The sequence below is a fragment of the Kogia breviceps genome, chromosome 3 (genome assembly GCF_026419965.1).
Source record: "Kogia breviceps isolate mKogBre1 chromosome 3, mKogBre1 haplotype 1, whole genome shotgun sequence".
Lineage (NCBI taxonomy): Eukaryota > Metazoa > Chordata > Mammalia > Artiodactyla > Physeteridae > Kogia > Kogia breviceps.
This window is the reverse complement of record NC_081312.1, coordinates 119,025,149-119,169,327: the sequence shown is the minus strand read 5'-3', so window position 1 is coordinate 119,169,327 and position 144,179 is coordinate 119,025,149.

Below are 144,179 nucleotides of genomic sequence, written 5' to 3'. Positions count from 1 at the left end.
TTTTGCACAATAAAGGAAACCATAAAAAAGATGAAAGGACAACCCTCAGAATGGGAGAAAATATTTGCAACAAAGCAACTGACAAAGGATTAATCTCCAAAATTTACAAGCAGCTCATGCAGCTCAATATCAAAAAAACAAACAACCCAATCCAAAAGTGGGCAGAAGACCTAAGTAGACATTTCTCCAAAGAAGATATACAGATTTCCAACAAACACATGTAAGAATGCCCAACATCATTAATCATTAGAGAAATGCAAATCAAAACTACAATGAGATATCATCTCACAGCAGTCAGAATGTCCGTCATCAAAAAATCTACAAACAATAAATGCTGGAGAGGGTGTGGAGAAAAGGGAACCCTCTTTCACTGTTGGTGGGAATATAAATTGATACAGCCACTATGGAGAACAGTATGGAGGTTCCTTAAAAAACTAAAAATAGAACTACCATATGACCCAGCAATCCCACTACTGGGTGTATACCCTGAGAAAACCATAATTCAAAAAGAGTCATGTACCACAATGTTCACTGCAGCTCTATTTACAATAGCCAGGACATTGAAGCAACCTAAGTGTCCATCAACAGATGAATGGATAAAGAAGATGTGGCACATATATACAATGGAATATTACTCAACCATATAAAGAAATGAAATTGAGTTATTTGTAGTGAGGTGGATGGACCTAGAGTCTTTCACACAGAGTGAAGTAAGTCAGAAAGAGGAAAACAAATACCGTATGCTAAAACATATATATGGAGTCTAAAAAAAAAAAAAAGGTCATGAAGAAGCTAGGTGTAGGACAGGAATAAAAACACAGACCTACCTGACAATGGGCTTGAGGACATGGGTATGGGGACTGGTAAGTTGGGACAAAGTGAGAGATTGTCATGGACATATATACACTACCAAATGTAAAACTGATAGATAGTTGGAAGCATCTGCATAGCACAGGGAGATCAGCTTGGTGCTTTGTGACCACCTAGAGGGGTGGGATAGTGAGGGTGGCAGGGAGGGAGACAGAAGAGGGAGGAGATATGGGGATATATGTATATGTATAGCTGAATCACTTTGTTATAAAGCAGAAACTAACACACCATTGTAAGTCAATTATACTCCAATAAAGATATTAAGAAAAAGAAAATGAAAAAAAAATTACAAGATATAATCTATCTGTACCAAAGATTAAATACCTTTGAATAAATTCAGCACATCATATTCAGGATTTCTACACAGGCAACTATGAAATGCTTTTGAGAGAATTCAGAGTGATGAATTGGAAGTAGCCAGGTCTTCATTATAGCTTTGCTTTTAATAGTCCCTAAACTGCCTAGATCATTGATCCTAGATCAATGCAATCCCACTCAAAATCTTACCAGATATTATTTTGTTTTGTTTTTCATTGGGACTTGACAAGCCAATTCTTGCAAATTCTGGCAATAGCCAAAGCACACTCAGAGAAGAAAAACAGTGGGAGGACTTAGTCTACCATACATTAAGGTATTAAAATATAATTAATATTAATTATATTAATTTATAATTTATATTATATATATTATATATGATATGATATATATGATATGATATATATGATATATGATATGATATATATTATATGATATATATAATATATAATTTATATTAATATTAATATAATTAATATAAATATAATTAAAATAATTAAGACATTAAAATATAGGTGCAAGGATAGAGGCACAGGCAACTAAACTAATAGTGGGAAAAAAATGAGATCCTAGGAACAAAACCATATGTACATGGCAAATGATTAATGATACAAGTAGCACTTCACAGCAGTGGAAAAAGGATGGCCTTTTCAATAAGTGCTGTTGAGTAACAATGTCTATATGGAAGGAAATGAAAAATGATCCCTATTTTAGGCCATAAGTGAAAATTAATTCCACGTGGATTGTAGACATTCATATGCCCAGCAAATGTGTGAAAAGTTTCTCATTCTCATTAGTTATCTTGAAAATGCTTATTAAAAGAATAAGATATCACCTGCACAGACACTGGAATGGTAAACATGCAAAAGACAGGTAACACTAAGTATTGGAAAGGATGTGGAAAAATAAAACTCTCATGTGTTGCTGGTAGGAGTTAATTTGGTACAATACTTTTGGAATATACTTTAGCAGTATCTATTAAAGTTAGGAAAGGCAAATCCTACGATTCAGCAATTTACTCCAAGATATATGCCAAGAACATAAATAAATGCCCAGGTACAGAAGAGACACATGCAAGAATGTTTATTGCAACATTATTATAAAAGCCTAAATTTGCAAATAACTACAATCAATGTTTATGAGGAGTAGAATGGTAAATTATGATATTTTTATACATATACTAAATATACATGCAATGTAATACTACACTATAGTGAAGAAAGAACAAAATACATCTTCCTACAATATGAATATCACAAATATAATTTTATTTTAAAAATTAGATACAAAAGAATATAGACTATATGAGCCCATTAAAATAAAGTTTATAAAATCATCAGTAGTATGTTTTGGTTGGTAAATTATAAAGAAGTATAAAAAATAAATATATTGGTTAACTTTGGGGGGCACAGAGGGGACATTTATTGGGATTCAATATATGAGAGGCTTCTGTGGTGTTGGTAATCTATTTCTTGATCTGGGTGGTGGTTTTAGAAATCATTGATCTGAATTTTTTTTGGTGCATTTTTCTGAATGTATATTATTTCAGCATAGTAAAGGAAGAAATTTTGATGTTTTATTGTTGCTCTTTTATATGTAAGCAGACAAATGCCCTATCCAAGGATAGAGCCCTTCTTTTTTCTCAAGAAATAATAACATTGTTTGAATTAAATCCTTGAATACATAATTACTGAAAAATCCATTTTTGTCTCTCTGAAAAATGGAGGAACAGGTTTCTACATTAGCCAGACTTTCATAATGTCATTAGATATTGAATTGAATTTTAATTTGGTACTAGGAACTCACCAGGAAACTGTACTTTTCATGATGAATATAGGCTAAACTTTCCATTTGCTGATTCTCAATTTATTTATGATCACAATTTTTATTGAACAAAGTGCTTCACAAACATAGGTGAAACCTAGAGCTTGGTGGACACCATTAATGATAGTGTGAGGTTTATGTTTGGGACCAGCATTTACCTATTGTGTCCAGAGAAATGAATTTTTCTCCTCTCCTTTTCGATAAAAGTATAACAAAATTTGCTCTACTTCTGTTTTTCTTGTGCCTATATTTTAGAAGACTTTGAAGTATACCCTATACATTACCCTGAATTTTCTGAGAAATGAGTGAGAAGGGAAGATTAGTTGTGGTGGTGGTTGACTGGTCTAGGATCTCTGAGTTAGTAACTGAGCTAAGAGTACAACTCAGCCTTGTGACCTGATACTGACTTCAACTACTTCCAAACTTTCCTCCTAAGATTCATAGTCTGCAGAGTATAGGTTATCAATTTGGGAAGCATATGGATGGGTTTTGGAACCATATCCTCTTCTTCACTGTCTGGTCTTGGGTGAATCATTTGTCTTCTATTGTCTGGTGATTGTATTCCCACAATCAACAACATTGTATCCACTTTGCCGAATTTTTATGTGACTGTCTGACATGCAGTAACATAACTCAATAAATGAAAAGATATTATCTATACAAATGTGGCCAAACTAATCATTTCATTGCCAAAGGACCAACATCCACGGAGGACAGGGAAACTGCTCAAGATCACATAACAGAACTGGAATAAAACCTAGGTCTTCTGACATCTAACTAGTTGCTCTTTCCACCAACTTCTCTGCTTCCCAAATCATAATTAATCTTGGTCCAACAACTTACAATAGAAACAGAAAAAAAAAACAACAACTGTATCTGCATTGAAGCCCACTTCTTTAAAATTTCCAAGCTAATTATATAGATTTAATTGGATTGGTATGGATAAGGTTTGTCTTAATAAGAGAATACATTCTTTAGGCTATAAAGTATAACCCCAAGCAGGAGACAACATGGGACAAATTACAGAAATAACAAGATCCAAAGGGCTGAGCAAGTGCACCTGCAACCACCCCACCTGGGGCTGTGATTTCATTACCCTCATAAACCAAAGCAAGGTCAGGCTTAGTCAGACTTCGATTCAGAGGACCCCAAGGAGACCCCAGCCGCAAAAGGAACTAGCGTAGACGCTGTGAGAGATATGTGAGAACTTCTCTTTCCTGTCCTGAAGCAGGACTCGCTGGGACAGCTACATGATGAGGTTTTGTGAACTAGGTGCAGGGAGCTGTCACATGCGGCAGTGGGCCAAAGACCAGAAAACCTGAGTTAAATTTGTCTTTGGACTTTGTTAGGAGTGGGATCCAGGGAAGGTTTTCATAAACTGTATGTGAACCTAACCTTGCAAGTTTGTTCAGGTGCAGCTGTTCCTCTTAGGGGGCAGGAAGAGTAAATCTGTTCCTTGATTTGCTGGTAAGTGGCCTGTGTTCTATGAGCTGGTGCCAGCTGAATGAGAGTGAGGCCAAAGTCCTAGAGCCTTGGGAATGGCACATGAAGCCAGTTGACCTGGCCACATTTCAGGTCTCCCAATTAGATTTGCTTTTCTAAGAGGCTCCTGCAGTTTTAAATTTTCCTTCTTAGAATTAACTATGCAAAATGATCCCTGCTTGTGGAATACCTCTTCCAACACCACTTGGCAAAATGCCTTGGGCTAGATTTGAGGCGGAGGTGGCACGCAATAGCCTGTTCCAGACTTTCAAAACGCTTTCTCTGTAAGGTGGCCTTAGGGGGTCTTTTAAGAGATAATGTGGTTAATGTAGCCATGGCTGATTTGGGGCAAAATATTCTGTGGTCTTTAGGAATGCCTGTATCCTAGCAAAGCTTGAGTTTTTCACAATGTCCAGAAATTACAGTGAGCATTTAATGAACTGAGGTAGTTCTTGACTGAGAAACAGGATCCAAATATTATTTGGAAATAACCAAACACTGGAAAGTCCAGAGCATGTATAAAGGCTTCATCTAAAGAGCACCAAGGACCAACACTGTGAACACTAAATTTTGTCTTCAAGTAGAAGGACCAGGTTTAGGGCAGGGAATGAGAGGTGAAGTCCAAGGAGATCTGAAACCATGTAGACATGACAATGATGTAGGGAAGATTGAGGAGAAACACACCAGAATCTTGAGATGTTGTTTTTGTTAAGGCTGGAGTTTTTGTGCTTTTATTTCATTTCATTTTATTCATTTTGTTTTGGTTGCCTCTCTGGTGCATGAATATGCCCACTTTGAGCTTATTAACTTCCCTGCAATTTGTTTGGATTTTGTTGTTCTTGCTAGAATTACCCAGAGAAATCATCCCAAAGCATACCTTGAGGCTCAGTTATTGATTGATGTGGCCAAGTCCAAAGCCTGTTCTTTTAAACCTCAGTTATCTAGCTGATTTATGTCCACATGTGCAACTGCAGATTTTCACCAGCATGGAATACTGTGAGAGCAAAATAAAATGTGATTAAAAAAATAAGAAGACAGGGTGACTGTGTCAGATACCTTTTGTGTCCAGTGCTTTGTAACGTTTAACCCTGCATAAACCTTAACAATAACAATTATTTCTGCGCCAGTGTTGACAGAAAGGGGGAAGCAATTGGATCAGCTCCCTGCAGATGAATGAATGTCCTCTGAATGATGGGCAAGCAGATGTCAGCCTTGCTTGTTAAGCACTTGTCCCCTCCCCCAATTTAAAGTCTAGTGAAAAAAACTAGTAATTAACTGAGGTCTACTTCCATTCTTTCTTCTCTCTCTGGGGTAGCAAACTTGTACTAACTTGGCCAAGAGTCTGAGAAGAAAAGGATTTATAGATCTCAAGGGAAACCTGAAGAATCTACTTCTCTAAAAGCCTCCTGTACCTGGCTGACTTGTGGTGCTGTGACACCAAGAGGGGAGTATAACTGCAGTCGGAGATCTCCCACAGATGTGCTCCATCCCAGGCTGTACTCCTGAGCCTGTATCAAACATTCTCACGTATAGGTATCTAGGAGGGATCCTGGAGAAAATGTGAGATGTATGAGCAGTCGCTTGGAGAAGGCCCTCAATGGGAGAAGGAAGGCGGCCACAGCTAGGGTGATCTGAGTTGGAAAACTGAGGTCCCAAGCAGTTGGATCTGGGCCATATGAGATGCGTGGGAACTGTGGTAGGGATTCTTGGTCCTCTGAGCACTCAGGTGGTAGGAGAAAAGTTAGAGCTTGTTGAAATCTTGAGGTAGATGTACAAAATTGCAGGCAGAGTGTGGGAGTTGCTGGTGCCTTAGCAAGAGGACCGTGGATGTGTCAAGCTCTTTTAAGCCTTTGAAGTAAGAGAGGTCTCTATTGCCAGCTAAGTGACGTTGAGCAAGCTTTTTAATGTCTGTTTATTTCTTCATTTATAAAATGGGGAAACTAATAACTGGCCCATAGGATTGTATGAGACTTATGTGAGCGAATAAATGAAACTGTGGAGCTCAGCATCTTACACTGTCCAATAATCAGAATAAGTGGTTATTCCTCATTCCTTCATTTACATGTTTACATTCTGAAAAATGTAACATGTTATTGCATTCTTGCAGGTGGATCCAGAAAAAATTCATTTTTTCAGCCTTCAAGATTTTATAAGTATATATTTTTCTTTTTAATTTCATAATTTGATATTAAGATCATGCTACACAAAATACTTTTTGTGGCCTGTGTTCCCTCCTCACCTATAAATATTTTATATTAGCAAATCATCTTCAAAAGCATAACCTTTAATGGCAGCATAGTATTTTTTTGAATAATATCCTACAATTTATTTGAAAAATTATATTGCTTCTGATTAAAAAAGATAGTGAAGATTCCAGTCATTCCTATGGAGTTATTTAATTTCAAGTATTAAAACCTTTTATAAGCACTTAGGAAAAAACAAAAATTGTATGTGCCTCACATTTGTCATTCATAAAAATAAAAAGCAGAAGTAATAAATGGCATTGTTTGATTAAAGGCACATTTGATTACATGAATGCCTGTGTGTGTATACACCTGTATTCACGCATACGCAGGCGTATAAATATAACAGAAAAGGAAAAGCTATGATTTGAGGTCCTAATATTGCCAAGAGGTCAGGCCTGGCTTCCCCAATTTCCATATCTGCTTTGATACCTTTTTTTTTTTTTTTTTTGTGGTACGCGGGCCTCTCACTGTTGTGGAGCACGGGCTCCGGAGGCGCAGGCTCAGAGGCCATGGCTCACAGGCCTAGCCGCTCCGTGGCATGTGGGATCCTCCCGGACCGGGGCACGAGCCTGTGTCCCCTGCATTGGCAGGCGGACTCTCAACCACGGTGCCACCAGAGAAGCCCTGCTTTGATATCTTAATTGGATATCAGGGACCCTATAGGAGAGGCAGAAAAGCCAAGTCATTTAAAAACAACCTGGAGATGGGGTGTCACACTGCCTGGGTTCCTATCCAGGACTCAGCAGTCACAAGCTTTGTTACCTGTGCTTTCAGTTAGTTACTAACTCTTTAGTTAGTGCTTTAGTTTCCTCCTCTGCAAAATGGGGATAACCATAATATTTACCCATAGGATTATTGTGAGGATTTGATCAGTTAATATCTGTAAAGTTCCTAAGAACAGTTCCTGATACTTGGTAATTTTATAGTAAATGTTGGCAATGATGATTACTTAGGAACCTGGTAACAGCTATGGAAGTTCAACCCACAGAAACATCAGTATTTGTATACATTAAATTGTATATAATGTACCCATGTAGTACTCAGAAGAATGTCAGCAGTAGACATGGCTCCTGTGTTAGGAGAGAATGGAGTGGAGACTGTGAAAGAAAACAGCCTTATGCAGATATAACGGAGACAAGCTGGGGGCAGATAGGTGGGGGCTGAGCCTCCACTTGATGGTGGGGCTTGGTTGAGTTGGCACTTTTTCTGATCAATGACTTTCAAGAGAAAAACTGTTCTACCTCTTTCTGCTGTATATAGCACCAAACATTACATGAATATTATGTGAGTGACAAGTACTAGAAAACTCTAAGACAAGGTCACGATGGAACTTCTCACTCATTTATCAGAGAATGCCAAAGAATGGTTCTAATTATAAATACCAGTTTAATCTCCTGTCCTATTGTTAAAGCATAGGAAAACATCCCTTAATTCTCAATTTAATTAGAAGGCAAATGACTCAGGGGCACTGAGACCTGCAGTTTCCTTTTCTGGCCCCAAGCAGATATAGCCTCATCATTGCAACTTGAATTAAACCCCACAGATGCTACTGAACAAGTGATGGACCTGGGAATGAAAAGGATTTAATTGCTGCTTTCAGGCAGCTCACAATCTGGTTGAAAGTCATGGAGGAAGACATTTACCTAAACTAGGTGTTTAAATTTCCACCTGAGAGGTATTTGGGGACAGAACAAATGAGTGATTTAGCCAGAGCAAAGAGATTGGGCTTAGCAAATGGTTGTGACATTGAAGAATCTGTAATGTTGGCCTTAGCTTTCTGTCCTCCCCTTCTTCCCATGACTCCTCCTATTCTGGAAATAGTCTTAAGCCAGTGTGGCTCAGATAATTAATAGAAGTAATATCAGCTGATAGCTGCATGGCTTTTTATTGTTTTTAAAAAAGGATTCCATAGACATCAAATATCACAACAAACCTGTCATATTAAAATTACTTACCACATGGGCCAGGTACTCTGCTATATGTTGAGGTATATTGGAGTACCAAATATTTGAGAGAAAAATCATATAACATACAAGTGTGTCTCAGTGTGTGTGCACGTGTGTGTGTATAGATATAATTGCTATTATAATAGTGATGAGTGCTATGAATCTAACAAATAAGGTGTTTAAAATTCAGCAGGGCTAATTTGAGGAGACATCCTTTATATCAAAGAGCCAGAGAGGACTCTCTAATGAGGTGAAGTTGAAAACAAGACCTGGAGCATGAGAAGGAAATAACAATACGAAGAGCATGGGGAGGGCGTTCCAGGTCCAGGAACCACTATCCATGACTGCATCAAGGCAGGGCAAAATGCAAGGTAGTCAAGGACCAGTGTCCCTGGACCATAATGAGCAGGGGAGAGGGAGAGGTTCAAGAGGACACTGGAGAGGTGGATGGGGACCAGTTTATGCAGGGACTTGAAGATCATTGTTAGGACCATACTTTGGCCAAGGTCATGGTTAGAGTTTTATAGGAACAATGTGAAACCTCTGGCATGTTTTGGATAGAAAAATGGAATTAAATGTGTGTTTCTAACTGATTGCTATGGAGCAAGAAGTGAAGATTGTCTAATCTAGTTGGACCAGAGCTCCCCCTCTCTCTAAAACAGAGGCCTGCAAGCTATTCTGGTTGCTAGGTTTCTGGCATTTCCTAACACTCCTCTAAACATCTGGCACATAAGCTCAAATTGCTGGATGCATAAACCACAAGGTTTATTCCCCTCATGCACGACTGCTTTCAGACTTGCTCCATAAAAAAGGAAGCCAATGTGTCCAGCCACACCCAGTTCCCATCTGCTTCTCCTCAATATGCTGGGAGAACGGGGTACCTGCATGCTTTGCTGACCCTTCTGGCATTAAGTGCCAGCTGGCACCAAAAGTTGCTTGTAGGTGTTCTCCTGAACACTGTACAACAACAATCTCATGGCTGCTGTGCAGAAAAGGGATGAGAGAAGGAGAAAGCAGATCCCCACCTGGAGAGAGCAAATGATGACAGTGAGTGGGGGACTGATTATTAAGGGCTGAATTGTATCTCCCCCAAATTCATATGTAGAAGCCCTAATTCCCAGTTCCTCAGAATGTGACCATATTTGGAGATAAGTCCTTTAAAGAGGTGACTAAGGTAAAATAAAATATTTAGAGTGAGCCCTCACTCAATATGACTGGTGTCCTTAAGAATGAATCTGAACACTCAGAGAGACAACAAACCCATGCAGATGCAGAGGGAAGACCATGTGAAGACACAGGGAGAAGGTGGCCATCCACAAGCCTCAGAGAAACCAAACTTACCAACACCTTGATCTTGGACTTCCAACCTCCCGAATTGTGAAAAAAAATACATGTCTGTTGGTTAAGCCACCAAGTTGGTGATATTTAGTTATAACAACCCGGGCAAGCTAATGCCAGGATCTGTGTCAAGCACAGCAAATGAAAAAATGCCAAGGGGCTGACATGAGCCAGGAGAGATAAAGACAAAGACTGTGACCTCACTCAGCATGGCAGTCACAGTGCATTCACCACATTCTTCCAGTCCTCTCGCGCACTTGGTAGCACTGGGCTTCCTCAACCCTTAGAAGATAGTGGTGGTCATTTGACTTGCCTTGGTCAGTTGAATGAGAGTGAAGGTAACATGTACCATATCCAGACAGAAACTTTCCGAGACCAGGATTCATCACACTTTCCCTTCTCCTCCACCGTATTGATGGCCAATGTCTCCAATGGCAGCTGCTCTGTTAGCCTGGGTTAAAGGGTGGGGTGATGGGAAGAGAGCTTCCAGTGAACCCATGAGGGACGTGTTGTATGGGAGAGAAATAAGCCTTTGAAAAATCATTACCATGATATAACCTGACCTATCTTGATTAATACATTTGTACCACTGAGTTCCTCCACTCAGGTTTAAGAGGAAGCAGAAAAGAGCACATGCTGAGGAACTGTATAAACACTCCCAAAGCTATGACACAGATGTGAGTGATACACCCACCCAAGCTTTAGCTTGCCAGTCCAGGGGCATGCTTGAGATGCGTGAGCATTTGACAGGAATTGTTACTCTCTGTGTGCTACTTGCAAACACAACCTTTGTCTAAGTGTAGGTAATATTGTCCATTCATTATGTGTCTTATGATAAAACTGTGACACACAATATTTGTCTGATATTTCAGGTATTTCTGGAGTGCTTGGGCAAGAGTGGAAGGGCCAAACTTGAAGTGTTCCCTGAGTCTCATGACCAGTGAACATGCATGCAAAAATGCACTTGGGCTTCCCTGGTGGCGCAGTGGTTGAGAATCCGCCTGCGGATGCAGGGGACACGGGTTCGTGCCCGGTCCGGGAAGATCCCACATGCCGTGGAGCGGCTGGGCCCGTGAACCATGGCCGCTGAGCCTGCACGTCCGGAGCCTGTGCTCCGCAAAGGGAGAGGCCACAGCAGTGAGAGGCCCGCGTACCACCAAAAAAGAAAAAAAAAAAAAAAATGCACTCAAACAGATCATATAATAAGATTAGCATGAAAGGAATAAAATATACAAGTGATTATAAGAAAAAGTCAATAATATACCAAACCTAATAGTCAAACTTGTGAATGCAGTTGACGATAGCACCTGGTCCTAAGCATCCTGGCCTTTACAATGAGGAGGAAATTCTTGTTTATGGTTCTTAAAGCAAGAAAGAAGATCTTTAATCTAGATTTGCATGCAAACGGATATGGATTCAAATATGAGCATCTTCACTAACTAGTTCTGTGTTCCTGGACCAGTTACTTGCCTCAGTGAGCCTCAGTTTCTTTGTCAGAGAAATGAGGACAAAATATTGATATCCCAAGCCAACTACAAAAGGTAAATGAAATGGTTTGTGTGAAACCTCTGAATAGTGCCTAATTCAATTAGAGTTGGTTTCCTCCCTTCCTTCTTCCCTGCTTTCTTTACTCCGTCCTTTCTTTCCTTCTTAACTGCAGAAAAGGAAATACTTGGGAGAAAATGCCTCTCAGAGAGTCATCTTATAAGGCATCTCAGAGAAAATGCCTTATAAAAGAGATGGGGCTACTGGGATGACTTCAGATGCACATGACATTTTGATTTATTCTTTGAATTGTTAAAGTCCCTGGGTCATCCCTTTCTAATCTGGCAAGAGGTACTGAACAGGGGGGAATAGAAAGAAAAACCTTTAGAAAATTGCAAGATACAATAGGAAAAAAATCCTTTGTGAGAAAATAAAGACTTAGGGGAAATGTATCAGAACATTATTTAATGAGGATTATTTCAGATAGAGGCTTGGATTTTATTTGGTATCAAATTAGTTTGTTTCAAACATCCTTACATCCTGAGAATGATGGTTGGTGCCTTGTGTTGCTCAAATTTGATTTTTGATTCATCCAAACTAGATTTTGGAGACCCCTGTGGCAACAAACTATTAGAAATAGTTTTCTTTCTTTCCCTTGATGGTTTTAGAAGTGAAAATCTCCTCCATGGATCAGTGGTCAGACTTTCATCCCTCATCTGTGGGGAGGTTAACTCAAATAACAGAGATTCTAAAGTCAAAAAAATGTGGTGTGCCTTGCCTGTGTGTGTTTCTTTAATCCATTTTCCCTCATATTTTTAACACTATTCGGAATTCTTAATTTTGAATGTTTGTTACCCATGTAGTTATTTATGTGTTAATTTAACATTTTTTTAAATGACTGCCTGCCTCACAAGGGTCAGGCACTGCTCTAGGCACTTGGGAGAAAGTGAATAAAATAGACAGAGATCTTGGCTCCCAAGGACTATTTCCAGGAGGAAACAGAAAACAAAAATACCTGCAAAAATAATAAACTATATGGAATATTAAAAGGTGTAAACACTATGGCAAAATGGAAAATCAGAACATGAAAAAGGGATCAGGAGTGCCTATGGTTCAATTTTCAATATGATGGTCAGGATAAGGCTCTCTGTGAAGATGACATTTGAGCAAATACTTGAAAGATTTGAATGTGTTAGCCACATGATTATCAGGGAGAAGTGTGTTCCAGGCAGAAGGACTAGCCAGTGTAAAAGCCCCAATGAAAGAGTCTATCTTTATTTAAGAAAAAAGTATTTATATATTTGATTTTATATTTACCATCTTACTCTTGCGGTTATTTATCTCATCTGTCATATAATCCTTTTTTTTTTTTTTCGGTCTCCTCTGGATTAGGTGGTTTTCATTATTCCATGACCCCCTTTAATATCTTGCTAGTTTCACACTATTTTACTATTGCTGAAAGCTTTTCCTATAAGACAGGGAACAAGACAAGGATGCCCACTCTCACCATTTCTATTTAACATAGTATTGAAAGTCCTAGTCACAGCAATCAGATAAGAAAAAGGGGAAAAAAGGTATCCAAATTGGAAGGGAAGACATAAATGGTCATTGTTTGCAGATGACATGATACTATACATAGAAAACTCTAAAGTGTCTACCAAAAATCTATTAGAACTAATAAATACATTCAGTAAAGTTGCAGGATACAAGGTTACTATACAGAAATCTGTTTGCTTTTCTATACACTAATAATGAACTATCAGAAAGAGAAATCAAGAAAACAATCCCAGTTAAAATCATATCAAAAAGAATAAAATACCTAGGAACAAATTTAACCAAGGAGAGGAAAGACCTATACTATGAAAACTATAAAACATTGTTGAAGGAAATTAAAGATGATACTTATAAATGGAAAGATATTCCATGTTCATGAATTGGAAGAATTAGTATTGTTAAGATGTCCATATTATCCAAAGAAATCTACAGATTTAATGTAAAACCTACCAAAATACACATTACATTTTTCACAGAACTAGAAATAATAATCCTAAAACCTGTATGGAACCACAAAAGACCCCTAATTGCCAAAATAATTTTGAGAAAAAAGAATAAAGCTGAAGGTATCACTATCCCTGACTGTAGACTATACTACAAAGCTACAGTAATCAAAATAGCATGGTACTAGTACAAAAACAGACATATGGATCAATGGAACAGAGTAGACAGCCCAGAAATAAACCCACACACTTATGGCCAATTAATCTATGACAAAGGAGGCAAGAATATGCAATGGAGAAAAGACAGTCTTTTCAATAAGTGGTATTGACAAAATTGGACAGCTAGCTAAATGTAAAAGAAAGAAATTAGAACATTTTCTCAAACCATATACAAAAATAAACTCAAAATATATAAAGACCTAAATGTAAGACTGGAAGCCATAAAAATCCTATATGAAAAGATGTACAGTATACTTTTTGACTTAGATCTTAGCTCTATCTATCTATCTATCATATATACATACGCACACACATGTACACACACACACACACACACACATATATACAGGACTTAAAAACTTTTCAACAGCTAAGGAAACCATCAACAAAACAAAAAGGCAACCTACTGAATAGGAGAAGGTATTTGCAAATGATAAGTCTGATAAGGGTTAATATCCAAAATATATAAAGCACTTATACACCTCAATATTAAAAAAATAAAATAAAGAAGGCTATTTTAAAACAGGCAGAAGACCTGAATAGGCATTTTTCCAAAGAAGACATACATATGGCCAACAGACACATGAAAAGATGTTCAACAGCACAAATCATTAGAGAAATTCAAATCAAAACCACAATGAGATTCATCTTACACTTGTCAGAATGGCTATTATGAAAAAGACACCAAATAACAAGTGTTGATGAGGATGTGGAGAATGGGAACCCTAGTACAGTGCCCGTGAGAATGTAAAGTGGTGAAGCCACCATGGAAAACAGTATGCAAGTCCCTCAAAAATTAAAAATAAAACTACTATATGATCCAGCAATTCCACTCATGGGTATATATTCAAAGAAAACAAAAACACTAATTAGAAAAGATATATGCACCTGACTTTTCATAGCAGCATTATTTACAATAGCCAAGATGTGGAAGCAACCTAAGTGTCCATCAACAGATGAATTGATCAAGAAGTTATGATATATATATGTAAATATATATTTGCCACATATATATAATATAATATAATATAATATAATATTGTATTATACACACACACACACACACATAATGGACTATTAATCATCCATAAAAAAGAATGAATTTTTGCCATTTGCAACAATATGGATGGACATGGAGGGTATTATGCTTAGTGAAGTTAAGTCAGACAGAGAAAGATAAATACGGTATGTTTTCACTTACATGTGGAATCTGAAAAATAAAACAAACAAACAAATATAACAAAATAGAAATAAACTCACAGATACAGAAAAAAAACTAGTGGTTACCAGTGGGTAGAGGGGTGGGGGGGAAGATTGGGGAAAAGGATTAAGAGGTACAAACTACTACATATAAAATAAGTATGATACAGGATGTATCAATAACTGAGATTGTTAATTTAGTGCCCACTTGATTTTCTGTAACTTCACCTTCCTTTATGAAACATATTGATCGATTTTTTTAAGTTTGATATCTTAATTGTATAAATTTGTTTCTGTTTTCTTTTAATAAAACTAATGTCTCTTGGAAAAAAAATAAGTATGATACAGGATGTAATGTACAGAACAGGGAATATGTCAATATTTTATAATAACTTTATATGGAATATAATCTATAAAAATATAAAATCACTATTTGCAATCATGAAATGAGTATAATATTGTAAGTGAACTATACTTCAACAAAAAGAAGAAAAGAAATAAAGCAATGGGACACTGCCTTGATGTAAATCTTAATTTGAGATATTGATTTGGTGGCTATTTGGCTCTTGGTATAGACTTTGAGACTTGAAAGATGGTGTGTTGTATGATATTATGGTGGAAGTTTTACTGAAACTGAGGACAAATCACATAAGTAATGAAGTTGTAGCTCTAGTGGGAGAGGTTTGAACCAATACTGTGTGATAAGTGCTGTTGGCTGTATCTGGCAAGTTATTCTAAGGAAAGGATGAGCTCAGAAAAGAAACAGCCAATTTACAAGCAAGAATAAAATGGAAAAGGGTATTTTAGAGACTTGTAGCTGTTTTTTTCACCTTGAATGGTAAAAGATAAAATACAGAGTAGAAAATGACCAATTAAATTCATTCTTTCAACAGGAGACAAATTAATGGATTAAGGTATCTCATAGTAAAAATTCAAGGAGAGGTGGCATTCACTTAACCTTGTACCTAGACAAAATGTCTAAGGTTAATGATACTCAACGTCTGACTCTCCCATTAATGTCTTGTAAGTTCATGGTAACTGGAAATAAAAGACAGCAAGACCTGGTGGTGATAAAAATATATGGTAAATATTTAAAATACGTAGAGAAAAGAATGATGGGTGTGGCTATTGGCACATGGAATAGATGGGAGTCAATAGATTAAAAACTCTATGTGTTTGTGAGTTACACCGTTACGACTGACACTGGACCAGAATGTTGGATTATTTAAGACTCAAAACAACCCTTCAGTGCCCAAATCCCTTGACTGGGAGGCTGATTGAGAAAGATGTTTAACCCCTAGGAGGGCTGAATGTCTAATGTCTACTAATGTGGGCAGGGAAGATGATGGAAAAGAAAGAACTTTGTTCTTTCCACAGTGAATGGTCAAAGATCAAGAAGAGCAAAAGACTAGAGGGGCCCTTCCAGAGAGAATTGGGATGTATCCTAGGAACACCCACACCCCTGCCCCATGTCCCAAAGATAAGAGTCATTATAACAGGTGCCCAATCAGATTACAGAATTGCCTCTGCTGTGTATGTCTTCCATTCACTGTGGTGATGCTGCTCTTATCCTTTTGAGCCATGGGAATGTATCCTACATATAACAAATTCTTAACAATTTGTGCATTTGGATCAGACGAATGTGGATTACAAACTGGGATCTTCCACTTACTATTTGTGTCATTTGTCATAAGGTAATTAAATTCCCTGAACTCTGATTTTCTCATCTTTGAAATGTGAATTGAAAAAAAAAAAAAACGTACTTCACAGGAGCAAATGAATATTATATCTAAAATCTTAAGCACAGAGTCTAACATATAATTAGTGTCGCCCCAAAAAGGAGGGAAGAAGTTGTGTTTTAATTCTTAAATGGTGTTATTCCAAGTTATATTTATATCTAGAAATATCATTTATTTTTAAATCCAGGCAAGTGATAGAACTAGGCTTCTCGTTGATATTTTGGACCAAGGACCTTTCTCCCTTTACCAGGTTGGGTGGAACCATAACCTACAACATTCCAAGAGACTAGCTTTTAACACTCTGGAGAAAGAGTCCATCAGAATTATGTTGTGTTTTTTTTGTTTTGTTTTGCAAACTCTGGCTATTCCTTCTCCCACACTGCCTCATTTGTGTTTCTCATCCTCGGTAAGAGAAGGGTTGCAAGCATTTCCAAGGATGTCACACTTTGCTATTTGTTATTTGTATAAGTACAAGTAAATGTGCATGAAGTTGCCTGTGGCTTTTATCATTTCTTTAATCCCACGTTAGTGTCCTTTCCTTTTTTTTCTTCATATCTCCCTAGGCTGCAAGCAGATAATTTGATTTAGCATAACATGCTAGCTAAGTAGTGTGAAGAGCTAGGAGAATTAGCAAGTAGGCTCACTGTGTTCTTCATTTACTGGCTTAAGGAAAAGTCACTCACTTTTTTTTTCCTTGATGAAGTAAGTCAGTAAGGGTGCAGGAAAGGAGTAATGTTAACAAAGAAAGTGAAACATCTAATGAGGACTCAATACCTTGGAAGTTACTGACACCTCTCTATAGTTTTGGAGCAAGATGAGGAAAATCGAAATGTGAAACTCAGAATCCAGTACACCCCAAAATGTAGGGTTTTGTATGTTCTGCAGTATTTTCATTTTGCTCTAGTGGAGAAGAAAAAGTGAGAAAATTAAGACGTTGATTACATATGCTAAAAAGTCAAGGGTTGAAAAGAACTAGCAGCAAACTTCTGTCCCAAACAATATCAGTTTCCTTGGCCCCCTAAATAGGATTTGGTTGCAAAGAATGGTTTTGCCTTCAAGTTATTAATATTATACAGGTGAAAGTAGACATGCAATTAGTATGTTGGCTGCTGCAGCAGCTAACCCAGAAGCCAAAAAAAAGGTTTTAAAATAATGTCTTTGAGGCTCTGGCTTGGGTTTTCCATAATTGGATACAAATACAAAACCCTGGAAGGGAATTACTGTGAGATTTAACATGGGATTATTTAATTATGGATTTTAAAAAGCAGAATTCTGTGGGTCCTGAGAAACTGCAGAATTTTAAAATATAGTTATAGTTACAGAAGAATGAGCTACCACCTTTATGTCTGCACCTGGTCACTATGAGAGTAGAATTTGTTTACTTAGTCATTGATCCACCCATTCCCTCATCACAGGGTACCTGTTGCGTGTTGGACAGCATTGTTGGTTGCATTGTACCCCTAAATAGATAAGTTCTAATCCTAACCCCTGGGATGCGTGAATATGACCTTATTTGGAAATAGGGTCTTTGTAGATGTAGTTAAGATGTAAATTAAGATGAGGTCATACTGAAATCAGGTGGGCACTTAATCCAACATGACTGGTGCCCTTATAACAAAAGAAAAAGAGACCCAGAGATAGACACACACAGAGGAGAAGGACAAACGAAGACACAGACACACAGAGAGAAGAGGGCCTTGTGAAATGGACACAGAGATTGGAGTGATGCCACTACAAGTCAAAGAAAACCAAGGAGTGTCATCAACTTGAGAAGCCCTGAAGACTCTTGGAAGGATTCCTTCCTAGAGACTTCAGAGCAAGCATAGCCCTAATGACACCATGATTTTGGACTTCAAGCTTCTAGAACTGTGAGACAATAAGTATTGTTGTTTTAAGCCATCAAGTTACAACAGTCCTAGAAAAATAATATTCACCGTGTGCTGGGTGCTAGGTATACTGAGATGAACACATGTGGCTGAGATAGGAACCAAGATTTCGATATCTCAAACAAGAGTTATATCGAGATATTAACTTGGTAGTAGGGAGGCACAAAGAGGGGCATGGAAACGCTTTTCAGATGATGCTTTTTGAGGTGCATCTCAAAAAATGATTAGGAATTTGCCAGACAGGTCACAGAATATAATGTGGCTGCTTCAGAGGTGAGAATTCCATGCTGGAGAGAGGTGGCAGGGAGGAGAAAGGATAGTGCATCCTTCAACAGCACAGGGGTTAGGGGTGCCACCCTTCACACAGTCAAATCCATGTGTAATTTAGAATCGACCCTCCCTCTTTGTGGTTCCTCCATATCCCTGGTTTTGCATTCATTCAACCAACAACACTTGTAGTAAGTACTACAGCGTTTACTCTTGAAAAAACCAACATGTAAGTGGATCTGCACAATTCAAGCCTGTGTTATTCAGGGTCAATTGTAAATAGAAGAGTAGTTCCTAGTTTGCATGTGATACCCTTGGGTAGCAATAAAAATGAACATGTTGATGAAGATGATGTTTCATCACCACTTGTCAAGTTTCTACTCTTATAATAGACACTGTCTTACTTAGTTCTCTCAGGAAATCTATATAGGATCTATTACTATCTGCATTACACAAATGAGAAAACTAATTCTTAAAGAGTTTAAATAACTCTCGTAAAGACTTCACAACTAGTAAACAGAAGCAATTCAAGATATACCCTTCATACCCCATGGTATCTGTCTTTTTAAAATCATAAGCTTGAATTTAAAAAAAAAATAGTGTTCTGAGTTTGGTTTAAATTCTTCCAGAGTAGATGGTAGATTTGACTTTGTACATGAATTGTTTCACCCTTTGAAACTAAGTTCTGCTGTCCAGGGGTCCTATCGGCAGTCAATTTTAGGACCTCATTCATTCATTTATATTCATCCATTCAACTCATATGCCAGGCACCATGCTAGGTGCTGTGTGCCAGATGACACTATGTATGTGGTTTCCTTTACTGCATTAGTTACTTGACTGATTTCTGTTTTATTCCTTAGAGTGGACCCTGTCTTTGAATTCTACTTGTTAAAAAGCACTGGATGTCAACCAGATGGGCTTCCTCCCCCTTACATTTCACAGGCAGCTGCATGAAATAAAGGACACTCAATCTTCTGTAAATATGCTGGCAAACTTATTTTCCATTTTGCTTAGCACTTGGATGAATATTGGTAGCTTATACACATCTTAGGGATTCAGATACCTTCCTGGGAATATCTAGCCATACATAAGTTTGTAAAGTGTTTGAACAATAGCAGCATCCTTTTAACTCTTCCAGTTTTTGAAAGATTACAATGTAATTGACAAATTGTCACAGTCAAGCTGAGCCTAAAGACACATGATGACTAAATGTAATGTGGACCCTGGAGGAGATCCTGAAACAGTAAAGGGCATTAAATAAAAACTGAGGAAATCTGAATAAAGTACAGACTTTAGTTAATAATAAGGTATTAATATTGGTTTATTTATTATGATAAATGTACCACACTACTGTAAAATATCAATACTAGGGGAAGCTGGGTATAAGCTATGTTGGAACTCTCTGTCCCCTCTTTGCAATTTTTTCCTATAAATGTAAAACTATTCTAAAATTAAGAATTTAAACATGATTGACTTAGCTGTTTAAAGTTCTATCAGGATGATTTCCTCTCTGTCCCTTGATTTGAATTCTTCTTGACTTTTTCAGACATGTTTCTGTGATTTAGGAGTTGCATTAGATGGCTTGGGGCAACTTGGGTTGAAATCAGCTGAATTTTTGTCTGTGTGGCATCTCTGTCAAATATGAGAAATTAGTAGATAGGAACAAATGAGGAAGAGCACTGTCCAGGACTCTGGGGAAAGGGGAAAATATGCAGAATTCCTACCAAGAAGCCTTGAAGAAAATTCCTCCCTGAACTGAAATTTATTGACTAAGGTAACTCAATCTATGTCAGAGATAATCTTAAAAGCCAGATCGCATGGCACGTCTATCACAAAATCTCCAATAAGTACTTTCAGGATGAGCTTGTCAGAGCAGAAACTTTTCCCCTCCTGCTTTTTAAACTGAAGTTTGTTTCCATTTTTCCATTTAAAAGCAATATAGGCTCATTTTAGAAAAGGTACACTAAAGAAATTTGAAAAAGCCTATTTTTTTAACTCAGAGAAAAAATCTACAAATGTTCTGTTGTAGTCATTCCAGTTTAAATAAGTCTTGCTTTATGGAATTCTTCATTAATTTATCAGAAAATGCAAATGCTGAAAGCTTTTTCTAAGCTTTTTAATAAAAATAGGTTATCTTATTTTATCTCCAGGGATTCTGTTTTTCTTTACATTTGTTTCTTACCAAACTTGAAAAAACTGGTGGCTGTTTTTTTTTTTTTTTTTTTTTTGTAAGCATGAAAATATGTCTTCAGTTATAGTCCATTCAGGGTGTGTTAAACTCCAGCAAATTCTTTCTGTGCTCCCTCACCTCATCCTTGACTTTTCTCTGACTGTGCTCTGAAGAAGCATCACTGAGAAGCAAGCAGTTCTGGGAAGAGCTCAGAGATGGCACCCGCGCAATGTCAAAGAGGAGGAATTCGGGGAAAAGCCCAGCATGCGCTGAATGCCTGCTAAATGTAATCTCACAGGTGAGAGACAGAGTTTGCACTTGGTGGATCTTCTCTGTAACCCCACACTCCCCATCTCTCCCCACCTTCAGCTGGAGTAGAACTCAGACGATCAGAAGAAGGGGGGAGGCAGCATGAAACACTGGGAAAGAACAGTGGCTTTCCTACCGGACCCACTTGCATTTGCATCCTGACTCCATCACTTACTATAAAAAGTAATACCATTTCATAGAGCTATTATATGTGGGAAATTATGTACATGTGGCACAATCACTGGCACATACTTGTTGAGCAACAAATGCCAGTTACTTTGTATTCCCTTCCCTTCTCTGTGTGCCCCTTTGTTTAGGTCCACACCTCACTCACCTCCTCTGCCTTTCTGATAGCTTCTTTTACCTAAGTTATGAAAATAAGGAGGCAAATGTGACTTTAAATATCACTTGGGAGGGCATCCTTTGGTGTATGGCTTTTGGTCTCTGATTATCTCATTTTCATTCTGATCACTTTTCCTTGTAGAGATGTAAGATAATTGTCCTCTCTAGCTTTTCATCCTACTTTTCAATTTGACCTTGTGTAGATGCAGTAAATCAACAGATTCATTGAGTTTTTTCATTTATAGGCTGCTTATCTTGAGGCAGTGTTATGTATCTTTGTTTTCACCCTGTTCCTAGAGCTGTTCCCAGAAACAAACAGACTGACAGATAGACATCACAGAATGAAAAAGAGTAGAATTGATGCTTTCTAAACGCAAAGCACCTGAATTTAAAACAGCTTCAGGTGTTATTGTTCACAGTCCGCTGTCATTCTTTCCCAAACCCCCAGAGCCATGCTGGTCATACCATCAATCTTGAACCAAGCTTTGACAGTGAAAGATGTCCCATAACCTGTGCCCTTGGACCTCTACAGAGTCTGCTTGGACTGTGACCTACAACACATTAAAAACCAGTTTGTGCCCAAGATTACATCATACTACTAAGTAAGGGTCTGCTGGCTCAGGGTAAGAAGCCATGGAACTTCCTTCTTTTAAGCTATGGGCTTTGCCACCTCATAGTGTTTACATTTTTAATAGGTGATGAGAGAATTTGCAAGAGTCTGTGGACATCTCAACCCAAAGATGGAATGACTTGAGGAGATCCTGGCCTTAAATGAATAGTTACTGTTCATGCCCTTGCAGCTATTCATTACTAGCAAAGTCTGAGCTCATGTCTGCTTCTTAATACACAAAGAGTCTATAAATTCAATGGTGGTAGAACTATTCTTTTAGATCATTAAATTATATAGGTGGAATTTATCATATAAGTCTTGGCCTTTGATATTCATCATTCTGTAGAAAGATTATGGCTATATGTAGCTGTGAAAATACTCCCAAGTAAATAATCTACTTGGAGAGAAATACAATAGTTGCTTTAACAGAAAGCAGTAACAAACAAAATTAATTTTCTATTGTTTGATATATGACAATGGTCTAATCCTTCACTATGAAAGTAATGGTGAAAGGTTTATATTAATTAGGACTTAGCAAGTATATTATAGAAGCTTGAGGCTGTGTTGCTGGATGGCTGATAAAATAATTAGTTGAGAAACCACAAAAGCTATCTTATCCTTGCTAGATTCCAAGGTTCTGCAAAAGCCACAAGTTTAAAAGGAGACGTAAATGTGGACATCGATATAAAATAAAATCTTTCATTCTTTTGATTTTACCTCAGCAATCTAATTTCAGCTTGTCCTTTAAATGTGCTGCACATTTAAAGGTCTCACAATCATAAAAAATCCTGAGCTCCAGAGGGACTAAAGTGATCATATCGATTGGCCTCACAGATTTAGGCAAGACCAGCCTGAAATTTTCTCAAAGCCTTACAACTCCAGGGATGGAAAATCTACTTCATTTCCTGGTGTAATTGATCACTAGCCAGAAGTTTTTAGTTAAAGAATAAATCTCATTCTATAACACAAACCCATTTTATTTCTTTTAATTGCTTATTCTAGAGATTGAGCACGGCTTAAACTGGTTAATCAAATGATCTATGACATGAGTGTTCTGCTCTGTATGGCTATTAACAGATTAAAACCATTTTTTTTCCATTCCTGGTTGGTTGTAAATACTTGGAGTTCAAATCATTTTGCATGATGTTGAATATTACCCATAATCTGCCCTCAATCTCCAATTCTTTAGCTATATCTGTTGGTTCCTCATTCTCTGAAGATGTTAGGCATTTTCTCACCTCTGTACTGTTATTTTGTCAAGTGTCTTGCTTTCTATGCCCTCCTCTACCGTTAGCTGGTGAATTCCTCTGTACCTGTCAAACTTCAAAGCTAATGTCACCTTGTCTGAGCAACTTTCTCCAATTTCTCCAACCACTATACTGGCTTGGTAGAAAATATGGGTCCCTTAATCTTTCATGCAAATTATCCAGTATTTATTCTCTTATCTCTGCTCTTAAAATACTTTGCTGTTTTTTTTAAAAAAATTAATGACATTTATTATTTTCTTTCCAATTTTACAAGTAATACATGTTCATGGCAGACAACTAGAAATACATAAAAGCATGAAGTAAAAATTAACAATCCCCACCTGCCAAGGGTAACCATCATTAGCATTTTTATTTCCTCTCAGGGTCTACATAGTTTTTAATTGAAATATAATTGACATACAGCACTATGTTTGTTCTAGTTGCACAACACAATGATCCAATATTTCTATACGTTACAAAAGATCACTGTGATATGTTAAAATACTTTGTTTAGAAGATAAACTCATTTAGTATAGGATCCTTGCCTATCTTGTTCGATGCTACAATCTGAAGGTCAAATAAAATACTTAACACATAATAGGCACTCAGTAAATAACAGCCACATCAGTGAACATGGATATTACTGCACTGGTGTACAATATCTAGCATATTTATTTTTAATATTGTGAACAATGAAGGAAGTTATTAATATTTTTTTCTTTTCATTTCTGTGGTGCCTGCCATCTCATTATTAAGTGAAAAAAAATGAATTGATTTCTGAGGCACTGTGTAAGCATGTTATTTAAGAAATCCACTTTTCCTTGTGGCGAATGGAGCAATTTAGATGAAGAAATAAAAGTAGGAAATTTAGCCACATTTATAGAACATTCAATCCAAATTAATCATTGGGTCAATTTTCTACATTTTATAGGTGAAAATTATTTTTCTTTTAACCTGAAATATCCTGGAGGTATATTAAATAATCCAATTTTCTATTTGGAGATGCTATATTACAAAATTAGGATGGGTGTATTAAGTTACATTGTTGTGAATTACAGTATTTTTCTAGTATGATATCATTGCAGTTATCACCTTTATGTGTTATCTCACATACTCCCTGTCTTCCTCCTCATCCTTCTTCTTCTTCTGACTACTTTGACCTTGAAAAATTCAGCTCTTACTTTAATAACAGATATTTTCCAAGAAGGATGTACCTATATTCTTTAATAGTTCAAAAAATGTCTGAAGGAATGTGTTTAAGTAAAAAAGAAGTGAACTGTCAAATCAAGCAATTGAAGAGTAAAAGTTGAAAAAACCTTCAGCCTAGCATCAGGAAGTTTTTAAGTCATGGACAGGTTGTCTGGTGGATAGCACCCCTCATCGTGGTGATGCTTTTCAGGGACTGACACTCACTGTGGCATTTACTGAGTGTTCCTCTTGTCTCTATCCAAGCTCTTTTCCTCTTTCCTTATCCTTTTCTTTCCTCCTAGGAAGTAAATCTCACTTCTGCCTCTCTGGGCTAGACTGACACTCTGAGTTTCACATCTGTATTTCCAGTTGCCAAGCCAATAGTTCCATTTATATTTTCTACCAGTACATCAAAGTCAACATGTCCCAAACCAAACTCATAATTAGCACCCCCCCCAAAGACGTCAGCATTCTCTATCTCATCAAACAAAGCTAGCCTGACTCTTTGCTTTGTCACCCACCTCATATCCAATCAACTGCAGAGTCCCATTCCATCCACCAAGTAAACATGTCTTGCCAGTGTTCACTCCTCTTCTCTAGACTTCCTGCCATTGTCCTTGGTCTTGGTGCAGATCACAACCATCACAGCTATGGCCTCCTCAACTTGTTCTGATCTAGTCCAACTGTATTCATTCTTTGTAGTGACACCAAAATTATAATTTAAAAGGAAATCTGATACACCATCCTCTGACTTGGGAACTTTGAGTGACTTCCTATTGCTTTAAAAATAATCTCTATTTACAAAAGAGAAGTGGAGTTGCAGTTGTAGAAAACAAAATTATGGTTACCAAGGTGGAAAGGTGGGGAGGGATAAATTGGGAGATTGGGATTGATATATACACTATGTTTACATATACATATATATATATATATATATATATACACACACACACTGTATATATATATATACTATATATAAAATAGATAACTAATAAGAACCTACTGTATAGCACAGGGAACTCTACTCAGTAATTTGTAATGACCTATATGGGAAAATAATCTAAAAAAGAGTGGATATATGTATATATATAACTGACTCACTTTGCTGTACAGCAGAAACTAACACAACATTGTAAATCAACTATATTCCAATAACAATTTTTTAAAAATCCATTGTTATAAATACTTGCATAATATGGTCTTTGCCTGCCTCACTGCCTCATCTCTATCACTCAATTCACTCCACACTGTACTGTTTTCAGGGCTAAAATGTGGAATGCTCTCCATAACCTCTTGGCTCCTAAGAAGACTACCATGACTGCCTTGTATCTTCCCATATACCTCCTACTAAATTTAGATCTCTAGATCTCATTGTAAACACTCTCAGAATGGCCCTCCCTGACCTCCAAAGCTGGATTTGCCTCCCTGCTAACATGTTCTCAAAATACCCTGTCCTTTCTCATCATATCCCGCACCATATGTTATTGTCAGTTTAATTTAATTTTTTATCTTCTCTTTGAGACTATAAGATCCATGAGAGAAGAGATCCAGATCCATGCTGTCTTTTTCATACTGCTTGTATTAATTTCCTATTACTCTTAAAACTTTTACCATAAATTGGTGGCTTACATGACAGAAATTATTCTCTCCTAGCTCTAGAGGCCAGAAGTCTGAAATCAGTATCACTGTGTCTAAATCAAGGTATCAGCAGGGCTTCCCACCATCCAGAAGCTCAAGGAGATAATCCCTGTCTTCCCTCTCTCAGCTTCTGATGGCTGCCAGCATTCCCTGGTTTTCAGCTACATCACTGCAATTTTCCAGGCCAGCAACTCCAAATCTCTTTTTGTTCCTTCTCCCATTGCCATCTTCTCTGTGCATGTCAGATCTCTCGTTGCCTTCCTTTTGTAAGCACACATGTGATTGCATTTAGGGCCACCCAAATAATCTCGGATAATCTTCCCATCTCTAGATTATAAACTTAATCACATCTGGAAATACCCTTTTTCCAAATAAAGTAACACTGACAGGTTTCAGAGAGTAGGACCCAATATCTTTGAGGGCCATTATTCAGCCTAATACACTGCTGAATTCCTAAATTCCTCTCTTAAGGTCTGAATTACATATATATACATACATATATATATATATATATATATATATATATATATATATCTTTGTTTGTATACATATTTTCTGTGATTTTATGGGTAAATTCATTTTAAATTTTTAAATATATATAAAAGTAAATATTTTGCTTAATTGGATTCAATGCAAAGTTTGTTGTAGATAAGGATCCACAAGTACACCAGCTGAAAATACAGATATCTTGCTTTTTCCCTGTCATGGGTAACAGGTTCAGAATCTTTTAACTCAATGAGCTGGAATGTTCTGCTAGCTCTACATTTCAGCCTAGTTTCTTAAAGATCGAGCCCTCTCAGATATGGCAGAAGCAGACTGGAGCTCAATAATAAGAATATGCTATCTCAAGAGAAAGTTTCATTGCACTAGCTGGAAGGCAAGAACAAGGCTCATTTTTCAGGGTTATATTTTTTTAAATGGCAGTCTTTTGGTGAAAAAAGAGTTAGGGACATACAGCAAGAGCTGTTACCAGTTGCGAGAAATAATAATACTGGAGTAGATGACCTTTAGCTTTTATTCCAACAATAAAATAAAAAAATTCTATCAAACATGTGCTTCTAATCAACCGTATTTTTATTGCAGGAAATACAGGGCTTTTTATGAGTCCATACCCCTCTCCTTTTAAGCTACGAATGCTGCATCATCTTTTCTTCCCTCTGGTCTTGGGGATGCCGACAACTGTATCACTTTCATCATTTGGATCAGAGATCATCTGATGCCATTCTGGAATCCCTCCCATTGAGATTGGACCAACTGTTATTGAATTTTAAATATCGAACTCTCATATTTAATCTAATTTTATTACCACAATAAACTTTTGGGGAAGATATTTATTCTCATTTTAAAGGACATCAATTTCAATGTATTTCTGATAAGCACAGACGTGTTAGTTTAACTTGGAAGTTAGACATTCAGATTTATCTCAAATTTCTCAGGCTTAGTAGCTGGAATAAGAAATAATGTCTACTGAGTATTCACTCTATATCCTATGCCATACTGTGGACATACATATCTTCCTGACAGTCACACAACCCAGCATTATTAATACCATCATCTGGGGCTGATAAAGAAACATGTTTAGAGGAATTTCCCTGAGAATACAGAGGTATTAAGCTGCAGAGGTGGAATTTAAACCCAGGGCTGTATCTTTAAAAATGTCAACTGTCTCCTTCACAAACTACCTCTGTTGCCCTCAAGTTAAAAATTGTGATGTTTGAACTAAACTAGACAGAAAAAAAGACAAATACTGTATAATTCCACTTATATGAGGTACCTAGAATAGTCAAATTCATGAAGACAGAAAATAGAATGGTGGCTGCCAGGGGCTGGGTAGGGGAGAAATGGGAAGTTATTGTTTAACGGGTACAGAATTTCGGTTGGGGAAGATAAAAATGTTCTGGAGATGGATGGTGGTGATGTTTGCACAACAATGTGGAGGCACTTAATGCTGTTGAGCTGTACACTTAAAAATGGTTGAAATAATAAATTTTATGTTATGTATATTGCACCACAATAAAAAATGTGATTTTCCAGTATATGTTCACTAGTTAAGTGAGAAATTGTTTATGAAAGTCAAGGACACAGGCCCCAACATTTGAGATTCCCAAGGAATTAAATAGCATTTTGCCTCAGACAGAGGACCAAATAAGCACATTTATCTTTCTCATCTCAGATTTCTGTTATTCTATTATTTTTATTGTAAAAGCTTTCCAGAGGCACTTTTTCCCTCTAAAAGGCAGATTAAGACTCCCCTTTTTTAAAAAAGGAAATATTTATCCTCCAATTACTGAAGGTGTCATAAAGAGCAAAATGTGAACTGTTTGGAGACAAAATACAGATGTGCAGTACACAGCCCCTAACTTCGTTTCATAGAGTGCTCTTCATCTAAATGATCCGATGCAACCTTGAGAGGAGATCAGGGAGAGAACTTCTCACCGTGTAGGTACAGCAAGGAAAGAAATGGCGAATTGAAATGTAATGCAGGTGAAGAGTAAGATAAAGCTGTGAATATAAATACAGACAGGAATACAATAAGATGTCTATTATTGATACTTTCATGCACCAAGGAGCTAGGCGTGGTGATTAAGCAAATGAATATAAATCCTATAATTTTTGCTTTCTGACTTTCCCTTGGTTTTATCTCCGTAGGGAGCCATTCAGCTCCAGTTAAGTTTGGTTGCTAGATCCACGATATGGCAGCATTTTGAGTCAAATGGGCACCAAGCATACTTTTGCTTGGTTTAGCTGGAAAAAAAAAAAAGTAGATTGGAAGCACCAGATTGGCTGTCTACACTGCAGATCTGGACTGTCCCCATTAGACATGTCACAACTACTCCCTGGAGTTGACTCACTGGATGGAGTCATTTCAAGGCATCCATACCCGCTATCTGGGAAGCCAACAATAAGGAAAGAGGGTTAAGTAGCTATTACTTTGAAACTAAATTAGATTGTATAGAATTAACTTTGCTTTATTTAAAATGTCCCAGCCATGTACGGGAGGAGAGAGACTCTTGACTTGAATTACTTTTTAAGAGCAAAGAAGGTACAAATGGGGCTTCCCTGGTGGCGCAGTGGTTGAGAGTCTGCCTGCCAATGCAGGGGACACGGGTTCGAGCCCTGGTCCGGGAAGATTCCACATGCCGCAGAGCAACTAGGCCCGTGAGCCACAATTACTGAGCCTGCGCGTCTGGAGCCTGTGCTCCGCAACAAGAGAGGCCAGGATAGGGAGAGGCCCGCGCACCGCGATGAAGAGTGGTCCCCGCTTGCCACAACTAGAGAAAGCCCGCGCACAGAAATGGAGACCCAACACAGCCATAAATAAATACTGTTTAAAAAAAAAAAAAAAAAAAAAAAAAAAGAAGGTACAAATGAGTAACAGGAAGAATCTCATTGTGTGAATGTGAAAAAGTTTTTATCTTGTGGGTTTAAATAAAGTGTGTGTGTGTTTGTGTGTGTGTGTGTGTGTCCTGTGGTTGCAGCAGAAGGGTGTTCAAACATTTGTGAGCTGGTGACATTGTTAAGCTGTAGGCACTATTTGCATGATTTTGGATTTGTTTGCATAATGTGGAAGGAGTGGGGCCCTAAGAGGAGCTTCATTCATAGGTGCTTGAAGATGAAGATGGGGGAGGGGAGCGGGGCAGTGCTGGGAACTGGAGAACCCTGTATATTCAATGTTTTCAGGAAGATCTCCTTGGACTGAGGCTGGGCTCTTTGGAAGGAGGCAGACAGGAGACTGAGGTAAAACACTTTTCCCTAGGGTCTCTTTGAGACTTGGGACACAGCAAAGGTCCAGGAGACAAAGGAGTTGGGAAGAAAGTATTCTACCTTCTTGGAAACATCTTGTCTCCCATATGGCAAAAACCAAGGGAAAAGAATCACTATTTGTATTGGTGACTTTGGGAGGTCCAAGGGGATGGAAAATTTATTACGAAAGTCAGTTTTCTCAAGAAAGACCCTAGCTTCTCGGGAAATGACATCAGCAAGAAGCCTGGCAGAACAGAGGATGATTTGTGAGTACTTGTGGAACAATCCAAGGACCTCCAGAAAACAAAGAGGAGAGACTGTGTGAGGAGCTGGAAATCTGACAACCTGCAAGCAGGAGCCACATTCCAGGGAAACATGAATGAATCTGTTAAAATTATCTGCAGATGGGTGATATTCTGGAAATGCTGCTTACTTACTTCTTTGCTCTTTCACCAGGCCTTTGTGTGCCATATGTTAATTCCATATTTCCAGTCATGGGCTTCTTCCATTTTTAGAGAAATAAATATTGAAAACTCTATTCTTAACAAAGGCCTAGACTTTATTAAAAAAAAAAAAAACTTACTCCACATAGACAAAACCCTGTGTTGCTCTCTCAAACATCATCTCCTCTAACCTTCACCACCAGCCTCCAAAACAGGTGTGCTTTCTGACTCGCTGATGAGGGAAAAGGGCAAGGATACTAACAATGCTTAAGAACCAAATGTATTCTTAATACGTGATGAGCATATTAATAAGTGATGAGCATGATATCAGAAATTTTACCTGCTTTTTCTCATTCAAGCATTATGTCCATCTTGAGAGGTCAGCATTATTTATCCCCTGGGCCAAAAGTAGAAACTGAGATTCAGAAGCACCTTTTCTGAGAGAGACTGACCAGTGACAGCTCTGAAGAAAAACCAGGTAATCCCTTTCCTCTGCATTCTACTGCACACGAATAACATGCTGGAGGTTATGAAGAAACTCAAAAGGGAAAGACAGTCTGCTCTTGCAAAGCTCCATGGATGCAAGAGGGATAGAGGAGCAAAGAGGGAAGGGTGTGCCCAGAGAGAGCATGAGATGAAGCCTAGGGATATCTCTACCCAATACCATGAGTGGCCTTTGTACCTGTTCCCCCAGGAGGCATCACTACAGACGTAGTCTCATTTTCTATCATGGGGATGGTTGACTCTCTCTCCAGTCGTTCAAGGACACCATTCACCTAATCTGCCATGAGCTTTAGACTGAGAGGCTGCCTGTCTAGCAGCAGCTTCCAGCTACCATAATAAGTAAGCTCCAAACTGTTTCTTGACCCTGTTATTTCAAGTTTTGTGCCTTCTTGGCTCCTTGAACCCCCTTCTTGCTGATGTTAAATGTTCTTGTCAAAAGCAACTATTTACAGGCTATTAACAATAGAATGGATGATTAGGCTCTTTCCAGACCTGATGAATAATGCATGCTGCCAGTCAGTGGATTTATGAACCACTACAGTGCTCTTTTAGGAAAAGTGTCATTGAAAAGAATGCTGTTCAGTTTCTGAGATCTGAACAATTTGAAGAAAAAATTGCATTTTGGTGTGTGGAAGAATAAAGTTATTCTTCATGAACTCAATTCTTTTGAGAAACATTAGAGGAAAGTGAAGCTTGTCCAGTTCTGTTTCTTTCAGATATTTTCTTTCTCCTTCTTTCCCCTCATCTTCCCTCTTCTCCTGCTCCTTTGTAGTAACATAGCACTCAGGTACATTAACCCAGAAGCTATACACCTTGTTTTTGCCATTCAATCCATGCCTAGAGGAATCATTGCATTACCATTTAAATCCTAGCCACATTTCCTCTCCTCTCTTTATTTAAAAAAGAAGGCTGGGCTTCCCTGGTGGCGCAGTGGTTGGGAGTCCGCCTGCCGATGCAGGGCACACGGGTTCGTGCCCCAGTCCGGGAAGATCCCACGTGACGCGGAGTGGCTGGGCCCGTGAGCCATGGCCACTGAGCCTGCGCGTCCGGAGCTTGTGCTCCGCAATGGGAGAGGCCACAGCAGTGAGAGGCCCGAGTACGGCAAAAAAAAAAAAAAAAGGCTTATATAAAGTGAGTGTATTCACTGGACTAAGTACTCTTTGTGCAACATGGGTCCCATAGGTGGTTCACTACTGAGTATTCCCTCTAAATACTTATGTTTTCAAGCTTTGTCTGTGGATCTGTTTGGTAAGATCTATCAGCTTGCAGAGACTTGTGGAGAAGAATTCACTGAGTAAGGAAAAAATTGAGATGTACAATCATAATCCAAGATAACAAGGTTAGTCACTGGGAAAAACTAGTTTTGAGACCAGCATTGTGTGGGTTATTTAGACTGTCCTACAGTCCACTCTGGAAAGACTCCTACCTATGTCCTAGAGAGAAGGGATTATGATAAACAGTGAGAACAAAAGAAGGGACAATATCTTTCTCAAAAGCTAGGTAAACGTCAGCTGTTGCTTGTTCCTTGGAGATGTTGAATCATCTGCTATGTTTCATCTTTCTCACTTGACTGTCTATGAATGAAGGACAGTAGAAGGCCACACTGGCATGGGAGGGGCCGCATGCATCTGATGGCATTGAGTGAACAGAGGAAAGGACTCCATGGGGAACAGATGGTTCCACAAATCCAAGGAACCAGCAGCATCTGACACTTGCCTGATTTTTTAAGCACTCCTCCCCCTGGGTTCCAGGACACACTTCTCCTTTATCTCCACCTCCATCCCTGACCTTTTCTACACAGTCTTCTTTATGGGCTTGTTAACAATCTCCTTCTTTAATGTTCTAAGTGTGCAGTGTCTACACTGCCAGAACCATTTATGAATCTGCTTGTGGCTGAGGTTTGCTCACAAAAAGAGCTTCATCCCCCACACTAGGCTCTATAGGTAGATTCCATAGTATCCTTTCTTAGAGATGGAATAAATATATATTGGCTTTATGTCTTCCCACATTCAATTTTGTGAAGTTAGAATGGGATTACCTTATCTAAAAAATGTATCTGGTGCCCATGATGACCAGAGGGCCATGGTCCATGTTAGAAAGTTCTAGAAGCCCTCGCTATTATACTGATTGAAAGAGCTCTGCCTAAACAGAGCAGCCAACAGAGGAACAGCTCCCCTGGTGATCACTATTGCCATAAACTATCCTTACTGCAGGATTCTACTTCAGCTCCACCCTATTCGTTTTGCTTTCTGGTCTCTGTAGTATGGGATTCCTAAGAGGAAGCTTCCGGAATTCATAAGTGCAAGGGAGTTAGTGTCCATAGGGTGATCTTGGCCAATGGGAGACTAGAGCAGGTGGATGACTGCCACTCTGTTCCATCATTTGGGTGAGTAATTCTACTCACCTCCTCGGAGTGTGTACTTGGGAGTGAGCTTAGCTGCCCACAGCATAGACCCATCAGGTCTACCCCTTTCTTTCTCCTTCTCTCTTTTACTCTTCTCAGGTCCCCATTCTACTTCTCTGGTCACTTCTTCAAATGAACTAAATACATGCAAGCCCTGTTCTAGACTCTGCTTTGGGGGACCAGGGTACAGTCCAAGATAAGATCTCAGTTAAGGTTTGATTTTGCCTCTCTTTTAAGCAGCCTACAGAATCTTTAAGAGTCATCTTCCTAATTCTTTCCTCTGGTCTAGGTTTTTCATATTTCTTCTTTCCACCTCTTTTCCTTCAACTCTTTCCCATCCTCCATGTCCCTGTCTCCTATTCTTGTACAAAGTAATGACAGTCTTTATGGGCATTAATTTGCTTACTGATTTGTCTGTTTTGCCTAACAACCAATATCTTTCCTTTTCAGAAAATCCCTGACACTGAAAGAGAGTCTTGCTGGGAGGCAGAGCCTTGCCTTTTCCTAAAGTTATCCAAACTAGGAGGCGGTTTCTCTCTTTGGCTGTCCCCTGGCAACTAGAACATGGGCACATAGTCCAGGTTGGCCAGTTGGATGCTTCCACCTGGGACTGTGATGCTTAAATGACTGAAACAAAAACACAGGGATTGTTGCCCAAATATTCACAGTAGAAGTCATGGGGTCAAGAGTGAAGCCCTGGAAGCACTTAGTGACCATGTCAGTGGCGGTAGTGATATTATTCTAGCCAGTCTGCCCTTTGCATGTGCCCTTGACTCTACCTCTGATGTCCAGGCTTCCTGCCCATCTTCCAAGCCTGGTCTTACAGCCTCCCTTCCTGCCCAGTAGTCTTTTATTCATTACTTTTTAGCCTGCGTTAGCTAGAACCTGTCTCTGTTGCTTGTGACAAAGAACACAGGGTACTTTTTCCTTTCAAAGTCCCCTTTTGGATTCAGGTTAAATTCATACTTTTACAGGTAGCCTGGTTATCCCTGAGAATATTACTAGTTAACCTCTGTTTGGGGATTTCTCTGAAAAGATCCTCTATCCTCTCCCTATATGTTCTGCTTCTCTCTTCTCTCTGTATCCCTTTCAATGTTATATATCCTTTTAAAAGCTCCTCCTTCTATAAACACTCCTCCAAGCACAGCGCAACAAGATGCCTGGCCCATCAGCAAGTTGCATCCCACCTTCCACATTCACCCTTGGTTACATCTATTCTGCTGCTACACAGGGCTTCTTGTATCCCAGATGATTCGAGCAAAGTCCGTTTTGTCACAATCACTGAAAACCTCTTGTGGCAAGCTAGGTGATTCTCTTTTTTCAGTAATGGCGAACTAACAAGTGAAATCATTGTTTTGAATCTTCTGCATAGGAATCCTGAAAGCAGAGTGAGAAACTGCTTTTGAAAAATATATAAACTTTGAAAGAAATCAAAGGTATAAAAAGTATACTTACATTGAATCACACTGTGCCTCTCCATTTCCATCGGATCAATGGACACTTGCTCTGACAGCTTTTGCCTTTGGAAGAGCTTTATGCTTTAGGGTGCAATATCCATTCACGTCATCCATGGAATATGAAACATGACATCTACAGCAGGCTTCTTTCATATTCCTTGCACTGTCTGTTCTCAGACAATGCACACAGGTAGCAGGAATGGAATTTTCCACAACTCTAGGGGGTGTTATTCATACCCCAGTCTTTGTGAAGGACTATCCCTGGCATTTTGCCAATGCACAATCAGCACAGCCATGGGCAGCCACCCTGCAGAGTGAGAAACACAGAAACAGGTATTATTAGAACTGAAGGAATGATTCCCTGGTCCCTTTGAATAAAACCCCCAGTGGGTGTGCAATCAATTCCCAATAGAAGGACTGAAGTCTGGGTTGCTTTATACGCAGCAAAGAAATGTCTCATTTATATTCCACTTTAGAGATAAGGAAAAGGTATTTAAAGGCTATTTAGTCACTCCCTGGCACTTGAAACTTATGGATGGCTCTGTCAAAAGTGAAGATTTTAAAACTGAATAATAAAACCACTTTAGAAGATAACTACCAGGATTTTTTTTCTTTCTCCTTTTTCTAAGGTGAATGTGAATATGAATTGGTGTCATAGACACAGGAAGTTTACTAAACGATTTTCCCACTGGGGGAGAAAACTGCCCCTCCCATCTCCTGCAGAAAGGACTGCTGATGGCAAGGCCAGATTCCCCCCACTGACTTCTTCCCCTTTGGAGCTTCTGCAGGAAGAGTCCATTGTTTTCATAGAAGCACCTAATAGGGTTAGTGATTCTTTTTCTCTGTGGATGTTGCTAGTCAATGACAAATGCCATCTACAGGGGCAGACGATCTTTATCCTATAATATAGCAGTCTCAATGGTGTCCTCAAATCATAACTCCCTCCTAGGAGAGTTCTATTTCTGCAACCTGAGTGCCCTGACAGGGCTGCCCTGAGCTGGGTATGGTTCAGATTTCAGAGATTAGAACCTGCTAGAAGCATTGAAACAATTGAAGATTAATAATGAATTACACAACTGTTACTGTGAACTAAGGAAACTAGTGGAAATGAACCTGGGGCTATTTCCTTATCAATTCAGGAGAAAAATCTCCCCAGGCAATCTGACTGTGGGTATCAAAGTGTAAATGACACACAGCTTTGGTCAACTAATTCAACACCTGGGAATATTTAAAAATTTAATTTAATTTTAAAATAGTGAACATTTTCACATGATTCAAATTTGAAAATACTAAAATAAAGTACATAATTAAAACTCTCTCACACTCTGTCCTCTAAAGATCAACTTCCCCAACCATAGAAGCAACCAGTATTGTTTCCAGTGTTTCTTTTCTCTAGAGATACTTATGGACCATACAAACAAGTACACAGATAGGTTCCTCTCTCCACTTTTTAAAATAAAAATTAGAGCATCTACACTTTTCTTTGGATTTTTAAAAACTAAATAATTGGGGGCGGGTATAATTTTAGGTTTACTGAACAGTTACAAAGGTAACACAGAGTTTCTCTATACCCTTTATCCAGTTTCTAGTAATGTTAACATCTTACATTCCTATGGTTCATCTGTGAAGACTAAGAAATTAAAATCAGTACACTACTATTAATGACACTGCAGACTTTATTTAGACTTCATACAGATTCTTTTTCAGATTCTTTTACATTATAAGTTATTACAAGATATTGAACATAGTTCCCTGTGCTATACAGTAGGTCCTTGTTGTTTATCTATTTTATGGATAGTAGTGTGTATCTGTTAATCCCAAACTCTTAATTTTTTCCCACCCCTGTTTTCCCCTTTGGTAATTATCAGTTTGTTTTCTAGTCTATGAGTCTATTTCTGTTTTATAAGTAAGTTCATTTGTATCATTTTTTAAGAGTCTACATATAGGTGATATCATATGATATTTGTCTTTATACGTCCAACTTAGTTCACTTAGTACGATAATCTCTAGACCTACCCATGTTTCTGCAAATGGCATTATTTCATTCATTTTATGGCTGAGTAACATTCCGTCACATATATATCATATCTTCTTTATCCATTCATCTGTTGATGGACACTGAAGTTGCTTCCTCGTCTTGTTATTATACATAGTGCTGCTATGAACATTGGGGTGCATGTATCTTTTTGAATTAGAGTTTTTGTCTTTTCTGGATTGCACTTAAACATAGATTTTTTTCCCCTCCATCCCCCTGTCTGTCTCTCTCCTTCCCTCCCTTTATTCTAATTATATAGTAAAATTAATGTATGTGTGTGTGTGTGTGTGTGTGTGTGTGTGTTGGGTGATGTATGGTGGCATCAATTTTTTTAAATCAAATCAAACCTTTACTTGTTCTTTTAACATCTTTATTGGACTATAAGTGCTTTACAATGTTGTGTTAGTTTCTGCTGTGTAACAAAGTGAATCAGCTATACATATACATATATCCCCATATCTCCTCCCCCTTGTGACTCCCTCCCACCCTCCCAATCTCATCCCTCAAGGCAGTCACAAAGCATTGAGCTGATCTTCCTGTGTTGTGCAGCTGCTTCCCACTAGCTATCTATTTTACATTTGGAAGTGTATTTATGTCCATGCTACTCTCTCACTTCATCCCAGCTTACCCTTCCCCCTCCCCGTGTCCCCAAGTCCATTCTCTACGTCTGTGTTTTTATTCCTGTCTTGCCCCTAGGTTCATCAGAACCAAGTTTGTTTTAGATTCCATATATATGTGTTAGCATATGGTATTTGTTTTTCTCTTTCTGACTTACTTCACTCTGTATGACAGACACTAGGTCCATTCACCTCACTACAGAAAACTCAATTTCTTTTTATAGCTGAGCAATATTCTATTGTATATATGTGCCACATCTTCTTTATCCATTCATCTGTCAATGGACACTTAGGTTGTTTCCATGTTCTGGCCATTGTAAATAGTGCTGCAGTGAACATTGTGGAACATGTCTCTTTTTGAATTATGGTTTTCTCAGGCTTTATGCCTAGTAGTGGGATTGCTGGGTCATATGGTAGTTCTATTTTTAGTTTTTTAAGGAACCTTCATACTGTTCTCTATAGTAGCTGTATCAATTCACATTCCCACCAACAGTGCAAGAGGGTTCCCTTTTCTCCACACCCTCTCCATCATTTATTGTTTGTATATTTTTTGATGATGACCACCTTACTGGTGTGAGGTGATACCTCACATTGTGCTTTTGATTTTCATTTCTCAATGATTAGTGATGTTGAGCATCCTTTTGTGTGTTTGTTGGCAATCTGTATATCTCCATTGAAGAAATGTCTATTTAGGCCTTCTGCCCTTTTTTGGTTTGGGTCTTTTGTTTTTTTCATATTGAGCTGCTTATATATTTTGGAGATTACTCCTTTGTCAGTTGCTTCATTTGCAAATATTTTCTCCCATTCTGAGGGTTGTCTTTTCATCTTGTTTATGGTTTCCTTTGCTGTGCAAAAGCTTTTAAATTTCACTAGACTCCTAATAGCCAAAGCAATCTTGAGAAAGAAAAATGGAACTGGAGGAATCAGGCTCCCTGACTTCAGACTATACTACAAAGCTACAGTAATCAAGACAGTATGGTACTGGCACAGAAACAGAAATATAGATCAATGGAACAGAATAGAGAGCCCAGAAATAAACCCATGCACATATGGTCACCTTATCTTTGATCCAGGAGGCAAGAATATACAATGGAGAAAACACAGCATCTTAAATAAGTGATGCTGGGAAAACTGGACAACTACATGTAAAAGAATGAAATTAGAACACTTCCTAACACCATACATAAAACTAAATTCAAAATGGATTAAAGATCTAAATGTAAGGTCAGACACTATAAAACTCTTATACAGTAACAGGCAGAACACTCTATGACATAAATCACAGCAAGATCCTTTTGGACGCAACTCCCAGAAAAATGGACATAGAAACAAAAATAAACAAAAGGTTGCATGATTTTTAACACATGTATTAGAAAACCACTACCATAGTCTGTTTACACATAGTTCCACCTCCCTTAAAAGTCCCCTCACTTCTCCCACCCGTTCTCCCTGGCAACCACTGTTCTGTTGTCTACTGTAGTTCACTATAATTTTAAATTTTTGAGAATATCATAAAAATGGAATCATGTAGTTTGTAACCTCTTGAGACTGGTTTCTTTTACTCAAAACGATGCTCTTGAGTTGTTGCATATATCAATACCTATCAGTTCCTTTTCATTGTGAGTAGTGTTCCCAATGGATGCACCACTGTTTGTTTATTCATTCACCCAGTGAAGGATATTTGGTTTGGTTTTGTTTAACTTACTCTTTCTTGAAATGCTGAAGACTTTATCCTAACCATAGACAAACATTCCTAATGAAGCATTATTGTTCTTATTTTTAAATCTAAAACTAATTTGGGATTGTGGGGAAAAAAAATCATACAAAAGCAAAGAAAAAAAATGTGGATCTCTCTTCTGACCCTAAATACACATGAAAACAATAACAAGCTCTTAACAGCTTTCTTTGCCTCCATCCAGACTTGCTTTATGTCTTACATTCCTTTTTTAAAACTTTTCAATATTAATCATACACTTTAAATGTATATCACACATTTTTGAAAGATATATTGTGTATGTTTACAGTTTGGAGAATAATGATAAAATAATCACTTTGGTGCCCACCATGCAGTTTAAAAAGAGATCAATCCAGGAACCTCTGTATTCTTGTGCACCTTCCCCCAGTACATACCCCTGTGGCCCCCACAGGCATGACCATCATTTTATCTTTGTGTTCATCATTCCCTGATTTCACTTACAGTTTCGCTATATACTTATGTATGTATTCCCAAGCAGCACATTGATAAGTTTTGTCTCTTTTTTTTTTTTTTTTTTTTTTGCAGTTCGCGGGCCTCTCACTGCTGTGGCCTCTCCCTGCTGCGGAGCACAGGCTCCAGACACGCAGGCCCAGCAGCCACGGCCCATGGGCCCAGCCACTCTGCGGCACGCGGGATCCTCCCAGACCGGGGCACGAACCCGCGTCCCCCGCATCGGCAGGCAGACTCACAACCACTGCGCCACCAGGGAAGCCCAGTTTTGTCTGTTTTTGATCTTTAATAAATGGAATCATGCTGTATGTGTTCTTTTATATTTGTTTATTTTTTTCACTAAATTTGAATTTTTGAGATCCATTCATGTTGATGCATAGATTGCGTGAATATATCTAAGTTTATATATCTGCTCCATATTTGAAAAATCTTTGTGTGTTTAAAAGAAAATTTTTGTGTGATTCCAAGCAATGCTGCCAACAGCATTCCTGTATATGGCTTAGGAGTGGAATTGCTGTGTAGAGAGATATGTGTATTTTTCCCTTTATTGGGCAGTGCAAATTGTACCTAAAATAGTTTGTCAAAGTTATATTCTGATCAGCAGTGTATAGAGTATTTCTCACTCTGTATCCTCGCCAACACTTTATTCTATAGATCTTCTTAATTTTTACCAATTTAGTGGGTATGGAATGGAATCTAATCTTGGTTTTACTTTGTATTTTCCTGACTACCAATGGGTTGCAGCATATTGAGTTTGAGTGTTTTGACAACTCTTGGTTCTTCTTTAATGAAATTCTTATATAAGAAATGATTATTATACCTTTTGTTCATTGAAATGGGATGTTTTATCTTTTCATTATTGTCTCAAAGCAGTTTTAAAGTAAAATAAAATAAATCAGTGCAGAACCATGCACAAGAAAAAAAAGAAATACTAAAGAATTTATTATGCATCTTGGATAAAGCTATAAACAAAGTGAAAAAATATGAGATATATTGGTAAACCATGATCATGAACATTCATAAAATACCTATTATAACAAAGTGTTATTAAGCCCTTCTTATTTGTAGAAGTTTATAACTTTGAATATAGAACTTTAGATATCAATATGCATAAAGCAAAACAACTTTTTCCCCTTTTGGTCAACAGAAAAAAAAAATACAATTGAATGAATAACTATTCATCTATTTTGTCTTATATGGGTTTCTTTGTTTTTTTTAAGGTATCTCCAGGTCTTGTCTTATTATATGATAAGCACTCGTCAAATAATATTGATTTGATTTTGATTTAATAAATGTCTTTCTTTCTATGTATTTTTCTTTCAATAAAGGATAATTAAATTATATTTTTAAAATCTGAATACTAATCCTTTTTGGGCTATAAATGTTGCACATATCATCTCCCAGTTGTATGGCTCACGTTTTTATCTCTTTAAAGTATCTTTGATGAACTGAAGTTTATTGCTGGTGAATTCATCATTTTTCCTCTAAGATGTGTGTTTTTTGCTTTTCATTTAGAAATTCTTTACAACCTCAGTATCATGAAGATATTTCTATATATTCTTTTCTAAAAGTTATAAAGTTAGATATTTCCATTTAAGTTCTTAATCTCTCTGGAACTGATGGAACACAGTGTGATTAAGAGCAATGATTTTAAAATCAGGCCATCTGAGTTTTGAGTCACCATTCTCATCAATTAATTGGTAAATTTCAGCCTATGCAAATTCTTACCTGAATAAATTTCATCCTGGACAAGTTACTAGAGCTCTCTATTTCTTAACTTATCGTTTGTAAAGTAAGGATAATTATAACCTCTGTCAGACTGTGATTCGAGTTTAAAATGAGTTAATATATAAGTACTAGAAATCTGACTTAAACCCTAATTGTGTATGATATATGGTAGAAGCCCAATTTTATATCTTCACATAGATAATTTAGTTGTCCCAGCATCATTTATTAAATAATATATCTTTCCTCACTGATCTCCAATTCCACTGTGTCATATACCAGATTCTGTGTGTGTGTGTGTGTGTGTGTGTGTGTGTGTGTGCTTATGTGTGTATATATGTGTGTGTGTGTTTTGAGGCTATTTTCCATTGACCCATTTGTATATTCCTGCACAAATAATGCATTTTTGTTACGACTATAAGTTTCATAAGGGTCTTGATTATTGATAGGGAAATTTTTTCCAGTTTATTCTTCTTCTTTGGGGATATCTTGCTAATCTTGGTTCTTTGTTCTTTGATATAAATTTGAGAATTATTAAGATCCATGAAAAAGAAAGATTGGATTATTTATTGGAATTGCATTGAATTCAGCTGGGAAGAACCAACATATTTAGGGTATTGTGGATTAGCCTCTCTGTCTTTTAAATGTACTTTAATAAAATTTTATAATTTTCCACAAAATGGTCTTGCACAACCTACATTAAATTTATTCTTAATCGCCTTACTCTATGTTGCTCTGATAAATGCTGCTTTACTTAAAATTGAATTTTATAATTATTTTTTCCTGTTGAATAAAATGCAGTTGCCTTATTTTTATATATTAAGCAATATGCCTAAACTCTTGTGAATTTTAATAATTGTACTTACTTTTTAGTGGAGGTTTCACTATATAAGTAACCATATCTTTTTCCAATATTGAAAGTTTTGCTTCTTACTTTTCACTCTCTGTATGTTTTGTTTCTTTATGCCTTATTGAATTATCCAGGCCCTTCAGTTTTCTGTGGAATAAGAGGGATAATGGCAGTCATTTTATTTTATTTCTGATTTTAAAAGGAGTGCTTTCAATGTTTCAACATTGGCTCAGCTGTTTGCTGTAGATTTATTATGATCCACTTCCATTCTCAGTTTGTTAAGAGATTTGTCATAAGTAGTTGTCAAATTTTATCAAATGTTTCTTCTGCACCTATTAAGATTGGATAAAGAATTTTGTAGCTTTTAAATTTTTCTGAAATATTTCACATAATATTCAAATTTGTCTCTTGAATATTTAACAGAACTTCCTAATATCATCTGGACTGAATTTGTGGGAGAATCTGTGACTGCTGAGTTGACTTATTTAAAGACTATAATAAGGTGCTGCTTTTAAATATTTCTCCTTAAGTGATCTTGATAAATCATACTTTTCAAAGGATTTGCCCATTTATGTAAATTGTCAATTATATTGGTGTGGAATTTTAAAAAAATGTTCTATCAGTAATTTGCACTACACTTATAAATTGTATTGTAATAATTTCTTATTGTGACTCTCCTTTTTTAAATCACTCTTGGAGGAGTCTTATAGTTTATTATTCTTCTCAAGGAAACAACTTTGACAGTGCTAATCCCCTATAGTATATTGATATTTTGTGTTTATTCATTTTTTCTCTTATCTTATTTCCCTTTTGTCTACTTTTCTGTGTTTATTTTGTTTCTCTTTTCTATGATTTGGTAATTTGTTTTGTCTAAATCATTAATTATCAGGTTTTGGGGAGGGTGGTTTTTTGGGAAACATTATATTTTATTTTATTTATTTTCTTAATTTTTAAAAACACCTTTATTGGAGTATAATTGCTTTACAATGTTGTGTTAGTTTTGGCTGTATAACAAAGGGAATCAGCTATATGTATACAAATATCCCATATCCCATCCCTCTTGCGCCTCCCTCCCACACTCCCTATCCCACCCCTCTAGGTGGTCACAAAGCACTGAGCTGCTGTCCCTGTGCTACGCCGCTGCTTCTCACTAGCTATCTATTTTACATTTGGTAGTGTATATATGTCAATGTCACTGTCTCACTTCGTCCCAGCTTACCCTTGCCCCTCCCCAAGTCCACAAGTCCATTCTCTATGTCTTTGTCTTTATTCCTGTCCTGCCCCTAGGTTCTTCAGAACCATTTTTTTTTTTAGATACCATGTATATGTGTTAGTCTATGGTATTTGTTTTCCTCTTTCTGACTTATTTCACTCTGTATGACAGACTCTTGGTTCATCCACCTCACTACAAATAACTCAGATTCATTTCGTTTTATGGCTAATATCCATTGTATATATGTGCCACATCTTCTTTATCCATTCATCTGCTGATGGACACTTAGGTAGCTTCCATGTCCTGGCTATTGTAAATAGAGCTGCAATGAACATTGTGGTACATGACTATATTTGAATTATGGTTTTCTCAGGCTTTATGCCCAGTAGTGGGATTGCTGTGTCATATGGTAGTTCTATTATTAGTTTTTTAAGGAACCTCCAAACTGTTCTCCATAGTGGCTGTATCAATTTACATTCCCACCAATGTTGCAAGAGGGTTCCCTTTTCTCCATACCCTCTCCAGCATTTATTGTTTGTAGATTTTTTTGATGATGGCCGTTCTGCCTGGGATGAGGTGATACCTCATTGTGGTTTTGATTTGCATTTCTCTAATGATTAGTGATGTTGAGCATCCTTTTATATGTTTGTTGGCAATCTGTATATCTTCTTTGGAGAACTGTCTATTAGCTCTTCTGCTCTTTTTTGGATTGGGTTGTTTGTTTTTTTGATATTGAGCTGCTTGTTTATTTTGAAGATTAGTATTTTGTCCATTGACTCATATGCAGCTATTTTCTCCCATTCTGAGGGTTGTCTTTGCATTTTGTTTATGGTTTCCTTTGCTGTGCAATAGCTTTTAAGTTTCATTAGGTCCTGTTTGTTTATTTTTGGTTTTATTTCCATTTGTCTAGGAGGTGGGTCAAAAAGGATCTTGCTGTGATTTATGTCATAGAGTGTTCTGCCTATGTTTTCCTCTGAGAGTTTTATAGTGTATGGCCTTACATTTAGGTCTTTAGTCCATTTTGAGTTTATTTTTGTGTGGTGTTAGGGAGTGTTCTAATTTCATTCTTTTACATGTAACTGTCCAGTTTTCCCAGCTCCACATATTGAAGAGGCCATCTTTTCTCCATTGTATATTCTTGACTCCTTTATCAAAAATAAGGTAACCATATGTGCATGGGTTTATCTCTCAGCTTTCTATCCTGTTCCATTGATCTATATTTCTGTTTTTGTGCCAGTATCATATTGTCTTGATTACTGTAGCTTTGTAGTATAGTCTAAAGACAGGGAGCCTGATTCCTCCAGCTCTGTTTTTCTTACTCAAGATTGTTTTGGCTATTCGGGGTCTTTTGTGTTTCCATAAAAATTGTAAACGTTTTTGTTCTAGTTCCATGAAAAATGCCATTGGTAGTTTGATACAAATTGCATTGAGTCTGCGGATTGTTTTGGGTGGTATAGTCATTTTCACAGTGTTGATTCTTCCAATCCAAAACCATGATATATCTCTCCATCTGTTTGTATCATCTTTAATTTCTTTCACCAATGTCTTATACTTTTCTGCATACAGGTCTTTTGTCTCCTTAGGTAGGTTTATTCCTAGGTATTTTATTCATTTTGTTGCAATGGTAAGTGGGAGTGTTTCCTTAATTTCTCTATCAGATTTTTCATCTTTAGTGTATAAGAATACAAGAGATTTTCTGTGCATTAATTTTGTATCCTGCTATTTTACTAAATTCATTGATTAGCCTGAGTAGTTTTCTGGTAACATCTTTAGGATTTTCTATGCATAGTATCATGTCATCTGCAAACAGTGACAGTTTTACTTTTATTCTTCTGATTTGGATTACTTTTATTTCTTTTTCTTCTCTGATTGCTGTCACTAAAACTTCCAAAACTATGTTTCATAATAGTGGTGAGAGTGGGCAATCTTGTCTTGTTCCTGAAATGGTGGAAATGTTTTCAATTTTTCACCATTGAGAGAGAAGTTGGCTGTGGGTTTGTCATTTATGGCCTTCATTATGTTAAGGTAAGTTCCCTCTATGCCTACTTTCAGGAGAGCTTTTATCCTAAATCGGTGTTGAATGTTGTCAAAAGCTTTTTCTACATTTATTGAGATTATCATATGGTTTTTATTCCTTAATTAGTTAATATGGTATATCACATTAGTTGATTTGCATATATTGAAGAATCCTTGCATTCCTGGGATAAACCCCACTTGATCATGGTGTATGATCCTTTTAAAGTGCTGTTGGATTCTGTTTGCTCCTACTTGGTTGAGGATTTTTGCATCTATGTTCATCAGTGATATTGGCCTGTAGTTTTCTTTCTTTGTGACGTCTTTGTCTGGTTTTGTTATCAGGGTGATGGTGGCCTCGTAGAATGAGTTTAGGAGTGTTCCTCCCTCTGCTATATTTTGGAAGAGTTTGAGAAGGACAGGTGTTAGCTCTTTTCTAATTGTTTGTTAGAATTTGCCTATGAAGCTATCTGGTCCTGGGTTTTTGTTTGCTGGAAGATTTTTAATCACAATTTCAATTTCAGTGTTTGTGATTGTTCTGTGTATATTTTCTATTTCTTCCTGGTTCAGTCTCGGAAGGTTGTGCTTTTCTACGAATTTCTCCAGTCCTTCCAGGTTTTCCATTTTATTGACATATCGTTGCTTGCAGTAATCTCTCATGATTCTTTGTATTTCTGCAGTGTCAGTTGTTACTGCTCCTTTTTCATTTCTAATTCTGTTGATTTGAGTCTTTTCCCTTTTTTTTTCTTGATAGGTCTGGCTAATACTTTATCAGTTTTGTTTATCTTCTTAAAGAACCAGCTTTTAGTTTTATTGATCTTTGCTATTGTTTACTTCATTTCTTTTTCATTTGTTTCTGGTCTGATTTTTATGATTTCTTTCCTTCCGCTAACTTGCGGGGTTTTTTGTTCTTCTTTATCTAATTGCTTAAGGTGCAAGGTTAGGTTTATATTTGAGATTTTTCTTGTTTCTTGAGGTAGGATTGTATTGCTATAAACTCCCCTCTTAGAACTGTTTTTGCTGCATCCCATCGGTTTTGGTTCATTGTGTATTCATTGTCATATGTTTCTAGGTTTTTAAAATTTCCTATTGATTTCTTCAGTGATCTCTTGGTTATTTAGTAGTGTATTGTTTAGCCTCCATGTGTTTGTATTTTTAAAAGGTTTTTTCCCTGTAATTGGTATCTACCATCATAGCATTGTGGTCAGAAAAGATACTTGATGCAATTTCAATTTTCTTAAATTTACCAAGGCCTGATTTGTGACCCAACATATAACCTATCCTGGAGAATGTTCCATGAACACTTGAGAAGAAAGTGCATTCTGTTGTTTTTGGATGGAATGCCCTATAAACATCAATTAAGTCCATCCTGTTTTATGTGTCATTTAAAGCTTGTGTTTCCTTATTTATTTTCTCTTTGGATGATATGTCCATTGGTGAAAGTGGGCTGTTAAAGTTCCCTACTATGATTATGGTACTGTCGATTTCCTCTTTTATGGCTTTTAGCATTTGCCTTATGTATTGAGGTGCTCCTGTATTGGGTGCATAAATATTTACAATTGTTGTGTCTTCTTCTTGGATTGATTCCTTGATCATTGTGTAGTGTCCTTCTTTGTCTCTTGTAATAGTCTTTATTTTTAAGTCTATTTTGTCTGGTATGAGAATTGCTACTCCAGCTTTCTTTTGATTTCCATTTGCATGGGATATCTACTTCCATCCCCTCACTTTCAGTCTGTATGTTTCCCTAGGTCTGAAGTGGGTCTCTTGTAGACAGCATATATATGAGTCTTGTTTTTGTATCCATTCAGCCAGTCTATGTCTTTTGGTTTGGGCATTTAATCCATTTATATTTAAGGTAATTATTGATATGTATGTTCCTATTTCCATTTTCTTAATTGTTTGGGGTTTGTTATTGTAGGTCTCTTCCTTCTCTTTTGTTTCTTGCCTAGAGAAGTTCCTTTAGCATTTGTTGTAAAGCTGATTTGGTTGTGCTGATTTCTCTTAGCTTTGGCTTGTATGTAAAGGTTTTAATTTCTCCATCAAATCTGAATGAGATCCTTGCTGGGTAGAGTAATCTTTGTTGTAGGTTTTTCCCTTTTGTCACTTTAAATATGTCCTGCCACTCCCTTCTGGCTTGAAGAGTTTCTGCCGAAAGGTCAGCTGTTAACCTTATGGGGATTCCCTTGTATGTTATTTGTTGCTTTTCCCTTGCTGCTTTTAATATGTTTTCTTTGTATTTAATTTTTGATAGTTTGATCAATATGTGTCTTTGCATGTTTCTCCTTTGATTTATTCTGTATGGCACTCTCTGTGCTTCCTGGACTTGATTAACTATTTCCTTTCCCATATTAGGGAAGTTTTCAGCTATAAGCTCTTCAAATATTTTCTTAGTCCCATTCTTTTGTTCTTCTTCTCGGACCCTTATAATTCGAATGTTGGTGTGTTTAATATCATCCCTGAGGTCTCTGAGAATGTCCTCAATTCTTTTCAGTCTTCTTTCTTTATTCTTCTCTGCTGTAGTTATTTCCACTATTTTATCTTTCAGGTCACTTATCCGTTCTTCTGCCTCAGTTATTCTGCTATTGATTCCTTCTAGAGAATTTTTAATTTCATTTATTGTGTTTTCATCACTGTTTGTTTGCTCTTTAGTTCCTCTATATCCTTGTTAAACATTTCTTGTAGTTTCTCCATTCTATTTCCAACATTTTGGATCATCTTTACTATCATTACTCTGAATTCTTTTTCAAGTAGACTGCCTATTTCCTCTTCGTTTGTTTGGTCTGCTGGGTTTTTACTCTGCCTCTTCATCTGCTGTGTATTTCTCTGTCTTCTCATTTTGCTTAACTTACTGTGCTTGGGGTCTCATTTTTGCAAGCTGCAGGTGCATAGTTCCTATTGTTTTTGGTGTCTGCTCCCAGTGGGTAAGGTTGTTTCAGTGGGTTGTGTAGGCTTCCTGGTGGAGGGGACTGGTGTCTGTGTTCTGGTGGTTGAGGCTGGATCTTGTCTTTCTGGTGGGCAAGACCATATCAGGTGGTGTGTTTTGAGGTCTGTGTGAATTTAGTATGATTTTAGGCACCTCCTCTGCTAATGGGTGGCATTGTGTTCCTGTTTTGCTATTTGTTTTTCATGTGGTGTCCAGCACTGGAGCTTGCTGGCTGTTGAGTGGAGCTGGGTCTTTACATTGAGAGGCAGATCTCTGGGAGAGTTTCCACTGATTGATATTTCTTGTGGCTGGAAAATCTCTGGTGGTCCAATGTCCTGAACTTGGCTCTCCCACCTCAGAAGCTCAGGCCTGACACCTGGCCAGTGTACCAAGACCCTGTCAGTCACATGGCTTAGAATAAAAGGAGAAAAAAAGAAAGAATAATAAATAAATAAAATAAAGTTACTAAAATAAAAAAATTTTTGTAATAATAAAATTTTTATGTAATAAAAAAAAGAGCAATGAAACCAGTAAACAAATCCACCAATGATAACAAGTGCTAAAACTCTACTAAGATAAAGATAAAAATCAGAAACTAGTCTGTCATAGACAGCAAACCCCAAGTCTAAAGTTGCTCCCAAAGTCCACTGTCTCAATTGTGGGATGATTTGTTGTCTCTTCAGGTATTGCACAGATTCAGAGTACATCAAGTTGATTGTGGAGATTTAATTCACTGCTCCTGAGTCTGTACAGAGAAATTTCCCTTTCCTTTCTTTGTTCACATAGCTCCTGGGGTTCAGCTTTGGATTTGGCTCCACCTCTGCATGTAGGTTGCCCTCTGTCATCTTTTCTTCATCCAGACAGGAGGGAGTTAAAGGAGCGGCTGATTAGGGGGCTCTGGCTCACTCAGACCAGGTGGAGGGATGGGTACAGAATGTGAGGCAAGCCTGCAGCACCAGAGACCAGCGTGACATTGCAACAGCCTGAGGCATGCTTTGTGTTCTCCTGGGAAGTTATCCCTGGATCACAGGACCCTGGCAGTCACAGGCTGCTCAGGCTCTCAGGGCGGGAGGTGTGAATAGTGACCTGCATTTGCACACAGTATTCTTGGTGGGTGCAGGAGCAACCTTAGCATTTCATGCCCATCTCTAGGGTCTGCGCTGATAGCTGCAGCTTGCACCCTTCTCTGAAACTCATTTAGATGGTGTTCTGAATCTCATCTCCTCATGCACCCTGAAACAATGGTCTCTTGACTCTTAGACAGTTCCAAACTTTTTCCTGGACTCCCTCCCAGTTAGCTGTGGTGCACTAGCCTGCTTCAGGCTGTGTTCATGCAGCCAACCCCAGTACTCTCCCTGGGACCTGAACCCCAAAGCCTGAGCCTCAGATCTCAGCCCCCACCCACCCCAGCTGTGAGCAGACAAGCCTCTCAGGCTGGTGAGTGCTGGTCAGCACTGATCCTCTGTGTGGGAATCTCTCCACTTTGCCCTCTGCACCCCTGTTGCTGCACTCTCCTCCGTGGCTCTGAATCTTCCCCCCACCATCTCCGCCAGTGAAGGGGCTTCCTACTGTTTGGAAACTTTTCATCCTTCACAGCTCCCTCCCAGAGGTGCAGGTCCTGTCCCTATTCTTTCATCTCTGTTTTTTCTCTCTTTTTTTGCCCTACCCAGGTATGTGGGGATTTTCTTGCCTTTGGGGAAGTCTGAGGTCTTGCCAGTGTTCAGTAGGTGTTCTGTAGGAATAGTTTCACACGTAGATGTATATTTGATGTGTTTGTGAGGAGGACGTTGATCTCCATGTCTTACTCCTCTGCCATCTTGAAGGTCCTCTGTCTCAGGTTTTGTTTTAATACAATCTGCTCAAGCTATACATTTCCTTTAAATATTACATTAACTCTATCTCATAAATTTTAATACCTTTCATGCAAGTAATGGCCAAGCAGCATGTATGTCAGTCTGCAGGACTGTGCACATTTGGAAAAAATCATCGGGCAGGATAGGATCAGGAATGCAGGTCTCTCACATCTGTATGCCCTCCCAGCACTGCTCACAGCAATCTGGAAGGCTCAGATGTCACAATCTGGGAGGGGGAACCTAAGTCTTGGGTATACAAGCTAGGAAAGTACTGGCTTTTACACTGTTGGGATTAGGAGCTGGGACTCAATAGCAATATGATATGGGAGGACCCATTCTCCAGTCCTATCTTGCCTTTTCCATGCTCATGGCTGGGTAAGCACCAGTTCTTCCTTGGGCATAATTCTGGGACTGGGACCTGAACCCTGGTTGGCCTAAAGTTCTGAGCCTGGGCAGATTTCTAGAGCTTTGCATGCAACCAACCTCTGTTAGGGGATGCCAGCCTGCAGAGGAACAGTATTTTTCTTGTTCTTACTGCTCAGTATTGGTTTTGGTATCAGTCAGTTCTAAGTATTTTTCTAATTTCCTTTGTGATTTATTACTTGAGTTATTTATGTCTGTTTTCTAACATTTCAAACATATGCAATTCTCTCAACTTTATATTATGAAAATTTCCATTTGTACAGACCATTTAGAAAAAAACAGTAGAAAGAATTCCCACATGCCCCACTCCTAGATTCAGTAATTGTAAACATGCTGTCACAACTGTTTTTTTCCTCTCTCTTTCTATTTATATCTATTTCTCCCAAAATTGCTAAACCTTGGTAATTATGTTGAAGATATCATGGCACCTCTTCTCTAAATACTTAAGTCTGTATCTTATGAAAATGATGACATTCTTTACATACTTTATAACAATATTGTTAATGCACTTATGTAAAATTATTACAATAATATACAGTATAAACTAGGATTTAGACTTTATTGAAATGTTCCAATGTCCCACAAATACATTTTATAGTTGAGATTTTTTAACCAGTATGCCATCAAAGTTCACATATTTTATTTGCTTCTAATATTTCTTTAACTTCTTTTACTCTGGAATATTCTCTCTACATTTTCTTTAACATTGATTTTTTGGGGGGTCCAAACCTTTCACCATATAAAATGACTCACAGTCTTGTTCTCATTATTTCATCCATGTATCATTTTATTTAGTCTTCAATCTCTGTATTTTCCATAAATGAAAGTGAGGTCTGGAAGCTTGCTTTGCCTTGGATTGAACATATTTTGTCAAGAGCATTCTTAAGTGATGCTGTATCTTCTTAGGTGAGGTCCTGATGTGAGATTTCTCACCTTAGTAAGCCTCAGTTTAGCATATTTTGTTTAAATGTAATGACTGACAAGGTTCCTCATTGTAAAGTCCTTTTGTTTCCCTCTTTCAAATTAATAAGTAATCTGTGGGATGATTTATGTCACCATCTGACTCTAATGTTCTCCAACATTTCACAGAATGGTTTTATTATCCACTGATGGTCCTTGCCCAATTCATTATTACTATGGTGGTTCAGGCAGAATGAGTTTTCAATTCTAACATTTATTTTGCCTTTATTACCTGGCTTTCTCTGCTAAGAATAGCTTTTGGTTTCCCTTCCTCTCTCTCTTTCTCCCTCTATTTTTGAGATTCATTATGGACTAATGTGTTACAACATGCACCCACCCAGAAGTTGGCCTCAGCACTGGTAACTGGAGGTAGAGGGAGAAATGCTGATGTCTTGCCATCTCCCTGGAAGGTACCTCTGACTGAGAGCTGGAGTGAGAGGGAACTCCAGTCTGGAGCAGACTTTCTCACTGAGTCAGGAGGGCATTCAGAAAAGAGTAGGTCTCTACTTAGATACCAGAGACTCTTGCTGTTCTTACTAAATTTTAATAGATTTTCTTGATTAATTTGTTTTTCATTTGCTATATGCCTTAGGACCATTCCTAGAGCTCTGATTTTTTAAAAAAATAATTTCCTCAGTTTTACTGGGGAGTCGGTCCATGGAGCTCCTCATACTCATGCTGTCTACTGCAGTCCTGTCCTGTATTTCTAATTTTATTCCATTGCAGTTGGAGAACATGTTTTGCATTATTTCAATCTTTTCCCATTTATTAGGACTTGTTTTATGTCCTAGGATAGGGCCTATCCTGGAGAATGTCCAAGTGCACTTGAGAAGAATGTTTATTCTGTTGTTCTTAGCTATAACTGTTTTATAGATGTCTGTTATGTCTATTTGCTTTACAGTGTGTTTCAAGTCTCCCATTTCCTTGTTAGTTTTCTCTAGTCGTTCTATGCATTATTGAAACGGGCATTTTAGTATCCAACTGTTATTGTTGAATTTTCTAATTCTTTTTTCAATTCTTTCAGTATTGCTTAATGTATTTTTGAGGCCCTTTTAAAATGTGCACAACTATATATTATTATTATAGATTGATTGATTGGCCAGGTTTTCATTATAAAATATTCCTATTTCTCTCCAATGATCTTTTAAAAAATTTAAGGTCTATTTTGTCTGGTATTTCTATTGCTCTATTCCTTCCTCGTCCTTTTTCTTTTTTCTTGGTATTGTTATAGATATTATATCTACATATAAAATAAACCCATCAATACATTTTGTTTATCACTCTATATAATTTTTAGTATATCAAAGAAGCTGAGGAAAGAAAAGTTACCAAGGATATATTTATAGTTCTGTTATATTAAGTGAATTTGAGTTACAGTACAGTGTCATTTTATTACTCCAGGACAAATTTGTTCCCATCTGTTTCCTTTGTACTTTCTTCCGACATATTACATTTATGTATGTTTTAGAACCAACAGTGTCATTGTTGTTTAAGGAATTGATTTTTAAATGAAATAAGACAAAAAAGGAGAATAAATATGCAATTATAGTGTATTATGCAATTATAGTGTATTTTACAATTATTTGCACAGTTACGTTAACTGATGCACTTTCTTTTTTCATGTGAATTCAGTTTTTTCTCTGGTGTTATTTGCTTTTAGACTGAAGAAATTCCCTTACTATTTCTTGTAAGATTTATCTGCTATCAATGCATTTTCTCAGTTTTTAATTTACCTCAGAATATTTTTATTTGGCTTTAATTTTTTAAAACATTATTTTGCTGGATATAATTCTTGGTTGAGAGTTTTCCATTTCCTGCATCATTTCAGATAATGTTATCTTATTGTATTCCTGCCTCCATTTTTCTTGAAAGGTCAGCTGTTGACCTCATTGGGATTTCTTTGTATTTGATGAATCTTTTTTCTCTTTCTGTTTTCAAGATTTTCTCTTTGTCTTTGACATTAAACATTTTTGCTATGATGTGTGTGGGTGTGAATTTCTTTGCATTTATCCTATTTGGAGTTCATTGAACTTTTTGGTTATGAAGATTAATATTTATCATCAGATCTGGACATTTCCAGTTCTTATTTCTTTAAGTAATTTTCCTTCTCTTTTCCCTCTCTTCTCCATCTGTGACTCCATTTATATAGATTTGTTGTTCTTAATGGTGCACAATATTTCTCTGATTCTTTGTTAATATGTTATTCTTATTTTCTTTCCATTTATCAGATGACATAATCTCTATGAATCTACAAGTTTGCTGTTTTTTTCTTCATCAACTCAAGTAATATAACATTTATTATATCCATTTGCTACTTGAGGCTTTATTGATGTAGTTTTCCTAATGGATCATTTCACTGACCCTCAGAAATATCTTATAAATAGAAAGAGGATTGCAGTAATGAATAAATAAATGTGTAGAAAATTACTGAAGGCATCTGTTGCTTCAGAGACTTTAGGGAGTAAATCAACCATGTCTGGGAGAAATTGGTAAGCTCTTCATCATGATCATAAGGCTATTACACTGAAAATCAAATTATCAGAACCTGGTTATGATTCTGTGGAATTAAGTATATATATATACAGATTTATACTAAAAAAGTAAAATGTTCTCAAGAGGAAAATCTAGTATATAAGACATTGATGATATTTATTTTTACTAGTTTTTCCATATATAAAGTTTAATTTGCCTTTTTTTAAATGAAAGAATTAGACACCAGAGCAGTATTTATATTTTAATAAGTACTAAGTGAGAAGTGGGGCTGTATGAAATAGCTCTTGTCTTTTAGAAACAAGACCCCCATTTCTGATCCAACAAAAGGGATATCTGTCCCCCAAACCCACTGCCCAGAAGCCAATCCTTCAATTCTATCTAGCTATTATTTACTTATTTCAAATTGGATGATAATTAGGCCTTAAAGAACTAGGGCACCAGAACCTGAGATTTGGCAGTAAATAAAACATTAGGTTCTTGAATGTTTTCTAAAGGACAGAGATCTTATCAACATTCATATTGATAAAATACTGATGGACAAAAATTAGCAAATAATTCTTGGGCACCTAAGCTGTGGTAGACTCAGTATTTTACTTTTATTGTTCCAAGTAATCCTCTCAATAAGATTGTGAAATACATATTATTGGTTTCATTTAATAAAATTTTTTAAAAATTAAAATGGTTCAGTGAAGAATCTTAATCCTCTTTTTATCTCACTTATCCTGACCAATCCATCAATTTTCATTCTATCCCTACTTCCAAAGGTGTCCTTTGCCCACATGCCACAAGCAATTCTCCATACATTTGCTAGAATATTCCATTTTAAAACATATATCTGAACATGAGACCTATCTGGCTTAATGTCTTTTAGTGGCTTACCATTGTTCTCAGAATAAAACCCCGGTTTATCAGAGCCCATGGATGCATCTCTGCTCTGGTCTGGTAACTACATCTTCTGTGATATCATCTCCTTCCACTTCTTAGCTCATTCATTATAGCCACACTGGTGCTCTACACAACTTTCAAACATGTCATGTTTTCTCCCACCTCTTTCCACTGCTTGTTCTTATCTTTGCCTATAATGCATTTCCCAGATGGTCCCCTGGGTTGCTCCTTGTCATTATTCAGACATCAGTTCAAATATACTAGACCTAGAGGGCAATGATTTTCCTTGTCCTAGTTAATTAATCATCCCCAACACATAGAATATTTTTAAATTTTTGATTGAATAGAAGGATGGATAGATGAATCAGTAGATGAATGGTCAAATGACAGAGGTCATAAGCAGAGAGGATGGTAACCGCACTCAAGTATTTCTGAATTCTAAGGTTATTTTATTTCCTTTGCACCACTTTTATCTGTGTGGTTTTTAAAAGTTTGGCTTATTGAATTATATACTATACATACAGAAAAATTTACCTCTTTAAAGTGTAGAGTCCAGTGAATTTTGACAAATGTATACAGTTGTATGCTCACAACCACAAGAAAGATACAGAACAGTTTCATCCTCTAAAAATTTTCCATGTCTCTTTGCTATAATTTTACACCCCCACATCCAAGCCCTTCTGATTGCTGCTCTTACTGTGCTGCCCATTACAGTAACCATACCCTCTTTGCCTTTGGTGTCAATTGCTGCCATTTGGCCCCTGCTCCCTCAGGATCCACTATTCTTGTTGTATTTAGGTTTCCAATTAGGTGAGTGAAATTCCCATTCTAAGGTCATATAAAATGCCCAATTAAAACCAGAGAAAACAGAAAATTAAGGGAAAGAGAAATAAAGAACAAATGGAAAACAGTTACAAATATAATAGATATCAATCTAACTGTATCAATAATAATTTAAAACTTGAATCATCTAAATTCATCAACTTAAAGATATGTGCTTCCAGAGTGGATTAAAAAAACAAGATACAAATACATGTCATCTCCAAGAAACCCACTTTAAGTATAAAGACACCAATATGTTAAAAGTAAAGAGATGGAAGAAAATATACCATGCTAATGATATACCATGCTAACACCAATTAAAAGAAAGCCAGAGTATCTGTATTAATTTCAGACAAAGCAAACTTCAGAATAAGGAAAGTTATCAAGGATAAAGAGAAGTGTTACACAATGATAAAGGGGTTAAGTCTCCAAGAAGGTATAACAATTCTGAACATGTATGTGTCTAATAACAGAGCATCAAAATATGTGAGGTGAAAAAATGACAGAACCTTGAGGAGAAATGTACAAATTCACTATTATAGCTGTAGACTTCAACATCCCTTTTTCAATAATGATAAATCAAAAAGGCACAAAATCAGCAAGTTGACCTTAACAGCACTATCAATCAACTTCATCTAATTGACATTTACAGAATATGTCATGTAACAACAGCAGAATAAACATTCTTGTCAGGTTCACATGGACCATTTCACCAAATAGACCACATTCTAGGCCATAAAACACACATCAATTTTTATTTTAAAGCAGAAACCACACAAAGTTTGTCCTCAGATGACAATGGAATTAAACTAGAGATCAGTAACAGAAATCATCAAGTATCATCAGAGAACTGTGAATTAAAACAACAGTGAGCTACCACTACATACCTATTAAATTGGCTAAAATCAAAAAAAATGAAAATACCAAATGCTGCAGAGGATACAAATCAAGAGGAAATATCATTTATTGTTACTGGAAATGCAAAATGATACAGCCATTTTGGAGGAGAGTTTGGCAATTTCTTATAAAGCTATCATCTTAGGTTATGATCCAGAAATCCTGCTCCCTGGTATTTACCCAACTGATTTGAGAATTTATGCCCACACAAACACCTGCATACAAATATGTATAATAGCATTATTCATAATTGCCTGAAACTAAAAGCAACTAAAATGTCTCCAGTAAGTGAGTAGATAACAAATATTCACACAATGGAATATTACTCAACAATAAAAATAAATGAGTTATTAAGCTACAAAAAGAGCCACACAGAGAAACCTTACATGCAGATTGCTAAATTAAAGAATCCAGTGTGAAAAGGCCAAGTACTTTGTGGTTCCAATTATATGGCAATTGAAAATACAATACCACAGTGACAGTTAAAAGATCAGTGGTTTCCAGGGATTCCAGGCGGGGGGAGGCAGGAGTGTGTGGTGGTGTGTTAAATATGTGAAATACAAGAGATTTTTTAAAGCAATGAAACCACACTATACTTTTGTCAAAACCATAGTACTTCACAGCACAAGAAACAGACCTTCATGCATGTAACTTAAAAATAGATCATTTAGGAAGCCAGAGGATCCCAGGATAGAATACAGAAAGTGACAAAAGAATCTAACCGTATTACAAATGTGTGAAGCAACATCACTGAAGGTTGTGGGAGGAAAGTGCTGACCTAAATAATGATGGAAATAAGTGGAGTCTGTAAGACTAAGGGCAAAAGAAACCACACACAACTGCTGTGCTCTAGTTGATAAAGTTGGTTTCCATTGGGGTATGTATTAACAATTCTGATACCTCTATACATGTATCCTGGATTTGCATAATTAAGTAAATGGGTGGTGGCCAGTGAAAGTCAGGCTTCTCACTGTTCAAATGGGAGTTAATAGAAAAACAAGGGGAATATGCTAGAATGAACCATGTCATAATGGACATGAAAGTGGAAAGGAGTTGGAGACATCAGTATGAACGCATGTTTAGCTTATGGTCACATATAGAAATATTTATGTATATGCATATATGCACTAGTTAGGATACACCTAGTAGCCAGGTCTTTGTTTCTAATAACATTCTCCAAAGAAAGGAACCAGGGTTTCTTGTAGAAATAGAAGATTCTAGTTTCTGGGGCAGGAAATATACAAGACAAGCCTAGAACATCTTGTAATGCCAAAAAGTAAGAAAATTGCCAAAAAGAAAAAAAAAATCACAATATGGGGATTATTTGAAAAGACATGTAACTCTGCTGAAAGAACTCACCATGGCACAGCTGGGATTATTTGAGCAACAAAATAAAGTAGTATTGGATTATAACCCAAGTGTAAAATAAATATCCATGACTTCATACTGATATAAATAAATGATTGCATAAATAAATAAATGGTTAAGAATACATAAATCTCCTATATTGAAGAATTCCAAATAATGTATATAGATATTCTATCCTCAAGTGTGTGGAGCATAAATCCCACTCAAGAGCAGGTTGCATGTGGTTATTTTTTCCAAAGAGTACCATATAGAAAAAGGGAAAATGAGTAACTTTACAGTGGAGAAACCTGATGAATACTACCTCAACCAGGTGATCAAGGTCAACATCAGTAGTAATACATCAAATTGATAGTAAGTACCCTTGATACGATGATATAATGAAAATGGTAAGTACCCTTGATACGATGATATAATGAAAATGGCATGTTATCTGTGTGGCCTTCCTTCACAACACCCATAAACCCATTATAATCATGAGACAAATCCCGATCCCAGTCAAGAGACATTCTACAAACTGCCTTATTATTACTTTTCAATATCGTCAAGATCTTTAAAAAAAACAAAAGAAACTCTGAGAAACTCACATCCAGGAAGGTTCTAAAGAGACATAATGACTAAAAACTATTAACAGCTATCTCATATTTTGGCCAGCTCTTTAGAAAATGGTGTCTATGTTCATTGATAGTAAGAAGAGGAAAGGACATTAAATATTTAAGGAAAGTAATCTGGAGATGGGAAACAAATCTTGAATAAACTTTATTGTATCTGAAAAATTTTAAGCAGATCTCCTGCCTTCTCTGAACATAATTTTTTCACTGACAAAATAAGGATGATAATGCATACCTTGGAAAGTTGTCCTGAGGATTAGGGAAAACTTGTACATAAAGTGCTCAGCATCCTGAAGGATAGATCTTCACTCCATCCAATATGCTGTGATGGAGTGAGGCTAGAGGAGCAACAGATACTCAGAATTCACCTGCATTTACCTTGCACAAAGCCTGAAATACAAATTCATTTATATATGATCTCTCATGCCATTTAAGCACTCTTAAGTTTCCATTCTAACTTAGCATTAATTGTGACGGTCCAAGATCTAAGAGCATGGTGGAAGACATGTGGAAGTTTTTCTGCTTGTTTTCTATTTTATTTTTTAAAATAAGTTTTACTTTTAGAACAGTTTTAGATTTATAGAAAAATAGAAAAGAGAGTACAAAGAGTTTCAGTATGCCCTACATCCAGTTCCCCCTATTATTAACATCTTAAATTAGTATGGCACATTTGTCACAATTAATACACAAATATTGATACATTATTATTAACTAAAGTCCATACTTTATTCAGATTTTCTTAGTTTTTACCTAATTCTTTATATTTTTTATTGTCACTAAAATGAAGGGAAATAACATTTCATTCTCTTCACAATCCCAGAACACTTCCACTTTTCTCATAATTAATATTTATCTAATCCCAAATCCCATGATGTTCATGGGCTTCATGGAAATTAATGAAAAATAGCAAACGTCTTCCTAGACTTAACCTCATGTACATTTGTTTTTAATTTTCTTTTTGTTCCTCCTCCTCTGTGTCAGTTTTGCATTTATCAGAGGTTTCCAGAAAATGCGATTGGAAGACTAAATGTGTTTTATTACATTTGGATTTTTATGTTGGCCTTTACGTTGATTTGATTATTTGAAAAGACTGAGTGTGTGGGGGGAGAGTACTGTCTAGGAGTCTGGAGTTCAAATTCCTGACCCTGTTGCTAAGCTAACCATGAGACAAGTCATTGCATCTCTCCTGGTCTGGGTTTCCTCATTTGCAGGGATAGGAAGGACCAAATGATCACTGAGCATCCCTCTTCTTTATAGTTCTATGATGGTAGAACGTGGGCTCCTTTCTGTAATCCAGTTGAGTTTTCAAACTGGCAAGATTCTGTGAATAAGACTACAGTTTGGAATTTTGGTTTCCCAATTCAGGTAAAGGAGTCTCCCTTATTTTGGGTGGGGTGAGAGAATTAGAATTTTCTCTAGCAAGAGACAATGTTTTCTCATCAGGCTTATCCTGAGGGGTGGTATGTCTCTCCCACCAAGAAGGAGAAAATAGCACTGATTATCATTTGTTGGTTGGTATAACTTCCTACAAGAAATGAAAGAGAAATAAAAGGCAGAACAAATGACTAACTTTGCCTTGCCTTAGCAGAAAAGCTGGTGAAATTTAGAAATATATTCATGTCTTTATTCACCCAGGTTCTCTACCTGAACCAAAAACTATTCGTGAAACTTTCCACATTAAACTGTCAGTTCCAGTAAAGTTCATAGCAGCTTCTAAAACTGCACTTGGAGGTGACAATATAACATTCCTTTGGGCCTGATGCATAGAGACGTAGAGTGTGAGGGCTGAAAAAGGTTTAAGAGGGGAAAGGATGTTCATCTGTGTTTCTACCACGTGCTCAACACTTAACTTACGTTAACAATCCCGGCCGGATGTTTTATAAGTATCATTTCCAATGTCTAAGAACCCTACAGAACAGGTAGTTTACAAAAAAGGAAACCGAGGCTCAAAGCAGGGTAAATAACTTACCCAATTTCTCTTGATTCTAAGATGCTGGTTTGAGTTTTTAACCCATATCTATCTGATTCCACCCTCTAAGTTGTGTTCACATCAGTTAACTCCAGGGAATATAAAAACCATTCCCTTTTCTATAACTGTTTGATTGTGTGAATCACATAGTACTTTATTTCAGCGTTCACATAATTTTCTCTTCTAAAGTCTGTGAATGTCTGGAGCACAGGGATGGTGTTTTATTGGTCTCTGAATCCTCAGAATCTGGCAAATGGTAAGTGCCCAGAAGATATTTGTTCAGCTCAAGTCACAACATTAAATAGACATAGAGTCAGAGCTAAATCCAGACCTCTTGACTCTTAGTCCAGAGCTATTTTACCACCAAATTATTACTTTTAGATTTTTAGTCACATCCAGTTTCCAGATTATTCTCCCCATAAAACCTCCTACATTCCTCATCCCAAACTCTGCACATTTGTTCTAGGAGAGGAGGGAAGGTTTTCATTACAACTACAAAGGCTTTGCATTCGTTGAAGGCTTCCTGGGCACTGAGGGTCCAGGCTCACTATGTGCTAAGCCCTTTCATGTGAATTGGCTCATTTAATCCTGACAACTCTCTGAGATACAGGTTGTGATTAACCCCATTTTACCAATGAGGAAGCTGAGAAATAAAGGTAGTAACTAGCCAAGTTCCCAGACCTGGGAAGGAAGTCCAGAAAGTGTAGCTCTATACAGACATGGTCTGAAAGATGAAGCTCTCTGCCCCAGGTGGGAGCAGAGAGGAAGGAAAATGGCCACGGTAGAAATCTAAGATTTTATCTCCTTTTTGTGATATACCAAGTATGCTGTGTGTGTGTGTGTGTGTGTGTGTGTGTGTGTGTGTGTGTAATAACTGCTATATTTTGATCCTAAAGATACATGGCTAACACCAGGTTCTGAGGACCATTTAACTGAAATCACCTACTCATTTTAATCCCTGCAAATTTCTACCCAGAGCTTTTGAAACAGGTTGCCAAGCACCTCCCATGCTGAATCTGTGAATACTCTGGTTTCTTACAAGGTCATGTGGAGGATAAGATTTAGCACATTCCAGGGGGATTATGCGCAAACTGCAAAAACCTGAAAAAGCATTGATAAAGTCTTAGCTGCATTATTCTGAAGACTGTGGTGTTGTGGGATATATACAGCAAACCTCACAAGGTTCTGAGGCTTATATTGTTTTCTATGCCTTTTTTTCCCCCCAGAGATTCTGAATTCTTCCTGGAGATTAAAATGTAATGATACAATGAATTGAAACAGAAAAGCATCAAAAATCATACTTTGAAGCATTATAAGATATATACGACATTATGCACAAACATGGAAGGGGATTTGAATACAACAAACAGCTCTGATGCACACATATATTTATATTTGTATACATTTTTAAATAATAGTACTGGAGGCAACGGCTTTGCAAGCCCCTAGCCAGAGGGGGTGGGGAGAGCAGCCAACCGGGGAAACTAGCCTTAAGGGGGTGACTGTGATGAAGTCACCTGTGGACAGGGAGGGAGTGGGTTCAACTTCGTCAAGTGCAGAATTATCATAAGTCATTAAAGTTGCAGCTGAAAGTCATATTTTCATCACTGGGGACTTTCGGTAGTTCATTCATTCTACAAACGTTGAGGTGCATTGTTTTCTTTTTTAAAAAAAAGATGTTTTGATGTGGATCATTTTTAAAGTCTTTATTGAATTTGTTACAATATTGCTTCTGTTTTATGTTTTGCTTTTGGCCCCAAGGCATGTGGGATCTTAGCTCTCCGGCCAGGGATTGAACCCGCACCCCCTGCACTGGAAGGTGAAGTCTTAACCACAGGACCACCAGGGAAGTCCCTTGAGGATCATTCTTACCACTTGGGTACACATATCCACAAAACAGGCAAAGCCCCTGCTGACTAACTCTGCACTGACTTTGAGCTGTATGTTAGTAATTTAGTCATGTCCACAGTCTTAGCTTTTTGGTTCAGTCCAAAACAACAATGACAACAGCAAATGTGGAGGTGTAAAACGATGAAAAGACACAAAAAACAATTTAGAGAATTTATTTCGGATGGAGGAAATAAATATCATATCTAATAAGAACGCAGGACAGTTACTCAACCAGGGCAGTTGTTCTCTAAGCAGAAAGACCTTGCATCCTGAGGTTGGTTTAAAGCTGACGCAGTGTCCTTGAAACTGAAGCTTGTTCAAGGGAAGAGGAAGGCTGCCAGGAGAGCATCAGGCATAGTGCCCTGGGGCGGGAGTAGCTGCCCATGAGAAGGAGCTCCAGGAGTGGGAGGAGAATGACTGGACTCCCCTCCGTCCACAACACATGCAGGGGACCCCCCACCACCAGTGAGGCCAGACTTTTTTTAAAACCTTGGATAGCAGCTTTATGAGAGACAGACACCAGATGACATTGCTCATAAATTCTAGTTTGTTTATTTGCTTCTCCACATCTACCTCCATAAAGCAAGTTACATGAGGCAAGGCATTCGTCTCTCTGGTTCAAGGCTGTATTCCCAGCTCTTAGAACAGTGGCTGGTCCGGAAGGCTGGAAGAGCGACAGGAGAGGGGCGGGGAAAGGAGGAAGCTTGGTTTCTAGCAAATACTATGGTATCTATGCGTACTTAGATACACACACATATGTACACAAATATACATATAAATTTACATAGGAAGCTGTACATTTTGATGAGAAAAGCATAAATTTAAAAATTCAGTGGAGCAGTTTTTAACAAGTAGTTTAGAGCTTTCATTACAGCTTAACCTAATATATTTTGAATGGAGTTTGTAGCACATCATACAGTTTTACATGATATTCAATGTTAGAAGACTATACAGAATTCAGATAAGATGCATATAATACAATCAAACAAAGAAGCTTAAACAGAAAGAGGTTAAGTGACAGCCATCTGTTGGTACATAATTGAAGCAGCTTTCCTCCCACATGGGGATAGCACCACTTTTCTGTGGGAACTGAACCTCTCCTAGACTGTCAGGGTGGCTGTCCTCAAACCCCAGCCTATTGGGTAGGGACAGATCCAAGATTTGTCCCATGGTTACTCAGGCTTGGTCAGGGGTGCATATGACCCAGCCTGGCCAATGACCATCTACCCCTAATCTCATACTCCCTTATGTCTAGATTGTAAACCTGAGGCTTCTGGTACCCTTCTCTCCATCGGCTGGGGGAGAAGTTGCCTGATAATAAAACACACAGGGGAAATGGAACTGAAGGCTGGTGGGATACAGGCACCCAGGACATGGAGACAGTGTCCAGGTGTGACATGCCTGAAACCTCACTCCAGCACTTTCTGGGAGGTGTTTAAGCCGCTGCAAATGAGTTTTGGTCACTTTCAGGTTAAAGAGTGCTGAGTACATCCATGTTCACACACACGTTTTGGGGTAGAAAGGGAAGAAAAGGTTTGCGATGCATAATAATTACAATGGCTGTGCATTCTTGTCCTGAATTTGGTCTTTCTGTCCTACGGCTCCCAGAAGTACATCTGTCTGGCCATGACTTCTCAATCTGACTTCATCAGACACAGTCACTTGGCATGCATTTCTACCCCAAACCTACCCCACTACGTTTGTTCCTGCTCTGGAACAGAAATATAATTGGGGATGTAATGTGGTGAGAATCATTTTCAGGGGTTCTACTTTGATCAAGAGACAACTGAGCATTCTAAATTTGGCCCCGCCTGGACCATGACCTTACACAGCTCTTCACCCCATCGCTTCAAAATTTTTCACTTATTTGTGGGAAATAGTATTCGCTAAATTTGATTAGAAGGGATATTACGACTGTCCTAGATCAGACTGCCACAAAAAATTACCATAGACTAGATGGCTTAAACAAAGATTTATTTCTCACAGTTCTGGAGGCTGGAAGTCTAAGATCAAGGTGCTGGCCTATTTGGTTCCTGGTGAGGACCTTCTTCCAGCAGACGGCTGACTTCTCTCTAATTCCTCACTTGTCATCTTTTCAGCAGGTACACATGGAGAGAGAGGGATCTCTCTTCCTCCTCTTAGGGCTAATAAACCCATCAAGAGGGCCCCACCCTCATGACTTAATGTAACCTGATCACCTCCTAAAAGCCCCATCTCCAAGTACCACCATGTTGGATGTTGGGCCTTCAGTGTATGGATTTGCAGGGGAATGCAAACATGCAGTGTGTAACAATGACATACAGTGATTAAAAAACATCTTTGAAAAAAGGAACACGATAATTTGTAATTCCACTTTTTAGATGTGGCTGGGAGTAGTTTCAGGTATGATGTATAAAATCTCTGATATTTTTGATGATTTAATAAGCCAGTTGTTAATAGGTAGCTATTTATACTACCTACATTTCTGGGGGCATTTATGAGCAGATTAAGAGATTCTTATTTAGGTGCAAAGCAGTTATATTTAATTCAAAGAATTTCAAGTCAATATTCTGTTGAGCCATCTAGTTAGAAAACTGTAAGTTACAACCTAATTTTTTTTAACATCTTTATTGGAGTATAATTGCTTTACAATGGTGTGTTAGTTTCTGCTTTATAACAAAGTGAATCAGTTATACATATACTTATGTTCCCATATCTCTTCCCTCTTGCGTCTCCCTCCCTCCCACCCTCCCTATCCCACCCCTAGGTGGTCACAAACCACCGAGCTGATCTCCCTGTGCTATGCGGCTGCTTTCCACTAGCTATCCACTCTACGTTTGGTAGTGTATATATGTCCCTGTATATATGTCCCTGCCACTCTCTCACTTCGTCACAGCTTACCCTTCCCCCTCCCCATATCCTCAAGTCTGTGCTCTAGTAGGTCTGTGTGGGCCTATGAAAGACTAGGTGGGAAAATATTCTATAAGAGTGTGAGCTCTATCCTACCCTTCCTGGGCTTGTATCTCTTCAAGGAAGATGAGTATTTCCCAGTGTATCCCATTAGGGAGATGTGTTATTTCTAACACACCCATTCAATGTTGTTCAACCATCATTAGGCCTCCAGGCAGGGAGCACACCAGTCCAAAGTGAAAGCATTCGCCCTTGTTGTAACCAACTGGGAATTGGTATTGACTGAACAGCATATTTGGGAGAAAGAAAAGCAAGGATGACACACTGGTTTGTCATTCCTGATTTACTTGAGAAGTGAGAAAAATGCTGACCTGGGAGAGCAGTGACCCTCAGAACTAAATACATGTGTGTCAGATAAACTGTGAGCTACTCATTGCACTGAGGAATCGGCACATCTGGTGAGGGGAACATCTCTCAGTGGGATGACCCAGCTGTGCAGAGGAGGTAAAACATAATTGAGCTTATTTATGAACACTGCTTGCAAACTCAGCTCTTGGCAACACTGGGGATGACCTTTTCCCCTAAAGTCTTCATGTTTCTTCTTTCTTGTCTTGGCAACTACTGAAATTGAGGCACTGGTTCTGAGATTAAAAGGCTGTCCGTTAGCAATATTTGATGTGATTCATCTTCTCTGAGGCGTTACAGTTTTAGGAAACTGGTGGCTGCAGAGTTCACAGACTAGTCCTAATTTTTCTACGTAGAGAAAAAAAAGACAATGTAGGACCAAACTGGAATGGCAGAGTAAGCATAAGTAGTTTTCATTCTCCAAATGAAAATACTTCATGTAACACCTCTTTGCTATAAAGGTATGTTTACTTTAAAAAACTATTTCTGGAGCAGATTCCCTGGAATGCCATCGGGGAAAATAAACCATCAACAGCTGTCTGAGGAGTCTTTTGTCCATATGAAGCGCATTGTAATAATTCTGAGAGAGGTGGCCAGATGGAGGAGAAAGAATGAGAGTTCTGTAGTTGAATATGCCTCTGCTTGAATCCGGATTCTCCTCCTTTTTTTTTTTTTTTTTTTTTTTTTAACAGGAATCAGATGTAGTAGATTTTTTTTTTTAGTTAATTAGTGTATTTATTTTTGGCTGCGTTGGGACTTCGTTGCTGCGCACGGGCTTCTCCAGTTGCAGCGAGCAGGGGCTACTCTTTGTTGTGGTGTGAGGGCTTCTCACTGCGGTGGCTTCTCTTGTTGCGGAGCACAGGCTCTAAGCGATCCTGCTTCAGTAGTTGTGGCGCACAGGCTTAGTTGCTCCGTGGCATGTGGGATCTTCCGGGACCAGCGTTCGAACCCGTGTCCCCTTCATTGGCAGGTAGATTTTTAACCACTGCGTCACCAGGGAAGTCCTCTGCTACTTCTTGTGTGACATTTGACAAGTCCCATAACATTGCTAAACTTCAGCTTTTTTTTTTTTTTTTTTTTTTTTTTTTTTTTTTTTTTTTTTTTTGCGGTATGCGGGCCTCTCACTGCTGTGGCCTCTCCCGTTGCGGAACACAGGCTCCGGACGCGCAGGCCCAGCAGCCATGGCTCACGGGCCCAGCCGCTCCGCGGCACGTGGGATCCTCCCGGACCAGGGCACAAACCCGCGTCCCCTGCATCGGCAGGCGGACTCCCAACCACTGCGCCACCAGGGAAGCCCTAAACTTCAGCTTTTTAAGCTGTAAAATGGTATGGTAATTTGTTTCTCAAACAGCTGTTGCAAGGGGGAAATGAAGTGATGTATGGAAAATGACAAGCATACTTGCTGCCCGATAAACGCTGATCATCATTCCTGCTTTGGAAAGTGGAGGGATGGATTCATATCCACTGAGCAGTGTTCTGCGATCTCATTACTAACCTTAATTCCAGACAACACATTAAATAGATTGGTAAAGAAGAAACTTGTTTCAGTGCATACTTTGTGATTGAGAAATTGAGATGAACATGTTTCCTGTCTTAACTGAAAGCAAACAAATGTCACAGTGGCAGGCACAAAGTGGGTGACTTAAACAGGCCAGAACTTGAGTCTCTGCCCAAGATGTCAATGGTGGTTTAACATAACATTATCAAAATAACACATTTTCCTCCAGTGTTGATGATTTCAAAGATACTACCTTATGACAAGTAGTCTGGAGTCTCAATAGCTGTTATGGAAAAAGGCCTTACCAACTCACTATGATTCAACAAACGTTTAACTCAGTTTTTTACCCAATGATTCCTCTTTTATAATTACAATTGAATACCTGTATAAGAGACCTTAATTTTTGGTCCTATTCCTCCCTGACACTCTTCTTTGGTATTTCATATTTGTTATACCATGATAATGTAGCCTAAGGCAACCTTGTTGTAAAAATGTAAGTGATTCTATTTTTAGTTTTTTAAGGAACTTCCATACTGTTCTCCAGAGTGGCTGTTCCAATTTACATTCCCACCAACAGTGCAAGGGGGTTCCCTTTTCTCCATACCCTCTCCAGCATTTATTGGTTGCAGATTTTTTGATGATGGCCGTTCTGACTTGTGTGAGGTGATACCTCATTGCAGTTTTGATTTGCATTTCTCTAATAACTAGTGATGTCGAGCATATTTTCATGTATTTGTTGGTCATCTGTATGTCTTCTTGTGCAGTAGAAGCTAACACAGTAAAGCAACTGTACTCTAATAAAAATTAATTTAAAAAATAAAATATTCTAACTAAAAAAATGTAAGAATAATTGATCTAATGGGGAAAAATGGGTTGCATTTGGATTAGAGAGCAATTTTCAGATATGTTGGAGAAATGTTGTATTAGAGAAACAACCCAGAATATTTTCCTCTAATTTAAGCAGGGAAAAATCCCACTCTCAGGAAGGAACCCTGTATATATTGATATATGCCCCCTGCCTCAGTCTCAGTTATCTTTGATTTTCCACTTACACATTACATAAATATTGATGACAAAGTTCCGTGCAGTAACGAATTATATTTAATATATTTTCCATTACACTTGTTATTTTGCTACCATGGTGAAACAACTTTCTTGAAATTAAGTATCATAAAATATTTGAGACTAGGTTGCAGCTGAGCAATTGAGCAAGACAGATGTGATGAAATTAAAGAAGGATGGTGAATAAACACACATGTGCACTGACTTAGAAAGCACCAGTTTCTTCAATGAAAAGCTTTTACTTTTTGTTTAGCGTTCTCTCTTACCTCTTCACGAATTATGGCTTCCTGATACAAAAGCCAGGCAAAAATTCAGCAATTGATTGTGTTCTGAATAAGCCATATGCCATGTAATATGCCATGATTTTTCCTTTTGTTACTTATTGGTAATAAATTATTGGAATGTTTACGAACTAAATTAACAAGCTCCTTTGGCAGTATATGAACACCATCTAATTCGATGCTGGGGAAGAAAGAAGAAATTAATCACCATTTGTTTAAACCTACTATGTGCCAGGCATGGTACAAAGCACTGTGAAACCATTGTCTCCCTAATTTTCACCACAGTCCTGGGAATCAGGCATTATTTCCCCTTTTTATAGAGGAGAAAATGAAGACAGCAAGGAACTTCTCCAAAGGCTCATGTGTCAGATTTGAATTCTGTCTGTTTCATCTGATCCCAATCATCATGACCTTTGCCAAAATTGTTACTGAGCCAACAGTAAAAGTGGATGTTGATTTGGTTATCATGGATATAGATATAGATTTGGTTATCATGGACCTGAACATCTGGCAAGATTTGGGGCCGTTTGTAATTTGAATGAAAATATCTTTCATTTAGGAACAGTATATGATTACACAGTTTCTTGGAGTTATACATTTGACATTAATATTAAATTTAATTGCCTGTATCTTAAGGTAGCAAGTTCCTTGTGTGTCACCCTGGGAAAGCTGTCGTGGCCAGGGTGCTGCCATTGGCCTCTTGGAAGGCAAAGTGAGTGAACATGTGGGAACTAGAGATTGGTCCTTCAGTAAGCAAAATGTCCATGCATCTGAAAATCTTTGAGAACCAACTGATACTGACATGAGTCCCTGAAACACAAGGTCATTGTCTGGGAGAAATTATGCAGGTACCTGAAGAGTTAAAAGCAAAGCGGCTAAGATTGAAATTTCAGCCTCTTTCATAATTCCTGTATTTCTTTTTAAGACAGTTAAGAAGGGCACAGTTTGCTCCTGTATCAGTGTTCAGGGGAGGGATTAGTTTGCAAAGTCGGTGAAAATTTCCAGTCATCTTTCTCCCCTTGCAAGGATCCCAGAGTCTTGTTCAGCTTAAGATTTTCAGCATGATGAAAATTCACTCCACTGGACAGGCAGGTAATGCAACCTCTTTTCACAACAACAGCCTTCTTTCTTTGGGGCATTTCAGCCCGGCCATTCAGGTGCAGGAAGTATGCAGAAGCAGGTGGGTAGGATTTCAAGCTTCAGCCACTGCTTGGCAGTAATCCCTCCAGGTAGATATTTAATTAAGCTGAGAAAGTCAGTGTACCATCCATCAGGTAGCATGTTCTGGCATAAACCATTTACTCTCTGAGCCACAACGTATCAAAAGTATAAAATGAGTTTTAGTATGAAGTGGTACGACATAAATGGAGAGCGAGCCAAGTGCTGACTCAGCGAGACCTTCTGATTACAAGGCTGGTTTTTTTTTTTTTTTTTTTTTTCCCAAAAGTCACTCAAAGAGAACAAGTGGCTCCCGTTACAGGTATCAAACCCTGTAATTGAATCGCAGTCCCCAACTGAACCTGCTGTTGAAATGTCACACACCCAGCCCATTTGCTAGTCAGAGTAGGTATGTACCCTACAGACACGGCCACCTCAAAAGAAGCCTTGCAAGGGCTTGGCTTGCGGGATCTGAGTTGACTTGCATTGTACACGTGTGTTGAATAATGACTGGAATCTGACTCATGCAAGAAGGAAAGGGTACATTCCAAAGAATGATCGTTTGTGAATTCTGGGAGCTGATAATACAAGGATAGCTTTCTTCAGCTTCCTGTACATGCAGAGCACATCGGAGGTGCAAATATCATGAAGGCCAGGTGTCTAGTTCTCACAGTATGTACAGTCAAGTAGAGAAAAAAGCCTGAGCCCCGCAGAGGATGCTTCACAGGAAAGGGCAGATGGGGAAAGATGTATGGCATTTTAGACCTTAAATGCCAATAGGGTTCAGAAAAGGAAGTGATGATTTAAGGCTAGGGAAATCTAGAAATACTGGTGGATGAGATGGGATTATAATTTTGCTTTCTAAAATGAGTGAGATTTTATTCGGAAGAGAGGAGGAGAGGATACAGCAGAGAAGGTGAGAAACCACAGGTGTGATGGGCAAGGGGTGGGGCAAAATTTGCTGTAATAATCAGTTACTTTTGGAGAGTTGTAAGAGACACGACTGGAAGGGTTAACCAGGGCCAGTTTGTGAGTGGCCTCAAATGGAAGGTTATGGAATTTAAGCTTTATTTTGTCTCTAAAGGTGGTTGAATTTGCAGATGTGTGCAGAACAGATTGGAGGGCATAGGATGAGCTGCTCATCCCACAAGTGTCACCGAGAGTTTAGAGAGCGATAGATGCTTGGAACGCAAAGAGGAACCGCACCAGCGATGGTCTATAAGAGCTCTCAGAATAGTATGAGAGATGCATTTGAACACAGTTTGGCCACCGTTTAAGAAGGAACCAGAAGGAGGGGCTATTAACGGACCACTGTAGTCCAGGTGGGATGGAATTCGGACTTGTACTAAACTGGGGGGACAGGAATGTGTAAAAAGGAGAGCCCGCACGAGTGACTCACAGTCAGAACTGACTTTTCAGGAAGTCAGGAGCGGGAGGTGAAGCCGGAAGAGAGGTTTGGAGATCACCTGGGTAGGGCTGAACAGAGGTGGTGCCAGAGGTTGCTGAGTCAGAAGGCTGCGGCTGGCCTTGGGCTTGGGGACCCCACAGGAGAGAGGCAGCCGAAACATTAAAAAAAGACCACGGTGAAAGAAGTGACAGCTACAGAGGCCACCAAAAAGAGCTCAGAAAGGAGTGGTCGGCACTGCAGCCTATCAGCCCTCTGTCTAGGGTCTCTCCATCACACCCTGTATCCCTTCCTGAGACTGGGCGGGGTCTGGCGGAGGGAAAAAGTGCCCCCTCTCACTAGTTTCTTTGCCACATTAAAAAGCACACGGGCTGGGTGCAGAGGCGGTCACTGCTGCCTGCGCAGAACAACTCCACATTTTCCTTTTCGTCAGAGCCTGTCTAAGGTTTGCTTTTTTTTTAAAGCACAGGCTCCGCGGCTCACGGGCCCAGCCGTTCCGCAGCATGTGGGATCTTCCCGGGCTGGGACATGAACCCGTCTCCCCTGCATGGGCAGGGGGACTCTCAAACACTGTGCCACCAGAGAAGCCACACCCCCTAACGTTTGCTTTTCAATGCTGTTCCTGTCCAGCCCTCAGTTCAACTCCACTTCCTCCGAGAAGCTCTTTCTGCGCATGCCTACCTCTGACCCACATTCCATCCCTACCTTCTGCCCTCGTCCCACCTCCTTTCTCTTTCAGTGGCGACCGGACGATGTGGGTTGGGATTATGATATCATCATTTATTGCCAAGATCTCTTTAAGTCTCAATTTTCTTACCTGGGAATGGGGGCGGGGCGGGGAACGGAGATAAAATATTTACAATGATAAAATTGAGGAAAATCTTGTTCGATGCTTAATATATTGTCTGGACCACTATAGGTGCTCGCTAAATATTAATGTCTTCTCTTGCTTCTTTCCCTATTAGATTTTCAGTAGTTAGTGAGTTAGCATACAAAAGACACTCAAATGCTTATTGAATTAACCCTCCTTCCTGTCTCTATTAGAAATTAAACATTTTAAGGGCAGGGTCTTCTCTGGGTCCTGCATGTAGAGTCTTGTGCATGGTGCCTACTAATTAAATATTTGTTGAACAAATGAGAAATGTCATTGGGAAAGCAAGGGCACTCCCAAGTGAGGGCTGACTGCAATTTTACACCGTGTGTGTCTGGAGAGGAATTGGGTCTGAAAACCTCATTCTCTCCCAGACGGGCTCTGGACCCAGATTCTCTCCACTATCTCCAAACAGGTCCCTGCTTTTACAGTTTAATGAAATGTTGCAGTGGCCTCAGGAACACAGGAGGAAGTCATTAATCAGAGACACATATGCCACTCCTTTGGAATCTGTCAAACACGTACTTGAAAAATCATCTGTATATTTTCCACAGGTGACAAAAGCAATATATCCTAATCTCCTACAGAATATCAAATCCCACCACCAAAACAAATGCCTTGTGACAGGTGATTGATAGGTGTTTCCCCTGACAGTCCCTGGCACAGAAATCTCCCCTCAAACCAGTCTCTAAAGGAAAGTAGAAGAACAGTTGAATTTGCCAACTAGCTCCCTCCCCACACCACATGGTGCAGCGCCTAACTGACTCACCATAAAAGGTGTAACACTCAGTTGACCTTTTGCTTATCTATCAACGCAGAATGAGCTGCATGAGCACCAATCCACCAAAGAACCATTTCAGGAAAATTTATTTCTTTTTGCTATCCATAAAAATAAATTGCTCCTCACAAAGGAGAGACAAAAAAATCCACTCTTTTGTCCTAATAAGATTATTATGAAAGGGATGTTTTCTCTCAGCAATCATAACTAGGTGGCATGCTGTCAATTTTTTATCAGGCTTTGTTACCACATGCAGATTGCCCGAGGCTCCAGGGAGAGGGCATGCAGTAGGCTGGCCTTGTTTTATTTTTGCTGATGTTGTGATGGGGTCAAATGTTTCTAATGTAGGTAAACTTGTTCTTATCATTGGCCTCCAACCTTTCCCTGATATAGGGTGAATGCTGAGGGGAAGTGTGGAAGCAGATTTATTTTTTAATTTTTCTTGGCCTCGCCGCATGGTATGAGAGATCTTTAGAGGAGGGAGAGTGTGATGCTTGCTCAAAAACGTGCTTACACACACATGCACGCACACTCACACATGCACGCACACTCACACTCGGTGATGCTCCATGCAATACTGGTTCACAAAAGTAGGAAGGAAGTTCTGCCATTGCGATAAGAAAACATATGTGTCCTCCAGCTTTGGTAGTTCTCAATAGTCTTCACTTTAAGTGTTTCTGTGACACTTTGCTCAGCTAACGATTGGTCAGGGTACCTGTGCTAAATGCTCTCTTGTGTCCCTTTAAAGCCAAGAATGAAATTAACCACAGTATAATCCATATCTACTTTGGACCAGGAAAGACGCTAGTTGCTTACAGAAAACCCCGTCTTCACCATAGGTTGCTGTCTCTTTTTGAAAATGAGGAAACTGAGGCGTGGACAAGTGAGGAACTGGGCTAAGGTGCCACCGCTAATGAAGTACAGAGGTGGGAAAGTCACCTTCTCCAGGGTTCGGGAGGACAGAACTCCCAGGTGAGACGTGAACTGGGAGACCAGCAGGATGGTGGTCTAGGTGCCTAAGACGAGTGGAGAGCCAGGACCATCTGGATGAAGTGGGACAATCTTGTCAGATAGAAGTTTAAACGTGGTTGAGTTTCCAGGAGAGACAAATAATGTCTTTCTTGTGGATAGGCTGTTGTGAGCCAAACCGTAGAAATAGCATAAGTTAAGAAATTACAAGGAACAAAATTAAATCAAAAAATGTCTTAAAAATTATTTCTATTATTTTGATTTACTTATTCTTGACATCATATATGTATATATGTGTATATATATGCATATATACGTATACCTGTATGTGTATATATGTATAGATACGTATATATACTTATATATATGTTATATATACATATATACATATGTGTATATATATAAAAAGTGCCTCTAGGCAAAAAGAAGCATATAGAAACCACCCATAATCTTACCATGTGTAGGTTAATAATCTATATTTTAAGGTATATCCTTATAGTTTTGAATTAAATAGCTGGTTTTTGACTACATGAAGTGTATTTTTTTAGTCTATTCAGGTTTTTTTTTTTAATTAGAGTTAATTTGGGATTTCCCTGGTGGCGCAGTGATTAAGAATCTGCCTGCCAATGCTGGGGACACAGGTTCGAGCCCTGGTCCAGGAATATGCCACGGAGCAACTAAGCCTGAGCTCCACAACTACTGAGCCTGCACTCTAGAGCCCACGAGCCACAACTACTGAAGCCTGTGCACCTAGAGCCTGTGCTCCGCCACAAGAGAAGCCACCTCAGTGAGAAGTCCGCGCACCACAATGAAGAGTACCCCCCGCTTGCCACAACTGGAGAAAGCCCGTGCACATCAATGAAGACCCAAAGCAGCCAATAAATAAATAAATATTAAATACATAAATAAATTAGAGTTAATTTTGGTAAAGTATAATTTACTAAAATATTATTGACATGAAGTGTTAAAAATATTCTCTCGCAAATCAAAACTACAATGAGATATCATCTCACACCGGTCAGATTGGCCATCATCAAAAACTCTAGAAACAATAAATGCTGGAGAGGGTGTGGAGAAAATGGAACCCTCTTGCACTGCTGGTGGGAATGTAAATTGATACAGCCACTATGGAGAACAGTTTGGAGGTTCCTTAAAAAACTAAAAATAGAACTACCATATAACCCAGCAATCCCACTACTGGGCATATACCCTGAGAAAACCATAATTCAAAAAGAGTCATGTACCATAATGTTCATTGCAGCTCTATCTACAATAACCAGGACATGGAAGCAACCTAAGTGTCCATCAACAGATGAATGGATAAAGAGGATGTGGCACATATATACAATGGAATATTACTCAGCCATAAAAAGAAATGAAATTGAGTTATTTGTAATGAGGTGGATAGACCTGGAGTCTATCATACAGAGTGAAGGAAGTCAGATGGAGAAAAACAAATAATGTATGCTAACACATATATATGGAATCTAAGGAAAAAAAATGTTATGAAGAGATTAGTGGTAGGACAGGAATAAAACACAGACCTACTAGAGCATGGACTTGAGGATATGGGGAGGGGGAAGGGTAAGCTGTGACGAAGTAAGAGAGAGGCAGGGACATATATACACTACCAAATGTAAATTAGATAGCTAGTGGGAAGCTGCCGCATAGCACAGGGAGATCACCTCTGTGCTTTGTGACCACCTAGAGGGGTGGGATAGGGAGGGTGGGAGAGAAGGTGACGCAAGAGGGAAGAGATATGGGAACATATGTATATGTATAACTGATTCACTTTGTTGTAAAGGAGAAACTAACACACTATTGTAAAACAGTTATACTCCAATAAAGATGTTAAAAAAAAAAAAAAAGAGAAGCCAGCAAAATGAGAAGCCCGTGCACCACAACAAAGAGTAGCTCTCGCTTTCCCCAAGTAGAGAAAACAGCAACGAAGACCCAACGCTGCCCAAAATAAATAAATAAATATTTTTTAAAAATAAAACTCTTTGGGAGTTCTAAAAAAAAAAATTCTCTCATGTTATTTAAAAAATATCTTTTATACCTGTAATTATGTATCATTTTTCTTCCTAATCTTATGCGTATGGTGTGTGTGTGTATACCTCTTAGGTTTTGTTATTCTTAACCAGCTGTTCATCCAAGGAACTCTGGTTTCCTATTTAGAGACCACATTTGAAGAGCTAGGGTACTCCTTGCTACTGAATTGGTCATGGTTTTCTATTGTTTTCCAGTGAACTGAGATATGAAATGTTTTTAAAATAAAATACTTCATGGGTTCATACTGATACTGCCAATTCACATTCAGAACCACTAACACTTTTCTTAACCTCATCAATATGCCAGGTACACCTATACTGAAAATCCTGGTTACCAAATAAACTGACATGATTTCTCATCTGTTTTGTCGAAAGGGGCACATGCCACAGTCTCGAAATTATAATATAAACACTACCACCATCAATGTTTTCTGTAAACATGTTAAGACTTTTAAAAAATCAGTCCTTAGGGAATATCGTACTAGGGATGAATAGTCAAATAATTAAATTTCTCTGGGTGATTATGTCACCTGATTCACTTTTTTTGCTTTCAATTTTTACAATTATACAAAATATTAAATGATTCCAAATCTACAAAACAAAACATAGTCAGCTATATTCTCTCTGTTCCCTTCATTCCTCTGCCTTCCCAAAGGTAGTAATTTATTAATTTTTTAATCTTTTCATTATTTTATATTTAATATGTTTTATGTTAATAAAAGAAAATATGTGTATGTATTTTAGGTTTACTATAAAATATATAATTTATGAACTGTGAATATGAGATATTGACATATTATGAATTGTGTTAATATAAATATGGGTAAATATAAAAAAATAATTTCTTGCCCCTCCTTTTAGATGAATAGTTTCATTCTATAACATTGTTCTTCACTTTGTCTTTCCATTCAACAAGATATTCCAGAGGTAGTTTCCTACAAGGGTATAGGATAGTCCTCACTCCTTTTTATGATGGTATAGTACTCCATTTGTGATTGATCCATAGTTTATTGCCCGCTAGTGATGAACGCTTGAAAAATTTCCAATGTTTTGCTATTGCAAATAGGCTGCAATGAATACCCATGCACATACTTCATATTTTTGGCCATGTATTTTGGGATATATTCCCGTAACGGGGATGGCTAGGTCAAAGTAAATAATAACTAAATCAAGGGTTTCCCCAACTCCCTCCGCCGGTTTGATAATTTACTATAACAGCTCACAAAACTCAGGTAAACATTTGCTTATGTTTACCAGTTTATAAAGGATATTACAAAAGATACAGATGAATAGACAGAGGTACGTAGGGTGAGGTCTGTAAACGTCCTGAGCACAGGAGTGTCTGACCCTGTGGAGCCAGGGTATGGCACCCTCCTGGAATGCAGATGTGTACACCAACCCAGAAGCTCTCCGAACCCTGTACTTTGGGGATTTTTATCAAGGTCTCCATCACGTAGGCATAATCAGGTATTAACCCAATCTTCTACTCCTCTTCTCTCCCTGTAGTATGGAGAGTGGGGTTAAAAGTTTTAAGCTTCTAATCATGGCTTGGTCTTTCTGGTGACTAGCCCCCATCCTGAAGCCCATCTAGAGTTGCCTTATTAGACCACAAGATACTCCTATCTCCCAGGAAATCCCAAGGGGTTTAAGAGCTCTGTGTCAGGAACTGGGATCAAAGATCAGACATTAGAACAAAAGATGCTCTTAGAACCCCTATTGCTCAGGAAATGACAAGAGTTTTTAGAACTCTGTACCAGGAACCAGGGGCAGAAAACAAAAGTTTATTTCTTATTATGTCACAATTAACATAGCTAAAGTTCTCAAACTCTAATAGGACTTAGGTGATATGTTTTCCTGATTTGAGTTATTTACAGCAAATATATTTGAGGTTAAACCATAATGTAAATCATGTTAGTGAATTACAAGTGTTAAGTAGCAAAACTTTTAGGTTGTTTCCATATCCTATTTAAATATTAAATGTGTATTTGAACATCTTGACTTATATATTTTAACATATTGATCTTTGAGTATGCATTGCATGAGAGGGAGCAAGTCACAACTCCCATTCACTCGCAGGAGGCAATATAGTATGCAGGCTAAAAAACACTGGCTTTGGGATCAGACAGGCCTGGGTACAAGTCCTGATCCTGCTACTACCCATCTGTATGATCTAAAACAAGGGCATTTTAAAAGTGACAAGATAGAATTGTACAACTCAGGTGAAATAACACATGCAAAAATATTTATTTTTGCTTTTGCCCCCGTAACAATGCAAATGGAAATAGTATTCTATTAAAGAGGGTGCTTTTTTAGATGATTTATTCCATTAGTTTGCTCAAGGTCTAAAGGTAGTTGTGGTGCAAACATACCTGAAAGATACTTGAAGTCAGGCAGACACATATGTGAGGAGTTCACTTGTTGCTGAATATTTGCTCTGATCTAACTTGCTTTGGGTACTGTACAGTCAACTGAAAGATATATAGATTGGACCAGCAATCTTGGAAATCTGGACTTCCTCAGAGTTGGCTGTTGTTTTTCCAAGTGCCAGATTTTCATCCTGTCACACTTCAAAGATTTAACTTAATGTCACTTCTGACCACCCAAGCCTAGGTTTATGCTCCTCTTGTCTGTTTCCACTAATCTAAGTACATGGTATCATAATGTCCTGGTTTTCTGAACAGTCTCCCACTATCCCTGGAGCAGGGCTGGTTCTGAATCATTCACTACTGTTTCTCTGGTGTCGAGAAGCTGACACTTAACAGAGGCACACAAAAAACATTTTTGAATGAATAAATAATATGTAGCTTTCTTTTCTCTATTTGAACAAAATAATATTTTTGAAATAGCTCCTGGGAGAACAGTAACAATACCCAATTATAAAGCTAATTTATAAAGCATTTCACTTAATAATAAATAATTTATTGATCAATAATGTAATTAATTAATTCTTTAATCAATGCTTTATTATACATTATACAGGATGTCTTCTCTCACATAGCATCTCTAGTACCGAAAACAATGGTAATACGTAGTACTTCTAATTCGTCATTTTACAGATAAGCAAGACGTTATGCTAAGCCTTAGGAGAGTGAGTTTGCTGTTCTCTTGACATACAGGTGTACAATTAACTCTAATATAAAGCAGTTGTGAATAGAATATTAAGGACCTCATACTCAGCCTTTGGAGCTCAGCGAAGGAAAGACTAGAAGGTTAAAGAAAAACTACAAGGATCCTTCTGGATCATCTTGTAAGTGACAGCATGGTGTTGGTGCTGGAAATACAAACCTAAATAAGACATGGTCTGTTCTTGAAGAGAGCACTCTCCAGAAGGTAACAAATATGCCAACAAAGGCATGCCATGTCATAGATGAGATACCAAGTTGAGTTGGAAGCTCAGTCAAGTCACCAAGAGAAAGCAGGGAAGTTCTGGTGGTGAGAACGGTTAGATAGCCAGGTGTCCCCCATCGCATAGACTACAGGGAGGGGCAAACTCTAACACTGTGGCCTGTTCTGAAGGTATCCAGAATTTCAGCAAGCCACAGGGTGGAATGGCCTAGAAAGTTGCAGGGAGTGCACCTGTAGAGGGAGGTAAGACCAGAGCACAGCGTAAGGGACCATAGAAGGGATGAGCACGTTCAGATTTGGGGGGAAAGTCGTCATTTCAGTCTTGGACTTGTCAAGTCTCAGGTGCCTTGGCACCATGAGATGTGCCCTTGGGAGTACAAGACTGGGACTCCTGAGAGGGGTGAACATCACATAGTGCTTTTGCAGAGATAATGAGGGCTTTCCAGACTGACAGCTCTATGGTAAGGAAAGGAGTGTCTGAGGAACCACAACTGTGGGCAACGGAGGTATCCAATTCACCAGGTGATGAAGGTCAAGTGTGGAAATGGTTGCAGGCTCCATCTTGAAGCATCTTGGGTATCCGGGTTAAGAGCCTATGCTTGATAGGTAACAGCTTAATCTTACAACCTTGAATAACCCTGGAGTTATCAATAAACTTAAAAAAATTCTTATTCAGCTTATCTTGTAGAATGTGTAAGAGTAAACAATGTATCTAATACTTTCCAAGTCAATGTCAAGTAATGATAGAGGAGTGTGTGTGTGTGTGTGTGTGTGTGTGTGTGTGTGTGAGAGAGAGAGAGAGAGAGAGAGAGAGAGAGAGAGAGAGAGAGAGAGAGAGAGAGGGAAACAAAGAGAGAAAGCTGTTCCAGAGACTCCCTGAGCCCTATGGATAGGAAGCAGGGGTAAACACTATCTTCAAATGCAAGAAGCAATATTTACTGATCCCTCCCCGAGAGCAAGGAGCTATGCCAAACCTAGAAGGAAATAATGTATTCCTTACTAAGAACCTGCCATAGAGTAAAAATAAAAGAAAAAGAAAAAGATTTTTAAAAAGAATACAAGTAAAAAATTTTTTTCAAAGCTCCCATCAAGGAGGGGCACAATTCTCTAATTTTTTTCACAGTAGGAATATCCTCTGTGTCATTAAAGTTGCAGCATATTTGTTCGTCATGATTAGGTTATATTTATTTTTCTGTTAAATTAATCAGTGTGAAGCATCTATAAGTCAAATATGACTACTTTAATCTAGCCTTTCAGTGTGTCTCTGGGGTTCTTCTCACATTTCAATTGAGATTTAATTTTCCTTTTTAGGGAACCACTTAGGAGACTTAGAAAAAAAAAAATCAAACTGCCAGTGAGTAAGAGAGAGCTCCACATGCCCTTTATCCTCCCATGCTTCTCAACGAGTCCACTAACTGACCCTATTCCCCAGCCCGGGGCACATCCATGCCCAAAGTAGAATCTGAATCTACCTGTGTACCTCTGGATGACTTACAGACCATGGCTGTCACGTTGTCATGTTTTTTATTAAAGTCATAATTTATAGAACATGTGGATGTAGGATTGCTGAGAAGGAAAACCATCCTGTTCCCTGGCATTTTGTGGTATACTGCATAGTGCCACGAGGAAATTAGTTGCCCCTTCTAAAACTGTGGGACACCTCATTAAGCAAACCTCCAGAAGTTGCAGTCTCTGCCTGAGGCGCCCAGCCATGCACTCCACATCTGGTTCATGTTAAAGTGGCTTGTGCGCATTAGTATGGGATGAGTGAACAGGGACGATGCATTACTGAAATAGTAGAGCACCAAGATGCCTCTAAGTTGACCAGTTATCAACAGGTCTTTAGTACAAGAGGGGTAACCAGGAAATTGAGTTAATATTTATTACTCGAGCCCATAAGTCACATGACTTTTAGCCCAAATATGGACTCCAACTGCAAAGCTAAATCCCTAGAGAATTGAAATTCAGCATTGACTTGGTATTACTGTGACTATGATTTGTGTATTTATAAGTGGAATATATATTGTTTAATATACGTCAGAGCTAAAACTCAAGTGGCAATTGGTCTACACAGTACAAAAGAATAAATTGCAAATTCACACATGTGGTTTTGATTAAAACTTCTATTCCAAAAGATAATTGTTTCCCTAAATGATAGTCACAGTGACTTAATGTACTTATTAGTAGTTATAACATTTTTTGGTAAATATGTTGGAATTAATGTAAGTATGTTTGAAAATATTAAATCTTAGGTATTAAACAGTCAAGAGTTTGAGTGCTAAAAATGCCAGTCAATGTAACAGATTTATTTATAATAAATTTTGACAATAGACATAAATAAAACCAAACATAAATGTTTTAAAGTTTTTTCTAGTACAGTCAAATACTAGCATTAAAAAGTTTCTGTCATAATAATTTATTTAAACAGGTTCCATATAACTGGAAAAATAAGTTACATTTCTTATCCCAACAATGTAAAGATGGGGAAACATAATATTTCATAAATTGTGTAAATTGGCACAACCTTTATCTTTAGGCAGGATAATTTGACAATATGTTTCAAATACTCTAACTGTGAATACTGTCTCAGCAATTCTATATCTTGAAATTTTACTTAAGCAAATAATGAAGAGTGGGAGAAAACTTTCAGATACATAAGAATTAATAATAGCCTAATCTATTACAGTAAAAATTTGAAAACAACGTTTAAGGGTACATCAATCTGAATTTGCTAAATAAATAAATAACTATATATATATTCCTTATATATATTCTCTATATATCAATATATATAGTGTATAGATATGAGGCAGGTGGGCCCCAGGCTGAACAGTTTCTCCCCTGTGGACAGAAACTCCATAATAGCAGAAACTCCATAAAAGCAAGATTGTGGAGGAGGCTAGACCCTGCCCAGATAAGAGATAAAAGATCACATATTCCTCATTCTTTAAGTCAAGGAGACTTTCCCAACCACACATGCACAGAAAGGTTCCTTGAAGGTCAAAAATGGAGGGGGTGCCACCCCATAGTAAGTGATGTCAACCTATGCATAGGCCTCTCTACTAGAATCCTTCTTGGCTAAGAGATGTGCACACACAGGGAAGGACACTGAGATATATCAAATACAGACTGAGAACCAGGCAAAGCAAGATGATTGGTCAAAGGAAACCCAGAAGAAATGCCCCATAAAAGTGATTCAAACTACCATGAGGGCGTGGCTCTCTCTGAGCCCGCCTGTGTGTCTATCCATGTGTACTGTACTCTTTTTCCTCCTAATAAACACTTTACTTGCTTCACTACTTTCCATATCTATGTGGAAATTCATTTCTACACAGCTAACAGGCCAGAACCTTGTCACTGGCCACTGGTCCCTGGTTGTCTAGTGGCTAGGATTCAGTGTTCTCACTTCCGCTGCCCAACCTTAATCTCTGGCCGGGAACAAAATCTTGCTTCAAGCCACTGCAGGCCAAGGTCACCTGAGATTAGATATACTATATGTATATCAGCGTATGTCTATTAAATATATCTCAATACATTATATATATATCAGTGATTTTTATCTAGTTGTGGTTTATAGTTTTAAAAAAATGATTCTGTGTTCTCTAATTTAAAGATGCACTTGCAATACATTTTTAACTAGAAAAATAATAGTTTTCCATTATGAAAAACAGCCTAATCCAAAATTATTCTAGGTAGTTATTCTACACAGTGGATAATTGGTGATTTCATTTAAATAGTCATTCAAGAATTACTTGAGCTTATAATTGCATAAATGAGTATAAGGGAGTTAGACTTCAGAAGGCATGGCTCAGAAAATTTAAAAATTGCTACCAGAAATTAAAAGGGAAAATCCCCAAATATCCTGGTTTCCAAGACATATTTATCTGTTCAAGGCCAAAAAAAACACAAAACAGTTTTCTTACACAATTATCATTTTAACAAATGTCAAGATCTATCTTGAGACATCAGCATTGCAAGCATAAGGAATAAAGATACTTTTGTAAAGGATTTAAGGGTTACAGTAAAGGTTTTATTATTTGTGGTCCAGACCAAGCCAGGGCGACCCTGCTATATTTGGTTTATCTCAGGTACAAAATGTCTTATTTTTTGCCTACCTGTGGTTTTTGAATTTCTTAATCATATAGAAAGCAGTACGTGTATCAATTTTTTATTCTACAACCCCTTCTGGAAGTCAATTTCCTGCCATCAGCATATGGATTTGACCACAAAAGTTGTTTAGAAATGTTTTGATTTTGTATCATTAAATTGATACTGTGATTCTTGAATAGTTTTCTAAAATATAAATGTAACAAGAAATGCTGATTAATGATTACATACTTTTTGTATCATTAACAAACTAGGGACATATGACAAGAAACTTAGAAGTTAATTTCTGTCTGGAAGTTTAAAAAGGCCCTGGATTTATAATTTACCTTTATGTGTCAGAAGTATTATACTAGTCATATCAGCTTTATTGCGATTAGGAACCAAGAACTATCTCACTGACAACTGTAGGTTATACCAGCATACCTCTAAGTGCAGTGACATCCTTTTTCTCTGGGACTCCCATGTTTGTTCATTTTCCTGGACTGTCAGGGGATGACATTCTTTACCACCTCTGAGTAGATTTTATAAACATGGGACTCATGTTAATTTTTCCTGGAGTGCTTTATAGATACAATATCTACATGTGAAACGTGTTCCTTATTCCTTAATAGTGAGTATGCCTAACATTTAAATAAAATTTGAGCTTTGGTTATATTTATGAATCACATGTATCCAATAATATCCTGATAGGAAAGAGTATATATTATTAATGGTTGCACTCAGGTAGACTTTATCTAATGAAATCTCCAGAAGTCACTGTAAAAGGAAGCCAGAGAGTCAAAAATATTAAGAAAGTTTATTTTCAGTGTGTTCAAGAAAGTAAGATTTTGGAAAAGACTAAAATCTTCCATCACCAAATTAAAAAAAAAATAAGTATTTAGAGGGAAAATAGTTAAATTTCCAAGGTTATTATAATTATTTTAGTCTGTTCACAGTAAAACAAAGAGCAACTGATTTATATGGTGATTGAGCTTGGGTTAATGGGAGATAGTCAAAGGTTTATTATTTGGGGAAACAGAACCAGTCAGAGTGACCCTGTTATCTTTGGTTTCTCCAGAGTTCTTGGAGGACAAAATGTTTTTGGTATTTTGGTTTTGTTTTTGTTTTTTTCTGCTTGTGACATGTGAGGGATTTAGTGATACTGGAAACAGGGCACAGTATCATTTTTGTTTTCTGTAATATAAAATGATTGCCTTGAGTCCCTTAGAGCAAAAAAATTATATGTATCTTAGATACGGAATGTAGACTTTCAGCACACAATCACACACACTTTTCTCCATTTGCGCCGCTGGGAACTTTTTTCTATCTGAATGCCAACTATAATCTCCTCAAATGTACTCTATGGAGAAGCAGGAAAGGTGCCTTTCAAATCTCCGAGGATTTACTTAGAGCTAAATTGTGGGCCCCACTAAGATCAAGAGTTGAACAATAGGTTTGGATCCAGCTCTATTTTGAGATACCTTGCCTTTTATCTCTGATATGAACTAATAAATAAAATTGTATCATTGTGAAGGGGGCCACACTTGGCCATGAGTGGCACAGCTCTGGTTGTGACCTGTCACTCAGGCCATGGGTCTCGGCTTGCCCTAGTCAGTTACACAGGAGGTGAGAACCCTCTTAAACATGATGATGAATCTCCAGTATGGCTGTCAGCAAAGTTAAACAATTTAATATATTGAAACATATGAAATCATTCTGAATTTTAGTTATTTTATAATTTGGAAGGAAACATAAACCTGTCACCTGGATATTTGCTTTGTATACAACACATTTTTTTCCTTAATGAAACAAAGTCTACTTTTGAAAAAGATTTCTAGGTATTTCATTTGTCCTTTTCATTTTGCTTTCCCAGGGAAAATTATTAAATAATTTTCTTTAAGTGGCCCAAATAAAGAGACATTAGAGAAGAATTTTAAGGCTTCTCTGTCATCTTAAGTAGGTTATGTATACTATGGATCCGTCTTGGGATCAATCTCCTTTCTGACCACATTAAGCTCCAGAATATAATACATCATTAAGAGTACGTCTTATCATGACTACAGGATATTTATTTAGGACCTCCCATTCTGGCCAGTTGCATGCCCTTCCCTGAATTTGTTAGTACCTCTACCTGTGTTCTGTGCTAATTCTCAGGTGTCTGAATGCCAATATCAAAGCTGAGTTAAGCCTTCCTCTTCCAAGAAACCATTTTTGACTGCTCTGCCCAAGTCTGGCTTCTTCCTTTAGGACTCATTTGAGCTTCTATGTACTGAGGATTGTGTACTGTTCAAGGCACATGGGAAAACATAGACAAATCAGAGTCTCTAACTTCATGAAGCTCATGGTACAGGAACAAAGACAACCTGAGGTTCTCAATCAAGTGTTATAGATAGGAAGTGGAGTCCCACTTTACACACTGAAAAAAATTACATTTCTTTAATTTCTGCATCTGAGCTCAGAGACTGATCATGATTTGGGGAAGCCCTCCTGAAGAAAAACAATATAAAATGACGAGCATAGAATGAGGCAGAAGCCCTCAGTGGGGGCTGAGCAAGTGAGACCCCAAGGGTTAAGCCTCATGGGCTTCTTGGTAAACCCTCCTCTGCCTGTGTTTGACCTTCCCCTTGAGGCCTTGACATATCCATCCTTGAGAAAGACAGCGGGTTTATGCTTATTCTTCAGCAAATTAATATATATGAACACATCCACTTCCCAGTTCTGTTTTTAGTAACTCTTAATAAATACTTGACTGCAGGATTCTTTCTGACTGTTGTTTTCCTGCCTTTTTTCTTCGGGTGATTCAAATTTCTGGATATCAGAAAAGAGGCATCCGGTCCTGCCAGCCTCTAGTTGAGGTGTTTCATTCCCTTTGTTTCTAGCCCTCAACCTCCATATGGGCTCCATCCGCTGATGTGTAGCTGGGTAGGGTGTAGGTGACTCCTACCGATGACGGCCACTTTTGCTCCTGCCTCTGGCTGAAAGATCTCCATGCTCTGTGGTCTCCCATGCAACTCCAGCCCCATTCCAGTCCATAAGCCTACTTAGTCCTTCTGTGTTTTCCTTGGTCTCAGTAACTCTGGGTGACTTTTTTCTGTATTACAGAGAAACAAGCAGGGTTGTTTCCCACTATGTTGCTGCCTAAGGCCCATGGACCCAAGAAACTCCATCAGCCATTGCCATGTTTCCATTGGGAACCCTACTGGAGGTGGAACCATGCCTTCTCTGGAAGTCTCTCTGTCTTTGCTAGCAGCCCAGGCCCAAAGAAGCAAGGTCCTTACAGGCTGTGCTTCAGTTCTGAAGGGGAAGCCAGCACTCTCAGTTTGGAACAATTGCCCTCCTCCTTCTCTCCCTGACTCTTGGGTTTTCCCTTGAGGATCATAAAGGGTGTTCCCCAATGTGGTAAGAAGGTAATATCTCATGCCTCAGATTTATTTGTTTATATATATATATAAACATATATAAAACCTTTATGTATAAATATATATAAAAGCTCTTTGTTCTGGTCTTCTGCCTTGGTACCTACTATAAAATGATGAGCCTTAGAAGTGCTAAGAAAACCTGTTTTCCCCTTAACAAAGCTAAGTATTTGATTGACATGTATACACTGCTATTTTTTAAATAGATAACCAACAAGGACCTACTGTATAGCACAGGGAACTCTGCTCAACATTCTGTAACAACCTAATTGGGAAAAGAATTTGAAAAAGAATAGATACATATATATGTATAACTGAATGACTTTGCTGTACACCTGAAACTAACACAACATTGTTAATTAACTATACTCCAATATAAAATTAAAAGTTAAAAAAAGAAGCAAGTTATGAGAGTCAATATCTACTTGTTTTCTATGTCTGGGACCAACTTATTGTCTTGACAACAGTGAAATTGAAATGATCCTTGACTAGTAAACAGGAGAGGAGACACATGTGCAATTGTAAGCCATAAATAAAGGCCTCTGGAAGAGGCTCACTGTAGTAGATGAGGTCAGTGGGCTTGAGGAGTGGCTGTAGGAATAAATGAGTAAAACTCTAGGGGCCTCAGTGGGCAGGGTGAACTTCATACCCTGAACCAAGGGACAAATTAAGTCCACCATATCTCAAGATACCAGATACCTAGATCTTCCCCCCAATATAGGTATTTTTCTTTTTAAAATCCTAGAGAGTAAGAAAGCGTGTTTCATAACCATCTAACTGCAATAATCACTAACCCTCAGGTGCTAATTTCCTATATATGGCAAAGGACATTAATTCTAAATGACTTTGAAAATGCTGGCCTTTGGCTAGGACTGTGACCACGGCATGGTCGAAGATGCCTGAGTCTTTTTGCACCTCATGAAGAAATATCATTGAATGGGTTGGCAATCAGAAAAGCAGTTGCAAAATCAGATGAAGGAATCCTCTGAGCCAGTAATTCCATACTGCAGGCATTGCTTTTGCCCCTACTTCTGGGCCATTGTCTGAGGAAGTTAGCCCCCAAAGCTAATTGGAATCAATAGTTAATGTTTCTTCTCAACTCTCCAAATTAATTACAAAATGATGTATGTTCACTCTGTTGCCAGACTATAGATTTCTATTTAAAATTTCCCTCCAAGGGCACGTTTTCTGCAAGAAGTCAACTCTGTGTAGTTTGTCATGTCATTCCTTCCCCCATCCACCTTCTTAGTTTTCTGCCCTTGAAATTTTGTGTTGTGGGCAATATTAATATTCAGGTAATGAATTAGCTGTACTTGAGATAAAGAGAACATGCCTGGAGAGCAAGAACCGGGAGGTCCTGACAAAGATGAAGGCAATGAGAGCAAAGGGAGGTGACCCTTCTCTTCAAGGTGCTGCAGTTCCAAACTGAATCCTTCTCCTGCATCGTTAGCTGGAGAGCTTCCCTCAAATCAGCACAAGTCAAAGGCATCATAAAAGGTGGATTGCAGCTAGTTCTGACCTCTCAGTGAGGAGTCTGGATTTCAAGAAATAGAGGAACCTCTGCTTTTCATCTGGATCCCTTGATATATAATGTTCAAGAACTTTCAGGTGAAGATCTCAAAATACCTTGCAGATAGTATCATTAGCAAGAAAACTGGTACCCAAAAGACACTCAACGCACAGGCATTTTTATGATATTGTGATGTATAATAAGACATATATATATATATAGTCTTCATTGCCTTTTCTGGAGCAGAATTTCTAAAGGATTTGGACCCCTCCTAAGGATGGGGTCTGGTTGCCAGGAAAACCAACCATGGGATTAGAGGATTTGAACTTTCAGTCCCACCCCCTCACCTCCGGGGAGGAGTGAGAGGATAGGGGCTGGAGGTTTAGTTAATTGCCAACGACCAATGATTTAATCAATAATGCCTATGTAATGAAGCCTCCACAAAAACCCCAAAGGATAGGGTTCAGAGAGATTCCAGGTTGGTGAACACATGGCATTTTGGAGAGATGGGGAGAGTGGTGCTGACAGAAGGCATGGAAGCTCCACACCCTTTCCCCATCCCTTGTCTTATGCATCTCTTCAATCTGGTTGTTCCTGCATTATATCTTTTTATAATAAGCTGTTAATCTAGTAAGTAAAATGTTTCTCTGAGTTCTGTGAGCTGCTCTAGCAAACTAATTGAACCTAATGAGGGGATCATTGGAATCTTCAGTGTGTAGCTGGTAGGTAGATCAGAAGTACAGGTGACAATTTGGGATTGAGACTAGTGTCTGCAGTGAAGGGAGTGGGATCCGTCATGTGGGACTGAGCCCTTAACCCATGGGATCTGATGCTATCTCTGGGTAGATAGTGTCAGAATTTAGACACCTCGCTGGTGTCTGAGAATTGCTTGGTGTTGTGTGGGAACAAGCCCCAACCCCCACCCCGCTGCCAACACTCACATTGGAACTGGGTTCAGGAACCCAAAAGAGTTTTACCTGTCTTTTACTCAGTTTTCCAATATGGGAGTCCTACATTAAATATGGTTGTTTCTAAGTCTGTCCTTATTTCACCCTACTTGTCCCACATATAAAGAAGAGATAAAGAAGAATAAAATTGTCGCAGTGGACTTTCCTTCTGGGAGAATAGGATTTTGAAGTTGAGATAAAGTCTTGTCTATTCGGATACTGCTCAGAAGTTGGGAGGATGTTACTGGAACATTAGGGGATGGTGGGATGCACAAGAAAATACCTCACATAATGGGTTCTGTTAACTTCAGCAGACAGCCTTCCTGTCCCATCACTCCTTACTGCTCAAAATTGAGGAGGCATCTTTCCCCCTCTTTCTATCTCACAGTAACATCACCTGTCTGGTTTGTTTCTTTCATTCAATGAAAGATATTGCACAAACACATATGCCAGCCCTCAGAGAAGCAAAAAGGAATAAGGGACCATCTCCGCCCTCAAGAAGCTCCTGGTCTAGGGAGGAGTGGAATAAAAAGTCCCTCTCACATTCTCAGAACAGAGATGAACCTGGTCAGACTCCAATGTCAGAACAGGATGTTAGACCAGATTAATAAGATTTAGAGAGGTTAATGTGAGTGTGGGTTGGCCTGGTAGGTACAGCCAGAGTAGTCAGGAATTACAGAAGAAAGGGACTTGTAGTAGGGTGGATGTGTAACAGAGCAGGACCCTATGGGGTCTTCCCAGAGCAGACTCCCTCCACCCATATCCTCCACCTGCCTTTTGTCTGTAGAAAAACTTAAGCCAAAGAGGAAAATTAATCACAGAAATTAGAAAATGCAGAAACAAAGAAAAGCAGTCAAACAGGACAAAATAACAATAGTTTAGTCATTAAACAAAGTCAAGGACTTTTAGTTCCTCCTCAATATTCTGAGTGATATCCTGAGAGCTGTCTTACAGATACTGTAACCCCCACCAGGTGGAAGAAGTTAACTACATGATGACCAGCCTGTCGCCATGACGTAAGCTGCTCCATCTTGCACAATTCTGAGAACCAGCCTCAAAGAAAGTGGGAACAAACTGACCCTGGAGCTAAAGATTAACTGTACTTAAACAAATCAAGATGACACTGATCAGACCACCTCGTGACCAATTTCAAGATGACTGTCAGAGCTGACTGTGCTGTTCTGCATGCAGCCCCCCAGCCTTTGCCTATATACCCCTGAAATTCCCCTTTAAAATCTCTTGCTCTCTGATCAGCAGTGGGGAATTGGCTTTTAGACAAGAGTCCACCTTGTCTCCCAGTTTCCAGCCTCTGAAATAAAGCAAGCCTTTCCTTTCCTGCCAACACTTGTCTCTCAAGTATTGGCCTTCGAGCAGTGAGTAGCTGAACTTCAGTGCAGCAACAGATGGAGCCCCTGGAAAGCCAAGAATACAAGTTAGACTGGTGCTTGGGCCTCTTGGTGAACAGAAGTTTTCTGAGCGTCAGTGTAGACAGCCTGGCCTCTGGCTTCCAAGAGTAACCCTAGCTCTGCCTCTGACTAGTTTCTTGACCTCCATCCACCATTCAGCCTCTCTGGGCTTGTATTTCCATTTAGTAAACAAAAATAATATCTATCTTAAATGATTGGGGGGAAATACTGTTTTAAGATTTCTTTAGTTGCGTGTTAAAGGAACCAAATTTGAACCAGGTTATGCAAGGATTTGGGAGAGAAGGAGGGACGATGAGGTACTGGACGTTTTCAGAAAGCAAGAAAAGGCAGGGGGCAGCTGGTCTCAGGGATTCTCTCCCAGGCTTGTCTTGGCTTCATCTCTCAGTCCCACTTTTTCTACCTGGGGGAAAATATGGTACCAACGACATCAGTTCCTTCCCTTTCTGTCTGCCAGCCTCACCACCAGCAGTAGTCTGAGATTTGCACCTTCCGATCCCAAGTTCAAAATCACAGAGAAGTACTCTGTTTTGAGTAACTTTGCATCCTTGGCCCAGTCAACAGACTATCCCATTCGAATCACAGGGTTAGAGTGGGAAAAAGAGCATTTCCCAGAAAAGTCTTCTTTAAAAAAATTTTTTTTTATTGGGGTAGAGTTGTTTTACAATATTGTGTTAGTTTCTACTGTACAGCGAAGTGAAGTAGAGTTCCTTGTGCTATATAGCAGGTTCTCATTAGTTATCTATTTTATACATATTAGTGTATACATGTCAATCCCAATCTCCCAGTTCATCCCAAGCCCCTTCCCCCCTTGGTGTTCATACATTTGTTCTCTACTTCTGTGTCTCTATTTCTGCCTTGCCAACTCGTTCATCTGTACCATTTTTCTAGATTCCACATATATGCATTTATATACTATATTTGTTTTCCTGTTTCAGACTTACTTCACTCTGTATGACAGTCTCTAGGTCCATCCACGTCTCTACAAAAGACTCAGTTTTTTCCGTTTTATGGCTGAGTAACATTCCATTGTGTATATGTACCACATCTTCTTTATCCATTCATCTGTCGATGGGCATTTAGGTTGCTTCCAAGACCTGGCTATTGTAAATAGTGCTGCAATGAACACTGGCGTGCATGTGTCTATTTGAATTATGGTTTCCTTTGGGTATAAGCCCAGTAGTGGGATTGCTAGGTCATACGGTAATTCTATTTTTAGTCTTTTAAGGAACCTCCATACTGTTCTCCATAATGGCTGGAAAGTCTTCTGTGCAGGCAAATCAATAGTTTTGACAAATAGTAATGGTTGATGGCAAGATGGTGTTCCAGTGCCTCGGGTCAGGAGACCAAACTGATTACATTGCAGACAGCATCTTCAGGACTCTAGGCAAGTCACAGTTACAAGAAATTTAAAATATTGAGTGGCTACTTTATACCAGGTACTTTACATATTATTTCATTTAATTCATCTATCAGTTCTTAGAGTTAAGTAGTATTACTCACATTTTATACACGAAATCAGAGGAGTTCATTGACTTACAGCAACAACATAAGGGAAGAAGTTCATCTGGCTCCAAATTGTAGGCTCTTTCTGCCTTCCTGCATTCCCAGAGGTCAAGGGACCTCCCTGTGTGATGCAGGAGATTCCTCTTCTTTGATCTTATTGAGGCAGTGTTCGCTTGTAAACATAACACTATATTATGAGATATATGAGGGATGAAGGCTGCATCCCTCTATATTTTCTGTAGTAGAAGGCAGGATTTCTCACCATCTATCTGAAAAACAGAAGAAAGCAGAGACTCCCTTCCTCCCTTTCCTACAGGTTTTGGAATTCTTACTTTCCTTATTCATGAGAACAAACATTTGGTCATGGTTTAAAATGATGAAGCCCATGTTAAACCCACCACCTTAATGAGTAATACTCTCATGAAGGGAGAACGTGGACCTGGAGACAGATTGACTGGGGCCCCCTCTGCCACATGGTATAGCTGTGGGTACTTGCCAGTGCACCAAGTGCCTCTGGACCCCAGTTTTCTAATTAACAGAATGGGAATAAACTAAGCATCATAAAATTGTTGTGAATTTTCATTCAGAGACTCATGTGAACAATTTTCTTTTGTATAAAGTTAAGTATTTCTGATACATTATATTTGTATAGCATTATATAGCCTGGACAATGTTGATTCATATGAAGTTCCTGTTCCTCAATTGAAAGTGAAACCAGTCTGAGGGGAGTGATGGTAGGTGACCCCATTGGTTTCCAGCAGACTTTCTGTACACAGAATCATTTCATGCACCAGTTGCTAGAAAGTCAAAGAGTAAATCTGAAACAAATGGCATAGAATCAGGAATGCAAAGGTCACCAGGGGGAGAGAAGTTAAAGATTAGAAGTGGTCATCAGTAGAGTAATGCCAAATTGATATCTATGATTGTTGCCAGTAAGGATGAACTGAATAATTGTACTAGGCTAGTGTCCTTTGAAATGACACCTGAGATATCCATGTGAAATAATGAAAAATTTGGCCAGGCAAACAGTTTAATTTCACCGGGATTGACCTTGCTTTGGAAAGGCATGAAAATGTTTGATACAAACAAACAAAATATTATTTAAATTGCTCAGATGCTAGAAGAATAACTACACACCCAACTCAATGAGACAGATGTTGCAGTGATGAAAATTATATTCTGAATACAGCTTATTTTGTTGTTGCTTTCCTTGCCAACCTGGAAATAATACAGAATTTCCAAGGTTCATTTATGGAAGGTAAAGTCAGAGAGAATGGTGGTGTAGAGTAGCACGAAGTCCACAGGATTTGAATTCAGACATAATGCCTATGAATTTAGCTGGACTCCTAGTGTAAGACATGAGATCAATCCAAGATTCTGTTTTTATAGCTGAAAATAAGGATACAAATAACAACTTTCAGCACTGACTAAATAGGATAAAATAGTAATAGAGAATATTTATGAATTATTTACTATTGCCAGGCACTGTTTAAGCACTTTATAGATATTCTCTGACCCTCATAACAACCATTGCAACTCTCATGTTACAGGTGAGGAAAAAGAAGCACGGATAGGTTAGCTTAGCTTCCTGAGGTTACACAGCTAGGGAGCACTGGGACAGCAGAATAGACCCACACAGTCTTCAGCAAATTCTGTGATCCTATCCCAAGTCATTCACTAGCAACGTGGACAGGATGCTGAGCAGCATTCAGTAAGCGTTTGACGTTGGTTGTCCGGAAAGGCTCCAGTAAATGACATGTGAAGTGCTGAGCTGTACCTGACTCATAGGAGGCCCAAAAATGCAGGTGGGGAAAAGCCAGGTCTTTACCTCCTTTCTATCACAATAAAAAATAAAGCATAATCTTAAAAATTTCAGAGTTTGCTTCCAAATATTAGAAGAGATCTTTCACAGGTGAGCAAGAGGGACCTACAAATTCTTCACGTTAAATAAGAAATGTTTCCTTTATAAACATAAATTCAGTTTGAGTTTTGAAGCATAAATTGTAGGCTCTTTCTGCCTTCCGCATGTAAAGTCCATGCGGCCAAAGAGCAGAGGCTCTCAGACAGCAGCACATCGGGGAGCTGGGGCGAAGGTGAGGCGGCCTGGCTGGGGTGATGGGATTCAGATCCGGAGTGGGATCCGGCCTCATGGACTCTTGCGTCTCCAAGAAACAAAGCCTCGCAGACACAGGAATCCGGTAGTGGCTGAACATCTGGAAAACGGAGCCCCGGGATGAATTATGTGCAGATTATCTTGCACTTGCACTGGAATTTCTGTTTATTCACAGTCGAGGAGCATAAAGAAGAAAACCTGTTTCACACCTGGCATTTAATTTAGAAGGGATTGCTTCTCCAGCCGGAGGAAAAGCCATCTGAACTGCGCTGTGTCCTGGCTCTGCTTCTGGGCTCCAGCAGCCAAGCAAAGCGCCTTATTTTGCCATGAGCTCTGTAAACGTGTGCGCCTGTAGAAGAAATGTGCGTGCACAAGGCCACCCGTGTGTGTGCAAGCACCAGCCACAGCCCAAGTGGGAGGACCCACAGCACATCCAGCCCAATCGCCAAGCTTCTCCCTTTTCCCAGATAGCTCCATAAATGTCACCAGGAACTAAGGTACAGCGCAGAGCTTCCTAAGCACGCCTTTACTTTTGTTTGGCATTCATTTTACTCTTTGGGTTTGCTAAGTGTGGAAAGTTCATGAAGAAACCAACCTCTTAGCCCCAAAGCAATGGTTTATTGTGTATGTCCATGCAAGCATCTCATTGAGCACTGCTTTGGGGTTTTTAAACGAAGCTCTTCCTGCTAAAAAACCCCCTTTTCCTCTAATTGAGCCCCATCTCTTTGTAAGTAAAATGGAAATGACCCTTTAAATCAGTGTTTTCTCTTATCGTGTCTGCAGGAAGTGTCCAGAACAAAATGAAATAAAAACCCTTTTTTGTTGTTAATGGGACGGGCACTGGCTAAGTTCATAGTTACGTTTTGTTTTTTTTTTTTATAAGACCCTCTCTAGGAGCCCAGCAACAGGTAGTACATCTAGCAAATATTTACTTAAGTCTACGGTATTCTTACATACCCGTTCACTTTTTCCTTTGGTACTCATTGCCTTGTACTTTCAGCAGGGTCAAGTGATGTTAACAGTGGATAAGAATTTATTGCTGAGCTTCCCTGGTGGTGCAGCGGTTGAGAGTCCGCCTGCTAATGCAGATGACACGGGTTCGTGCCCCGGTCCGGGAAGATCCCACATGCCGCGGAGCGGCTGGGCCTGTGAGCCATGGCCGCCGAGCCTGCGCGTCCGCAGCCTGTGCTCCGCAACGGGAGAGGCCACAACAGTGAGAGGCCCGCGTACCACAAAAAAAAAAAAAAAAAAAAAAAAAAGAATTTATTGCTTATAAACATGATGGACTTAATGGGTGAAGTATGAGATCATTTTTATCAGTGGGAAACCCTTCTTTAAAAAAAAAAAATCACCCTTCAAGGTACAGAGACTGGGGAAGGCATGAGAAAGGGAAGATTGCATTCAAAATCCTTGCTTCTGTATGGCTAGCTGGGGGGAGGCAACAGAAAAATCCCTTGTTCAGCAAAATTTATGATTGTGCCTCTGAGGATGGACAATAGGCCATGAAGGCAGGGCAGGTAGGGAGGTAAAATGCTCTATTTGATAGAGTGGGGGAGAGGGACTTGCTAATGGAATCTGAAAGAAGGGAACCCACTCAGTCCTGTGGAGAGAGAGCTGAGAGATTGGCAAGGCGCCGGGAGGTCACAGAGAAACGTGCTCAGCGTGTTCATCAGTCAGGGTGGCCGATGGACTTGTAAAGAACAAGGTCAAATATACCCAGTTCTAGGCTATTTGCCTTCCTGCAAGTGAACTCCAAATCTTCAATACAAACCCTATATTTATAAATGCTGTGAGTGTATTGTTTGGGGGGGGAAGAAAAAGGAAGAGGGCGGAATTCCTTGTATGTCCTTGTGGAGCAGTGTCAAAGGCTAAGGCCCTGAGGGGGTTATAAACCAGGGTAGGTCATTGGACTTCCCACAGAATATAGGATAGTATGGGACAACTTTGTTTTACTCTCTTTGGAGACAATGATTTTTTGGTTTTTTTTCAATGGTGAGCACACCATAGGAGCCCAACTCAAGAGGTAATTGTTAAGGACGCAGGAATTTTGCAAGGTGGTTAGTTGTCAAACCATAGGTAGCTTGAAATTGACCATGGTGGGAAGATTTGCCCCTTGGATAGCAGCAATCACTGCAAAGCAAGGCTTTTTCTTTCAGAAAGACTGTTTGCCAGCACACTGCTGATTTACACTCTAGTAATACCAGCTTAATTGTAGTTCCAGATCATACAAGCCTCATTCCCTGAGGTCTCCCATTTGTGCATGTAATCCTTGCTCTGCCTTAAACATTTTCTTTTACATGGTGTTCCTGAAAAACACCTGTTTCAATACAAGATGCAAGACTCTCTTGATGAGATATTAGCAGCCCTCCTAATGTCTTCAAGATGTATCTTGACTATGCACAGAGCCCATTTCTTTTTTGTGCATATTTTTCTTTCCACGGCTCTACTAAATTGTCATCAGTTTGAGGTCAGTATCTTCAATATCTTGCATAGTGCCTGGCATGTAACAGACCCTTAAAATATGTATGTTGAATGGATGAGTGAATGAATAAACATCTGCTGTCTCTGTGCCTGGCAGGAGAGAGAAAGGTGACTGACAGGCACATTCTGAATGTGCTTAAAGTCTAGTGTTTCCAAAGGAGGAAAAGCAGTATCAAAATAAAGAAAACAAACAACCACAAGGCCAATCATTTTACAACGAAACCTCATCTACCAAGAATTCCCCATCCATGAAACTAGTTTATTCTGAGCATCAAGGAATGCAAATGGACTTCTGAGCCTTCTCAGTGAAGGTCTGAGGAAGTCCAAGTCTGTGCACTTTACTCCAGGAGAAATCCCAGGCCCTGCCTCCCAGACCCATCATTCTTCATGTACTTCTGACAACTTCTATTTGGCAGTTTTTAAAGCCACAGTAGTTTAAAAAGAAGATAAGAGAGAGGTGACTGTCAGGTGGGCATAGTGAGAGCAAAGAGAAATGATAGTTGTCACACTGACAGGAAGGAAGAGATATATAAAAATTTTAAAAACAAACAAAATACTAGACCTGAGAACTCTTCATTCACAGCAACTTCTTAAAACTGCAAAATGTTCTCGAGCAAATGGTCCCAGAATGTTGAGTTCCAGGGACACCTAGTAGAGAAGAGAAGAAAGAATTTTGGTCAGATTATCTACATCCGTGTTCTTGCTCTGTTTCTCATTTCACATGTGACCTTAGACAAGCTACTTAACCTCTCTGAGTCTCAGTTTCTTTATCTAAAACAAGTGAAGATTACAAATACCTCCCTACAAGGTTTTTAGGAGCAATAAATAAGGTGAAAAGTATAAAGCTAAATGAAAATATATTTTTGACAATAGAGTAACTATATAAATATGCGTATGTAGATATCTTGTCTACCATAAAATGTGGTTCAGAGAATTAGAACTGGAAGGGTGGTTGGGCACCCACTTGATTGTACTTCCCACTTTACAGATGAGAAAATAGAGGCTAAAAGTACAGATCTTCCCAATAGAATGAGGGGATGTTTGCATAGATTCCTTATTTCATCATTTGTCCTTTCTCTGAGCTAGGTCAGAAAGAATGGATTTACAAAAGACACTCATCACCAATGTTCAGATCAAAAAGAGAGAAAATGATTAAAAGAAAACTTTTTATCTTGACGGAATCCTTAAAGATCCTTAAAATTCATCTGTTTGTGATTTGATGTAGTGGGTCAGATAGGAGCTCCAACTCACAGCTTTGCTTTACCTTGGGATCATGAACCAGTCAGCTTTTATTGTCTGCCCACCTGCTACAGACAGAGATTGGGACTGTCTCTTTCATACATTCCATCTAATATTCTTCCATCATCCTTATGAAGGAGAGATTATAATCCTTTTTTCAAATGAGAAGTTGAGACTTAGAGATTTATTACAAGACTTGCCCAAAGGCATTCAGGCAATTAGTTATAAGGATGGCCCAGGACTGCTAGATCAGGACTAAAATCAAGTTTATGTCAAAGAATATAAATTACTAAACATTTTGTATATGCTAGGTCCTGGTCTGTGCTTGTCCGGTACTTGTTCTGTTTCATATTGTTTAATCAAATATCCCTAAGAGTATCATATTGTTTAATCAAATATCCCTAAGAGTAAGCAAGCTTTGTGGAAAAGAACAGCCTTGAAGTGAGATAACAATCACTGATGTGTTTTTCAGCTCCTAAACTCACGGGAAGGTGACCGAAAAAGCAGTCCCTTGTTACAGAATAGACTTGCTCAATCCTAAATAAAGGTTCTCCATTTTCTTAGGCAAATTGAAATCCCTGAATATGAATTTTCAGAGCATAAAAAAAGATGACTTTGGGATATTCCATATATTGTCAGAATGTAAAAATTATTCATCATCATAATATATAGTTTGATTCAAGATTGTTTTATTGAAAGAGACATTTTCTTTACAAATTCCCTCCAGCCTGTCTTACCAGAGTGATTTCTCACTATATTTCTCAGTGCATTTTGTTACATGATACTTCCTGCTGGTCTCTGCTTACTTCCATAATATTTGAATTTGCTTATTCCTGTCTCAGCAAGGAATCCCCTCCATCCAAATATGCATACCCTTCTTTCTTTCAAGTTTTCACTAAAAGGCCCTTGCCTCCATGAAATTCTTCTTGATCCTCTATGTCTGAGGAAGAAGAGAGGCAGGGCAACATTTATTGACCTCCAGCTTTGTACCAGGATTTATGCTGGGAGTATGGTACCTGTTATCTCATTTAATTCACCCAGTTACTAACTGGCATATATTATAAGCATGGAGGGAAAAGAAAGGAATATCTTAACATGTTCAGAACCCAAAATATTCTAATTACAAAGGTTCTGACATAATAGCATAAAGACATATTCTTTTTGTGGGTGATGGGGCATCTATGTATAGTAGATTTAAGCACATTTTGCTACATCATTCTATGTAGCACTTCTGACAGAGTATTTGTCACAAATATGTGTACAGCTAGATACTCAGGAGCAATTAAGACTCAGACTCTGCTGTGTCTATTTCAGGGACGAATTGATCTTCTCTTTTGGAATATAGAAATTTCCTCATATTTTGTATCAATGTTATGTTCATATCCATAGCTCAAAACCATTCATTCTTACACACCCAAAGAAATAACATCATTTTGGCAGGTGATACTCTACAGATGAGCAAATACTAGTTTTTGAAAGCATTAGAGATCTACTAAAAATTGTTGAGTGCTGATGTTTGGGGAGATGGCTTAAGAAATGGTGGGTACAGAAGGGACAATTCTGATTTCTCTCATAGAATAGGTTTTGAAGGGTGAAAAGGGCAGAATAGGTCTGTTGTTTACCTTGTTAACCTTGGAAATTCATGTTTCTTAACAGGGCTCTTTATGCTGGAGAAGATTCTCTAAAGGAGCTGAACCCATAGTTTGAAAAGGGGAACTGTTTCAGCCTAAGCATGTTGTTTCCCCACCCTCATTGGCCTTTCCCCCAAGATATCATACAGGGCATTCCCTCCTAATTCATTTCAGAGCAAGAAGGGCTGTCACCTACTGTCCAGATGGGTGCATGGACCTATGATCTCAGTCCCATCCATCCACACTAGACCTTCAAACAACATAAGGCAGGGTAGTTGCTCTGCAGCCAAGAGCACAATGGGAAAAAGATGTCTATTTCTCCAGACATGAAATATCTCTGAGACTGTGAGCCTCCAACTGAATACTTGTCTTAACACAGGTGAAGTAAAGGTAACATTTTTTTTTTTTAATTTTAAGGACCTCAATTTAAGAATGCAGCTTTTGCTGAGTTCCAAGCAATTCACATGGCCACAGTTCCTCCTGTGCATGGAATTGTTACTGCCGTGGTCCTGAGATGGCCCGCGGTCTGGATGCACTTAGCCTGGGCCAGCGCTTCTCAGACCTTCATGTGCACAGGCGTAGCCCCAAATCTTGTTAAAACTCAGGTCCTAATTCGGTAGGAATGGCTCAGAGCACAGCACTGACTACCAGGGGTCATTTTATTTTCAGAGCAAAAGACAAGATGTTCTAGTCGAGAGACATGTTTGGTGTAATAAGCCAGAGTTTGTTCTCAGAAGTCTTAGTTAAAAGAGTCATTTTCAGGATGGGTGAAAACTCAACAATTTGAAGACCTACGAAGTCTCCCGGAATTAGCATTCCTGGTCTGGAAATCCTATAAAACCAATTATTTTCATTACATATCCTCTATTTTAGGTTTAATCTGAGGGGATTGGACATATATTGATTTTCACAGCATTCCTGAGTTTCGTTGAAATCTTTGCTGAAATTAATTTAGGAAAGGTTTTGTTTAAAAAAATTCAACTTCAAAATTATTTCTCTCACTTCTATCACCAATATCCAATTTATTTTAAAAACTGAGATTTGATTCTATTACTAAACTAAAACTTTTCCTTGATATGGAGGCAATGGACTAGAAGAGGATAGAGTACAAAAATTATTGTTTTTAAATGTTTTGCTTCAGTATAAGCTAAATACACAGACGACTACTTTGTCAGGCTCACCTGTGGAGTTTGGCATTCTGATTTTAATAACTTGGGGAGAATCTTAGCCACTTAGCAGAGTGGTGATTTTAAAATAACATTAGGTGATTTTGATGCGCAGTGATTGAGATCACTGGGTTAATGATATGGTTCTTTGTATTTATTGCATTTGGCAAATATTTACTGTACCTGCTCCATGCCTGGGCGGGCTTGGGAGATACAAAGATTTTAGCCCTAGGGACACCATAGTTTATTGGCTGAGATTTCCACATTTCAACTTTTGTTCCTATTGTTGCATCAGACCTACTACCTTTATGTTAAAGAATCTCAGGCTGCGGGTTTGCATTCAGTTAATAGCCTGCCTGTGAAAGTTAAGTGTATCCACCTGTTCCATTGAGTGGCCATGGGAAACGTTTTGTACATGTGCTTTGGGAGGAAAAAAAGAAAAGACATTTATCTTAGCTTTCTGCTTCCTATGATGACCCAAGGCTTTCATTTTAATAAGGAATTCCTCTCTTGGCAGAGAAGGAAAACAGATGGTATATCTTTAAGTACATAACGTATGCTTCCTCCACATTATTTTTGGAGAGCATAAAGTATGATTAAGGGAAGTGAACTCATGCTGTGAAAAACAGACACTGCAGTTGGGGTGCCTGGGATAGCTTCCATATGCACCAAGGTGATGGGTTTTCCTGACCCACTCTGCCATCTTCATTCTTGCAGGATTTGCAAGAACAACTCTTTCTCAGAAAGAGACCATATGATTACAGTCAGTGAATGACCAGTTGATATAACCTGCCAGGGTTTTCCAAGAACCATAATTAAAGATTAGATGTCACTAATATAGTTTTCGGTAATTCTGGCAAACTCATTAGCAAAGTTCTTATATAAGATGCTTAGGAATTAATCCTCACATTCTTTCTTGTGCTTCCTCTGAACATAAGGTTACTGTTGTTTAAATATATTGGTTTAAAAATACCATTCTGTTATGGTTATCACAGGGGAAGGAAGGGGATTGGGATAGATTGGGAGTTTGGGATTGACATGTACACACTGCTATATTTAAAATAGATAACCAACAAGGATCTACTGTAAAAAAAAAAAATACCGTTCTGCAGATAATACATAAGAGAGCATATCTATAGCATTATATGACAATTATGATCAACCTTTCCCAAAAGGTAACTGTGACTTTTCAGGAAAATGCCATATGTGATTTCAACAAATATATTCAGCAGGATATCAAATAGGGTTCTTTGGCCCCTAATAGGCAAAAGCCCAAGTCAGAATTGCATAAACAATAAGGGACCTTCTTGGCTCACATGATTAGAGATAAAGAAGAGCAGGCTCTAGGGAGGACTTAATCTAATCGTCTGGTTCCATTTCTCTGTGCTTCTCTTGGCTATGCCTTTCTCCATGTATTGGCATCAGCCTTGACCTGAGCACGAAGACTGGGGCATTTCTAGCTCATATTTGTGCATTTGGATGTTCAGAGCATTGGAGAAAGGGTTGCTTCTGGAAAATCTCTCAGACAAGTGAGAAAAAACATTCCCAGTCAGTGTCTCCTCACCTCCTGCCTGACTGCTATTCTTTTCCCTTCAGGCCATATGGAATTCCATGAACTTTTGTTTGAGAGACTGAAACCCAAAGTTCATACTCAACCCCTTGTCACTGGATTGAGAGAAGATTTATTACATTTATTGGCCACTTCTCACAGAGGAAATAGTGTATCTGTCAAATGTAGCAAGTCTAGCCTGACTTTTCAGACAAGCATACAAGCCTGCTGAAGAATTATTCCTGGCCCTTTCTGTTTGGTGTTCCTAGGTCTCACCTCCAGAAAACACAGAGCAGAGAAGAATTGGAACATCCAGTTCTACTTATCAGGAAACATTCAACTTTTATGGCTATACCCTGTTTTATTATGTGTGTCAGATTTGGAGTTTTTACAGAGCAAGTGGGTGTCTCTGAGCCATTGGTTTATCTGAGATTGAAATGACTTTGCCTCTTTAATCAGGAAACTGGGGTGTGGGGACATCAACTCAGGTAAATTTTAAGCTTAATGAAAATCTTCTACCCTTTAAATGTTGGTTGTCATCATGGATACCTAGGGAAGTGCCTGCAGTAAGTGACCAGGCTTCATTTCAGCCTTTCCTGTATCTGTGGTTCTAAAAGTGGAACCATTGGCCTCACCACACTTGTCCACTCAAGGAGGGCATGGGGTCAGAAATGCCATGATGTATGTCAGACCAGAAAGGCTGTGTGTGTGTGTGTGTGTGTGTGTGTGTGTGTGTGTCTGTGTGTGTGTGTGTTTTGGTATACCTGATAAGTATTTATAACACATCTTTCACAACACTACCTAAGGTACCATGAGAAATATGTTCCTTTAATTAATTTAGAGAATATTATAAATCTAGGGAAGAGTTATGGATTTTCAAATATCTTTTTAAAATTGAGGTATAATTTACTTACAGTGAAACATACAAATACTAAGCATGCAGTTTGATATATTTCTGTGTATCTGTTTTAACTGAAGCAAAACTGATGTAGCGTGACATGCATGGACCTTAAGTACAAGTTGATAAATTTTGATAAATTAAACACTGATACCTCAAGTGAAATATGAAAAACTTCTGTCAACCCATAAAGTTCCTCAGGTCTCCTTTTAGTTTATCCCCATGAAACACAGGCAACCACTCTTCTGATTTCTAACAATATAAAGGAGTTTCATCTGTTTCTGCATTTCATAAAAGTGGAATTATACACAATGCCCTCCTGTGTCTGGCTTCTCTCACCCAACATAATGGATTTGACATTCATCCATATTTTCACAGGCATCAGTACCTCATTTTTGGATGCTGAATAATATTCCATTGTATAATTATGTTACAATGTATTTACACATTCTCCTCTAATGGGCATTTGGCTTGTTGTTAGTTTTGGGCTAGGGCATATCAGACTAGCACTCCCAGGGATGGAAACTGCCTTATGTCTCTCTTGCCTAAGAAAGCCTTGTCCTCTGGAATCGTCAAGACTTCCTTTAATCCTCATTCTTTGATTGTTCTATAGAAAACTGATCACTTTTCTCATCCTGTTACTTGTTTCTTCCTTGGAAGTAAAAGTCCTTTGCATTCTTTGCACCCTAACTGGAAATTGAATTTTTCTCTAGGGATCATTGTTTGCCCTTGGAAGGTGTATGTCCTTAAACTGTATCTGTATTCTTGTGTATGTATGCATAGTTGTGTGTATGTGCATGTGTGTGTGTGTGTGTGTGTGTGTGTGTGTCATTTCCAAAAATCAGTGAGAAGAACCTATGCATGCACATAGCATAGTGTGTGTCCATTTTTTCCAGAAATTAAAGAGAGGAGACTGAAGGAGTTCCTGAGGAAGGCATGAAGGGGATGTAAGTCCTTATGACAGGAGTAGAGAAAAACATAACCCTAGATCATGGACGTTTTCCTGGGAAGTGCAGCTGGACTTGGAGTGCTAATGCATTGATCATGACCAACCCTCTGCACATTTTATTAAAACAAGCTGAATAATTGGCAATTGGGGAAATGTATTTTAGGGAATTTCCTTGATTGGAAGAGTAAAATGGATACTAGAAAAAAAAAAATCTTCCTGGATAGGCACTGGTACTTTTCTAAAGAGGGTAAGAAATCATACAGTTAAAATTTGAAGTGTATGGCTCTCTGATAGAGAGTGAGTAAGGATAAATTTCAACACGGAGGTGCAATGCTAATATTTGAGGAGGGTGAATGGAAACAGGCTTCTAATAAAATGCTTAAATGTCCTCTGTGCTCCATCTTTCTAGGTAGTCTCAGTCTTATAATAAATTATGTAAGCTGCATACAGTTTTGGCTTAGTGGCATCTGGGAGAAAAGATCCAAGGAGCAAGAACCAAGGATCCAAGTACTGTGCAAGGAAAGATGAGTGATGGTTCATGGGAGGATGAAGAGGAAGGTACAGAAGCCCACGATGTAGAGCTAGTGCGGCCAGCAGCACAAGAAGAAGAAACGAGACCCTCCCGATCCCACATGTGGGACAGGAAGAGTGCCCACGGGGAGTAGAAATCCTGATATGTGGGCTACATATTTGGGGGGAGTTTATTTTCCAAACAAGATCATTGATTTTTTTTCCTGGATGAAAAATTAGACTCACCAAAACCATCCATAATCTTACCTATATTTGTGGGCGTCCTTTCATTTAATTCTTAACAATGACAGTGAGGTAAGTTTTGCTCTATCTCTTCCAAAGTTTATTTTTTTTAAACTTTTTTGAGGCAGAGAAAGGGTAAGAAAAGTAATATTTATTGACTGCAGGCCCTAGGTATAGGAAGAAAAAAAAGGAGACTGTGGGAAGCAGAGACAGTGGTTGCCCTATCTGAAGACACTGTCTTTTTTCACTGCATTCTTAGTGCCCAGCACCACACCTGGCACAGGGCATTTGTGAATAAGTACATGGATGACTTGCCCAAAGTCACATAGTGAGAGATGGAGAAGTCATTCTCTGCTGCTTCTCTTAAAGGTGTACATTTTATCTCTTATAACTGCTCTCACCTTTCTCATACCTCACTGAATCCTAGTTGGGGTGAGCTTGGGACAGGGAGCAGCCACAGTGGTCAGAAGTACTAACTTGGCCATGCATATATCTCAATCTCTTCCGGTTTAAACAGTTCCATTCAGACAACCCAGTCTCCTTTTAGATCATTACTCAGCCTTTTAAATTCCCTCCCCTTTTCACTGTTCTACCAAAGCTGACCCCAGGATCCATGGAAGGCTGGGTGCCCTCCACCTCATAGGAGTGACGGCAAAGATGTCCAGCTCTTTGTGCTTGGGCTTTAGTGCTGTCCTCTGAGTCTTCTGGTTTCCAATGTGTTGTCCTTTGTATGCCTGGTCAGGGTGTCCTGTGAACATCCCATATGGAACAGGGGCCAGGACTGCCTGCATTATATTATATTACATGATGTTGGCCCTGCCCTACATACTCTGAATTTAATACACCCTAATGGCTATGGAGACTCATACAGGATATAGCTCTGATGAACCTTTATAATCAGAAATGTGGCTTCTATTACAAGAAATAACCACTTCTATAAGCCAAAAAGTACATAGGCCAAGACTTTAATAGTCCCTTGGAGCTCTTCCACTCTCTATCATCCACAATTCTCAGGGCTAATTAGGCCCTTGACACTGACCATGTGACTCTGAAAGGAAGTACTATGACTTGACTCAGACCCTAACTAGGGTCCCACCCCGTCCAGGATTCTGGCTGGAGGGGCGTAAGGACACAGGACCTCTTGATTCGCCTCACATCTGTCTCCCTTACTTTTTACATATTCAGTGATCAGCAGGGGCAGATTTTCTACTTATTTCTTCTAGTATATTCAGAAATGCTCTGAAATGCCGTGTTCCTTAGGACAGGAGGCCCCGTGGGCTCTCCTTCATAGGCATAAAATCTGCGTACTCCAGACTAGTTATTCACAGAAAACCAAGAGACAACCGGGAACTAGGGATGTCCCAGGAGTAAATGCAGCAGTTGAGTGTTTTCAAAGTATCACTCGCATTACAAAATAGTCATGTTTTTCCTCTTCATAGGAGAAAGCATAACTGTGTTGTTTTTCTACTTGAGACCTATTGGTGAAAGAATAGCCTTAGGAAAAAGATTTTTAAATACACTTCAAATCAGACTCAATATATTTGTGGTTATAGGGGGCTGAGGTTGCTTCTTTTTTATTTATTTTAGGTTATGATTAGATAATTAAAGGCAAAATGCTTATAAAGGTGACTTTATAGAAGGTCCTAGAAATATTCAGTAGGCCTAAGTCCAATGCCTAGTTAATGCCTTTCATAGATGCTCTAAAAACTAACATTTTTGTGTGAATCTGCACTTCAGCTTCAAACTAAATTTTTTTTTTTATTCCTTTCATATGTTAGCAAGCAGGTCCATGCATGCTAACCATTCAGATGGTTGGGTAATCCTTCCAAATGGTGACAGCATCCCCAGGGACAACTTGAGGCACACCGCAGGGAAGATTATTGATGGGAATGATTTTAGATCACTCATACCGACTTCAGAGAGGTCTACCAGCTGCTAACAGCAGTGAACCATTAGTTTTAAGTGTTACTGGTTGATTTTAAATCTGAGATCCTCTTCATGGGATGAAACTCCTGCAATCGAGACAGCCCAGTTCCATCAGTTCTAACCTGCCAAAAAGGAATCTATGCAGACAAAAGCCAGAGGCATATGGATGCTGGAAAGAAAGTGTTTCTACATCTAATTTTAGTTTAGTTTTAACTCTTGATTAAGGCCCCTCATTTCCAAAATACTGACAAACCCAAATACTGATGACCCTTATACGGAGGCATATGTGTTAAAGTATCAAGGATAAATACACTACAGTCTCTCCAAATTAGAGTCAAATCAAGGTGATGGTAACATTACTGTAATATCATAGTTAATCACTGCTATTGCTCTAAGCCAGTGGTTTTCCCCTTGACTATATATTGGAATCATATGAGATGCTTAAAAACTATATGGCATATCTGGTTGATCTGGTTGTAATCCAAAATATTCTGATTTAATTGTTCTAGGGTGTGGCTTATGAGCAGGAGTTTAAAATTTTTTTCAGGTGATTATATTTTCAGTCAAGGCTGAGACTTGCTTCCCTAAGCAGCAGCAGGTGCTTAAATAGTTGGGTGTAGGACGTGAAAGGAGAGATGCCTGGCTACCAACTGGCTTTACCTGTTGAAGGTAAAAAAAGGTCTTGGTCCTTTTTGCACCAATATTCTTGGCCCTAAGTAGGGTCCCGAATCATTTTGCTTTGCCTGAGACTGTCCTGGTCCTATATCCTGCGCAAACAAGGACTAGGGTTGCCTTCATCATATGACCTGCTGGGAGTCCCTGCAGAGAAGGCGGGAGGGAGACACATTGGTCCAGAGAAAAGGAGAGTGTGAACCAGTCAGAATAGAAAGGATATCCCTTTGCCAGAGGAGCCCAAAGCTAACCCAGTCTGGACCAGCCAATATCAATGTCAGATGGGTCAAGGGGAAACCTTGGCAGCAGGACTTGTTGGAAATGCCAGTTCTTGCTGTTGGCACATGCATTGGCCACATAGCACAGGGAGATTAGCTAGGTGCTTTATGACCACCTAGAGGGGTGGGATAGGGAGGGTGGGAGAGAGATGCAAGAGGGAGGGGATATGGGGATATATGTATACATATAGCTGCTTCACTTTGTGATACAGCAGAAACTAACACAACACTGTAAAGCAATTATACTCCAATAAAGATGTTAAAAAAATAAAATAAAAGATAAATATGTTAAATAAATCAAATGAAAGGTGTCTCTGTGGAGAAAGAGAGAAAGAGAGGGAGGGAGGGAGGGAGGAAGAAAGACAGAAAGGAAGAAAGAAGGAAAGAAAGGCACTATAATCAAACTTCAAAGACAATTACCAGCTGGAAGAAAATATGTACAACACATATAGCAGATTAAAGATTAGTATTCACATTAAAAAAAACTTTCATGTATCAATAAGAAAGAGAGAAATCAAGTGATGCTATAATTCATTCATATGGACCTATATATACATTAAAATATGTACTTTGTTATAGCTACTTTTGGGAAGGAAAAAAGAGAAATGGGTCCAGGGAGGAATAAACTTCAATTTAAACATAATCCCCTATTTCTTTAATGTAAAAAAAAAAATGTAAAACACTATGTTTAACACAAAACACTTAAAACGGGCAAAATGTTAATATTTGTTCTTCTGAGCACACAGTAGATTTTACACTTTTCTCTGTACTTTTCTGTATTTCATTAAATAAAATTTTTAAATTGGCAAGGAAACAGTGAAAAAGTATTATCTGTGTGTGCATGCATGTGTGTGTGTGTACCCTTATTGCCAGATTGCATGCCAGTATTTTTTTTCTAAAGCAAGATTGGCATATGATTCTTCAAATAAATGAAAATTCCCTTTCAGTGTACTCAAATGGCTAAAATAAGTTAATGTGCTACTATGTGGTTTATGTACATAATCCTTTAACTAAAGGCCTAAATCACATTGTTGTGTTTTTACAATGTGCAACACACAGACATAAGAAAATCTAGAAGTGGAACTTTATCTTGAAGAAAATTAACAAATATAAAAACATAAGTGGGGACAAATGATCAAGATATAGGAACCAATACCCCAATTTTCACAAAAGGGAAAAAGTGCTAGTATGATAGGGTGGCAAAGTAAGCCCACACCTTAAGCAAAATTATGAAGAAAGTTTGCTTTGCATTCATGTTGATAAGACACTTTAGACAGGAAGTAACAGAAAGCACACCTTAAATGTGCTCAGACAATGATGACAGGCATTATTACACATAACAGGAAGGCAAATGGTTGATTGGAGCTTGTCTGATAGCATCACTCTTTAAAGGTCTCTGCTCTGCCAGCCTGGGAGTTAGCCTCCAGCTAGGCTAGTAGAGTCTAGTCTTTTATGTCAGAATTGGACTGGAGACCCATTCCTGAGCCAGTTACAGACAAGGGGAAAGTAATGCCATGATTGCCATATAGGCTGGAATAGCTACTGGTGAGTCAAACACTATTTCCTCTATTACCTCGCTGGGCTTGTTTTTTCCACTCTTCCCTGGTATTGAATATTTAGGCTCTTCCATTTGCTTAACATCTTGTTTTTCTGCTTGCTATCAAAATTGAAGAGCAAATTCCCATTATCATGTTTGTATATATGTATGTATATATTTTTAAAATTTTCAGTCTTGTCAACCAAAATGTCTTTGGAAAAATACAATAATGGATGTCCAGCTTTAGCCATTAAGTTAGAATTGGGGAGTTTTGGGCAGTGAGGTGTGAAGTTACCTGATTCTCCTCCCATTACCTTCCTCCTCTTTCACCCTTCTATAAGTAATATTATTGCAGAAAATGTGGAAAATACTTATGCAAAGGGAAAGTAGAATTGCCCTTAGTCTCACAACTCAGAGAGAAGTACCTTATATTTCAATATGTGTTCTTATAATGGAATTAAAATTATGGAAACCCTTCATAATATTTGTTTGGAGAAATATGTTGGACTTATATTGGTTTTCTACATATTCTTCTATAAATAGAGAAAGGCTTTGAAGTTTTTCATATGTGCTTAAGTCAACTTTTCCTTTTGTCCACCTTCTCCCCTTAAGGAATATGTTGGTACCTATCTGTTGAGTCAGCAGTGAATTCTACATAAACAATTATCCATACTCTGAGGAATCCTTCAGGGTTCATTCCAGTGTCTGGCTTCATTTTAACCCTGAAGACCCAAATCAGAACAACCAGAGCTCACAGTCACCAACTTGCCTTGGTGATTAATGCAGTATTTTTCCTCCTGAAACCCAGAGACAACTTAAAGCTGTGTATGGAAAAGAGTGCTTCTGCTGACAAGAGCAGTGATGGAAACTCTAATTCCAGTGAGCTTCACTCTCTGTGCTAATAGCACCCCATTTGGCCAAAGCTTAACCTTTCTTCGAAGCAGAAGATCCAGGATCTGTGAACAATAAAAATGAAAGTCCTGTGGTGCCAGGCTGAAAAATTACCCCATGTGAGCTAAACTTTTGGCTGGTCACATAGATTTTATACTTTGCAAACTGCCCTCCCCTACCATCTTTGCCATCATTCACCAAGGAAGGAACACTTGAAACCAACACTGTTCTGCTTGGCATTGCAAACATCTCTATTCACAACTATTGTTCTGAATATGTAGACTGAAGTCAAAGGCAGTCAGCTCTAGCTGCTAGAAACTGCCTGAAAGATTGCCCACTTCATCACTCATTCCTTCAGTTGTCATGCATAGTATGATTGAAATTTCCTTTCTCACTCCTTTTCACTTTGGATTATTTTACCAGAAAGATACTTTTTTTTGCCATTAAATGACCCTGAAATGATCTCTAGTGAGTAGAATGGATAAAATATATATCTTCATGGTTAGAGTTGGCAATGCTCAGATAGATACAACATGATTTCATTATCTCATTTTAGTCAGATGCCCATGACATTTACGTTAGCAAAAAGGTCCTAGTGGGTAGAAACAGTAGTTACATAAAATCACATAGCCCTGGGTTTTATTCACTGTTCACTAGCTGTATAGAAGGTTGACATCTTCCTTAGTCTCTTTTAGCCTTTATGATCTTGTCCTTAAAACAAGGACAATTGTAAGAATACTCACCAAACATATTGTGTGAGGTTTAAATAAAATAATGGATGTAAAGTACCCACAATTATTAGAACCCGCCATGGATGACTTATTTAGTAAATATGAGCTTCCCCCACCATCTCTCTGTGATACAATGATCATAGACCACATATGATCCACAAAGAGAGGATAAACTTTTAAAATGTTAATGTAGTTCCAACTGAGTGAGTTATGATGCCAGAGAGAAGCCAAATCTCAAAATTTCCCTTTTTCCAAGACCTAAAAATCAGTGTATTACATGGGTTTTTAAAATATAACAAAAAATACACCAGTAGAAAGGAAAGGTTGGTGGATGCTGGCTCTGTGGTCATTGAAAGAGAAGCCAAGTTTCACAGAATACATAGTTTCATGAGGTGCCCCACCAGGTAGTTCCCAACTTTGCCACCCACAAAAGCACTAAAAGTGATCAGAAACATCAACCACATTTTGAAAACAAAATTTCATTGCTTCTCTAGTTTGGAGATACGTAGATAATGAGACGAAAAATATCCATGAAATTAAAAGTTCCTCAACTCCATTCAACCTCCAGGGCCACCTAGAGGTAGCAGCAATCTTTGGTGTTGGCCATTTGGTTTCTTCATGCTAAAAGGAAAACAGTGGCATAAAAGTCACAAATGCTCAGAACTAATTATATCTGACAATAAATAAGACAGTCAGAATACAAAAGATAACATATATAAGACCTAATCTTGGGAGGCAGCAGGAGGTACCTCTCTCACCTCTGTGGACTTTTACTAACAGACCAAAATTCACTTCCTGGGAAGAAAGTTGAGATGGGGTAAGAACAGCCTTTCATCAGATTGTGCGGTGAAAGCAATGGCTTAAATGTTTCAGAAGTTGGTGCAACTATATGAACTTTCACAGTAAACCCACACAGGGTTGAGTAAAATTCCAATAAGAGTGAGTCAACACTGGTATGAGGCATGTAATGAGGAGGAGAGCAGAAAAAGAGAAGAGTAGAAATCCACTTATTAAATCCTCCTTCCTGCCACCAGACTGTTGCCAATAGAGAAAAACCAACAGGACTCATAGTAAATGAGAATAGAAGGTTTGGGGTAAAGCTCCCAACATTAAGCATAAGAAAGATTGACCTTTGCAAGAACCAGCTTTTGGTTTTGTTGATTTTCTCTATTGCTTTCTGTTTTCAGTTTCATTGGTTTTACTGTAAATTTTATTATTTTTTTCTTCTGCTTCCTTTAGGTTTAAATTGCTCTTTTTTCTCTAGTTTCCTCAGGTGAAAGCTTAGATTACTGATTTAAGATCATTTTTCTTTTCTAATATGTGTATTTAATGCCATAAATTTCCCTCTTAGCACTGCTTTTGCTGCATCCCACAAATTTTTATAAATTGTAATTTCACTTTTATTTAGTTAAAATATTTTTAAATTTCTCTTGAGACTTCTTTGACTAATGTGTTATTTAAGTGTTTGTGGTTTAATCTATAAATATTTGAATGTTTTCCAGCTATGTTTATGTTACTAATTTCTAGTTTAATTCCATCGTGGTCTGAAAACATCTTTTGTATGGTTTCTATTATTTTAAATTATTAAGGTATATTTTATGACTCATAATGTGGTCTATCTTGGTGAATGTTTTATTGGAGCTTGAGAAGAATGTGTATTCTGCTCTCTTTAGATGAATATTTTATAAATGTCAATTAGATCAAGTTGATTGATAGTGCTGTTCTAGCTCACTGGTATTCTGCCTGATCAACCTATCAATTACCAAAAGAGGGGTGCTGAAGTCTCCAACTGTAATAATGGATTTGTCTATTTTTTATGTAGTTTTATCAGTTTTGCCTCACATATTTTGATGCTCTGCTGTTAGAAGCATATGCATTCAGCATTGTGACATCTTCCTGGAAAATTCATCTATCACTGATAATATTATTAAATATGTTTCTCTTTATCCCCAATAATTTTTCTTGCTCTGAGGTAATTTTTATTTGGAATTAATATAGTTATCCCAGCTTCCATTTAATTGATATCAGCATGGTATATCTTTCCCCATCCTTTTACTTTTAACCTATCTGTGTCTTTACGTTTAAAGTGGGTTTCTCATGACAAACATATAGTTGGGTCTTGTATTTTATACTTAGATTAATATCCACTATGTTTGTAACTTTTTTCTTTTTAATTTTTTTATCAAAGTATAGTTGATTTACAATGTTGTTAGTTTAAGGTGTACAGCAAAGTGATTCAGTTATATATAAATATATAACTGAATATATATATATATATAGGTATACATATATTTTCTTTTTCAGATTATTTTCCCATACAGGCTATTACAAAATATTGAGTATAGTTCCCTGTGCTATAGAGTAGGTCCTTGTTATTTATCTATTTTATATATAGTAGTGTGTCTATGCTATTCCCAAATTCCTAATTTATCCCTCCCTACTACCTTTCCCCTTTGGTAACCATAAGTATGTTTTCTATGTCTGTGAGTGTTTCTGTTTTGTAAATAAGTTCATTTGTATCATCTTTTTAGATTCCACATATAAGAGATATCATATGATATTTGTCTTTTTCTGTCTGCTTACTTGACTTAGTATGATAATCTATAAGTCCCTGTATTTTGCTACAAATGGCATTATTTCATTTTTTATGACTGAGTAGTATTCCATTGTATATATATCCACATTTTTTTATACATTCATCTGTCATTATACATTTAGGTTGCTTTCATGTCTTGGCTATTGTAAATAGTGCTAACAGATATTACTGGAGTACTTCAATTATGGACTTAAAAATATGGTGGATATTTTTATCCAATATTTGTATAAAATATTTAATGCAAAATATATAATATCTTTACCCAGTGAAATCTTTTTAAAATTTAAGGAAAGCTCATCTACATTTTCAAACCTGCTCTCTTGGTCATAAATATCACAGAACTCCCATCTAGTTTTTTTGATAATTTGACTGTACCGACAAAATTAACCAAACACAGCAGAGAATTCCTGTCTGCCTTTCCCTTCTTGCTAATTAAATGGTTTGTGTTTGCTGTGGAAAAGGGAGAGGTGGGGGTAGATTTTACATTTCCAATTAATTGCAGATGCAGAATCACACTAGCTGAAAGCTGGCGAGCTACCAAATAATTCATATCATTGGTGCCCTGGACAGCTCTGGCCAAGGGTGGGGATGGGTGGGGATCAAACCCCTTCACCCAAGGGCCTTCCTCTTAGACCTTGCCATAGAGCACACATTTGTGAAAACCCTCCAACTTTTCCATTGTTGTCTTTATTGTTCCTGGCCTCTACATATCCCTCTGATGTGTTTCTTATGCCTATTTTGAGATCTAATAACTTTGCTGTAGGTGTGGCTCAAAGCTAAAGAATAGAGACAGAAAGACAATAAAACATCAGCATTTCTTTGCTAAAATACTAACTCCTTTTCCCTAAATCATTCTCAGCACCTTCAAAAAGGTAAGGTCACCTGGTAGTAGCATTCAGAAGGTGCTCATATTATTTAATCACCAAGCACTAGGGTCACCCAGAGTTTATTGTCTTCTCCTTACTTTGGGGTGTGAGTATGTGTGTGTCAGAGTGTGAGTGTTCAAACACGAGTGCTAGATCCTAAAACACACACATGGCCTTGGTCTTAAACATTCATCTCTGTCTGCTCCACACCCTGAGATTAAAACAAACTGTCTTATGGAATAAGATTCTATTCCCTAGACTGAACAGGATTTTAAACTTGTGAACTCTGCTTACTCTAAACATTGAAAAAGGTTAAGAACTATCAAATCAACCAGGTATTCATTGTTCTAAGCATCATATTAAACCTTAAAATCTAAAAAGTGAGTGTTGTGAAAGAAGTCAGGGTCACTGAGATCAGCCTGTGGGACCTACAGCATGCAATTGTGAACTGATAATGTTTGTTTGGAGTTCAGTCAACTGTGCTACATGGAGAGGGAAGGATGGGAGACAAGCCATCAGCAGCATGTCAATTTAAGTGAAATGTGCTTATAACATGCTTTTACATTGTATCTTCTCATTTTCTCTTCTCCATGATTCTGCATATAGATGAATAAGACAGAGGTTCGTGCATTCATCATTTACTGCAATCTTATTTTGTGCTGTTCACTGTATTACATGGCTGGCATATATTTATTAGAAATACAAGCACAGCTCTTCCTCTCATGGAATTCATACACTAGTTGAGTAGAGTATATAAGTAATCACAGCAATAATTAAATAATCACAGACTGAGATAAACAACGTGAAGGAATGTGATGTGTTTTTGGAGAGCACATCACATAAGAACATGACTTAGACTCACCAGGTCACTGAGAAGTTGATGATGATGAACCTAAGACCTGAATGTTGATTAAAAGTCAGGAAGACCAAGACAACTGAATAGGGGAAGAGCTTCCTAGACGGAAGGTCCAGCACATGAAAAGCCTTCTTAGCTGGAGGGATTATGTCATTTCTAAAAACCTAAAACAAGGACGGTGTGGCTGAGATCAGAGAACAATTTGGAGAATGAAGCAAGAGGCAAATGTAGAAATGGGTTAAGTTGCAGATTGCACAGGGCCACCATAAGAATTTTGTCATGATTCTCAGAGCAATGGGAAATTGCTATAGAGACATCCTGGTGGCCAGATGGACAATGACTTCGTGGCAAAAGCCATGATTATTATTGGCTGTTCAAGCAAGAGTAGTTGATAGCTTTAACTGGGTTATTGGCAGTGCAGATGGAGATGCTTGGATGGATATCAAGCCTGTTTAGGAGACAAAATCAACAGCACTTGGTGATGAATTGGGTATCAGAGTTGGAGGAAATTAAAATAACAAATATGATTCCTAGTTTTCTGGCCTATGCAATTGATGGATTCAAGTGTCATTCACAGGAATAGCACCAGAAGAGGGCTGGGTTGGGGTGTAGAGAAATTCAAAGTTTGGTCCTGCCTTTGGACATAATAACATCCATGTGGCATACATGCCTCCAAATGGAGATTTTGAATAGTTAGTTGAATATATGGTTGTGAAGTTCAGAGAAGAGATTCTTGATGAAAGACAGACATCCCTAAGTCATCAGCATTTAGGTGGTACCTGAAGCTAGAGATGCTGATACGATTGTCTCAGAGAGTGGTCGTGAGGAAAGAAAGGACCTTGGACACAACTTGGGGGAACTCCATCAGGTCAGTTAAGTGCAGGAGGATGAGCCTGCCAAGGCTGCTGAGAAAGAGTATCTAGAGGATGAAAGGAAAGATGGAGATTGTCATGCCATGGAAGCCAAGGAAAGTTTTTCCATAAGAAGAATGAACTGTGTCAAATGCTTTGGTCAGGTAAGATGAGGACTGAAGAGGTCTCATTAGATGTGATGTGGTGATGTGGTCTTCAGCCTCTCGACTGCATCCTCCCATTTGACTTTTAAGCATTAAGACTCTTCTTTTAAAAAAACACTTTCACCTTCCACATCCTCCTTGAAAGACCACTCTATTTCTCTCTCTCTCTCTCTGTACAAACTTTTTGAAAAGATTTTCTGTTCTCTCTCTTTCTCTGTCTCTCTCTCCTTCTCCTCTCTTCCTTCTGACTCTTCCACCCTCTCAAACCCTCATGAATAGGATTAATACCTTTATAATAAGAGACCAGAGAACTAGTTGTCTCTTCTTCAGCCATGTGAGGATACAGCAAGAAGGCAGCTGTCTATAAACCAAGAAGAGTTTCTTCCCCATCATCCTCCCATGTATCTATCTCTCTTGTTTCTAACTATGCCCCTTGCCTTTTATATTATCATGGTGTTTTGCATAGAAATATTTTAATATACATATTTAAATTCATAAATATTTTTATTTTTAAATCTGCATTGGCCTTTCAAATGTATGAAAAAATTCACTAAGTTATTTAAATCCTTTTATATATTTATGTTTGATTCATTGGTAATTAAGTTTTATATAAGATATGAGATAAAGATTTAACTTCATTTGGCTCTCAATTGTTAGATAGTTGTTTCAGAAACGTATCCTAAAAGTATTTCTCACCAATTTGAGACAGGATCTCATTCTTCTTCTTCTTCTTCTTCTTCTTCTTTAGTGTTCTTGGAAAAAATTGTTCAAAGCCTCCTTTTCACCTGAAGGTTCATAAAATGGCAAATCAATGAGAATTGAAAAGGCAAACTGTAGAATACTGGAAAAAATCAACAATGTCAAACACAATATTCAGACAGAAAAAGCATTACCCTTCTGGTGTTTGATAGTCCTCATAAAAATGATACTAAAAGATGGAAATGGCCTAAAAATGAATTGCTTACTATAGCAATGAGAAGAACTAAACACATACACTACAATATGCTATTATCCTTATTAACCCTTGGAGGCAACACTTTTATTGCAGTAACTTATCTTTAATCCTTTGTCTCTTGATTTGCCTGCACCCTGATTATATCATATGGAAGACTTAATATCCTAAAGGGTTTATTAAACTCTTACTTTCATCTCACTCAAAATAATTTTCAAATCACTGGCTTTAGCAATTTTAGACCAAAATGCTTAACAATATTACTCATTTCTGGGCTCTTCCTTACTATATTAAGAGTTAACTTAAGTCAGTCACTTTCTTATCTTCTTGCAGTGGTACCTCCATAGCACAAAGCTTAATGCTAGGAAAAACTTTATTTCCCTTTCATCAAGTGCATAGTAATAAGTTAAACCCTATTCCAGGAGGGTGAAAAAGACATAATTTTGTGCCATTAAGTCACAGTACAGTTTTCAGTGGAAAAAGACAAATAAACATATGATTAAATAAAATATGCAATGGACTTAATGTTTGTATCTCCCCCAGATTTATATATTGAAACCCTAATCCCGTGGTGGTGATGTTTGGAGGTGGGATGTTAGGGAGATAATTGTCATGTGGGCAGAAACCTCATAAATGAGATTTGTGCCTTTATAAGCAAAGGCCAGTGAGCTAGCTGGCTCACTATCCACCATGTGAAGATACAGCAAGAAGACAGTCATCTATAAACCAAGAAGAGGGTACTCATCCCCTAAGAACCCAATCATGCTGGCACCCTGACCTCGGACTTTCAGCCTCCAGAACTGTGAGAAATGAATGCTTGTTGTTTAAGCCACCCAGTCTGTGGTCATTTGTTATAGCAGCTTGAGCTAAGAATATTTACATATACATTTAGAAATTAATAAGTTACAAATATGTAAATTATTATGTGAACAAAAGGGAGGGAGTCGCTTACTGTGCTTGGATGACTGGGAAATGAGCTGACAACATTTGAGCTGTATCTTGCAGGGAAGCAGAAATTTTCTGGGTGGGTAGCAGAGGGAATGTGTAGAAGCTACAGAAATGACAGCATCAGGAGACATGGGTGCCCCACAAGGCACCAACCACTTAGGGATGAGCCATGGTTTATTGTGACTGGAAAGATCTGAGAGGAGCAGGGCAGACTCTCATGGAGAAGTGTAGGTGGCCCCACATTGGAGGACTCTATGGAGTGGGCTACAAAGTTTAGTCTTCATCTTAGAGACCTCTAAGGATGCTACAGCAAAGGTGAGGTGTCATCATAACTATGCTTTTGATCCATCGCCCAGAGAGCATGGAGAAGGATATATGGGAGGGAACTGGAGTGAGGAATTGGTTTGGGGACATTTTGCAATAGTACAAAGATGAAGGCTTTTAAGCCTTTCAATAGAATCCAAACACTTAGAAACTCTTCGTCTGAGCCTCCAAACACCTTGACTCTTGCCTGCATTATTGTACCAGCCTCCTAATTTGTATTCCTGCTTCTGTCCAATTCCCCCACAAGCTATGCTTTTAAAACAATTATTAGGACTTCTTTTAAAGAGCAGTTTAGGTTCACAGCAAATTTGAGGGGAAGGTACAGGATTTCCCATATTCCCCTGCCCCCCACACAATAGCCTCCCCTGTTACCAACATCCTTCACCAGAGTGGTACATTTGTTACAACTGATGAACCTACATTGGCACATTATAACCATCCAAAGTACATAGTTTACATTAGGATTGACTCATTGTTGTACATGCTATGGGTTTGGACAAAAGTATAATGACATGTATCCATCATTATGGAATCATGCTTAGTATTTCACTGCCCTAAACGTTCTCTGTGCTCCACTTCCTCATCCCTCCATTGACTCAACACCTGGCAACCGTTAATCTTTTTACTGTCTTCATAATTTTGCCTTTTCCAGAATGTCATATTGGAATCATACAGTATGTAGCCTTTTCGGATTGGCTTCTTTCACTTAGTAATATGCATTTAAGATTCCTCCATGTTCTTTCATTGTTTAATAGCTCATACACAAAAAGTGAGTTTGGGACCTTAATAAAAAAATTTCTTTTCCTCCCAAATGTTTCCTCTACCTAAGTCCTTGGAATTCTGCTGTGAATAAGTCCTTTAGGGTAAAAGTTACTGACATTAGGAATAATTTTTAAATGCCATTCCTTTGGGAGAAAAGTCACCTCACAGTGCAATTACATTCACTGAATTTATCCAGTTTCTTTCCATCCTGGGTTGCTCTGAGGCTCTAAGAGCCCAGGGGACTCAAATAGTGAAGTCTGAGTAGAAACCATATCAAGTGTATCCTCACTCATCATTTTGATCATTTTTCCTGTAGCTGTACCCATCCAAAAAGCTCTGTATAAAATTAAAATTTAAAAAAAATTTTAATAATAATTTCTCAGCAAAATAATGTTTCAGAATTTCTTGCTTATTTTTTCCAATTTCCTTTGGAGAAAAAAAATGAAGAGAATATGATAAATACCAGAAGTAATGTATAAAAAAGAATGTAACTGTATGTTACCCAGGTACACATTTATTTTTATTTGCATTTCTGTTGTCAAAAAGCTCACTTTTCGGGGTTTCCTGGTGGCGCAGTGGTTGAGAGTCCGCCTGCCGATGCAGGGGACGCGGGTTTGTGCCCTGGTCCGGGAAGATCCCACATGCTGCGGAGCGGCTGGGCCCGTGAGCCATGGTCACTGAGCCTGCGCGTCCGGAGCCTGTGCTCCGCAACGGAAGAGGCCACAGCAGTGAGAGGCCTGCGTACCACACACACACACACAAAAAGCTCACTTTTCAATTTCATTGTCAAAGCCGGCCCTGAAGAGGGACACACACAGTATAGGACGGGCATCCTCCTTCTCATAAGGAACACACACAGGTAACTGAGGCAAGGACGATGTGGTAGGTGGTTTTTTTTTTTTTTGGCGTACGCGGCCCTCTCACCGTTTTGGCCTCTCGCGTCGCGGAGCACAGGTTCCAGACGCGCAGGCCCAGCAGCCACGGCCCACGGGCCCAGCCGCTCCGCGGCATGTGGGATCCTCCCGGACAGGGGCACGAACCCGCGTCCCCTGCATTGAGCAGGCAGACTCTCAACCACTGTGCCACCAACGAAACCTTGGTAGGTGTTTTTGAAAAAAATACAAAAAAGATGAAATGAGGGACAAATGGCCATATGATAATGATATGATAATAATATGATAATAAGCTAAATGAGCATGTGAACAAAGTGCTAGAGCTTAAAGGGAGGGAAGGTCTTTCTCATTTCATGGTAGTAAAACATTTACTGCCTCATAATAACTTTGTAACCTTATGAAAAAAAATTAAGTTCTCTGAGCTTTGGTTTCCTCCTCTATAAAACTGAAATATAAAATATAATTATACTGATTATTATATTATATTATTGTTATAATTATATATGCAATACGTATGTTATATGGCTAGCTGTCGCAAAGCCTTTGATTGCTGCAGACTGACCTCATTTCACACTGGTTTGCTCACGCTCAGAACACTTGGCCTTACCACTCACACACCCATCTTTGGACTTTTCCTGCTCCTTTGAATTTGAGATATCAGCCTGTTCCTCCTGACACTCTCTAAGGACTTTGCTGCCACTACCTCCTTCTGTTGTTGACTTGACTAGGCTATCTTTGCCCTGGCTTGGCCTCCAGACTCATGTTTAAGTACTGATCTCAGCTTTCCAAGTAGAGGAGACCACCATGATTTCTAGGGCTACGATTCATGTACCAAGGGCACTGGTAGAAATCAGCTAAGGCTCCCATAGACAAGGATACACTGTATATATTTTCTTCACATAACACAATAGTCTTTTCAAAGAAAATTCTTTGACTTTTCATGTACAAGGGTATGAGCAATGTGTCATGATGGATGAGTGTAACCAATTGGCTTTTAATAGTACCTAAGACCAGAGTATCTTAACTTAGACACTATTACTATTAACATTTGAGGCAGAATATTTCTTTTTTTGGAGGGACTGTCCTGAGCCTTGTATGATAGTTGTCAGCATCTTTACTCACTATATGCAGGTAGCCTCCTCCCATTTGGACAACCAAAAATGTCACCAGATATTGCCAGATGTCCCCTGGAGAGGTGGGCAAAATCACCCTTGGTGGAGAATCACTGTCTTAAACATATATCTTTGTGTGTCATGTTTCTGTTTTTTGAAATCCTAACCTTGGAAACAAGTAAGAAATCCTAATATCTGACATGGGGCATCACAGAAAAAAGTGCTTGCCAGTCCCCATTATATTTCCATTCAGGATTCCTGGGAGCACAGAAAAATAAAAACTCATCAATTTTGTTGTGTTTTACTGCTATGCTTTACTGCAAAGTGATCTGGGTGTGCAAGAGTGAGATAGAAAGATGTATTTTCAAAACGCAATTAGAATGGGGAGAAATCATGTGCAATTACGATGAGGAATGCCTTGTTTAACATGCACTTGGCATAACATAGCCAGGAGGTTGCAAATTATGGAAAACAGATTTTAATTATCAGGTCTGCATAATATATTTCTCACACTTAAAGACCTAGATTTGCAGGTTGGGGGGAAGTATGTAAATTGTTTGGTGCTGTAACTAAGGCTTAATATTTTCTACCTCAAATTTTTATTACCATTTCTTTAATTTAAGCACATCTGCTGCATTTGCATTTATTTCAATTGCTCTTTTTTCTAGTATGTTACTATCATGGTCTCTGCCATTGGCTATCAACACTGTCTGGAAAATAATTTCCTAGTCCTCGTAAGGCTGGAGAGAGTAAAGAAGGGACATCTGACAGTCTCTAGCCTTGGCATACCCAGTGGGATGACTGGGAAACCCATGGAATCTGTTTTCTCATTGGCTGAAAAAGATGGGGGAGGGGTCGCTGTTCATTTCCTAGTTCCTACCTGACACTCTGACTTTTCAAAAAATAAAAATTGTCATCACACAACTATTTTAAAATTTTTTTTAAAAACTCAGTTCATCATTTCTATTGTTTTGTTGAACATACTCCATCTGGCTTTTGTTTTTGCCAATAATCTGCCTGTCTTAGTTCAAGTCCTAGTTTACCACATAGCAGCTGGAAAATTTAACTTCTAGTCAGGCTGATGATTAAAATGTATAAAATCGGTGAGGCATGACCAGATAGCAGCATAACCCAGGAGCAGATACTGAAGATTCCTGCCGTGCAGAGCATTAGACTTTGAGTTACTGGATCACGAAAAAGCATAGAAGGGAAGGGGGCAACAGGGGTCAAAGGGGAGGTGATCCAGGGTCAGGCCTTGAGCAGTTAGAATAGAGGAGAGTGTCAAGTAGCACCACTGGCGTCAAACATGGCAGTTTTTTGATATCTTAATAGCAGTAAACTGTGTGCACCAAGCCTGAGATTCACTTGCCTAATACAAAATGGAAATCAAGATAGTGTTAATTTGATAGTTTTTGTGGTGCTTAACTAAGATTTGAAGGTAAAGCACATAGCACAGGGTCTGATATTGCTTAGTAAATATTAGCTAATTTTATCATTATGCTTTTGCCTGTTCCCCATCTCTTTTCACGCTTTCTTGTTGACTTATTCTATCCACATGTTTATTCAGTACTTCCAGTTCTATTTCTCTATTATTTTATTGTTGTTGTTTAGAATTGGCTCATGTTCTTGATTTTGTATCTGTCCTTTTACATGTTCCTGTTATATTTCTCCTATTCTGTTAGTATTTTGTTCCACATTTCACCCAAATATATGTAATAGTAAATATATATAAATAAAATGGGGATATAAGGTCAAGGCAATTTTTTACATAATGAAACTCTGCAAGTGAAGATGATAGAGTGGAATATTTCATTAACTAGGATTCACTCTTTCTGCTGAGTTCTGGGTCTATGGAAAAGCCATGTATCTGTATGGAGGAGTTCTACATGTGGGGGACAGGGACCCAAAAAAGGACATTTGTGGTTGTGGTTTTGTGTTGGGACCAGAGGTTGAGCTATGGGCAAATAAGAAAGCATGCTCCTTGACTCCAGTCAGAGCCCTATAGAGAGGAAGGGCTAGGCATGGAAGCTGAGAAAGTTACTCCTTTTTTAAAAAAATATTTATTTATTTATTGGTCTGTGCTGGGTCTTAGTTGCAGCACATGGGATCTTTGCTGCAGCGTGCGGGATCTTTTAGTCGTGGCATGCGAACTTAGTTGCAGCATGCACGTGGGATCTAGTTACCCGACCAGGGATTGAACCTGGGCTTCCTGCGTTAGGAGCATGGAGTCTTACCCACTGGACCATGAGGGAAGTCCCAGCAAGTTATTCTTACAAGGGACTTTGTGAAACCCAGGGACCAGGAGTGAAAAACCTGAGCTCAGTAACAATGTGCAACCCCAAGCTGGAGAGAGGATCCTTCTTCATGAACCTTGCCATGTGGTGATGGCAGAAGGGAGTATAGTGTCACTCAACACCTGGGGGTCCTCACACCTATGAGACCATCAGGAGTAGGTACTTTGGGCAAAGTAGAGATGTTCTCATGGAGAGATGCTGTCTGCAAGTGTTTTGTAGGAGTGGGCATGCATGTAGAAACCAAAATATTGATAGAAGACCCTATGAGGACTAGTTGTTAGATCCCAAAGCACTTAAGGTACCTGGGGATTTGTAGTGAGTGGGGGGTCATGAAGTGTTGTACAAAGATGCAGAGGGACCATTGGATCTAGCTGATTGTCTTTTTTAGCATTAAAATTACCTCATTTATATCTATAGGTGGGTTACCTGAAGTTATGGAGGCAGATGCAGAAGGGAAAATTTACACCTATTCTTGTTTCTGACTTGTCCACTCCACAGCCCAGAAATCAGAATTCAGTATGTATGGGAGAAGCCTGGGAATCTGCATTTTATTTTATTATTTAAAAAAAATTTTTTTTGGCTGCATTGGGTCTTTGTTGATGTGTGTGGGCTTCTCATTGTGGTGGATTCATTTGTTGTGGAGCATGGGCTCTAGGTGTATGGACTTCAGCAGTTGTGGTGCATGGGCTTAGTTGCTCCATGGTATGTGGGATCTTTGTGGACCAGGGATCAAAGCCATGTCCCCTGCATTGGCAGGAAGATTCTTCACCACTGCACCACCAGGGAAGTCCCCCCTTATCCACTTTCTTTTTAATAGATCTTTATTGGAGTATAATTGCTTCACAATACTGTGTTAGTTTCTGTTGTACAACAAAGTGAATCAGCTATATGCATACATATATTCCCATATCCCCTCCCTCTTGAGCACCCCTCCCACCCTCCCTATCCCACCCCTCTAGGTGGTCACAAAGCACTGAACTGATCTCCTAGTGCTATGCAGCTGCTTCCCACTAGCTATCTGTTTTACATTTGGTAGTGTATATATGTCAATGCTACTCTCTCATTTCATCCCTGCTTACCCTTCCTCCTCCCTGTGTCCTCAAGTCTATTCTCTACATCTGTGTCTTTATTCCTGTCCTGCCCATAGGTTCATCAGAACCAATTTTTCTTTTTTTAGATTCCATATATATGTGTTAGCATACGGTATTTGTTTTTCTCTTTCTGACTTACTTCACTCTGTATGACAGACTCTAGGTCCATCCACCTCACAACAAATAACTCAATTTTGTTTCTTTTTATGGCTGAGTAATATTCCATTGTATATATGTGCCACATCTTCTTTATCTATTCATCTGTCAATGGACAGTTAGGTTGCTTCCAAGTCCTGGCTATTGTAAATAGTGCTGCAATGATCATTGTGGTACATGTCTTTATCCTGTACCATTGAACTATATTTCTGTTTTTGCACCAATGCCATACTGTCTTGATTACTGTAGCTTTGTAGTATAATTTGAAGTCTGGGAGCCTTATTCCTCCAGCTCTGTTTTCTTTCTCATGATTGCTTTGGCTATTAGGGGTCTTTTGTGTTTCCATACGAATTGTAAAATTTTTTGTTCTAAATCTGTGAAGAATGTCGTTGGTAGTTTGATGGGCATTGCACTGAGTCTGTAGCTCACTTTGGTAGTATAGTCATTTTCACAATATTGATTCTTCCAATACAAAAACAGGGTATACTTCTCCATCTGTATAGTTTTCTGAGTACAAGTTTTTCACCTCCTTGGGTAGGTTTATTCCTAGATATTGTATTCTTTTTGTTGTGATGGTAAATGGTATTGTTTCCATAATTTCTCTTTCTGATATTTCATTGTTAGTGTATAGGAAAGCCAGAGATTTCTGAACATTAATTTTGTATCCTGAAAACTTACCAAATTCATTGATTAGGTCTACTAGTTTTCTGGAGGCATCTTTAGGATTTTTGATGTATAGTATCATGTCATCTGCAAACAGTGATGGTTTTACTTCTTCTTTTCCAATTTGTATTCCTTTTATTTCTTTTTCTTCTCTGATTGCTGTGGCTAGGACTTCCAAAACTATGCTGAATAAGAGTGGTGAGAGTGGGTATCCTTGTCTTCTTCCTGATCTTTGTAGAAATGCTTTCAGTTTTTCACCACTGAGTATGATGTTTTCTGTGGGTTTCTCATATATGGCCTTTATTATGTTGAGGTAGGTTCCCTCTATGCCCATTTTCTGGAGAGTTTGTATCATAAATGGATACTGAATTTTGTCAAAATCTTTTTCTGCATCTATTGAGATGATCATATGGTTTTCATTCCTTAATTTGTTAATATGGTGTATCACATTGATTGATTTGCATATATTGAAGAATCCTTGCATGTCTGGGGTAAATCCCACTTGATCATGGTGTATGATCCTTTTAATGTGCTGTTGGATTCTGTTTGCTAGTATTTTGTTGAGGATTTTTGCACCTATGTTCATCAGTGATAATGGTCTATAATTTTCTTTTTTGGTGATATCTTTTTCTGGTTTTGGTATCAGGGTGATGGTGGCTTCATAGAATGAATTTGGGAGGGTTCCTCCCTCTGAAATTTTTTGGAAGAGTTTGAGAAGGATCAGTGTTAGCTCTTCTCTAAAACTTTGTTAGAATTCACTTATGAAGCCATCTGGTCCTGAACTTTAGTTTGTTGGAAGATTTTAAATTATAGTTTCAATTTCATTACTTGTGATAGGTCTGTTTATATTTTCTAATTCTTCCTGATTCAGTCTTGGAAAATTGTACCTTTCCAAGATCTTGTCCATGTCTTTGTGGTTGTCCATTTTATTGGCATATAGTTGTTTGTAGTAGTCTCTTATAATCTTTTGTATTTCTGTGGTGTTAGTTGTGATTTCTCATTTTCCATTCCTAATTTTATTGATTTGCATCCTCTCCCTTTTTTTCTTGATGAATCTGGTATGGGTTTATCAATTTTATTTATCTTCTCAAAGAACCAGCTTTTAGTTTTATTGATCTTTGCTATTATTTTCTTTGTTTCTATTTCATTTATTTCTGCTCTGATCTTTATGATTTCTTTCCTTCTACTGACTTTGGGTTTTCTTTGTTCTTCTTTCTCTAGTTGCTTTTGATTGTTTTTGAGATTCAAAACAATTTGAGGGTTTTGGTTGTTTATATGAGATTTTTCTTGTTTCTTGAGGTGAGATTGAATAAATAATAAACAAACTTACCTCTTAGAACTGCTTTTGCTGGATCCCATAGGTTTTTTTTTTTTTTTTTAAAGAAGATGTTGGGAGTAGGAGTTTATTAATTAATTTATTTATTTTTGCTGTGTTGAGTCTTCATTTCTGTGTGAGGGCTTTCTCTAGTTGTGGCAAGCAGGGGCCACTCTTTATTGCAGTGTGCGGGCCTCTCACTATCGTGGCCTCACTTGTTATGGAGCACAGGCTCCAGGGGCACAGGCTCAGTAGTTGTGGCTCACGGGCCTAGTTCCTCTGCGGCATGTGGGATCCTCCCAGACCAGGGCTCGAACCTGTGTCCCCTGCATTAGCAGGCAGATTCTCAACCACTACGCCACCAGGGAAGCCCTCATATGTTTTGGGTCATCGCATTTTTGTTGTCATTTTTTTCTAAGTATTTTTAAAATTTCTTCTTTGACTTCTTCAGTGATCTCTTGGTTATTTAGTAGCATACTGGTTAGCCTCCATATATTTGTGTTTTTTACAGGTATTTTCCTGTAATTAATTTCCAATCTCATAGTGTTGTGGTCAGAAAAGATGCTTGGTACAATTTCAATTTTCTTAAATTTTCCGAGGCTTGATTTGTGACCCAAGTTGTGATCTATCCTGGAGAATGTTCCATGTGCACTTGAGAAGGAAATGTATTCTGCCACTTTCAGGTGGAATGTTCTATAAATACCAATTAAGTCTATCTGGTCTATTGTGTCATTTAAGGCTTGTGTTTCCTTATTTATTTTCTGTTTTGATGATCTGTCCATAGGTGTAAGTGGGGTGTTTAAGTTCCCTACTATTATTGTGTTACTGTCAGTTTCCCCTTTCATGGTTGTTGGCATTTGCCTTATGTATTGAGGTGCTCCTATGTTGGGTGCATAAACATTTATAATTATTATATCTTCTTCTTGGATTGATCCCTTGATCATTATGTAGTGTCCTTCCTTGTCTCTTGTAACAGTCTTTATTTTAAAGTCTACTTTTTCTGATATAAGTATTGCTACTCCATATTTCTTTTGATTTCCTTTTGCATGGAATATCTTTTTTCATCCCCTCACTTTCAGTGTGTATGTGTCCGTAGGTCTGAAGTGGGTCTCTTGTTGACAGCATATATATGAGTCTTGTTTTTGTATCCATTCATCCAGTCTGTGTCTTTTGGTTGGGGCACTTAATCCATTTACATTCAAGGTTATTATCAATATGTACCTTCCTATTACCATTTTCTTAATTGTTTTAGGTTTGTTTTTGTGGGTCTTTTTCTTCTCTTGTGTTTCTCACCTAGAGAAGTTTCTTTAGCATTTGTTGTAAAGCTGTTTTGGTGGTGCTGAATTCTCTTAGCTTTTGCTTGTCTGAAAAGCTTTTGATTTCTCCATCGAATCTGAATGAGATCCTTGCTGGGTAGAGAAATCTTGGTTGTATGTTTTTCTCTTTTGTCACTTTAAGTATATCCTGCCACGTCCTTCTGGCCTGCAGAGTTTCTGCTGAAAAATCCGCTGATAGCCTTATGGAAATTCCATTGTATGTTATTTTTTGTTTTTCTCTTGCTGCTTTTAATATTTTTTCTTTGAATTTAATTTTTGTTAGTTTGATTAATATGTGTATTGGTGTGTTTCTCCTAGGATTTATCCTGTATGGGACTCTCTGTACTTCCTGGACTTGGGTGACTATTACCTTTCCCATGTTAGGGAAGTTTTACACTATCATCTCTTCAAATATTTTCTCAGGCTCTTTCTTTTTCTCTTCTTCTGGGACCCCTATAATTCGAACATTTGTATGTTTAGTGTTGTCCCAGAGGTCTCTGAGATTGTCTTCAATTCTTCTCATTCTTTTTTCTTTATTCTGCTCCTAGGCAGTTATTTCCACCATTTTGTTTTCCAGCTCACTTATTCAATCTTCTGCCTCAGTTATTCTGTTATTGATTCTTTCTAGTGTATTTTTCATTTCAGTTATTGTGTTGTTCACCTCTGTTTGTTTGTTCTGCCATTCTTCTAGATCTTTGTTAAACATCTCTTGTATTTTCTCAATCTGTGCCTCCATGCTATTTCCAAGATTCTGGATCATCTTTACTATCATTACTCTGAATTCTTTTTTTCAGGTAGGTTGCCTATTTCCTCTTCATTTATTTGGTCTTGTAGGTTTTTACCTTGGTCCTTCATTGTGACATATTTTTTGACATCTCTCTCTTTTTTTTTTTTATGAGTGGGATTGTTTTCCTGACTTACTGGTTGTTTGGCCTGAGGCTCCCAACACTGGAGTTTGTAGGCTGTTGTGTAGAGCTGGGTCTTGGTGCCAAGATGAGGACCATGGGAGACCTCACTCCAACGAATATTCCCTGGGGTCTGAGGTTCTCTGTTAGTCCAGTGGTTCAGACTCAGAGCTCCCACCACAGGCTGAAGCCTGACCCCTGGCTTGTGACCCAAGATCCTGCAAGCCATGGCAAAAAAAAAAAAAAAAAGGAGAACAATAACAAAGTAAGAAATAAAATTAGACTAGGAAATTAACAGGTATGTTAGCAAGAATATAAAAATTTAAATGTAGATGAAACAACAATTGGAAGGTAAAACAGAACCACAGTAGTAAAAAAGAGGAGGAGACAAAAGCAAAAAGATAGAAAAGACCTTGGCTGTGGAGGGTGGGGCCTAGCTGGGATGGGTTCGGGTGGTGGGTGGGGCCTATGCTTAGGACCCACAGGGCTGGAAAAGGCCCTGGGAGGTGTGGGGATTGGGGCTTGGGCTCAATGGAATAGAAGGGGCCCTGGCATACCTCCCACCTCTGTTCTCAGAGGGTAGAAGACCCCACCTGGGAGCCCAGCAGGCTTCCAAGGATTGAGTGGGTGAGGCAAACGTCTTCCTCTCCTCTCCTGCTCCTCCAGTCCTGGTGGGGCCAATGCCCTCTGCTCCTCTCCCACTCCTCTGGTCCTGGAGGGCCCTTCCCACCTGCCTCTCTTGCTCTCCCCTGGCCTCCCTCCTATGCTCCCAGAACGAGAGGGCCTGGAGGGGGCCTCTGTGGATGTAAGACCTGGCCTGAGAGCCAGGCAGACTTCCCTGGCAGATTGGACAGGGGAAACACTGGGCATGCTCCCCCCTGATCTGAGCCCCTGAGGGTCCCTCTAGGCATGGGAACCCCTTCCCCCCTCAGCCACCACTCATGGGTGCTGGTCCTGTCCTGCCTCCACTTCTCCTCCCTCCCCAGTCCCGCCACATCCTACAGGTTCGCTTGAGGGTTCCTCCCATCTCCTTGGGTGTTGAGGTCCTCCACCAGCAGGCGCCCTAGTTGTGGGGAGACACGAACTCTGCATCTTCCCACACCACCATCTTGACTCCGCCCCTGAATCTGCATTTTAAACAAGCTCCATCCCCACTCCTGGATCCTTAGAGTACATGCCATGGCTCTGTGGACCACATACTATGAACCCTGGACCAGACCAATGTGAAAGGCATCCAAGGGAGTAATCACTACTTTTAAAAATTATTTAGTAAATTTTTTCCAGTTTTATTGAGAAATAATTGGCATACATCGAGAAGTCACTATTTTGAAGGAGTTTGGAAGTAAAAATATTGAGATAGAAAAGAGATTGGTAGCGGAGGAACTTAAAGTTGATTGAACTCCAAATACAGGCAGCTAGTAGTTGTTGGAAGTGGTTGGAAGAATGTTCTAAAGTTTTCTGTTTACCTGTAAAATGTGAATTTTACTTGACTTTGACTGGGTATGGGGGGAGCTGATGATATGGATATTGATGATATCTTTGAGTACAAGTAAAAAGTTAAAAATGAAACTACCATATTATCCAGCAATTTCACTTCTGGGTATATAATCTGAGGGAAATTAAAACAGTAACTCAGAAAGATATCTGTACTCCCATATTTATTGCAGCGTTATTCACAATAGCCAATATATGGAAACAACCTAACTGCCCATCAATGGATGGATGAATAAAGAAAATGCGGTATATATATATTTATATATATAATATGTGTATATAATATATATAATATTCCATGGAATATTATTAAGCCATAAAGAGGAAGAAAATCCTCTTTGGGATGACATGGATATATTTGAGGCTATTATGCTAAATGAAGTACATTGGAGAAAGACAAATACTGTAAGATCTCACTTACATGTGGAATTAAAAACAACAACAACAACAAAACGAATCATAGATACAGAGAACAGATTGGTAGTTGCCAGAGGTGGGGAGAAGGAAGTGAGGAAAATGGGTGAAGGTGGTCAAAAGGTATGCACTTCTAGTTATAAAATAAATAAATCATGGGAATGTTATGTACAGCATTGTGACTATAGTTAATGATATTGTATTGTATATTTGAAAGTTGCTGAGAGAGTAAATCTTAAAAGTTCTCATTATAAGAAAATAAACTGTAACTATATGTGGTGATGGATATTAATTAGGTTTCTTGTGGTGATCATTTCATAATGTACACAAATATCGAATCATTATGTTGTATATCAGAAACTAGCAATGTTATATGTCAATTATCCAAAAAAAGTATATGCAGATTGGAAAATCTCAACATTATTCTCCTCCTTTCTACAAAAAGAGAAAACATCACTCATTGTATATATTTCTTCTGACATCAGAGAGTAGATGTCTATTAGGAAGGTGAAGCAAGTTCATGGTCCACACCCATTTCCATGGAGTAGTGGAGAAAACACTCCACTGAAATATTAAGACTTGAATCCAAGACAGCTCTGCCACTTGCTAAGTAAGACCTTGAACAAACCACTTTTCTGAACTTAAGTTCTTTTCCAACAAAAGAAAGGAAGTGTCCTAGATAATATACCCTGTTGCTTCCAGATCTAGCATCTCACACCACTAAGTCATTCCTTCGGTGCCTTTAAGGGCTGTTTAAAAATAATAAGCAATCAGAATGCTTAGTCACAACCTTCAATTATAAGAAGAAAATCAATTCTATACTTATATAGGCCTGACCCATCTCAAGGCAGGGTGGACGTGGAAGCAGAAGGAAGTGAGGGTTGTATTATGGAGGGAGGCTATCTCTCCCAGCTGCTCTTATGATGAGGAAATAATTACTTAATGGCTGGGCAATTTGGAAAGCAGCTGCCAGTGGTGTAGGGATACAGCTGCTCTAAAAAGAATAAAGAACCGGACTTTTTCTTTTCTATATCCCACAGTAGAAAAATTAGCAATGCAGTTTTTAAAAAAATAACTCCTGGTGAGGAATGTTCTTTAGAGACCCTTGATGAGTAAATGTCTGAAGGGCTGATAAAATATCAAAGCTCACATTTTAGGAATAAATCTTGAAAGCCTGAGAATCTAAGAGAAATGGAAGTTCGTAGGAAATGTATCCCCACCCCCGTTTGATATTATCATAATGGATAGTCATTATTTTTACTCCCTGAGGTAAAATAAAATAAATGCGATAACATGTCAGGGCAACCTTTCCTTTATTTCTGGGCCACTAAGTTTAGAAGCAAAGAAGATGCCATTCTCTGATGGCATCAGCTGGGTAAACCAGTTGTCTGGTCTGTGCAGGAGAAGGTGATGATGCAGTGAGAATTAGATGCTCCCTCACTAAGTATCTGTAAGCAGGTAACTGGATGAGGGGCTTTGCCCATATTTTCTCACATGATCCTCAGACTCATTTGAGAAGGTTTTGTGTGTCTTCACCAACCAGATGATAAAACTGAAGCTTAGTTGACTTACTTGCCTAAGCTACCCAACATTGATGTCTGGAATCATGCTGAGAAGTTAGAATAGTGGTTAAGGGATTTTAAGTGGGCCTGTTTGTACCTGGAATTGCCACTGTGTGCTCTGGGACAAGTGTCTTGCCCTTTGCAGCCTCAGTTTCCACTCAGCATGGTGTCTAGCAGACTAGAAGTTAAAGTCAATGGCTGTGACTACTATCAATTCTACCTGACTTCAAAGACCTTGCTCTTTGTACTATATTTTTCTATCCTGAGAATAACATAGGTATGCAGGAAAATTTTAAATAAAACAGATAAATAGATCCAGCTAGAAGACGTCCACTTGATACTGAAAAACAGAATGGGTTAGCTTTCGTAACATCACATTTCTGTTAAGAATGAAACATGAATCAAAAGAAATGTAATTCTGACTCCTTTCAAAGGATGGTCATTGAACAATCTTAACTCACCTCTCTACTCGGAGAATTAACTTGTGTGTTGTTAATGGTCCAAGTGGAACCTGTGCAGTATCTTGCATCCTGAGAAGTTGCAGGAGTCCACCTTTCAATAAATTCCCCTTGGAAGGAAGGAAATAATCACCTAATCTCATCATCTCCAGATTGGACAAGATCTGCTGTATTACAAATCTGCTTAGCCAAGAAGCAGCTCTCAGGGCCTGCCTTCCTCCAGCTGTCTAAATATTTCTTAGCTCCAAAACCCTGTCTTATTCCTACTTCCTCCACAAATCCTTCCTCAAGCCCTTTAGGCCACACTGACCTCTTTCTCCTTTCCAGATTTCCCAAGTCCTTTGCATCTGTGTCACACATTTAGGAACTTGTTTCAATTATTTTGTGTTGTCTTCTAGTTCATTTTAAACCAACACTGTTGCTTGAGAGTGGGGACCATACTAGAAATAATTTGTGGTTCCTGCTGTGTTCAGCATTACAAAGGAAGAATAACAGAAGAATGAAAACACACTCAGTTTTTAAACTCTGGAGTCAATGTTTCCATAGCTGGAATTGCTTCTCCCTCAAAAGCCTCATGTATTAATTTAGCTGGGGCTACATGAAGTCATTATGTTTCATTGAAAGAGAACAACTTGGGTTTTCATCTTGGCTCTGCCAATTACTGTATGCATAACCTCTACTTTTTAACCTGCTCAATGGGAACAATAATACCTACTCCAAAAGTTGTGGGGAAGATTGAATTACAAAATCAATGAACTAAATCACCAATTTCTGATAAATAATAAATGTCTTTTTCTCATCTTGTTTTTTCCTATACAGATTATTGATATAAGCCAGGCTCCCTTGTTTATACAGAAAGTTTCTCAAGAATTTATATCTTTGGTTTTTTTATGTTTGCAAAGCTAGGTTGAAGTTTTAAAATATCTTGGTTGCCATGACAAGGCAGTGGAGATCTAAATATGACAGAAGTTAGTATCAGGCCTTTGGGGAAGGACACTGATAATTCAATATTTCTCTTTGTTTAAGAGCATCAAATGTCACAGCTTTCTGCCTATGAGATACCTTTATCTTGGATGGGGATAACTTAGTATGGCTCAGAAAACCAGGTAAGTGGTTGCCTAAAATGTGTCGGTAGTTCACAATTGAATAGATCTTTAGCGAAGTCTCCTAATGCACTGTAACTGTGTAAAGCTGCATTTCTCAAACTTTAGCATGTACCAGAATCCCCTGAAGGTTTAGGTAAAATGCAGATTCTTTGGCACTACCCCTAAAAATTCTGATTCAGTATGTCTAAGGTGGGGCTCTAGAATTTGCATCTCTAACAAGTTCACAGGTGATATTGATGTTGCTGGTTCCCTGACTGCCTGGGACATGAAATCTCCCAAGCCTTGGGTTGTTGACCTCATATATCCAACCTTCAAGGTATTCCACTTTTATCGTTTTTTTTCCCAAAATCGGTATTTTATGGAAATATCCAGAAAACTTTATAGACAATATATCTTCACTAGGAAAGTAATTTATAAGGCTTAAGGAAAAAATGTTGTGGGGACTAATTCACCATAATAAATTGTCTATATCTAAAATGAAGAAAGGGAGTTTTAAGTATTTTAAAATGAAAACCTTTTATCTTAGAATTTATTGTGACTTCTCCTCAGTGAGCTGCTCAGCAAAACATTGACTGCCTTCTCTTTTCTTTCTTTGAATAGACATTTTCTAACACCTAGGTTAGATCCTCTTAAATATCCAAAAGTTTCCTGATCAATTACAAGGTGTCCCTGCCCCCTTCAGATGACCTCAGTTCATTAGGGTGGTTTGCCTTCTCTTGCTTGTGGTTGAATTACTGCTTTCTTCTCATCCTCAGTACCCATGGCATGGACTCTCCATTGTGCCTTGTCCCAGTCATGACCCTGCTATTCATCTGCGTCACCTTCATATTTTTTCTTTCTTGCTCTCATATTACAAGTTCTGTGAAAGACATCCAAGGGGAGAGTTGAAGAATGGGTAATGTTAAAAAGTAAGAAAAGGAGGGATAGTGAGAATAGGGGACTAACATAACACTTGAAAGAAGAACAAATTTGTTTTAGGATAGGGAATAATCCAGGAAGAAAAATCTGAAATGGAAATCAACAAGTCTTTCAGAATTCTGTTTCCAAATAGTCTTTTCAATTTACAAATTAACATTTACATCAAAGTCTGAGCAAAGGAAGAGAGAGTGGACTTCCCTCGTGGTGCAGTGGTTAAGAATCCACCTGCCAATGCAGGGGACACAGGTTCAAGCCCTGGTCAGGGAAGATCCCACATGCTGTGGAGCAACTAAGCCAGTGCACCACAACTACCAAGCCTGCGAGCCACAACTACTGAAGTCAGCGTGCCTACAGCCTGTGCCCTGCAACAAGAGAAGCCACCGCAATGAGAAGCCCGCATATCACAACGAAGATCCAATGCAGCCAAAAATAAATAAATAAAGCAAATAAAATTTAAAAAAATTTTTTTAAAGAATAGAGTAATTGAAGAGAAAATTATCACAGGAATATCCCATACAATGAAAACGGCCACCATTTATTGATCACTTATTGCAGTCTGGGTAGATAAAGGATAAGTTTCTCAACATTGGCTGTATGTCAGAATCACCGAGGAAGCTTTAAAAAATCCTAATACTGAGGCCTCATGCAAGACCTGTACATCAGAATCTCTGAGGATGGGATCTGCTATATTTAAAGCTACCTATGTTTTTTACAATGTGTAGCCAAGATTGAGAACCATTCTCAATAGTGGCTGGAGCCAGCTCTTATATGCTTATAAGAGCCAATATATTTTCAGGAACTTTGTGAGTTAAACATATTGGTAAGGAGCTTCCCTGATGGTGCAGTGGTTGAGAGTCCGCCTGCCGATGCAGGGCACAGGGGTTCGTGCCCCGGCCCGGGAAGATCCCACGTGCTGCAGAGCGGCTGGGCCCGTGAGCCATGGCTGCTGAGCCTGCGCGTCCGGAGCCTGTGCTCCGCCACGGGAGAGGACACAACAGTGAGAGGCCCACTTACCGCAAAAAAAAAAAAAAAAAAAACCCATATTGGTAATTTGAAATTGATCACAGTGGGAGTATTTTCACCATAGTAATTTGCAAATCAGTTTTTTACCTCCCTGGAGAGTCGACTGCTAAACATTTATAAACATACAACTAACCCTAAGGGGTGACACTTAGGTGACAAGAGGGAGGGAAAGGAATGAAAGGATACATGATTAATAATCACACAAGGACAACTAGCCTGAACCAGGAAGTATGATCACTTCAAATGTACAGGCAGTTAATCTTCACAATCCCTGTGAAAGACAATTGTCACAATATCCATTTAATGATGAATCAACAAAGGCTCAGGTGTAATTAAGTGCCTCCGTTTCATTCACACAGATTGTAGTTGAAAGGAATCAGAACTGCAGTCAATCCTGACCTCACTAAACTTATAATTCAATGGTGACCATGAGAACACCATTGGTTGCTGAGGAGTATAAATGAGCAGAGAATTTTTGAAAAAGTATATTCTCATTCTTGTCAGGTAATTTATGAAGCAGTGAGAGCCTAAAAGAGCGGGTTTAGGTAGAATTTGCATGAACATATTCCTGATCACTGTAAAATAGGTTAGAAATTTAGTGTAGAGATGTGGTCCTAAAATAGAAGAAAAAACAAACAGACAAAGAACAAATATTCTACTGAAAAGTCCTCTGTATAATGTCCTGTGTGTCATAAACATCTATAGTTGATGTTTAGGAGGGAACTCAAATAACACTTGGGTATTAGGTATTTGTGCTCCAGGTTGGTAAACTGAGAGATGTGAGAGAGAGAGAGAGAAGACAGAAAGATGGGTGACCTTGTTACACTTCTCTGATCATACAACTCTTCTATTAAACACAATGTATATTTCAAGCTATCTTCAGTCTGGATATCTCACTCCACACTCTTTCCCCAGTTCTCAGCAATTGAACTTCCCTCCTACTTTAGAGTAAAAATTGAAGCTGTTAGATTGGCAGTCTTCATCTTTAACCTGTACACTTACACCTGCATATACACACATTCTACTTTCCTTCTCCTTTGTTACACTAGGGGAGCCATTCTTCCTCTGCCTAAAGTCATCTTTTCCCCCAAGCCTTGAATTCTCACACATCATCTTCATTCATGTTCTATCAGGATCACTCATCCATTTCTCCCTTTCTCCTTCTTTAAGTCTACTTTATTGACTTGTAAATATCCATAAATCCCTCCCTTGAAAAAAGAATCTCACTCCACTCCATACCTTCTCTTTCTTCTTTCATTTACAGCCAAATATCTTGAAAAAGCTACCTATTCTTGCTAACTTCATTTCATTATCTCCCACTCACTCTTCAACAGACTCTAATCTGACTTCTATTCCTCTCTTGCCCTCATAATTCCACAGAACAGCATCACCACCAAAAACCTTCATTTTCACTCTGTTTGTCTAAATGATACTTTGTATTCCTCAATTTAGATGAACTCAGTGGCATTTGACACCATTGATAACATTTTCCTCTTGGCTTCTATGATTTAATACTCTTGGTTTTCCTCCTAAATCACTGACTGCTCCTTCTAGGTGTCATTTGAAAGTTTGCATTCCACTATACAACCATGAAGTGCTGCACAAAATTTGGCCAAGGGCCTCTTTTCTCTTCCCCCAAATTTCTCAACTTTGGCACTCTTGATATTTGAGGCTGGATAATTTATTTTAGCAGGGAGAGAGGGGACTATCTATATTGTGTGTTGTGCTTTGCTGAGCACAATACCTGACCTCTATAGTCTAGATTCATGCCCCCAGTCATGGCAACCAAAAATGTCTCCAGACATTGTTAAGTATCCTGGGAAGTGGGGAAGGGATGGAGGGACAAAATCTCCTCAAGTTAAGAGCCACTGCTCTACTCTCTTCTTAAGTGAGCTTATTCATGTTTATAGCTTCATTTATCACCATCACACAAATAATTCATAAGTAGCACCTCTACCTCTGATATCTCCTATGGACACCAGATTCATATAACCAACTTCTCTCTTGATGTATCAACCATAGAAGGTTCAAACGCTCTTTAAACCAAACATGACCAAAGCTAAGTTTATAATCCTCCTTGCCTTTCCTAAAATATGGTCTTCACTTAGTATGCTCTTTCTCTGTGGATGGAATTACCTTGCATCCAGTTATCCAGTTATCCAAGCTAGAAACCTAGATTCATCCTGAACCCCTCCTATCTAATGGCACAAATTAAAACAAAATCAAATTTTGCTTCTTAGCATTGAGACAAAGAAGAATTCTTAAACATGAAAGTAAAAATTTTAACTATAAAAAAAAGACTGACAAATTTAACTTTGTGAAAATAAGAGCTCTTTTATCAGACTGGAGCATGAAACAAGTAAAAATAATATAATCTATTTAAGATAAATAAACGACAAATCACAAAAATGATAAATGACCAAATAGAAAAATGAGCAAAAGTCATGATCAGGCATTTCTCAGAAAAGCAATATGAATGGTGATAACCATAAGTAAAAATGTTCATTTAATCAGAGTAATATAAGATAAAATCACAAACATATTCTGACATTATTGTTGTCTTTTAGTTGTATGTGTGGTACCTAAATTTTGTTTTGAATTTTATTTTATTTATTTTTTTATACAGCAGGTTCTTGTTAGTTATCCATTTCATACATATTAGTATATATATGTCGTCCCAATCTCCCAATTCAACACACCACCATCACCACCCTGCCACTTTCTCCCCTTGGTGTCCATACGCTTATTCTCTACATATGTGTCTCTATTTCTGCCCTGCAAACTGGTTCATCTGTACCATTTTTCTAGGTTCCACATACATGCGTTAATATACGATATTTGTTTTTCTCTTTCTGACTTACTTCACTCTGTATGAGTCTCTAGATCCATCCATGTCTCTACAAATGACCCAATTTCGTTCCTTTTTACAGCTGAGTAATACTCCATTGTATATATGTACCACATCTTTTTTATCCATTCTTCTGTCAATGGGCATTTAGGTTGCTTCCATGAACTGGCTATTGTAAATAGTGTTGCAATGAATATTGGGGTGCATGTGTCTTTTTGTATTATGGTTTTCTCTGGGTATATGCCCAGTAGTGGGATTCCTGGGTCATATGATAATTCTATTTTTAGTTTTTTAAGAAAGGTCCATAGTGTTCTCCATAGCAGCTGTATCAATTTACATTCCCACCAACAGTGCAAGAGGGTTCCCTTTTCTCCACAACCTCTCCAGCATTTGTTGTTTGTAGGTTTTCTGGTGATGCCCATTCTAACTGGCATGAGGTGATACTTCATTGTAGTTTTGATTTGCATTTCTCTAATAATTAATGATGTTGAGCAGCTTTTCATGTACTTCTTGGCCGCCTGTATGTCTTCTTTGGAGAAATGTCTATTTAGGTCTTCTGCCCATTTTTGGATTAGGGTGTTTTTTTTTTTTTATTATTGAGCTGCATGAGCTGTTTATATATTTTGGAGATTAATCATTTGTCTGATGATTCTTTTGAAAATATTTTCTCTCATTCTAAAGGTTGTCTTTTGGTCTTGTTTGTAGTTTCCTTTGCTTTGCAAAAGCTTTTAAGTTCCATTAGGTCCCATTTGTTTATTTTTATTTTTATTTCCATTACTCTAGGAGGTGGATCAAAAGAGATCTTGCTGTGATTTATGTCAGAGTGTTCTTCCTATGTTTTCCTCTAAGAGTTTTATAGTGTCCAGTCTTACATTTATGTCTTTAATCCATTTTGAGTTTATTTTTGTGTATGGTGTTAGGGAGTGTTCTAATTTCATTCTTTTACACCTAGCTGTCCAGTTTTCCCAGCACCACTTATTGAAGAGACTATCTTTTCTCCATTGTATATCCTTGCCTCCTTTGTCATAGATTAGTTGACCATACGTGCATGGGTTTATCTCTGGGCTTTCAATCCTGTTCCATTGATCAATATTTCTGCTTCTGTGCCAGTATCATATTGTCATGATTACTGTAGCTTTCTAGTATAGCCTAAGTCAGGGAGTCTGATTCTTACAGCTCAGTTTTTTTTTCCCTCAAGATGCTTTGCCTTTTCGGGGTCTTTTGTGTCTCCACACATATTTTAAGATTTTATGTTCTAGTTCTGCAAAAAAATGTTATTGGTAAGTTGATAGTGATTGCATTGAATCTGTGTATTGCTTTGAGCAGTATAGTCATTTTCACAATACTGATTCTTCCAGTCCAAGAACATGGTATATCTCTCCATCTGTTTGTATCAACTTTAATTTCTTTCATCAGTGTCTTATAGTTTTCTGCATACAGGTCTACTGTCTCCCTAGGTAGGTTTATTCCAAGGTATTTTATTCTTTTGGTTGCAGTGGTAAATGGGAATGTTTCCTTAATTTCTCTGTCAGATTCTTCATCATTAGTGTATAGAAATGCAAGTGATTTCTGTGAATAATTTTTTATCCTTTTATTTCTTTTTCTTCTCTAATTGCGGTGAGTAGGACTTCCAAACTGTTGAGTAATAGTGGTGAGAGTAGACATCCTTGTCTTGTTCCTGTTCTTAGAGGAAATGCTTTCAGTTTTTCACCATTCAGAATGATGATTGCTGTGGGTTTGTCATATATGGCCTTTATTATGTTGAAGTAGTTTACCTCTATGCTCACTTTCTGGAGAGTTTTTATCATAAATGGGTGTTGAATTCTGTCAAAAGTTTTGCTGCATCTATTGTGATGATCATATGGTTTTTCTTTTTCAATTTGTTAATATGGTGAATCACATTGATTGATTTGTGTATGTTGAAGAATCCTTGCATCCTTTAATAAATCCCACTTGATCATGGTGTATGATCCTTTTAATGTGTTGTTGGATTCTGTTTACTAGTATTCTGTTGAAGATTTTTGCATCTATATTCATCAGTGATATTGGTCTGTAATTTTCTTTTTTTATAGTATCTTTTTCTGGTTTTGGCATCAGGGTGATTTTGTTCTCATAGAATGAGTTTGGGAGTGTTCCTTCCTCTGCAATTTTTTGGAAGAATTTGAGAAGGATGGGTGTTAGCTCTTCTCTAAATGTTTGATAGAATTCACCTGTGAGGTCATATGGTCATAGACTTTTGTTTGCTGGAAGATTTTAAATCAGTTTCAATTGCATTATTTGTGATTGGTCTGTTCATATTTTCTATTTCTTCCTGGGTTATACTTTCCTAAGAATTTGTCCATTTCTTCCAGGTTGTCCATTTTATTGGCATAGAGTTGCTTGTAGTAGTCTCTTAGGATGCTTTGTATTTCTGTGGTGTCTGTTGTAACTTCTCCTTTTTCATTTCTAATATTATTGATTTTAGTCCTCTCCCTCTTTTTCTTGATGATTCCGGCTAATGGTTTATAAATTTTGTTAATCTTCTCAAAGAACTGGCTTTTAGTTTTATTGATCTTTGTTATTGTTTTCTAAGTTTCTATTTCATTTATTTCTGCTCTGATCTTTATGATTCCTTTTCCTCTGCTAACTCTCGGGTTTTTTTGTTCTTCTGTCTCTAGTTTTTTAGGTGTAAGGTTAGATTGTTTATTCGAGATTTTTCTTGTGTTTTTGAGGTAGGCTTGTATTGCTAAAACCTTCCCTCTTAGAACTGCTTTTGCTGCATCCCATAGGTTTTGGATCATCGTGTTTTAGTTCTCATTTGTCTCTAGGTAGTTTTTTATTTTCTTTTTGATTTCTTCAGTGATCTCTTGGTTATATAGTAACGTACTGTTTAGCCTCTATGTGTTTGTGTTTTTTACGTTTTTTTCCCCTGTAATTGATTTCTAATCTCATAGCATTGTGGCCAGAAAAGATGCTTGATATGATTTCAATTTTCTTAAATTTACTGAGGCTTGATTTGTGACCCAAGATGTGATCAATCCTGGAGAATGTTCCATGTGCCCTTGAGAAGAAAGTGTAATCTGCTGATTTTGGATGGAATATTCTAAGAATCTCAATTAAATCTATCTGGTCTAAAGTGTCATTTAAAGCTTGTGTTTCCTTATTAATTTTCTGTTTGGATGATCTGTCCATTGGTGTAAGTGAGGTGTTAAAGTTCCCCACTATTATTGTGTTACTGTCTATTTCCTCTTTTATAGCTGTTAGCAGTTGCCTTATGTATTGAGGTGCTCCTATGTTGATTGCATATATATTTATAATTGTTATATCTTCTTCTTGGATTGATCCCTTGATCATTATGTAGTGTCCTTCCTTGTCTCTTGTAACAGTCTTTATTTTAAAGTCTATTTTATCTGATATGAGTATTGCTACTCCACTTTCTTTGATTTCCATTTGCATGGAATATCTTTTTCTATCCCCTCACTTTCAGTGTGCATGTGTCTGTAGGTCTGAAGTGTGTCTCTTGTAGACAGCATATATATGGGTCTTGGGTTTGTATCCATTCAGTGAGGCTGTGTCTTTTGGTTGGAGCATTGAATCCATTCACTTTTAAGGTAATTATCAATATGTATGTTCATATTAACATTTTCTTAATTGTTATCAGTTTATTTTTGTAGATCCTTTTCTTCTATTGTGTTTCCCACTTAGAGAAGTTCCTTTAGCATTTGTTGTAGAGCTGGTTTGGTGGTGCTGAGTTCTCTTAGCTCTTGGTTGTCTGTAGAACTTTTGATTTCTCCATCAAATCTGAATGAGATCCTTGCCAGGTAGCGTAATCTTGGTTGTAGGTTCTACCCTTTCATCGCTTTAAATATATCGTGCCCCTCCCTTCTGGCTTGTAGAGTTCCTGCTAAGAAATCAGCTCTTAACTTTATGCAATTTCCCTTGTATGTTATTTGGCATTTTTCCCTTGTTGCTTTCAATAATTTTTCTTTGTCTTTAATTTTTGTCAGTTTGATTACTCTGTGTCTCGGCACGTTTCTCCTTGGGTTTATCCTGCCTGGGACTCTTTGCACTTCCTCGTCTTGGTTGGCTATTTCCTTTACTATGTTAGGGATGTTTTCAACTATAATCTCTTCAAATATTTTCTCAGGTCCTTTCTCTGTCTCTTCTCCTTCTGGGATCCCTATAATGGGAATGTCGTTACATTTAATGCGGTCCTAGTGGTCTCTTATGCTGTCTTCATTTCTTTTCATTCTTTTTCTTTATTCTGTTTTGCAGCAGTGAAATCCACCATTCTGTCTTCCAGGTCACTTATCTGTTCTTCCACCTCAGTTATTCTGCTATTGATTCTTTCCAGTGTATTTTTCATTTCAGTTATTGTATTGTTCATCTCTGTTTGTTTGTTCTTTAATTCTTCTAGTGTTGTTCTTTACTTTTTCTTGGTCTTTGTTAAACATTTCTTACATCTCCTTGATCTTTGCCTCCATTCTTTTTCTGAGGTCCTGGATCATCTTCACTATCATTATTCTGAATTCTTTTTCTGGAATGTTGTCTATCTCCACTTCATTTAATTGTTTTTCTTGGGTTTTATCTTGTTCCTTCATCTGGTATTTAGCCCTCTGCCTTTTCATCTTGTCTATCTTTCTGTGAATATGGCTTTTGTTTCACAGGCTGCAGGATTGTGCTTCTTCTTGCTTCTGCTGTCTGCCTTCTGGTGGATGAAGCTATCTCTTATTGTTGTCTTATACCAGCAATTTCCATTTAGATTTACACCCACCTTGTTTCTCTTGTCTTGTTCTGCATCATTCTTATCATCCTATCATTTAAAACAGCACTACCAGGGCTTCCCTGGTGGCGCAGTGGTTGAGAATCCGCCTGCCAATGCAGGAGACACGGGTTCGTGCCCTGGTCGGGGAAGATCCCACATGCCGCGGAGCAACTAAGCCCGTGAGCCATGGCCGCTGAGCCTGTGCATCCGGAGCCTGTGCTCCGCAACGGGAGAGGCCACAACAGTGAGAGGCCCACATACCGAAAAAAAAAAAAAAAAAAACCAAAAAAAAAAAACAGCACTACCCTTTTTTTTTGGTCAGAGGTACTTTCCGTAACAAAATTTTATTACAGTCTACTTCACTTATATTTTCATTTGTTTGAAATGTCTTTATTTCAATTTCACTTTAAAGTGTTTTTTCCTGAATGTAGTATTCTAATTTAGTTATGATTTTCTTTTGTTGATATATTGAAGATATCATTGAATGTATTATTCCACTGTTTTCTCACTACT